Raw genomic sequence first — 119,547 nt, 5'->3', positions numbered from 1 at the left:
TGAATGAAGTAGATGGCTTCCCCTTGCAAGGCTTATTTTATTGCAGTTATACTCTACCCAGTATTTTGGAACAAAATCAATGAACTGAAAGTTCTGTCACAAAACAAATATCGTAACGTATCCTTGCGCAGTTTTAAGTGGATATACGGAAATCCTGGAGCTTTCTTCGTGGGTATACGGCGTACACCTGCGTATCACGTAGACTACACCACTGCTCTGTTCCAATGTTGACTCGCAGCGAAATGCACCAAATCTCTCAAGGTACGTATCCAGCTCATCGAGTTTCTCATCAAATGTGGGGAGTTTCGGCTTGTTCGCCATTACTTTTACATCACCAGTGACAGGTGTAGTGCGAGCACATGTCGCTGCTTCAATCTCTAACTGTATTCTTGCCAATTCAATCTTCATTCAAATTTCCTCCTTCATACGTTCAGCTTCCCGAGCACGTTCATGTTCCTCATGTTCCCCTTAAAAGCTGTGGAGGAACTCTGGGAAGGGTTTGAAACAACAACGCACTTACCTTGTGCAGACGTTCATGGCTTCTTCGGCTCGAGGAGTGGGGGGGGGAGGGGGAGTGTCAAATATATATATATATATATATATATATATATATATATATATATATATATATGTATATACAGGTCAGGTCAGGTATGGGAGCATGCACCAGAGCAGCATGTCGCTGCATCCCCTTTCCGCCGGTACACCAGGGGCCTCCGTCTGGACATCCCCCAGGCAAATTCCTGGATCATCCCCATCTCCTTGAGATGCCGATCAACCTGCTGCAACCACGAGGAACGTGGTCGGCCCATTGGCCGCCTCCACTCACGAGACTCCCTCGCTGAGAGAATCTGGTGAGCAAGATCAGCGTCAGGAAAACGAGCCAGATGTCCATACAGCCGCAGCTGACACTTATAGATTATGCAGGTAACAAATCTCATTTGAGTCTCTCTCAGCAACCACTCGTTGGACACAAAGTCCCACCAGTGAAAACCAATGATTCTCCGAAGAGACCTGATACCAAAGGAATTAAGTCTCCATCTCAGATCCCTGGTCAGAGTCCAAGTCTCATATCCATAGAGCAAGACTGGAAGCACCAAGGACCTGAAGACTCGGACTTTTGTCCTTCTGCACAGGTACCGGCAGTGCCACACCCCATGATCCAGTGAATCCATGACTCCCCAGGCCTAACCCAGACGTCTGTTGACCTCTGGCTCACAGCCAGCAGAGACATGAATATCACTGCCAAGGTATGTGAATCTCTCCATGACCTCATCATCCTCACCACAAACAGGCACAGACAGGACAGTCGCATCCAATATGTCATTGAAAGCCTGGTCTTGGTTTTGACCCAGGAAACCGGTAATTCCAGTGGCTCCGACTTCATTCAGCACCTCGAGGGCCCTCAAAAGGATATCTAAAGTCTCCACAAAGATGACTGCATCATCTGCGAAATCATGCTCAGAAATCTTAACATTCCCAAACAATGTACCGCAGCTTGATCTCTCCGACATCCTCCCCAGAATCCAGTCCATAGAAGTGTTTAAAGTATGGGGGCCAATACACACCCCTGACAAACTCCAGTAACAACTGGAAATGTCAGAGATGATACCACCATATCTCACAGCACTCTTAGTACCTGAGTATAGTTCAGACATCAGATCGATCGGTTTTGGTGGCACCCCACGAAGACCAAGAATCCTCCAGAGCGCATCCCGAAGGTGAGGACCCAAAGAGCAAGGATATCGTCAATCGTTGACCTCTTTGGTGTAAAGCCTGACTGCTCCGGATGCTGGTGCTCAAGCAGATGGTGGCGAACCCTATCAAGAATTATCCGAGCAAAGACCTTGCCCGGCACTGAGAGCAGCGTCACCCCTCGGTAGTTGTTGCAGTCTTGGCGATCACGCTTCCCTTTCCAGAGAGGGACAACAAGGCCCCTCTTCCAGTCAGTTGGGATGAACAGGGCACATGAATCAACAGAATGTATATACAGTGCCGATAGAAAGTCTATACTCCTTTTCAAAATTTTCACGTTTTGATGCATTACAGCCTGGAATTAAATTGCATCAAATCATACTTTTTCCAGCTATATTTACGCATAGTAACCCACAACTTACAAATTAAAAACAAATTCCACAAATTTCAACAAAATATTAATAAAAAATACAAAACTAGAATATCTTGGTTGGATAAGTGTTCACCCCCAAGTTAATACTTGGTGGAAGCACCTTTGACAACAATCACAGCTGTGAGTCTGTTGGGATTGGTCTCGACCAACTTTGCACACCTTGATTGGGCAATATTTGCCCATTCTTATGTACAAAACTGTTCAAGTTCAGTCAAGTTGCATGGATTTAGGTCAGGGCTCTGACTGAGCCACTCAAGTACATTTATCTTTTTATTCCTTAGGCACTCCAGTGTAGCTTTGGCTGTGTCCTCCGGGCCATTGTCATGCCAAAAGTTAAACTTTCCTTGCAGAGGGCAGCAGGTTTTCCTCGAGGTTTTTCTGTATTTTGCTCCATCCATTTTACCTTACATCCTGACAAGTGCCCCAGCCCCTGCTGAGAAACATCCCCATAACATGATGCTGCCACCACCGTACTTCACAGTAGGGATGGTGTTCTTTTGGTGATGTGCTGTGTTGGGTTTGTGATAAACATAACGTCTTGCATTTAGGTCAAAAAGTTCAATCTTGGTTTCGTCAGACCACCAAATGTTTTGCCACATGGCTTCAGAATCTCTGGAGTGTTTTTTTGCTCTGCCACCCTACCATGCAGGCCATATTTGTGGAGTGATGGGATATTGTTGTCACATGCACACAGTGACCAGTCTTTGCCATAAAGGCCTGTAGTTCTTTCACAGTTGCCATTGACCTCTTGATGGCCTCTCTGATCAGTCTCCTCTTTGCATGGTCATCCAGTTTGGAGGGACGGCCTGATCTTGGCAGGGTCTTGTTGGTACCATAAGCCTTCCGCTTCTTAATGATTGTCTTGACTGTGCTCCAAGGTCATCTAGTTTGGAGGGACGGCCTGATCTCGGCAGGGTCTTGTTGGTACCATAAGCCTTCCACTTCTTAATGATTGTCTTGACTGTGCTCCACGGGATATTCAAAGCCTTTGATATATTTTTATACCTATCCCCTGATCTGTGCCTTTCCACAACTTTATCCCAGGGGTCTTTGGAAAGCTCTTTGGGGTCTATGGTTGAGTCTTTGCTGTAAAATGCACTACCCAACAGACGAAACCTACAGGAACAGCTGATTTTATTCTGAAATCATCAGAATCACTAAAATTTAACACAGGTGGAGGCCAAGTAACCGTGTGTGTGATTTTGAAAGTGATTGGTTACACTTGAGATAATTTAAACTTGCTTTGATAAGGAGGGTGGACACTTATCCAACCAAGATATTCTAGTTTTGTATTTTTAATTAATTTTCTGATATTTGTAGAATTTGTTTTTCACTTTGAACTTGTGGGTTACGATTTGTAAATAAAGGTGGAAAAAGTCTGATCTAATGCAATTTAATTCCAGGCTATAAAGCAACAAAAGGTGAAATTTTTTTAAAGAGGGTGTAGACTTTCTATAAGCACTGTATATGTCTGTGAAATATACAGAACCACCCACTTTGTCAGCTGCTCTCCTGCATCCTTTGTCCTTACCCTTACCCATAATCTTTATTACCCCCAATAGCCCCTTTTAACCCACCCATCTTATTTGGAGGTTGCAATGTTTCATTCTCTCCTCTTTCTCTTCTCCCTCTCCCCCCTGTTTCTGTTCATTCATTCACTTGCTTATTCTGTCCAAGAATTGTTACCTTGTCCTTTCAGTTCATAGCCTCCATCACCTTGCTTGCTCTTTCATGAGCCTTGATATTGTGCAGAAACAATAAAATAACTGCAGCATAAATCAAACTTTTTTTTCTGGCTTATTGTTTATTGGCCATCATCAGCATGGAATGGATTCCGCTGAGGAATTGAGCAGGCTGTCTTATGAGGGAGTATGTAGTGGAGATAATGAGTGAAACAACATTAAACTTTACATGAAATTTGTACCTTTGGTTGGATGTATGCTTATGTAAATGTAAACACAGGATTCCTCACCCATTGTTTCTGTTGATGATTTTTCCAACCCAACTAGCATGTGTCCAAATTCTGACCATGTCAAATGCTTGCTAAATTAAATCTGTTTTTATGATTAAGAGGCTTGTAAAAGTAAAAATCGTGATGTGATTCCGATGTTAAAATGCCAGCTTTTTTAAAAGCCATATTGGCTACCATTCTCCAAGTGAGACATCTGTCATGTCAATTCAGTGATAAAATATGCCAGACACACAAACCCAACACATAGTGTTATTTTCTGTACAAAACTGTTTGGTATTTTATTTGTATGAACATTGCCACTGCAGAATACTGGGATGAGAAACTTGTCAGGACAGTTGTGACATGATTTGGAATTTGTCACAGCTTGAGCAACCACAGGACAGGTCAACACAGAGAAGACTTGCTGAAACTGCTCCATGCACTTAGTGGAAGCCAGCAGCTGTGTGAAGGATGACATGATGTAATTCGCATTGCCGTGATTGCTTCAGGCTCCCTGCCAATGCAATCAAGCAGCACCATTCACAATGGGCCAAAACTTTACAGGTATGAACTTGTTACACGCTTGTTCTACAACGTTCCAATGGCTTCTTAATCTTCAGAAAAAGACTAATACTCAAATAATTGAGACATATATAATAATCATGCTGCAAATGTGTTGAACTTTCAAACTCCATCAATAAACGTACACTAAACAAACCAGTGTGAAAAAGTTGAATTTTTTTCTTGAAAATTCATTTGAGTAACATTTTGCTTTCTTGAATAGCTTCATTTACCCATCGAGGGATTTTACTTTGCTGAATCACACCTTCCTCTTGCAAAAAATTTAAATGATGTGACTAATATACATAAAAAAGGAATAAATCAGGAAATAGGTTTTGAATGTATTTTTAATCATGTAAGCGAGCTTGCTATTAATCTATACTATAAAAGAAGCTGTGGGTGCTGGTTGGACAGTTCACCTGACTCCACCTGAATTTCTTAAACTATCGCTGCCAATTTAGGAACCCTTTAGAACTTTAGAATTTACCCTTTAGAACCCTTTCTCTCAAACAGAGCTTTTACTGAAATAGTGAGGTTCTGCAGGTCCTTAGTATTGTTTCTGACTATTTTCATTTAAAATTAAATGGTGAGTTGAACAGGCAACTGTGATGGGTTTCTGTGAAGTGGGTGACAGCATGATACTGGAGCAGAATGTATTATCTATTCCACTGTTTCGACATGGGAATGCCGTTTGCTTTTATGAGTGGGAGTGGGAGGACGGTGAGAGTAAAGATGGGACAGCGAGAAAGGAGAGGTTGAGGCTTTGGATGGGTGGGGGGTTGAGGACTTTGAAGGCATGACTGTGGGGAGAGGATTAATGCCTTTTTTGAAGGCTGAGGCTATTTTGTTGAAGAGTTGTCAGAATTGCATGTGTAAGAAAAATGTGTGTGTGTGTGTCACTGTCGGGGGGGGGGAGGGGGGTGACACAATCACGCCAAGGCAATGTGATAATTTAACTTAAAATCAACTTGCCATGAACGGTCCTAAAAAAAAAAAGAAAATGCCATAAGCAATTGTGAAATGACTTGATGCCGGAATTACTGGAGAGTAAAGAAAAGTTTATTTTGGAAAGAGAAAATCTAAATTGCAGATCCAGTCACCTTTGAGATTTATCAATGAGGAATGAAAACTGAGCTTATTCTCATGAAATTGTTGTTCAATCCTGCATTTGGGAAGAGTAAAGAAGTTAGCATGCAACAGCTGTTGTAAAATACAACAGCCTTCACCAGTGGAGAAAATGAATGATTGTCAGCTGTCATATGATGACATTTGACAAACTATCGTGGAATATACAATCGTTGATTAATAAGACTGACATTAAAGGTCAGAAAAAATGTTTTCAAACATTAACGTTTACTATGCAACAAAACATAGCAAAACATCATGTATATTGATTTGTATACATTTTGCAATAGTCCACCACTAGCTCTCCTGCCTCGCAATGTAAACATGCAAAAAAAAGATTGGCCTATCAGTTGAGTGAACAGAAAATTTGCTGCTGGGAATAGAGGGGTGGGGGGGGGGGCATGATAATTAAGTTATGTGACTGATAAGATTAGGATGTTTTTTCCCTCAGCCAAGTGAGACATTCATTAGAGGTGTGGAATGTGGCTCCATATTATTGAAACCACAAGTTTTCATTATTTCTTGACCTGTTCCATAAGTGTGTCTTCAGCATGTGAAGAAAACGATCTGATATCACAGATACTTAGGTGACCGTTTAAATGTACGTTTCATAAATAAGATGTGCCGCTCGATGTTAAATTGCCCCATTATTTTTTAAATTGGCAAAAAAGAAACTTTGTGTCACAGGCACTCTCAGGAAATTTGAAAGTTATTCACAAGCATAACACAAAGAAAATCTCAACATAATCAAATGTAGCCCTTTTTTTATGGTCCACCCTGTATAATCTCACTCAGCAAATACATGAAGCAAGTTCCATAAAATAAATTCAATATGTCTTCAGGATGCAAAAATTAATGAACGAGGTCACACAAAATATATACCTTCTGGGCTACAAGCAAGTCACAAATTATTCTGTGCTTCACCATCGCTATTGCTGGTAATAATGATATTTGAACAAATATTTGATACCTTGCCCTATGTTGTAATGGTATGTGTTTTGCTGAGCCTTAGGGATAGTACCTACACAAGGTAGCCGCACACACAAACTGCCCCATGCCCACAGAGGTGGCTGCATGAATCATACTCACCACATGAATACCAAACCTGAACACACAACAAACGATATCTCCTGTAATTCCATGCACAGAGTGAACCAATGATGAAAATATGGGTCTCACCATCTATCATAGGCACATGACACCAGCCCCACAGCACAACCTCCTTCTGTGCTCCCCGCTCCTACTCTCATCTGTGAGGATATACCGAACAACACCTGGCACACATTTCCTGTATTGTCTGGGATAAATACTACACTTTTGGAACTCTCAGACCTGAGCCTTGCCCTCACGTGCCTTTTTACGCGAAAGTATGAATTCACACAATTACTCATTCTTTGCTGTTGATTTGTATGTTGTCAAGCTCCCTTTACAGTTTGACAACATAAAACCTATTTGAGTGACAGTTGTAAGTCACATCACTGGACTCAAAATAATAAAATAAATGATGTCATTGTTTTTTTTTTTTTTTAATTAAAATTTTTTTGTATACATTCTCAAGGCTCGTATAAGAGTGAACACAGAAAGTACAACGGAAGCAGGAGAAAAGAGGGATGGGAGAGGGAAGGACAAAACAGTGGGGAACAGAGATATTCGGAGATCTGTGGAAGGGTGAGGGATGGGGTGGGGTACACAGGGTAGAGAAGATGGACACTACAGGAACTTTCAGGAAGGAAAGCAGGGAATTTGAAGGAAGTGGGTTTTGTGGTGGATTAACGGAGGGAGAAAAGATCATGGTTTTGGATGGTGGTGAACAGCTGTTTTTAAGACTTGAAGGGAAAAGTGGGATTTAAGTATGTGTGGGAGTTTGTTCCAAAGGCAGGGGAAAAAGACGAATGAAAGAGTGAATGTGAGCAATGATTCTTGATTTTGGTAGTTTTCCCAGAAGGGGGTTGCTGGTGGACCTTGGGCGCCCTGCGGAAATATGGGAGCGACATATCTCAGACAGAGCAGAGGAGGCGAGGCTGGAGAGGAGACAGTAGAAGACAGAAAGACCACCGACCCACCTGTGGTGAGAGAGTGAGAGAGCCAAAGACTCAGCCTCATCGTGGGAGATATCTCATCATGGGGTAGATACCAATGACGTAAATGCCTTAGTTTCCACAACGTGAAGCCGAGAAAGGTGAGAAGCTGGAGCACTAGCCCAGAAGGGAGAGCAGAACAATCAGGCTGCAGACAGAAGCTTCGTATGTAGTCAGGAGCTCAGGTGTGCCAAGGAAGGACTTTGAATGATGGAGGATGCCCAGTGGGCGACTGGCTTTGGAGGCCAGCTTGGAGATGTGGCTTTTCTAAGAAAGATCATGGCAGTTTTATTTCCGTTTTTCCAACAAGGCTGCCAAACCATTTGACCTATGATATCATATTTATGATTATAATATTCTACATGAGTAGTTGTGCAACTGTGGTGAAAATTTTGTCTCAATCCGCCAAGCGGTTGCGGAGAAAAACACGAAAGTTCTGTGCCAACAAACAAACAAACAAGGAGAAGACATTGTGCAGAGCACGAGACTTGCTAAATCCGTAAAACAAATTTGACCTCAAAAATAATTGATGGTTGAATTCAATGGCCAAATATGCAACTCCTCTTCAAATTTCAAGTCAATGAGATGAAAATTGATAACTTTAGAAATTCGGCCTATGTTGGCCTTTTGGCTTATAATGACCTCAAAAATAATTGGTGGTTGAATGCAGTGACCTGATACGCAAATCCTCTTCAAATTTCAAGTCAATGGGATAAAAATTGAGAATTTTAGAAATACCGCCTTAGTTGTTGACCTTGGGCCTATGTTGACCTTTTGGTCTCTGTCAACCTCAAAAATAATTCTCTGGTTGAATTCAGTGACCTGAAATATATATATATACACACACACACATATATATATATATATATATATACATACATACATACATACATACATACACACACACACACACACACACACACACACACACACACACACACATATGTATATACATATACAGGGTGTCCCAAAAAAAATACAACTTTTCATCTGCAAAGAGGATGGTCATAACATATATTTTTTTAAAAGATATATGGCTGGATAGAAAGCTGAGAGGTTGAAGTTTATTGTACCAATGTCAAAATTGCCACCAAAATTTCAATTTTGGTATAGAATCGTCGTTTTCTTTTAGACCACATGTTCAACGTAGGCTCCACGTTGTCCTATCACTGCCTGCAAACGCGTCATCATGTTCTCCATCACTTTGGGAAACGTTTCCTGAGGAATGTTCTGGATTTCTCAGTGGATGTTTTCCTTCAGCTGATCAAGAGTCTGAGGCCTAGGGTTTCCATAGATCCTGTCCTTGAGATACCCTGACAAGAAGAAGTCTGGAGGAGTAAGGTCAGGGGAATACGTGGCCACTCAACGTCTTCGTAGAGGGAGATGAAGCGGCCCTCAAAATGTTGGTTGAGAAAACGCCTTGTTTCCCTGGCTGTATGGGGCGGTGCCACATCCTGCTGGAACCACTGTGTTCTCATCTGGATCAGGTTGTTTCTCCTTCAGGCCTGAGTACGTCGCTCAGGCAGATGGAATTCCTGAATCATTTCGCGATAGCTCCTCTGGTTTACCATGCAAGTGCATCCCTGGTCATCTTCAAAAGAAGTATGGACCAATTATCCCATACCAACCAACCGCCACCCACATGGTGACTTTGAGAACAGATTGAGGCACCAGTTCAGTTGATGCATTACCAGGATTTTCAGTTCCCCAGTACCGAAAGTTTTGCTTGTTTACCTCCCCGGACAAGTGAACATGGCATTCGTCCTTCATGTAAAGTTTTTTGAGGACGTCTGCATCTTCCTCCAACTTTCCTGAGAACCAATTTGCAAAGTCTAGTCGTTTGCGTTTCTGTTGATCAGTAAGCACCGTTTCCATTTGAATTTTGTATGGAAAGGCATGAATGTCTTGGCGAACGATACTCTGAACGGTGCTCTTATGAATGTTTGTCTCGGCAGAAAGTTGTCGAATCGATTTTTTTTGACTCTGAACGACCGCCTGTCTCACCATTTCCACATTTTCTTCACTACGACCTGTCCTCTTCCGACCACTGTGACCCTTGTGAAGGCCACAGATGGTTCTCACATTGGTAAACTTTGCGATGGTGCACTTTATTGTCCGAAAGTTTGGTGCATGGCGCAAGTGGATACCGAAATGTCTCGAGTAAAGATGTTGCACCTGTACAACACTTTTCGTCTGGTGCCAAAGTTCAACAATTTTCGTCCGTTGTTGTACGGTCAGTCTTGGCATTTTTCTGGTGCTTGCTTGGTATTAAAATAAACCTCAGGGTCTCTGCAACAAGAAATGAAGCATTAGTGACAAAATTACTGCTTTTTTTAGGATCAAACGAAGCATTTTAAAAGTTGTATTTTTTTGGGGGGGACACCCTATATATACACATATCCTCTTTAAATTTCAAGTCAATTGGATGAAAATTGAGGATTTTAGAAATCCGACCTAGTTGTTGACCTTGGGCCTATGTTGACCTGTTGGTCCATGTTGAGCTCAAAAATAATTGGCTGTTTGAATTTAGTGACCTGAAATATAAACCCTCTTCAAATTTTAAGTCAATCGGATGAAAATTGAGGATTTTAGAAACACCACCTTAGTTGTTGACCTTTTGACCTCAAAAACTATAGGGTTCTTCCTTTTGACAAACTCCACCAAGTGGTGAAGTTTTGTGAAGATTGGTTAAAATTTGTGACCTATAGGTGATAAACAGACAAACAGACAGATAAAATGGCCCATAGGGCCAGGACTTGACGAAATTCATCCAGTCAAAGATACTCCCCTCCTACTATACGTCCGTGTTTCAAATTTGAAAGGAATCCGTTAAGATTTGGCAGAGATAGGAATTTTTGAAAATCGGCCCATGCTAAAAGATACGGATTTTCGCGATTTTCAGGAATTTTTCCTGACCTTGACCTTTGACCTTGACATGCCAAAAGTTATAGGGTTCTATTCTGGTGGCCAATAAGTCCATTGGTGAAGTTCCATGACATTCCGACTCGAAATGCGACCTGTAGAGCGAGATGTACACACAAACAAACAAACTCACAAACTGAACCGACCAACATACTTGACAAAATCGTAGATTTCGTCAAGTAACAAACTCACAAACTGAACCGACCAACATACTTGACAAAATCGTAGATTTCGTCAAGTAACAAAAGAGACTGACCAATATATTTGAAAAATCTTCAATTTTGCAACAGACAGCCAGACATCAGACAAATGTACCTTAATGAAATCTCCTCTCCTTTAGCGAGAGTAATCATTAGAGTTGTATCTTTTTGTAATAATATGAGCTGACGTGTTCTATCTGTCCGACTGACATTCGCCTTCACCAGAAAGTTAATTCTTCATGCAAGCACTGTATTTTTAAAATACTGTTTCTATGAAGACCACACCCTTCAGGAATGTAACCAATTAATGTGAGACAAAGCCAAACCTCTAAATTCAACTGCAAAAAACTCGACAGACCATCCTTGCTCATCCTCTACTGTAGATAAGGCCTCATAATGCAATCACTCTCTCGCGGGCTGCACCGATCCCTTCTTCCTGAGTTACACTTAAACTCAGCCAACCATTTTGTGAGTTGTATGTTATTCAAAGATCAGAAGCTGCAGTACATTGGTAGAAACTATTTATGGTGGATTAAAGAAAAAGAAAAAAAAAACATCCTGCACTCTAAATTTGCTTGTACCTTCCACTTTACATGTGCAAATTCTGGTCTTTTAATCACTTATGGTTGGCATTGACTCATTTTTAAACCTTTTGCAACAAACAAAATCATCCTCTTTGGATGTGAACAGATACTTTCTTGTTCTGTCACTATACACTCAAAGGTATGCTGAAGGTCTTCAAGCACATTGTTAAGACGAAAATGCCACCAAACAGTTCTATGACATGCTATATAGTCATAGTTTCCCAAATAAGATACAATCGTTTCGTTCTTTCACCTATTACTTTCTACAAATTATTTATGCATTCCTCCAACCTAGTAATAACCATCCTCAAGTGGGCTATTTCTTCACACTTACTGCAATCATAAGAACCCTCTGCTTCCCATATTGGTGATGTAACCCACATTGAGCAACTCTCACATTTTACGAACTCCTCTTCCTTTCTCCCTTGCTCTCCATTTATACCCTTTTTCACCCCCATACTCCCAAGGGCCCAACTGACTTAACGCTAAATTTAACACGAGGCCTTCCCCTGCTTCTTTCAATAAACTGACATAAATACACGCTAAAACTGTTATGAACACAAATACGGCTTTATAATTACAGTTCCACAGCCCTGGCACAAATCACAACAAAATATGCAAAACAACAAACAAAAAACACTTGTTTTGTTCTGGTCGAGCTTACCCTCTTGCGAACTACAGGAAGTGACATCCTCACAGTTGTTATTGGTAATTTCTTTATATTATATTATATTTGCTGGTGGGTGAAGGAGGAGATCCATCTTGCTTTAATTTTTTGAGGGCAGAGGCAAAAGAGACTAACCTGACAGTCCAGAAGCAACAACTAGAACAAGGAAGCGAGAATGAGGAAGAAGACGGAGTGCACGTACACCCGAATATCACACTGAGATTGAGAGACGAACCAAATGATTCAACACAACAGGACACGATTGGGGACATAAAAGTTGACGAAAAACACGAATAACAAAACAGAAACTAAAACGAAACAGCAAAACTAAGTAAGTGATCCGGGAAACTTAGTAGTCGGGTCAATTTATGACAAACAACCACCAAACCCACAACAAATTGCAACAAAAGGTTTCTCAGTGGTTTTCATTCCTACTGGATATACTGATCAAGAGAAAAAAATGTCTACCAAAATCTGACATCTGGAAATGGGTTAAAACAGTCATTTTCAAGATGGCCACCATCATGCTTTGAAATAACTAAAACAGCTATAACTTCTTCAATAATTGTGATAAAAACATAATTGTTGGTTCTGGTCCATGGTTTTAATGGATCAGCAACATCAGAACTTCCTGTCCAACATGGCCATCAGACACCGTGTCCCTCCTGTGATCACGTTTGATCAACCGCTGTACTGAAAAGCTGCCGAGATAATCAGTGCTGCAACAGAGAATAGCCATTTGAATGGGATCGTGCTTAGGCTGTGTACATTTCACACGTTCATAAATCTGCTTGGAGCAATAGGCACATTGACGGTGGGAACAGGACTCAAAAACATCCTGGAACTGGTGTACGGTGAAAATGCTGTAGTTCATATGATGTCCAGAAAATCTGTTCAGAGGGCATTCCGAGGCTATCTACTGGTGAGCAAGTGTCTACATTGAATTATTGTGGCATCTGTAGTGGAGGAAAATCCTGAGTTCATACTCCAAGTAGAAGAGATTGAGAAAATGTATTCATCCTTGCTAACGGGTGACATCTCTCTTGAAAGTCTTGACGAATCAGCTGCAATTGTGAAGATCACTGAAGAACTTGACAAAAAAGAAATCTGAACTTGCTGCACAATCCAAAACGAGTAAGCTGTGGCTGGGTTATCAGAAAATGCTTCATACTGCTCGGGCAATGATCAAGGCAAATCGCACTGGGTCTTGGAAGGATCACTTGCAAGCTGTTGCTGATGCATTGCCAATATTTGCAGCAGCTGGACACGACAACTACCAGAAGTCCGCTTATCTCTACGTACAAGAAATGAGTGAACTGGAGAGCAAACACCCAGATGTGTATGAGAAGTTTCAAAATGGCTTCCATGTGATCCGGCGAACAAACCAGTTTTGGGCAGGCCTCAGCTGTGATCTAGTCATCGAACAAACACTCATGAGATAACTAAAGAGCACCGGTGGCTTGACTCATGGCAGTAAGATTACAGAGGAACACCTAGCATTGTGGACAATGTCAGCCCCCATAACATCTGAGGTCAACATCGCCATGCAGGACTTCAATGATCTCACATACGCAACAAGCGAACAGCATAAAGAAGCAACTGGTGCCAGAATTGAAAGACATGCATTCGACCTCTCGAAGATAAGCACAAAGCTGAATGCATTTTCACCTTTCTCCTCTGATCTCCTCTGAGAAATATCATAAATGGTATCGTGGCAAGCGAAGACATCAACGTGCATGAATATGAAGCTGTTGGGAACAAAATGATCGAGAGAATGATTGGACAACCTGTGTTTTCCTTCTCCATCAAGAGGACAGAGAAAGCAAAGACCCTGGGAAATTCTAATGCTCTCCAGGTTGCTCCTCACAGAACCATCGACTCCAGTGTGCTATTCCAGCGATTCCTGGTGGTATCCCAGATAGGTGATTTGTCATTTGAGGACATGATGAGTTTTGAGCTCAGTCCATACCCTCCATCCCTCTTTGAGGACAACAAGATCTTGAGGAAGGCCGACAAACCTCAACTCGCTCAAGCCGTCAATGACCACTGTACCAAGGTACTGGCATGTAAAGGAGTACCTGACACCACATCTTCAGCACACCTTAAGACTGAAAGGTATGTCCTTGATGGTGGATCCTTGCTGCACAAGCTCAAGTGGAAGAAGGGAGATACATATGGCAAAATAGCAGGAGCATATGTGGACTTCACAACAAAACACTATGGGACAGCAACTGTTGTCTTTGATGGCTATGGTGCAGGCCCTTCTAAAAAGGATAACACTCAGCAGAGACGGGATCAAGCCAACAGCTATCCGACTGTGAACTTCACCGGAGAAACTGAATTTGACGGAAAGAGAGATGAATTCCTATCTGTTGGGCAGTAACGAGCAAGGTGATTACCTATTAAGGTGATCAGCTGAAGAAAGTGAGCTGCACAGTTATTCAGGCAGAAGGGGACACTGATGTGAACATTGCCAAGACAGCCGTAAACAGCACAATTCTGCATTCCACCACACTAATCGGAGAGGACACAGATTTCTTGATGCTTTTGCTCCATTATTGTATACCAGTTGGAAAACCACTATATTTCAGAACAGACAACCAGTCAAGAAGCAATCTGAAAGCATATGACATCAATCGGATGAAGCATCTTCTTGGGAATAAGTTGTGCACTCAACTATTATTCCTACACACCTTCACAGGATGTGATTCAACATCTCGTGTGTATAGCATTGGGAAAAAATCAGTCTTTCAGAAACTCGTGGAAGATGATCAAGGCCTCCAGTTGTGTGCAGATACATTCACTTCGAGAGGCGTCAGCCACGCTGAAATAAAGAAACTTGGCAGCCAAACGATGGCCGTTATATTTGGTGGGGAGAGCACAAGTTCTCTGGCAGCCATGCGTTACAAGATATTCATAAAGAAGGTCGCTGCTGCTAAGTCTTTCGTTACACCTAAATGTCTTCCCCCAACAGAATCTGCCACCAAGTTTCATTGGCTCCGAGTGTACTCCCAGGTCATGGTTTGGATGGGGATGGAGGGTGACCTCGATCCTCTGGACTGGGGCTGGGGACTTGAAGACAATGGATTTGTACCTATCATGACTGCCATGAATGCTGCACCAGACACTCTTCTGAAGATGATACACTGCAACTGCACCACAGCTTGTGACACACCCTGTTGCAGCTGCAGAAAGAATGGGCTTCCGTGTACGTATGCACGTGGATCATGCCAAGTGACGTTTTGTGACAATCCACTAAATCAAGCCTCTGAGGAACTAGAGGACAGTGATGAGGACTGAAAATGTAATCTAAACTGCTATTATGTAATGTTCACAAATAAATGTTTCAGTGGCACCAGGTGTTCAGTGATTTTGGTTCAGATGGAAAATTTATTGATTTTTGCACTCTTGAATTTTGCCGCCATCTTTGATTTCATGTTAAATACTGATAAGATCTAAATTTTATTGACACCAGAGGATTGCTGATCCATTAAAACCATGGACCAGAACCAACAATTATGTTTTTATCACAATTATTGAAGAAGTAATAGCTGTTTTAGTTATTTCAAAGCCCGGTGGTGGCCATCTTGAAAATGACTGTTTTAACCCATTTCCGAATGTAAGATTTTGGTAGACTTTTTTTCTGTTGATCAGTATATCCAGTAGGAATGAAAACCACTGAAAAACCTTTTGTTGCAATTTGTTGTGGATCAAGTGGTATGTTGACCCAACTATAGCTTTGGAAGAACTGGAATGAGAGCTCGCCACCCAGCCGTCCACGTGCACCGATCCTCAAACCAGAAGTGATAATGATCCCCAAACCGGAAATGAGTTGATGAATGTGAATAACACAGTGGAGCATATTAGAATATGATGAGAATTAAATTGTACTAATTTTCAAAAATGGTCTTCAAGGTTTACTCATTGACCTTGAGGTACGTAGGTAAAGGAAATTGAAATGAAATTTAGTTGAAATCAGCAATGAGGATCCTGTGGCATTTTCATTCATATGGCTGCAGAAAAACAATGCATCATTGCTCAACAACTCCCATCTGGATTATCATTAAAAGGCTACATTGCAAGGAGTTTCAATTTGCATGTATCGTTTTTTAACTTCCATCGACTTTTTTTTTTTTGCTTCAATCACTGCTTCCATTTTTTAAAAATATGTTTTTTCTGCTGTGTGTATCTTGATTTCCAGAATGGTTCATTATTTACTCTTAAAAATATATATATTTTGTAATTTTTGGTTTTTTTCTACACTGGACATAAAACAAGACTGCAAATTCACAGGAAATATCACAGCTTGTGTGGAGAGTGATGAAACAATTATGGAAATGAACATTAAATGAAAACAAACAAACAAATTCAGGCTCCATAACATCCACATCTGGTCGTCACAGCTTGAAGCCTATCACAGTTCGATTGCAAGAGAAAGGTTACTTTTTCAGTTTAATTATCTATTAATGCTTTTCTGTCATGTTCCAGGTTATACGTTCTCATTCTTGTACGATATACTGCACAGGGTGTCGATAAAGTCCTTGCACAACTTTTGACTTTCATAACTTTGGATGTACTGCACACATGGTAGAAACAAAGTATAAATGGTGCATGAAAGCATAATCCATTAATAATTTTCAAAATACAGTTAAGAATCTTAGGCTTCAACATAACCGCCATCTTTTGTAATACATCGCTCAATCCTATTTTTAAACTTGTTGAAAACATTCTCCAGGTGCTCCTGAGTAATTCCATGAATTGCATCTGTGATTGTAGCTCTCGTTTCATCCAAAGAATGTGGTTTTGATGAGTAAATAACAGTTTTACATGGCCATGTAGAATGTCGTTCAATGGGGATAGGTCAGGCGAACGAGGTTTCCAAGCAATTGGTAAACGTCTACCGATCCATTTCTCTGGGAAGACATCATTTAAGTACTGTCACACATTTGAACCACAGTGGTTGGGAGCCTAGTCTAGCTGGTACAAGGTGATATGTGAAAGATTTAATTTTCGCATATTCTGGAACAAAAAAATAATAATTCTGCAACATTGTAAAGTAACATTCACCATTCATTGTTGCGTCTTCCCCCCCCCCCCCCCACACAAAAAATGAACCAATGATGGGTAACTCCCTGAGAGAACACCAGACATTGATTTTCGGTGAGTTTCTTGTTGCCAGGGTTCCTGTTGTTTTTCCGTCTCTAAATGTGATAATTGTCGTGGTTGACTTGACCACTGATGAAGAAGTTGCCTCATCAGAAAACCTCAATTATCAAAAAAAAAAATGGGGAATTGTGGATTCAACAACAGCAATAACAAAAACATTAATTACAACATCAACAAAACTTGATGAATTATGCTTTCATATGCCATTTATAGTTTGTTTATCACGTGAACATCAGAGTTATAAAAGTTCAAATTTGCACAAGGACTTCTTGGAGTGTGTGTGTGTGTGTGTGTGTGTGTGTGTGTGTGTGTGTGTGTGTGTGTGTGTGTGTGTGTGTGTGTGTGTGTGTGTGTGTATGCACACACATAGATAAACGAGTGGGATGTGTTTACACATTGTGTAAGGATATGAATCGTGCTTCCCCATTGTCTCGGGTCGCTCACCTGCATTTGATTTTTCATTTATTTATTTTCATATATTTTTTAATTTATTTCTATTTTCATTTACAGATACTTTTCGATGGTTCTGTGATTGTTGCTAGTGTATCGGCTTCGATGCCAGTTAGCACAAAAAATACGATGCTTCCCCGTTGTCTCGGATCATTCACCAGCACTTTTTAAAAATATATTTTTTTTCATTTTTTCCCCAATTTATTTATATTTTCATTTATTGATACTGTCCGATGATTCTATAAATTTTTCTGGTGTACCAGCTTCGATGTCCATCGGCTTGCAAAATTTCAGCTTTCTTTGTCACCCAGAAGGTACCGATCTTTAATATCAGTCAGTGAGTCAGTGAATCGAAAGAGCTATATATGTATGTATGTGTATATATATATATATATATATATATATATATATATATATATATATATATATATATATATATATATATATATATATATATATATATATATATATATATATATATATATATATATATATATATATATATATATCACAGCGACAGCGGTTTCATGCTTGGGAGTCTCGTTGGTATGCATTTTTGTCTGCACTGTCACTGATGATTTGCCAATCAGCAATGAAAAAGATTCGACATCTGAGTGGGTGTGGAGCATTGGGATTCTCCTGTATGTATGTATGATTTGTGAAAGTCTTTACAGCTGTGGTGGAACTCTGGGAAGGGTTTGAAATAGCAAAGGACTTACCTTGGTAGCCTTTTTTTCAATGCTTTATGCAGCTTCTTCGGCAAGAATAGCATGGGAGGAGTCGATTTATTTGTATAATCCTAGCCACCTGGGTTAAATGATTAGGTGAGAGCTACTTGGTTATTCTCTCCATTCACAGGTGGTGGGCTTGGGATAATGGTAAGGGTCCTAGGATCTTGAGTTCAAATCCCACTCGACTGTTGAATTAATACCAGGTGGGGTTGACTCTGCCTGTCATCCTTCTGAGTTTGGCAAAATGAGTACCAGTTTGCTGGTATCCTGCTTCAGAGTGGTGACCTGTCTAGGATTGTGCCCAATAGCCAAGGAGACTGCTTAGGCAGCACAAATGCTCTGCACAGAGTACGGTCCCAATGGATCGATGGATGGATTTAAAGGATGTTGTAAAAGATACAAATTCAACAATAGTCTACATATTTAACTTCATTTTATGAGAAATCTCAAAAAAGTTGTACACCTAAAGTAAGAACCTTTATAACCTGTAAGCAATTGACTGATTCTTCTGACTGCCCTGATCATCAATTGAGCTCTGTTCTTCATAAAGATTTCAACCGTTTCAGTCTAGAACCCCTCCAAATAGTGGGTGCACAACTTCGGGTATGGGTCCACATCAATATGACCTTAGTTATGTCAATAAAAACAGTCACCCCAACAATGCAACCTCACTTTCAAACTCTCTACCCACAGCTTTATCTATAGATGTTTACCTTCCTTGGTAAAGAGTTTCATGTATTATCATATATTCACAATCCTCCAGTATAAAACAATGCATGTGATATCCTACATACATAACAATATGACCACATACGTATGTCTTCCCAATGAATTTATTCAATTTTGAAATTTACACATACACACCTTCCCTTGAACAGTGCCCAACAGATCCCTTTTGCTTAGGGCCCTGTCACACCTTGATGTTTTAGCCAGCGTATGGCAACGTATCAAAATTGATCTAAAACGCAGGCGTACGCTGAACTATTGATGTTTTTTTCAGTTTTGGGCGTATTCATAACGAGTTGGACGAATGCATAACATATTAGTAACGTACACAGAACGTTTCGATAACTTATAGATAACTTAAACCAACGAATGCTTAGCGTGTTGTCGGCGTTCACAACCTATGCCCAACGATAGTCTAACTTATGCATAGCGCGGCAGCGTATTGCCAACGATCACGTGGCGTAGCCTATTAATAGGCTGCCGCTGAACTATTTAAATCATAACCGCACTAGAAATCGAAGTGTCAAGGCCCTGTCACACCTTGACAATTTAGCCAGCATATGCCGACGTATGAAAAATTTGTCTAAAACGCTGGCACACGTCGAATACGTTATGGGTAAGTTTTGTATACGTTAAGAGCACGCTGAAGCACGCTGGCATACATCGTAGTACGCCGAGCTCGTCAACAACTTTTAAGCATGCTCAAAATTTTCCGATGTGCTTGGCGTATGACTCACACGTTCCGCATACGCTGGCCATAAGTTGTAGGCACGTTATGCGATCGTTGACACACGTCGACACACTTTACTTGTAAGTTACTCACAAGTCGAAACACGTCGAGGTAATGTTTAGCGTACCCAAAACTTATTTCTAACCTATGAGTAACGTGCTTTGAACCTATGTGTAACGTATCTACAACGCATATTGACGTATGTAAACGTATTTGACTGATGTCTTCTGGACGACCACAGAACTTACTGAACATTTTTCTAACTTACAGCTGCCGTATAATCGTGTATTAGTAGCGTTTAGGGGAATTGGTATATAAAATGGGCTTCACAGGAGGAACCCGTCAGTGTTTCAGACTCCATGTTGAGTAGATGTCCATGTCAGTAGTATCAGTAGTAGTAGTAGGTGAGCATGTCACTAGTAGTAGTAGTAGTAGTAGTAGTAGTAGTAGTAGTAGTAGTAGTAGTAGTAGTGGTAGTAGTAGGTGCATGTCAGTAGTAGTAAGTGAGCGTGATGGGGAGGTTGTGGGTGATGATGGATCCTCCTTGCCTCTGCGTCCACGGCCAAGGACAGGAGACTTCTTTGCAGCATTCTTAGAAGTTTTCATCGGCATTTTTTTTAATGTTTTTCTACGCTGAACTATTGATGTTTTTTTTCAGTTTTGGGTGTATTCATAACGAGTTGGACATATGCATAACGTATTAGTGATGTACACAGAACGTTTCGATAACTTATAGATAACTTATACCAATGAATGCTTAGCGTGTTGTCTGCGTTCACAACGTATGCCCAACGATAGGCTAACGTATGCATAGCGTGCGGCAGCGTATCGCCGACGATCACGTGGCGTAGGCTATTAATAGGCTGCCGCTCAACGATGTAAATCGCTGCCGCTCGACGATTTTAATCATAACCAAGCTCGACATCGAAGTGTCAACATCATCGTCATGCTGAAGAAAACTTCGAAGAATGCTGCCAAGAAGTCTCCTGGCTGTGGCCGTGGACACGGACGCAAGGAGGATCCATCATCACCCACACCCTCCCCATCACGCTCACCTACTACTCCTGACATGGGCCTACTACTGCTACGACTGACACGCTCACCTACTACTACTACTGATACTACTGACATGGACATCTACTCAACGTGGAGTCTGAAACACTGACGGGTTCCTCCTGTGAAGCCCATTTTTATATACCAATTCCCTTAAACGCTGCCAATACGCCATTATACGGTAGCTGTAAGTTAGAAACACATTCAGTAAGTTCTGTGGTCGTCCGGAAGACGTCAATCAAATACGTCTACATACATCAATATGCGTTGGAGATACGTTACACATAGGTTCAAAGCACGTTACTCATAGGTTATAAATAAGTTTCGGGTACGCTAAACATTACCTCGACGTGTTTCGACTTATAAGTAACTTACAAGTAACGTGTGTCGACGTGTGTCAACGATCGCATAACGTGCCTACAACTTATGGCCAGCGTATGCGGAACATATGAGTCATACGCCAAGCACGTCGGAAAATTTTGAGCATGCTTAAAATTTGTCGACGAGCTCATCGTACTACGACGTATGCCAGCCTGCTTCAGCGTGCTCTTAACGTATACCAAACTTACCCATGACGTATTCGACGTACGCCAGTGTTTTAGACAAATTTTTCATACGTCGGCATACGCTGGCTAAAACGTCAAGGTGTGACAGGGCCTTTACCACTGAATCGAGTTATAATTCAAATCCAGAAACTGTCATTGTAACGGATTTCCACGTGATCTACTGCACCCCATAGCAACCACTGACAATGTTTTGCATTGTGTTTATTTGAATGCTTTATCAATAATGTTTTCATAGTTTATTTTATAGTTATTAAATTCCACTTGGTGGTTTTTGGTGACCTTAAAAATACTTGTCTGCTGGTTGTAGCTCCCTCTGTATTAGCATACGTCTGACCAGCTGTTTTAATCTGTTGATAAGTTTGGACTTGTGTGTAGTTGCTCATTGTCCAAATTATTTCACCTGAAACTTACCATAGAAGAGCTTTCCAGGAATGTTGCTCTTCAAGAAAAGTGTTGGTGCAATGTGGAATGGAAAAGCATCTCATTTATCAAACACATTGGTATAAAATATGCATCATTATTGATATTGATTTGTAATTTTAAAAGACTGAAGTGCAAGTATGGATTTCCTTTTTAGTTCTCACTCTTTTGGATAGATGTCATTGTGAAACCAATGAAATAAACACCATATCAAATCCCAGCAAATCAACAATGAATCTAAAGATGTTTCTGCACCTTCTTGCAGATGTTAGTTTAGTTCGACTCATTTTCTGGACTCAATCAGACTCGTACATATGCAGGAAAAATTTGCAAAGAAAGGTGCAGATCTGAACATATGGGTATCCACGCTGTCTGCTGGAATATCCTGTCGACAAAATGTTCAAAACGAAATTCAAGATCAACATATCAAATGTTCAAGGAATATCTCATCAAACAAGCCATTGTTCAAGTGAAATCCAATAAGACCTTAAAGTATGTTCAATGAAACCACACACACACACACACACACACACACACACACACACACACACACACACACACACACACACACACACACACACACACACACACACACACACACACACACACACACACACACACACACATCCCGCATATGGAGAGAACCAACAACACACACACACCATTTGATTGAGTGTTCACCATGAGGGCTGCAGCAATAATCGAAATGCAATGAATTACAATAAAGGATGCTTGAAGAAAAATCTAGGATTGTTTAAAATTTTGTTTTCCTTTTTTTGCGATTATATAATTTGCATTTCAGAATGCAAATCATGTAATTATCCTGTTGCTAATGTGCATAATCTGCTCAATAGCACATACGTTTAACCGCTGCCAATGACAGATGTAAATTGGTCTTTTCTTGACAGCTTGCACTTTGCTACGCATTGATTAGTTTGCACTTTGCTGTTGGGGCAATGAAATTAACAGAAAAAGTTATCATAATTATTTTTATTACCATTTCATATGGTATGTGCTGCATTACTTGTATTACAAATCAGCAAAATAACGATTGCGGTGCGATCATGATCGAATTAGAGTTTATATTCAGTGAAGTGGACTATAGGTTGTCAGATCAAGTATTGCATCATCACATCACTGGATGTCATAATCGGCTTTCAAAATTAACAAGATGAATACACGAAATATTATGATCTCACAAAGATAGCTTTTAATGCAACAGTCATAATTTATAACAGATCTGTCAGTTAAGTCTGAGGGATTTGGTACTGCGCCTTTGCAAGGAATTGAGGAGCAACTCGTATCATTATGAATTTATCATACATACAATCAGTGATTTCTGATTTAAAAATATTCCTCAGTAATTAATATGACATTAAAGAAGACTTGTAAAAAAAAACTACAAGACAAAATTCTGGTGCAAAATATATTTTAAAAAATTGCCAAAGCGATACAAAAACGTGATTTCATGTAAGCAAAAATAAAAAAGAAACCAGAAATGCTTCACTTATTATAAGCAGCATCATTTTTGTGATTTAACATCACAGAAAACCGCAGCTGATCAAAGCTGGAATTACAGTAGCTTTGACTGCTAGCTTAAGACTAGGTCATGTGAGAGTTAGCATGCGTGTGGGATCTCGGAACAGTCCCGGAGGTCCAAATTCGTTTTTCAAAGAATGATGCACTGTCGCCCCAAAGGGCCAAAATAAATGATCACTGTAATCAAATCACAAGGGTTAGTCGAGCAATATAGCCCTTACAAAATTGTGAACATTAATTTACTTGTATGAGTTAAAAGTCACACCTTGGAAGTGGACAGAAGAAAGATCGAAGTGAAAAACTAAAAAAAAAAAAGATTTAACTACACATGTATTTCCAATCTCAATTCCTGAGTAATCTTATTCAATTATTCATTAAAACTTATAACACATGAATGCTAATGTCAACATGAAATCCAAAATGGTGACACAGATCTGCACATATTATTCTGCTTATAAATCCTTCACCCCAATTGAGTAAGTAATCATGAAAGAGAACTTTACTCTAAAGCCTGCTGCACACGATAAAGCCGACACAATGCAACGAGACCATCAGCGACAGCTCAGTCTGTGAAAATCTTTGATAATAATGCAATGTGCAACAAATGACGATAGTTGCAAACGAGGTTTTCAGGTGCATCAGCGATCGTCGTAAATATTTAACATGTTCAACTTTTACAGCGACTTGTTGGCAACAGTCCATCATCATGTAGTGTGTGGCTGTCTCTGACGATTGCCGACGTGGTGCAATATATTGACCAATTTAAATTCAGCTTTTTTTATACATGGTCTCGGCTCGTGGAATAGCTAGGACACAGAACAGAACAGGACATGACATAACAAAGGGAATACCAGGAGAAAGGGGAAAAGCCAATAGCAGGATGGAGAGGAGAAGGTAAATGGACAAACAAGGGATACAGGTAACAATGTGGATTATGGGAGAATGCAAACAGTGGACATGATGATTACATAAGCAAAATTTTGGGAATAAGCAAAAAAGTAAATGAGTGGAGGTGAATAGTGGTTCTGGATGTAGGCAGTATCACTAGGAGGAGGTTGCTGGTGGACCGTGTGCATCCTGCAGATTTTGGGAGGAGGGGACACAGCAGCACAAAGGCAGAGGGTGCATGACCAGAAATGAGGCAGAAGAAGACACAGAGACCACTGACCTGTCAGTGATGGCGAAGCGATAGGCCCATAGACTCAGCTTCATCGTGAGAGATTCCAATGATCTTGAAAGCCATGGTTTCCATGGCATCAAGCTAACCAAGATGTGGGGCAGGGGAGCCAGTTCAGAGGGAAGAGCAGTACTCAATCAAGGTGCAGGTGAAAGCCTTGTAGGTGGATAGGAGCTCACTTGTTCCAAGAAAGGACTTTGCATGATGGAGGATGCCCAGTCGGCAACTGGCTTTGTATTTGAAGCCCAACTTTGAAATGTGGCTTGACCAAGAGAGATCATGGCTGAGTGAGACTTTGAGTGACTGAACAACTTTCAGATTGTTGTTGAGAAAGTAGATGGAAGGATTTGCAGTATGGTGCTTTCGGAGAGAGAAAGTGAGTGTGAGATTTCTCAGGATTGAAAGCCATGTTCCATGTGTTTGATCAATTTGTGATTTTGTCAAGGACTGAGGAGAGAGAAGAGGCTGCTGTCTGTCTGTCAGTCAGAAGGATTAGGAATGTCACGGCAGAGGGTAAAATCATCAGCAAAGAGATAAAGAGGATTTTCCAGTCAGTGAGATTATTGATGAGGATGAGGAATAAGATGGGGCCTAGAACACTGCCTTTGGATTCTCCAGCCTTGACAGGTAGAGGAAAAGAAAGGGTTCCATTGAGAGCAGATTTCAGTGACTTCTGGCTGTAGCATCAATATGGTAGACTTTTAGTTTGAAAATAAAGTACCAGCTCGTAGATTTGTAGCAGGATCAGGCCTGCCTGTATGACTATATATGCCTGGTGTTGGCTTAATGGTTAGAGTGGTGGGCTTGGGATGCTTGGGTCCTGAGTTCAAATCCTGCTTGGTTGTTGAATTAATACCAGGTGGGGTTGACTCAGCCTGTCATCCTTCTGAGGCCAGCAAAAAAAAGAGTGCCAGCTTGCTGGTATCCTGTGTCGGAGTGGCAACTCATCCAGGATTGTGCCCAATAGCCCAGGAGACTGCTTAGGCAGCACCAACACTCTGCACAGAGTATGGTCTCAATGTATGTATGTATGTATGTATGACTATATAGGCTACAAGTGGAGACCATTTATCGTTCAGTTCCATTCGGAGGTCAGAATGTTTACAATGTTAACAATCGTAATCAGAGAACAGGATAATATTGAGCATATATTGGAAGTTTATGTCTCAATTTCTGCTAGTTTATAAGTTGTATAGGCTTTGAGGTCAGACTATTTTGTCTAGTGTGAGTAGGGAGTACTAATTCTGAATCTCGACCAATCAGAGTGCTTGCCTGTGTGATCACATGACATGTAACATGGCAGTGCTCCTGTTACAATAATGAGTTTGTCATGTCGACAATAAAATTGTCTTTAAAGGTTATTTATACACTGCAAAGCAATTAAAAGTAGACTTGTGCACTCATTTACTCCATTGATATGAACCACGTTTCATGAATGTTTGAATAAGTGATTCAAATTAGATGACGATTTGCCAGGTTATTGCGAGGAATCAGTCATAAACATAAACAAAATCAAAATCTCTTGTACTGGGCATGAATATTCGTCATTTGACAGGTTCATTTCAGCTACTCTTCATTGCACAATATAATATAACATGTAGCAGTACATTAGAAGTACACCACCTCCATGCCAAATATACTGTATAAATATCAAATCCTCCAGTGTGACATCGCTGGGGCGCCCGGCAATGCCACCTTGCAGCACATGGAGTTGGAATTTGGAGGGAGCGGTGTACAATTATTAATTGATTAATTGCATAATTAAAATAAATAAATAATCATAACATAAATAATTTCTCAATCAATTGCCGAATAGCATACCTAAACCACCATTGTTTCATCCAAATCTGTAACTTTTTGAAAATTAAGTAATTCATCGAAAAATGAATAATTAATCGATTAATTGATTAATCAATAAATCAAAAGTACCCTTTATAGCCAAATCACTTGGTCACTCTCATGTCCAAATATCAGCTACCGAGCTCAAAATAAACCTGAGATATTGCCAGGATGAGAAATAAAATAAATGTCATGAATAAATCGGTCATAATTAAATAATTAATCAATTAATTGATTAATGAAAAAAAATAACCTTTTTGCCAAAGCACATCTTCACTTTTATCCCCAAATTTCAGCTTCCAAGCTCAAAGGATGACTGAGATATCATCTGGACAAGCAAGAAAGAAAATAATTGATTAATCAATAAATCAAAAATAGTCTTGAAAGCCAAATCACTTGGTCATTGCCCTGTCCAAATATCAGCGTCTGAGCTCAAAAGGTGCCTGAGATATTGCCAGGATAAGAAATAAAATAAGTAATGATTAAATCGACAATAATTACGTCATTAATAAATTAATTGATTAAGCAAAAAATAAAAGATACCGTTTTCGCCAAAGCACATCTTCACTTTTGTCCCAAAATTTCAGCTTCCGAGGTCAAAGGATAGCTGGGATATCACCTGGACAAACAAACAAGAAAATGAAAAATCAGTCATGGAGTGACAACTTGGCAAAACAGTACAAAGTAGAATGGCACTTGGTAGAGAGCATACCTCTGCCAGGTGTAACAGTTCACGCTTTGTATCCCACTGATGAGCTGGATCCGAACCAAAATCCAATCCGCTTGTTCTTGTCACCTATTCAACTCATCCACCTTGTTTTGTCATAACTTGTCCACAACTTTTTGAGATATCGTCTTATATTTAGTTTTTGGCGCTACCTATCAATTTTAGAAAGTGGGCCTGTGTTGACCTTTTGACCTTAAAATTAATTGGTAGTTGAATTCAGTGACATGACATTAAAATGATCTTCAAATTTCAAGTCAATTGGATGAAAATTGAGGATTTTAGAAAATTTGGCCCAAATTGGCCTTTTGGCTTATTTTGACATTTTGGCCGATGTTTATCTCAAAATTAATAAGTGGTTGCTTTTGGTGATCTGATATGCAAATGCTCTTCAAATTTTAAGTCAATCCGATGAAAATTGAGGATTTTAGAAATTCGGCCTATGTTGACCTTTTGATCTATGTTGACCTCAAAATGAATAGATGGTTGAGTTGAGCGACGTCATATGCACATGGTCTTCAGATTTCAAGTCAATCGGATGAAAATTGAGGATTTTAGAAAATCTGGCCCAATTTGGCCTAAATTGGCCTTTTGGCCTAAGTTGATCTCAAAAGTAATAGGTAGTTGAATTCACTGACCTCATTTGCAAATGGTCTTCAAATTTCAAGTCAATCGAATGAAAATTGACAATTTTAGAAATAATTTTAAAATTTGGCCTATTTTGGGTTGAGATTATGGCCTATGTTGACCTTTTTACCTATGATAACCTCAAAAGTAATAGGTGGTTGAATTCACTGACCTGAAATGTAAATCCTGTTCAAATTTCAAGTCAATCAGATGAAATCTGAGGATTTTAGAAAACTTGGCTCAAATTAGCCTCTTGGCCTACGTAGACCTTTTCAGTCCACTAAATTATACGAAACTTCAATAAGGGACCGTCGCAGTGTCGGAGCTATTAATCTCTGAAAATTTCAGTGTGATCGGTTGAGCGGTTTGGGTTGGAGGTGAGCGGACACACACACACACACACACACACACACACACACACACACACACACACACACACACACACACACACACACACACACACACACACACACACACACACACACACACACACACACGCGATCAACATACTTGTCAATAAAAATGCTATATATGTATATATATATATATATATATATATATATATATATATATATATATATACACATACATACACATACATACATATATATATATATATATATATATATATATATATATATATATATATATATGTATATACATATACAAGTATATATATTGCCAAGTAACAAACAAACAAACAAAGCGAAAACTCAGTACTCCCGTCCTTCGGCTCCCGGCGATGACGTCATGCATCACCTGCATATGGCATTGGAAATTATCAGTGTACAATATAATATAACATGAGTTCCCTTGCAAAGACCTTCAATTCAGGAGGAAGCCATTGGACCATCAAAGCCTGTGCATTGGTTGCCAACTTATGATTGTTTGTTCCTGCTCTATCCTCTTGAAATGGTGAACATCAGGCAAGGAAGTAGCAAGTACCATTTTAATGTCTGATATGACTTAGCCAGCGATGGCTTACAACTTCCAACCTCCGACTCAGAGCTGATTCTCTAACCATCACATCACCGAATCTTGTTCAAATAATCTAGGGCTTTCTAGGTCATTGTGCATCAGTAGATGAGATCATTGACTTCAAGTCTAATTTGGCAAAACCTATTGTCTTGGAAGGACAGAATAGCATTCCCCAGGGATTTGCTCAGAACATGCTCACTATTCTTGTTTGGACAATATTGATTTTGGGGAAGAGGCCCTATGCGGGCGAGGTACGACCTACCATACCAAAAGTAACATGATTCAAGCTCGTATTACAGAGTCTGATTTTCTGTCTAGAAGGGAATTGCTAAAGAAGGACGCCCAGTCTTAGAAACCTTATTTTGGTCAGATTGAAGAGTATCATCTTCAAACAGGCAGGGACCTCTCCACATTTCTCATGAAGCCAATGATTCCACTTTCATGACGGCTGCCATGGCAAGCCTTTAAAGAAAGCCCTTGCCATCGAGGAGGCATATGCTATAACAAACATAATCGGTGAAACATTCACCTCAATTCTTGGGTGGACTGAATTTCGCTCCATTCCAAGAGGTTGAGACGTTAAAGAAATCTCCCAATCATTACCTGCCAGTAATTTAATCCCTGCCAACGAAAATGTCAACTGTGAAAGAAATCCTGAACAAAAGTTGAGAGACAGCCGATCAATTGGATTTGTCACATGTGGTGCTTGTTATTTATCAGGCATTTTATTCTGAGGTCCAGCAGATCAGATGGAAAGATGAGGTCCTAACCGATTGATTCATTGTAAGGCTACTGGAATTTCATACCTGCATGGCCTTTCTTGCTCTAATAGGAAAGTGATTCGCTGATGCCAGTATAAAGTATATTCTGATTAAATCAGAGGGTCATAGCTGAGGGGTCCATCAATGGTGTGGTAAATGGTCATCACGATAACAGAAGCAAATAATGTCTTCTGCCTTGCAACATATGTGAGCAAAGGATACTTTAAAGGATGCTTTGAGCATTAGCATCTTTGAGCATCCTTTAAAGGATGTTAGCAAGCTGCGATATGTTGGCAATCAATACAACCCATGATCAACCCCCCATCCCCTAATGGGCATGGATGGACAGTATGAAACAACGAACTGTCCAGCACATGGGTGACAATGGCCCCAGCTCGACAGTGTGTCCTCAAAGTAGTTAATTACCCCCTCCCCCCCCCCCCCCCGTGTGTGTGAAGCGAAAAGCGGGGTTAAACAATTGGGTCACTTTATCTGTCTGTCTGCCTCTCTATCCATAAAAGTCAGTTTATGATGAAGGAACAACTTGATTTCAAGTAAATGTTATATTTTGAACACAAATCAGAAAATGAATCTGTAATTTAGCAGAACATTGGCTCTGAATTAGTCCCGATTGCAAGATAGTTTATTTTACTCTGTATGTCTGTCTGACAGTCAAACAAAATTGAAAATCATTCCAAGCAGGAAACTTACTGTTTTTGAGGATGTCATAAAGGACACAAACAAGTCCAGATAACTAATGTAATATGTCAAATAAGGTAGTGAAAAAGATGCTGCATCAATGGTGGTAAACTTCTGAAAAGATTTTCTTTCTACAATCTTTAAAATCTTTCTTTTATTTCAATTGATTTATATACTTGAACACTGTAGAACACAAGTTGCCTAATTGGCATTTTAAAAACCTTTCGTTTAGCAGTACTTGGACAAAATATAATGGCATTTTACGTCATCTCAACCAATCAAATTTGATACTCGCAGATTTTGGCAATCTGGATACCAAAATATTACTGCACACTTCCAAGATCGATCTTAATAGGCTTTTGTGAAGTGTGACGAGTCTGGTGGGAAATGAAAATGAAATGGCTTTGTGTATATATATATATATATATATATATATATATATATATATATATATATATATATATATATATATATATATATATATATATATATATATATATATATATATATATATATATATATATATATATATATATATATTTGTACATCCTCCTGGTGTTGGCGCAGTGGTGAGGGCAGCGGCTTGGGATCCAAGAGGTCCTGAGTTCAAGCCCCGTTGAGCCACTGAATTAATACACCAGGGGGTTGACTCAGCCTGTCATCCTTCCGAGGTCGGCGAAATGAGTACCAGTATACTGGGCCGGTGTATACCCCGGTTAAAATAGGTGTACCATATCCCTGTGTCGTAAGAGGCGACCAGGGTTGCGTCAGGAAGGGCATCCGGCGTAAAACATGTGCCAAATCACTATGCGGATCATAATGGATGATCCGCTGTGGCGACCCCTAACGGGAGCAGCCGAAAGAAGAAGAAGAAGATATTTGTACATCCTCAAGGCTTGTGGAAGAGCCTGAGCAGAATGTAATGGGGAAAACACCTAAAGCAGAGTTGAAGTGAGAGTGCGATCAAGAGGAGGGGAGAAGGACACATGGGGGAGAATAAGCTGCCCACAAGCTGAAACACAATAATAGGAAGGGGAAAGCTAGGATGAAACATAAAAGGAACAAACCAACTCAACTAACAAACAAAAAAGGAGGGGAGGGGAGGAGGATCACATTAACTTGGAAAAGGGAGTGCTTGGGAATGGGGTCATTTGGGGTAGAAGAGATCATGAATATGGACACTACTGGCAGAGGACCTGAGGTAGTGGTGTATAACTCTTGAAACCCTGAAGGGAAGAATAGGACTGGACAGAGTGGGGAAGTTGGTCCCAAAGATGAGAGAAAAGAGGAATAAATGAGTGGAAGTGAGCAGTGAGCATGGATTTGGGGATTTTATGAATAAGAGGGTTAACTGGCAGACCATGTGCATCCTTCAGATTCCTGGGAGGAACAGAGAAAATAGAAGTCAGAGGATGGAACACCAAAAAGGAGCTGGTAAAATAAGGAGACCACCAATCTGTCTGTAATGCGAGAGTAATAGGCCAAGTTACTCAACTACTTTGAGGTAAATCCCAATGATTTTGAGGGCCTTGCTTCCCACAGCATCAAGAAGGGTAAGGTGTGAGGCAAGGGCATCAGCCCAAATGGGAGAGCAGTACTCCATCAATCTGCATAAGAAGGCCTTATAGGTTGTCAAAAGTTCAGATTAGCCAAGGAAAGACATTCCATGATGTTGGATGCTCAATTAGCGACTGGCTTTGGAGGCCATCTTGCAAATATTGTCAGCCCAAGAAAGATCATGGCTGATGGTTCGGCCCAGAAGTTTGAGTGACAATGTCTTCAAGTCGTTTGTTTAGGAAGGAGGTGGGAGTTTGTCAGACAGAGAAACAGGGTGAGTAAAAAAAATACCTTAAAATTGGATATTGGGATGCCTTTTTGTGCTGTTTTAATCTCCAAGTATTCCCCAAATAGGTAAAGGCCTGTTCTTAGTCCATAATTCCTCAAAGCACATAACACAGAGCCTTCCCACCACAGGTACCACCAAGCTCCACCCAACTCAGGACCCAGTCCCAATAAGTCCCAGAACCATTTTCATTGACAAACCCCTACCCATTTGATTTTCTTGTGCTGGGCACCAAACTTTCATCTAAAGTAGCTTACCCTCCATATTATGGGTCCCCCGATTTTTGAAGGTCTATCTCGGACAGCTACGGTAATATTCAGGCTCAAAGTTAGCTCAAAGTAACAATTTGTTGTGATATATTTGACGTAGGTATCACTCACATTTTTACTACATAATAAAGGCCCTCGTAATCTGTTGGCTGGTGATACATAGGGATGTCTCTGACTCCTCAAATTTAATCCCAAATTATATTTCGGAGGGAAAATACTGCACCATGAAGCTGGCATCAAGTCCATAAAATTGCACTTTTTGGCTCCACGTGACCTCCTCTTTTGAGAAAATTGGCATAATTTCAAAGTTATACTTTTGAACATAATTTTGGGCAAAAAAAAGTTGAGAATCAAAACAAAAATAATGATATCAAAAGAATCAGAAAAACGTATCGAGTTTTGAATCAAATGAAAAAAAATAATTAATAAACAGTTCAGAAAAAGTGGTCAATCAAGCAGTCTTCAAATAAATTTCTTACCCCCATTCCACCCCAAATACATGGTACACAGAATTGCTGTGTTCAAATTAATAAGGGAGGTGAGGCTATCGGCAGAAAACATCCTCGCCCAGGCCACATCCCTCAGTAGCACCTGCGAGCTCTTTTGGATTTGTCCAGATATGGATGCTTCCTATCCAGATGTCCTTGAACTGCAAGGAGAAGACAAAACGCACGTACTTCCGGGTGGGCCATAAAAAGGGTAGGTAAAACAAAAAGTCCTAACTTGGCACCAGTGAAAGATACTACTGTATGAGATAATTTTTAATGTGAAATATTTGTACAATCCTCAAATTAGATACTTAAGCCAAGTGCTCAATATGACCTCCCCTCTGTTTTATATATTGTTCTTATATGCAACAACAGGTTACACATTACTTTCTGAAAGGTATCTTACCTAACTCACAGGATAATATGAAAAACTGCATCTTTAAAATCAGCAATTGTGGTTGGTTTCAACTGAAACACTCCATTTGACTAGTCCCCATAAAAATAATCCCGCGTTGACAAGTCAGGTGATCTGGGTGGCATGGGAACTAAGTTTTGTGACTGATAAGATGATTCGGATTTTTCCCCTCAGCCAAGCAAGACATTCATTAGAGGTGTGGGATGTGGCTCCATCTTGTTGAAATCACAGATTTTCATTATTTCTCACCCTGTTCCATCGGTAAGTCTACGGCATGTGAAGATCATGATCTGATGTCACAGTTACTGCCATTTCTATATTGGAGTCTTCAAAAAATAGGGACCATAGATTCGTGAGAAACTCGATCAACACTATATGGTAATTTTCAGAGAGTGAAGTGATGCTTCTTAATGGAAAAGTGACAGAAAGAAAGTTTCAAATCTCAACTGTTATCAATAAGACATCAATTTTAGTTCCTTGAGACTAAAATTGTATCGTCGTGTTCCTTTTCAATTGTGTCGTTTCTTTCATGATAAAATGTGCACTACAAATCATAGCAATGCAATAAAAAAAAAAAAATTAACACGAATAAATACGAAACGTTAGTTCAATAATAACAACTAATAAATTACGGTCTCTGTCTCCCAAGCATCAGGTCATGACCCTCTCCATCTGAAATCCATACTGGTTATGGCCCAACTGCAACACTGCAGCCACGATATCAACATGGACTCGTATTCCATCCAAACCTTTGTGGGTGCTTTTGAGTGGCAGGTCCCAAGATTATTATTTACGACATTCATAACTGGCATTCGCTGTATGCAAAGGAGATTAATTTTAAACGAGGTGTTTATTTTTGGGATTGTAACCTGCCCTGGCCATGGAAATTTTTATTCCTGACTGCCTGTTCAAATGCTGATCACGCTTTAGATTGGAAAGTGTGCATTATCTGCCGTCCAAGACACCTTCATGGCAGAGCCAAAGATTCTGGTTTTTTTCAATAGAATTGCTTTATCCCAAAAATAAATTGATGCTTAATATGTCATGCATAAATAGACCGTGGCTATTCACTGAATTATGTTTCATAGAGTTATCTTGAAGATTTAAGAAGTATTACATTTACATATTAATAAAAGTCCACTCATAAATTACTGTATCGCCATCCTTGTACTAGTGAGAGGTTTTTTTTTGTGAGAGTAAAATTGCTGCATGCTGGGAGATAAGAAGTGCATGGTTATGAGGTACAAACATCAGTTTATTATTGTTTATTCATATTTAATGTTTTTGTATTTTTTTTACAATGAATGAGTGTTACATGGACGAAATTGATTTATTTTACAATTTATGGAGAAGAAGACATTTGGTATAATCTTTAGATGTGGATTATAAAAAACAAAGTTGGAGGGATCATCATGATCGAATTATTATTCTCAGCAACTGTGCTTCATTCCATGTATATCTTCTTCTTCTTCTTTCGGCTGCTCCCGTTAGGGGTCGCCACAGCGGATCATCCGTATGATCCGCATCGTGATTTGGCACAGGTTTTACGCCGGATGCCCTTCCTGACACAACCCTGGTCGCCTCTTATGACACAGGGATATGGTACACCTATTTTAACCGGGGTATACACTGGCCCAGTACACTGGTACTCATTTCGCCGACCTCGGAAGGATGACAGGCTGAGTCAACCCCCTGGTGTATTAATTCAGTGGCCCAACGGGGCTTGAACTCAGGACCTTTTGGATCCCAAGCCGCTGCCCTAACCACTGCGCCAACACACCAGGCTGCTTCATTCCATGTATGCATGTATGTATGTATGTATGTATGTATGTATGTATGTATGTATGTATGTATGTATGTATGTATGTATGTATGTATGTATGTATACATATACATATATACATATATATATATATATATATATATATATATATATATATATATATATTGTTGTAGAATTCCAGCCCGTCGGCGTGCGAACGGCCGCGTCTAACCAATAGCGGTCGCTTCGCCCACCGAACGGACAATCCAGTCATGACTTTCTGGAACAACGCCAGAAACCAGTCACAGGTGGGTTTTTAATCCCACCACGGCCCAGTCCTTATTCTACCTGCGCGAAATATGGTCAATCGCTGAATATTGATATACCTAAGTACCCGCGCGGGTAACCTACCGAGGGACCGTACCTCGGCGAAGGCCTGCTTGGACAAGAACCGCTTCAGCGGTCCGTTCAGTTCTGGGATAACAAAGCGGGTATTATCGCCAGACCTTGCCAGACCCGATTCTATTTATCGGCTATTTAAAAACCAACTATATTTCGAGTGCAAGATGGGGCAGTTCAATGAGGGAATGGACGCAACGAACAGGTTTACATTCACACAAGGACATTTATTATAATAAAGCACGTATGCAATTAAACAAGGCAAAACACGTATGCAATTATACAAGCAACAAAAGCACAAAAAAAGAACTACAACCGTCTACTTATTATGTACAGTCACTTGCACTTAACAGCAGTTCCTACTTATTAGACGGGCCCACGGACACACGTACGCACACACACACCCAAGAAATGGTGGCAGAGGCCTTTAATAACGAGCTCCAGCTCGGAGGACAGGTGAGCTGAAACCCAGAGCCTATCTCGAACCTCTTCACCTCGAGTGGTCTTCAAGTTGTTCGGACCCGGGCTCCAGCGAGAGCGAGCTGGATCCAATCGCCAAGCCGCGATCCTTCCCGAGCTCCCGCGAATCCTCCCGAGCTTCTCAACACGTGCTGGTGAGACGAGGTGCCGATCCTTCCCATCGATGCGTCGCTTCCCCGAGGAACCACCTCCCGCGCTTCTCAACACGTGCTGGTGAGACGAGGCACCGAACCTTCCCGTTGATGCGTCGCTTCCCCGAGGAACCACCTCCATGAAGAGGTCGATGAGTCGCACCAAGCCGGGAACCAAAATGGAGAACAAAGAGCTCCACAAACCAAGAAGAAGAAGCCACCACTCGCAGCTCGAGCCGAGCGACCGGCTTAACTTCCTTCCAAACAGGGCAGCTTGAAGCAAAAAAGCTCTCCGGAGCCAAGCAGAAGCCGAAGCTCATGGAACCATCAAAGAAAAAATCCTTCAAAAAGCCTCCTCCCGAGCCAGGCCTCAGCCGAAGCTCACTGAGCCAGCCGAAGCAAAAAGCTTCCGAAGGCCTCAACCCTAACCCAAGCCAAACAGGACCCGAAGGTCTGCTGAACGACTGCTCTCTGCCGAAGCAAAAAGCTTACTGACCAAGAACAAAGAAAGGATCTCGTCCATATCCTTCTCCGCCCCCCTCCCCCATGCCCGGCGTGACTCATGCCCTTGTGATCCGGACACAGGACTCATGCCCTTGTGATCCGGACCCCCCCGCTCAACCACAGGTGGGAGGGAGTTGTTGACATCATGAGTCACGGGACGGCAGGGTTTTTCTTGCTCTTCGCAGAAGAGGGGGAGGGATGTCTCCATTGTTCGTTCCCTAACTATTAAATCGATCCGCAGCGTATCTAATCGATTTCTGAACATTTAAACAATGAAAGGTGAGCTATCTAGGGAACAAGCACTTATCGACATAGCTGACTATGCAACCTGTATGACTATCCAACCGTACACGGCGAAAGGAACCTGTATGTTGTGTGCAATCGAATTCCCAAATTTGTAACAATATATATATATATATATATATATATATATATATATATATATATATATATATATATATATATGCATAAATATATATATGCATATATATATATATATATATATATATATATATATATATATATATATATATATATATATATATATATATATATATATGTATATAGCCTGGTGTTGGCGTAGTGGTTAGGGTAGCGGCTTGGGATCAAAAAGGTCCTGAGTTCAAGCCTCGTTTGGCCGCTTGAATTAATACACACCAGGAGGTTGACTCAGCCTGTCATCCTTCCGAAGTCGGCGAAGTGAGTACCAGTGTACTGGGCCCGGTGTATGCCCTGGTTAGAATAGGTGTACCATATCTCTGTGTCATAAGAGGCGACCAGAGTTGCGTCAGGAAGGGCATCCAGCGTAAAACCTGTGCCAAATCATTATGCGGATCATAACGGATGATCCGCTGTGGCGACCCCTAACGGGAGCAGCCGAAAGAGGAAGAAGATATATATATATATATATATATATATATATATATATATATATATATATATATATATATATATATATATATTATAATATACTGTATATATTATACATATACATATATATATATATATATATATATATATATATATATATATATATTATGTACATGGAATGTATGTATATATATATATATATATATATGTATATATATATATATATATATATATATATATATATATATATATATATATATACATGTATACTAGCGATACCCGTGCACATGCACGGGATATCAGTACAACATAGCTGGTAGCAGACGACAGAACGTACACGGGGAATGACAAAAATACGCATTGTGCAAAATGCAAGTGGTACTATGGAACGCCAAGACTTCCCAAACATTGTCGGCATGTCCGGTAAGTGCCACAGCAATTTCATAGGGATCGTGTGACGGCGAGCCGAGTTTTTAATGTGCAAGCTTGGTATTATAATAGAGATAAGTATGGATGTATGTATATCTCCATTATCTCTTTTACAGACCTTCCTTGGATGGGGAACTTCCTCTATTTTAGAAAGTTGCTAACATCACTCTTATCCATAAGAAAGGCACCAAAAATTATCCCCTCAATTGGAGACCTGTCATCCCTCTGCCCATTATAAGCAAAATAATGGAGGCCAGTAATCCCCCAAAAGCTCAGTCTCACATCCACGTTGTGGATGTGGGATGGGAAGGGCAGACAACGGCCAAAGTTGTAGAATGCCCAATTGGGTGACGTACGTCGGTGCTTGTCCCCTTTGACTGCTGCAGTAGCTGAAAAGGCCTATCATGAACTCTGAAATGACCGGCAAATGAGACCCTGGTGAAGGCATGGGGCAGCAGCCATGACAACGCTAGCAAAGCAGACGAGATTATCCTATGGCCAAACGATCTGACAGACACAACAGGAGAAGCGCACTGACTTTTCGGAAGTGGTCTCTCAATACTTCACTCCATGCCTCCCCTGTCCCAAGGAGGTGGAGTATTATGGGGCACCACCCAATCCGACCAATCATGAACCACAACTGCAACACTTGGGTTAAAATACCTGCTTCTTTAGGTCCTACATGTGGTGCTACATCATGACAAGTTAACTCTTATCGTGGTTCAATGATGCCTGACACCTCATGCCCTTCTGTGCTGGTGCCAGGGTGACTGTGGTTTCCACACCGGGGTCAAAACTGGACTTGCGGTCTTCTCTCCCTATTGCCACCTGTAATGTTCTTATGTTATCCAAGGTCGGATACCTGGAAGCTGTGGCCCATGAGTTGACATGCTACCAGACTAACATAGCTGGATTTACAGAAGTGCGCATCCCAGGAAATGGATGGAGAGTGCCATGTAGACCAGTACATAATGCATCACTCAGGTGAAAATGACCACAGTGTGACCACTCCTTGGCTTTTTTTCACAAGATCTTGACTATTCGTTGTTCACCTTGTCGTCTTGGTTTTCTATAGGTTTTCTTGGCGTATAGGTTCTCTCTTATCATCGCTTTTCCGAAACCTTGTGAATTATTGGCTTTTTTCATTGGCTCACCTTGGCATTTATGAAAATGAGGAGTGATCATACTGGCACCGCACAAAAGGAGTGATATTGCTCCTTAATAACAAGGTTAACCATTCCTTGGTGCAATGGAAAACATTCTCCAGCAGGATTCTGCAGGTACGGCTGCATCATAGACACAGATGCATCACCATCATCGTAGTTTATGCACCGACCGAGGAAGCCTCTGTTGCTGATAAGACAACTTCTCCAACCAACTAGAACTGCTGATACACTCCACTCCACCCCACGATCAACTACTTGTTATGAGAGACCTTGATGCCCCGAGTGGGATAAGCTGCATAGGATACGAGTGTGTTATGAAAAACTACGGTTCCGGTCGCCTAAAATCCCTAAATGATAATTCAACCCGTTGCCTAAATGTGCTCCTTCATCAACTTGGCAGTTGTGAGATCATTTTTTAGAAGGAACCGTATCCACCGCTGAATGTGGATATCCAACGACAGCCATACTAGGAAGGAGATTGATTATATGCTGATGAGGGACCCATCAATCTTCATGTTATACTGCATATACAGGGGTGAAGAGTCCTATGTGAACTCCGACCACTGTTTAGTTGCTGAAGACATCAAAATTCAGGCCTATTGCCATCCATCAAAGAGGTTTGACACTGAATCGCTTCTGGATGACACTAGCAGCACCGGCCACTACAACATTGCCGTGAGCAACAAATTCCAGGCACTCGGATCACTCCAAATGACCCAGAGTCCACCTGGTTCTTCATACAATCAGCTATTCTCTCTGCTGTCAAGGTATGTCGTACCATCAGGAAGCTTCAGAATGGCCATGTCGCGGGGTTAGACAGCATTCCACTGGAGCTACTCAAGTGCGCAGAGGTTCTGATCAGCTTGGGCCTTCATGAACTTCTCCATAAGGTATAGGCCTCAGGAAGAGTCTCTGAAGAGTGAAGGGATACCCTAATTATCTCCTTGTACAAAGGTAAGGGACCCAGAAATAAATGTAGAAGTTATCGACCCATTACACTGTCGTAGGTCCCTAGAAAGGTCTTTAGTAATGTTTTACCAACTCGCCTGGAACCATTACTCTCTTGTCACCGCCACCCACAGCAGTCTGACTTCATAAATGGAAGGTCAACCATGAATACGGGGCTCACCCTCAGGATTTTGTCAGAGCTCCACCGTGAATTTTCAAGACTGCTTAACGTTGCTTACATTGACATCAAGTCCCCCTTTGACTTGGTAGATCAGAGAGCTCTGTGGAAGGCCCTGGAAGTTGCTGGAACACCTTCATTTTTGCTCCATCTCATCTGGGACCTGCATGAGAGCACCACATCAAGGGTACGTGCTGGAAGTGACATCTCCGGATATTTCCTCACCACCTCAGATTTTCATCAAGCCTGCATCCTCGCTCCAGCTTTATTCTGTTGTGCCATCAACTGGATCTTGTGCTCTTGTCAGCGAGACCTTGGAATAACTGTTGGCAGTGCACTCTCCATGGATCTGGACTATGCTGATGATGTAGCCTTGTTCCTAGGAAGGCCCGACCAATGGCCAACGTCACTACAGAGGTTCAAGGAAGAGGCGAAGAAAATGGGAATGCACATTTCTTGGCCAGAAACAAAGGATCTGAACATAGGCCATAGCCCACCACTGACACCATTCATCATTGTGAACCACACTGTTTCAGCAATGGAGAAGTTCAGGTACCATGGATGTGATGTACTGATGTAGACTCCACGGGCTACTCCTCACCTGACATTCACCAATGTATGGGCCTTGCCTAGTCAAGCTTTGGTCAGCTGAACCATGTGTGGTGGAATAAACGACTTAGTCTATCAACAAAACTCAGAATATCCACCACCTGTATATTGCCAGTGCTCCTGTATGGGTCCAAAACCTGGACTTTGCTCATTAAGGATGGGCAAAAGCTTCAGGGCTTCCACATGAGGTGCCAGCGTCACATCTTTGGAGTCCAATGGTTTGACTTTGTCACCAACAAGACAATATCAGAAAACATCGGTCTTGATGACATCTGCATCGCCATTTTGTATTGGCTTTTTTTTATTTTATTCATTTTCATTCCCCTTTTTGGGAATGTTCAGAAGTCGCCAGACAACACACCCACACAAATTGCCTTCAAATTAAGTGTCTGTTCATGGAGGAATCAACCCCGGGCCAAACTGGAAATGGCCCTGAGGTCACCCCCATAGCAACTGGGTCCATCAGCTTGAGGTGGACCACAAGACACAGGCACAACAGTTGTGGCAGTCTGCATTTGACAGGTACGAATGGGTGTCCCCATGTCCCTGTGTTGGATTTGGAGGTGTATGATGACATGACGATTGTGGCTATCCTCAGGCAGGTTCGTTTATTTAACTCGCTAATCTCAAACAACCATTTTCGCTTTCAACCTGATATTTAAGCCTCCCCCAAAAGGAAAGGTGGAGGCTTCAGGCTGTTGTAGGGTTTATTTATGCAATGAGTGCCCCCACTTTTTAATGGTACCCCAGAGTTTCTTACACCCCTCGGAATATGAAATCACCACTTTGGTTTTTTTTCCGAGCTGTCTCTTGGGACTTTCGGAATGAAATTTTTCATCAATAATGGGAATATAAAGTACGTAGTAGGGTTGATTTTTTTTTTACCTTGACCTAATTTTCAGGTCATTACCGAATTATAGATATTTTAACATTTTTCACCATAACTTGACTAAGGTTTGTCCCATATAAACAAAACTGCCCTAACGAGATAGGCTAGAACAAGGCACATTTACACTTATTTTGCATCATACCCCTATTAGGTAAAGACCAAGATCAAATGGCATTCTGAAAAAAAGAAGAAAAAAAAACACCTTTTTTTGTCATCCCTCAATTCTGCCAATTCAGAATTTCAAAGACTACTTGGCCTTTCAAGATGTTCTTGCATCATAATAGTGTACCTGCATTGAAGTTGTGCACTTGACATTTGATTCGTGCCCTTGACCTACTTTTTCGGATTGTGACCTAATCAACAAAAAACACCTTTTTGGTCATAACTTGAATGATTTTCCTTCAATTTTCATGATGTTGAATTGTAGATGTGGCCACATTTTCTTAATTTACACTATCCCAAAATGTTGAAAGTCAAGGTCACATTGCGGTCCGAAAAGAATATGGCCATCATTGGATTGCGGGCGCCGGTGGAGGCTTGCCCATGGCAATCACTTTATGATCACAGATATCAACTTCACCTTGGTTTTTCTACTCCTGGATGGATGTCCTGATACACAAAAGAGGTTAGGACCATCTCTTTGGATATCGCTCAAGCCTTTGTCTCTGTCTGTAATTCAGCCTTGATTGCTAAGTTATCTTTCTCTACTATTAAGGGTCCCTTGCCCAAGTGGTTGTCTGATTTCCTCTGAGAGTCGAAAAAGCAGTGATCCTTGATGGTATCCTTTCTCATGATCTTTTCCTTCAGGGTGGGGTTCCACAAGGCAGAATCTTAGGACCTATATTATTCTTGATCTATATCAATGATCTGTCTGATTCTCTTGAAAACCAACTTTACCTTTTACTGATGACTGCACCCGATTACAGTGTCAGTAATTACATTACACTGATTACAGATTACACCGATTACAGTGTCAAACGATACATCACTCTTGTGAAAGGATAGCTGCTGCTGATTCTCTTTCAATTAAAATGGACAAGATAAGCTTCTGGTTACCTACTTGGAAAAGGATGAATGCTCTCACACTGTCTCTCCACAACAATTGGCCATCCAGTGAAAAAGTTGTGCAGACCCTGGAAGTCCTTGACCTCACTATCTATCATAAACTTTAATGGGAGGATATTAGCTCCAAAATGGCATCATATGCTAAGTCATCATCTGGGTAGTCAATGTAGGGCTCAGGCAAACTTGAGTCATACCATGTTCCTCATGGTATACAAGGCTTTCGTTGAGAGCTCCATGGAGTATGGCTCCCAGCTCTAGGCCTGTGTTACTGCTACCACCTTTCTCCTCTTGAGGTAGGTGTAAACAAAACCTTCTCACCTTTGGAATCTCAAGGCACGAGGTGGATTCCCAGGGACTAGTGCTGTCTTACAGGTGGAAACATGTTTTCCAAGCTGATGTCTGGCCTTGCTCCCATGCCCTCATCTAGCCATCATAGGTTGCATACGTTCCTAAATAAAACTTACCTGCTCATCCTAAGTCTTGGCTGCTTGCGCACCTGCATTCTTTTGTTCTTTTATTTGCCCTATTGTGGTATCGTCTCCCTGTGTCCATTGTTTCATCCTCCTCACTTCATTTCTTTCAAATGTGCTGCCCATCACTCTCCTATGCTTAACAATGCACTTCCACAATCTCTTCTACAGATGCCCTTTTTCCGTCTAATTCCTCTTTGGGCTTTGGGCCATTGTTACTCATTTTTGTGTTATTCCTCTTTTCCTCCTTGTATATGTCTATCTCCCCTCTCCCTCCCTCCCCCTCCCTCCACATACACACCATTTGTTCACCTTTAAACATGTTGCCTTTTGTCATTAAGCTCCTTCCTCAGGCTAGAATCTTGAATTGAAAAACAATAAAAATATATGAAGTTTTTTTTTTATCGCAGCGTATCTCTTAAAGTATTGCAGCTAATGTGTTTATGGTTATATATTGCTATGACCACCATTCGGATAACTTCGAAATCCCAGCGTGCCTATCAAAATACCATGGACGCAGTCTACACCAGTCACCTCTGTCCAGATCTTTGCACTCAGGGTCAGTTTACCATACCTATGAGATGAATGAAGCAGATGGGTAACCATGCATATGACTGTGTAATGGCTATTAATTGGTCAAGCAAACCAGGATTAAGTGCCACACTCTATCGTCTATCTGATCAAATATTCACTCGGGCCAATTGCCCCTGGAGTGCCATCTCAGATATAACTTGAGCAGTGTAAGTCAAGATATGATGTCAACTCTTTCATTAATTTATTACACAAGCAGAAAATTGATGGGAGAAATGGTGGTTGGGGAATTTAAACAGGGAATTTGAATTCAAGAGAGGCAAGGCAAGCAATATTCATAAATGTACAGGCTCATACATTTATGTATGACCCTGGCTGAAGCTGCGATAGCCCACTGCTCAACGGTTTGGGTTTATCTCTTGCACACTCTTTCCTGGTCTCCTTCCTCCACTTTGTTAGCGCCCTGCTTGTGCAGGGGTCACTCGATGTTCTCTGGCCGAACACGATAGACTCCATGGCTGGTGAGAATCTCGCGTAGCGTTGTGTGGTGAGGCAGTGAGTCCGTGGCAGCATGGTGACAACCGGGTTACATGAAGACGCATCAGGCTCGTCGATGTGCGTTAGTGTATGGGTGAAAACCGCAGAAAGTATGGTAGAAAGAAATGGAAAGAATCAAAAATATGTGAAGAACGTCATGAAATGAAAGTCGGAAAAGTCGAAAGGTGAAGAAGAAGCATCAGGGAAAGCTTTGGGTAAGGTGTGGAAGAGGCATGGTGAGATAAAAGTTGTTCATTTCCGAATTATTTCTCCGTGTGTCTCCATGTGTCTCCATGTGTCTGTCCAATGTCTCCCTATGTGTCTCTCTGAATTCCGCATGCGTTCCTCTATTTATTCATTCTTCCCTTTCTTACAACTCGGCTTCGCTGCTCTTCATTAGTGTAGGACTTGCCAGGATGGTCAAAACCCACTGTGATGGTCATTGGTTGAGTCCTGTCTTTCAACCCAGCAACAGTGCCTGACTGGTGGAGAGGCTTCTGCAGGCTATCTTTTCTGGGAAATGGGAGGGAGCTAGGAGATTAGCGTTCACCTGTCAGATTTGATGGATGGCTTCCATTTGGTGGGAAATGGCACATAGCCTTTGCATCCCTTCCCTTACTTGAGTCAATTGCGCTAGATTCTCCAATAAAGGAAGCATGTGGGGATGCCGTGATGTGAGTTTTTGTACGTTTTCTGGGAAATAGCTCCAGATGGGTGTCAAATTGAAAGAAAGAACATGCACTTTGTCTAACTCACACTTGCAATGCACATCTATCCCCATGAACACGATATAACTTAATTACAGACGGGTTGGTGGTCTCTCTTTCTTCCACCACCTCCTTTCTGGTTTTGCACCCTCTGCTCTTTCCCTGCTTTGTTTTGCTCACATGATCCATCATCAACCCTCTTCTGATAAAATTACCTAAATCTAGGATCACTGCGCACCTCCACTCATTTGTTTCTATCTTTCACCACCTGTGGAATCAACTTACACATCCTCTTCAATCTCATTCTTCCACCCAGGTCATCAAGACAGCAGCTGTTCAGCACCATCTCAGGTCTTCCCCAATCAAAAAACATGATCTTTTCCACCCTCATTAACCCTACAAACCCAAGCTCCCGAGTGGTCGGATTTTACTCCAGGGAGCCAAGGGTGGGGGAACCAAAAGTCCAAGGAGCTCAGGGTTCAAAGGGTTAACTCCACCCAAATCCGTCATAATTTTCCAGTTTTTCTTCCTTGGTTTCCTTCTCCCTGCATGTGTGTTTTTCCTCCTGTTTTTCTCTGCTACATCCTGATACGTTCAGTGTGCTAGCTCTTCCACGAGACTTGATGATGGATACAAAAAAATAATAATTGCTAAACAGAATACTCCAACATAACTAGCTTTAATTATAATCTTATATGAATGTGCTTTATCATCCTAGGGGGTTCACAACTGTCCTTGCTAGGCTCACAACTCACAACCATTACAATATATATGAGAAAAACTTCAAAATTAATCACTTGGCATTTTTCATAACAAAAACCTTTACAGTGTAATCTAGTCGGACAAAATATGGTTAGAGTATATCTCAAAAATAATTTTCAGGTGTACAGTGTGTCCCAGAAAAAAACATTTATCACTTTGTGGAAATTTTCATTTTTTTTTTTTTGGCATTTTATAGCACAAAACCATGACAGTGTTGACCAGCAAAGCCAAATATGTCCCAAAATTAGACTATGTCCCAAAAATAACTTCCAGGTGTATATTGTGTCCCAGAAAACATCACTTTATTTAAAATTCTATTTTTGCTGCATTTTATAGCACAAAAACATTACAGTATGGTCCAGCAAGGCTGGATATGCTTTCAGTATATCCTTTTTTTTTTTTTTCAAGTGTGCAGTGTGTTCCAGAAGAAAGTATCACTTTGTGGAAATATCACCACTTTAAATTGCTCACCAAAGGTGGCCTGAGATGGGTGCTCCTGCCTTCTGGGCGGGAGTGCTGATGCTCGTTTTTATTTTTTTAATGGAAGTCGCCCCAAACAAGGCATAAAGTCACTCTTGGTAAGGAACTAAGAAAGAAAAAGAAGAGGAAAAACTGGCAAAACCTTCACCTAGTCCTGAAACAAGGAAACCCTTTCACAAGACCACTGTGCAGGAGGGGGTAACTAGGCCAGGTGGAAAAATAAATTTTCCTCTCCCCATTGGGTGTTTTTTAGGAGACACCATCTCTGTACTGGATAGTTTTATTAATACTCAGATTAATGTGCTATAAGAATGAATTTAATCAATTAAACGTTGATAACAGTAATGTTAATTACCATCGTGGGAAATAAAGTTGAACCTGGAATTAGTAAGGAACTTAGAAGCAGCAGAACCACAAGAGAAGTTTAAACTGGAATTATATGGGTAACTATATATATATATATATATATATATATATATATATATATATATATATATATATATATATATATATGTATGCATATGGAAGCATTAAGGATATAGGGGTACATCGATAGTGAAATGATTGGAAGACCATAGTTTAGGTTTTGATGGATGATTGTATATATGTTCAGTGATTGTGATGTCTTTGAGAGGTTCTCATCAAAAAGTTAATATTGTTCATCTCTCATGCAACAACCATCTGCTTCCTTAAAGTAAAATAACAATACCTCCTGGTGATGTCCTAGTAGTGGCGCCAATGTTTTCCACCCAACTCCTCCTTCTCCTTCAAACGCACCCCCCCACCCAACCGCCACCCAGTGAAATTAAGTAAATAAACTGAATCGATTCAATTAATAGGGTCGAGATAAAGCACATGAACGATTGGCAAAATGGCCTCTTACTGTGTCCAAATTCCTTGCATTTCCTTGTGTATGTATCAGGTGCTATTGATGTTTCAAGCGTTAGCCTTTAGTCGGAGCCCTTTTGCTCTGACGAATGGCATCATTTCTCATGGCGGAAAGCATATTCTTATCAACCTTTGGTTGATAACATCCATTGTTTGTCCTGTCCAGCGATGCATACAGACACTAGCCTTCACCGACACTAGTATTCCATTGTGTCCTTTAACAATTGTCAGCTTTACCCCGTTTTTCCATCATCCTGATATATTTTTCGTCTGCAACTGTACAACACATTTTTGGATTATGGATGTTTGCTAGCTTCGAGCCAAACATCCTTCATTTTTACTTTCTCCTCTCAACCCTTCAATGCTGCAATTGATCATGAAAACGTGCCATCAACCTTCAGGCTCACACAATTTAATGGACATTTTTACTGTACCCAACTTGAAATGTGATCATACGATATGTGTGAACAAAAAGCATTTGTGAAACAAAATGCTGACTTTTGTTCATCCAAAGCTAAGTAAATTCAAGGAATAAAGTAACCACCATCAACAGTGACAATACCAGTTCTCGGATATGGCTTCGAACTATTGACTGGACAAGGGAAGAAATAAAATGACTAGATATGAAAAATAAAAAAACTGTTTACACACCACAATGCTTATTATAACAATGATGAGTTACAAAAAAAGATTAGAACGGCATTCGGAAGAGTGAATACCTCTGCCAGGGTGAACAGTGTACATTTTGTATCCCACTTATAGGCCGGATCAGGATCCAGACATAATCGTTTTGTCCTTGTCACACACCCAACCTGTCCACCAAATTTCGTCCGAATCCATCCCTAACTTTTTGAGATATCCTGCTCACAGACAAACAAACAAGAAAGATGTCATGCAGAGTAATATAGTTGCGAAATTCCGAAAACAAATCTGACCTTAAAAATAATTGGTGGTTGAATTTGGTGACCAAATGGGCAGGTCCTCTTCAAATTTCATGTCAATTGGATGAAAATTGACAATTTTAAAAATCTCACCTAGTTGTTGACCTTTGTCCTGTGTTTAACTTTTGACCTCAAAACCAATAGGCTTTTTACTTAAGACCAACTCGACCATTTGGTGAAGTTTCGTGAAGATTGGTTTAAAATTGTGACCTGTGGTTGCTTGCTTAGCCTGCACCTCTCTCAGCCTTAGGCAATTGACATACAGACAGAATAACGCATGCTCCCAACCAATATACAGAACTGTACTTGAAAAAATACTTTGATTTTCGCAAATAACGAGAAAGATGTGTAGAGCACGATACCTGCAAAATCCAAATAAACAATAGTTGTTATGGAAACAGCAAATTGGTAATTTGGAAAACTTGACCTATCAAATGATTTCCATGATTGAATGTTGCGCATAACAAATGTGGTTGATACATATTCTCATTGCTGCCCAAATAGGTGTTTTACATGTTTTGGATGGCATTGACCTTGACCTTTGACTAATTTTGACCAGATTTTATACACATGTACAATGCATGTGTGCAAATAAACTGTGTAAGTATCCATCTGATATCTTGAAAAATTTCTGAGGCTTGGCAATAATAAAAACACAAAAAATCCCATTTGATTACATTGCGGTGAAATTGTTGTCATGGACACCATTGTCTCTTTGCCACGTGGGACTTTTCCACTAATCAAGATGATCAGAATCCAAAAAAAAAGAAAGAGGAAATTAATTATTTAAGTGAATTTTGCACCCTCTTAGTTTGGTACTGATGTTTTTCACCAATGGGGGGGGGGGGCGGACCTTTTGATTATGAATGGTGACCCTCAAGTGTTATTGCAGAAGTCCCTCAGACAGAAGGCCAAATTGGGTGGATAGGGTCTTCACGGAATAAGGGTTTCAATAGGGTCTTTGTGTCCTAAAGGGTATTTGGGCTTTTAAGGGCCTTGGAGGGTTTTAGAGTTATAAAGGGTCTAAACGGTATTTGTCGTCTTAAGGGTCTTTATGGTCTTATGGGTCTAAAGGGTCGTAGGTATCCAAAAGGTATTAGAGGTCTTCAAGAGACTTAGGGGCTTTATAGTCTGAGGGGATCTTAAATGTTCTTGGGGTTCTAAAGGGTCTAAGGTAGGGGTTCCCAACCATTGGTACATATATCACCAGTGGTACATTTCAAGATTTCAGGTGGTACATGGAGAGCTGGGAAATCCATGTCTGGGATTGTATGACCTTGGTGTGTGTGCTTTTTTGCCTTTTTTCTGTGGTAGGAAGTGACTTCTGCCACCGCTCACTATTTCCCCACGATGTATGGTAGTGGACAAATTTGTTGTGTGTTTGATTTTTCGATGTGTTGTATGGTTTTCTGCCACTATCATACAGTACAGGAAATCTAGCAACCTCATTCTTAGCGTGGGTGTGTTCTGGCTGGTGTGCACATTGGTTGTGTGTGTAATTGTGCTGCGGGATTTTTTTCCAGGCTAACAGGTAATTGTTTGTTTTTTTGTGGATGCTTTTTTGCATCTGTTTATTTATTTTTATTTTTTGAGCATAATATATATATATATATATATATATATATATATATATATATATATATATATATATATATATATATATATATATATATCATGCATTACCATTACCATTGAGAGTCCAGTAACAGAGAATTTTTTTCTACATTTTTCTGTGACGTTAATGCTTTTTTCCCTGTTATTGCATTTATTTATTTATTTTTATTATTTATTTATTCTCATTATTTCATTTCATTATATTATCTCATTTCATATTTCAGATCACAGCTGTGAGTGTCATGAGCAAGCCCAAATGCAGGTATTCAGAGGATTACTTGAAACTTGGTTTCATTTCAATTCTCAACGACATTGAAGTTCTGCAATGTGTGCTTTGCCTGAAGACACTCGGCAACGACTCATTGAAGCCAAGCCTTCTCTCCCAGCATCTGGAGAAAGCTCACCCCAGTGATAATAAGAGAGATCTTGAAATTTTCAAGTGGAAAGAGACATTCCTCAAGAAACGACTCGATTCAGGTGGGATCTTTCACCAGCAATCCAACGCAGCAATGAAGGCTTCATACGAGGCCACGCTCATGATTGCCAAGCAGAAGAATCCACATACTGTTGGAGAAGATCTCATCCTACCAGAGGCCAAAGAAATGGTAGGTTCTGTCATTGGAAATGAGACTGAAAAGAAACTGAACCAAATTTCGCTCTCCAACAACGCAGTGCAGTACTGAATCAAAGAAATTTCTTTCAATATTTTGGAGCAGGTCGTCGGTGAGATTCGTGAATCTCTAGTTGGATTCAGCACACAACTTTATGAGTCCACAGCTGTGGCGAATTGTTCACAGTTTCTTGTATTTGTTCGGTATGTCGGAAAGGAGGGCTTGAAAGACGAAATCCTGTTCAATGCTGTGTTGAAAACCATTACCAAAGCCGATGACATCTTCCATGCCGTGGATTCAGTTTTCAACAGGCATAGCTTGAAATGGACTGACATGAAAGGCTGTAGCACGGACGGTGCGCCAGCGATGTTGGAACGGAAATCAGGTTTACAAGCTTGCTTCAAGGAAGTGGCTCCACATGCTGTATGTATGCACTAAATGTATCATTCATTGATTTGCTCTGTCATGCAAGTTTCTTCTGAAGGCGCTGGGAAGCATGCTGTCATTGGTGGTCAAAATTATCAACAACGGGAAATGAAGTGCCTTCAGTACTCGGCTGTTCAAATTGCTGTGTGAGGATTTCGGAGCAAAACACAGCATACTCTTCTTCCATATCATGGAAACTGGTGACCCTCAAGTGTTATTTGTCACAAAATGACAAATGTCACAAAATGCATCTTCGAGCTGCGGGACGAGCTATTGAAATTCTTCAATCGTAGTGGCAAGTGTAAAGATTTTGTTACCATTCTGGAGGATCATTCCTTCATTCACCATTTTGTTGACATCTTCAACGCCCTCAACTGGTTCAACCGGAGTCTTCAAGGGACCGAGATTATGGTTTGCAAACTTATGTCGAAACTCAGAGCATTTGTCGCGAAACTTTGATTGTGGAGAGGGAACATTCAGGCTGGCATGTTCACCATGTTTGCAACTATGTCAGAGATTCTGGAACTGGATAGTACATCTTCTGAGAACTTCAGGTCTCTGGCCTGTGAGCATCTTGGCAAGCTGGAGGTGGAATTAAAAGGATACTTCCTCGACCTCAAGGAGGAGGACCTTTGTTTCCTATGCAATCCATTTGGGGCCTCACCAAAAGAATTACCAGCAGGAAATGGAATGCAGGAAGACCCGATCGACCTCCAACACGATAAAACTGCGTGGGAGGCGTACCATGATAAGACTTTGTGTAGATTTTCATTCTGCATGCTGAAGTCCTATGAAAGAGTCACAAAACCTGCTTTCAAGTGCTGCTGGAATTTCCAACTATGTGGTTATGTGTGTCGACATTTTCATTGTTGTTTGGCATCAAAACAAAACTGATTGGGGCTGAGGAGCCCAGAACATGATCTGAGATGTGCTGCCACAACAATCGCCTTGCGCATTGATGATCTTGTTCGCAAAAAAAAACAAGTTAAAATTTCCCATTATCTGTGTTGTTACGTTTGGTGAGTGTTTTGAGTATTTTTCATTCCAAATGACTGGTTGAAAATAAATTAATTAATCAATCATTTCAAATTTTCATGAATTTCTAACCACTCATTGATTGGTGGTACATCACCACAACACTAGAACGCCAAAGTGGAATGCGCAGCCAAAACGGTTGGGAACCCCTGGTCTAAAGTGGCGAAAAGATATAAGGGCTCTTAAGGTCTACATGTCTAAAAGGTATTGATATGGGTTCAGCGGGGGTCGCAAGGGGGAGTTCTCAGACCCACTTCCTGTCCGATGGTCCTGATTCTGATAAGCTGCAGATAACTCAGCAGCATGATGGGTTGCTAAGCAACCACAGATGTAATCTGAGACACTTAATTTAGGTAGGGTTCAATGTCCAAATCCCACTTTACCTCCCCAGAAAATTAATCACCCAGATAAGGACTGTGCTTCCCAGTGCTCCACTGCTGTCAATCAAAATGGCCGAATAATACCGTAAGTTGAACGTTAGATAATGTCTAACCATAATGAAATGGTGGGGTGGAACTCTCTGACACAAATTACACGCGATGTCGATGCAATGGAAAGGGACAATCGGGCAGTTTGGAAAGCAGTTTATATGGATGAGCAAAGGTACATACTTACAAGGCAAACAGTGTCACAAAAGAAAGCTGTTACCCTGAGCGCATAAGCCCACTAAGTCAACTTATCACAATTCCTGCACACACAGGTGCCTCAATCATTTTGGGGGAATCAAGATAAGAAAAATATTAGGTCAAGGGGTAGGGTCAGCTTATCGCTCATCCGACTCAAGGCGGTGTGCTCACATTGGTCCCAACAAAAGAAAGGGGAAGGGAGAAAGAAGAGGAGGTTAGAGGATGGAGTGCATGGTTTAGGGAGAGGTGCAGGTGAATGCCTGGAGTGCTTTAGAGGAAAGTGTGAGATTAGAGTTAATAAGCCAGCCGTAAGAAGGACAAGGGCTTATTGTTGAGAGCTCTTGTGCATTCAACATGACTGAATTAGATGTTGGGAAAGCAAGTGATAGAAAATTAAAATCAGTGTGTTAACTGGCACAAACTGGCATGTTTTGATATGCTACTTGGTCTGATTCTAAGCTCTTCACTGCACCACGCTTACCAGCCCATCGCAAGGAGCCCAGCCCATAGATATACATACATATATAAATATTTATGTGTATATATATATATATATATATATATTTATATATATATATATATATATAAAAACATGGATATGTATATATATATATATATATATATATATATATATATATATATATATATATATATATATATATATATGTATAAATATATTGTTGCGGTTCTTGGAACCACATGCATACAACAGAGAGGTGTCCCAAGACAGTTATGCCATTAATATACGTGTAGATAGACCCCTTCCTTTTGTTTAGCAGGACAGCGGGGAGTGCGTTGCGATGGTCTAATAGTTAGGGTTTTTAAATCATTTTCCCCTCCATTTCATTCCCACTCTCCTTCTTTTCTTTTTGAGGCAAAATCCGTGATGTGCGCTAGGTGCTGGACTCGCTTTGAGCTTCCACGACAACCCATGGTACCCTCCCCTCCGATCACTCCTGAGGTAAATCTGCCTGCTGCACCAACATCTACCCGAAACCCGACATGTGCGGCGAGTTACGTGCGTTTTCGCTGTAAGGTGGGCGGGCTGCCGCGCCACCGTGGAGGATCTGCTGCACCATCGTCAACCCGAAACCAGGCCCAAGCTGGTGGACCACGTGAGGGGTCGGGGCCAATCAAAGCACCCGATTCGGGCGATGACAACGAATTTGGCATGATCCCCTCCCCCGAGCTTCGGGATCTATAAAAGACAGAGAAGCTCCTCCGTCTGGGTGGTGTGGTGTGGTGTGTGTGGGTGTTTTCACACGGTGTATTCCTGCTTCTCATCTCCACCCACATGACCTCGACCTCGCCTCCTGCTTCTAGTCTCTACCCACTACTCCATCCTCGCACTCTGGACTCCGCCCTTCTCCACTCAAGCTCCTCCTTCAGAACACAGGCTCCACACATGTGGCTTGGGCCAGAGACAACGCGACTACTGTCAGGTACCGCACCACGGAGCATCCCCTCCCCCAAAACGCCCAGGTACCTAGAGCATAACCTCAACCCCCTCCCTCCCTGGCTGCAAAAGTCCCTTCTCATTGGGGTTTCTTTTTCTGTGTGTGTCTGTTAAGTAAGTCTGTAGAAGATCATTATTGTTGTTACTGTTATTAATCTCGCATCAAGTCTGCTCTGTGTCTGCTTTTGTAAGTTGCTTGCATTGTTGTCGCACCACACCTCTCTCCTCTATCCCTGCATTACATACCTCAACAAATCTTGACTGTGCCACATATTTTCCCTCGCCCATTGTTAATAAATCATTATTATTAGGAATGTTCCCTGCTCGTCTTTGTCTTTTCTCCCATTGGTCCAGCATGGTCCGAATCCTACTCCAGCCGGGACTTTAATCCCAATGATCCGGTCCTTTTAGCTGGTATGTCCTTGGCAGTGTCGCTCGGCTGCATCCGATCCGGAAAAGTGATCCGATCTGGTCGAGTGATCCGGTTCGCACAAGGCATACCGAGGGCGTGGTTCCACGGTAATTAAACCACGTGATTAATGAGGTAACCCGATTAACCCATAGACGGGAGGACCTTAGGTCACGCGGTTGAGTTATTGGCGTCCACGGTTGTTTAAGCGACCCGCCGAGTCACGGAATTATCCGTGTGCGGCGGCCTACAATTCCGGGGAGTCTGGTGGGAATCGACATAGTGGTCACCTTCCCCCACCTGGTGGTCTTCTCACCTGACCCCCGGCCCGCAACAATATATTGCCTATAGAAAGTCTATACCCCCTTTCAAAAATTTCACCTTTCGTTGCCTTGTAGCCTGGAATTAAATTGCATTCAACCACCTGACCTGAAAATAAAGAAAACTTTCTGAGTTTCGGTATCATAAAAAACAGTATCACTGTATTGTTTGTGGCACTGAATATATGAACAACAAAAAGTTGTCCAGGGCTTTTTGGAACACCCTGTATAACACCTTGCAAAAAGTTGCTTCCAGTTATCCCTTTGGGACATCCTTGGCAATGACATATTTGACGAATGTGATGTAATCACAATGGTCCCTTTCATCATCTGGCATCTTCGTCTTCCACCCATTGGATCCCTTGATGGTGGGCTCCATATTACTTGGTAAAATGACATTCAACTGTCTGAAGGGAAGCCAAATTTCATAATGTCCGTTCAAATGGCTGACTTCTTCAGGAAATTATTCTCCTCCTATGAGTACCCTCACTCATTGAGAATCTTTCTGTTTTAACCTCTGGTTGATAATTTGGTTCACAGTGATGTTGAAATGTAATCGCACATCACAGGGAATGGCAACTGTCCAACTATGGCAGAGACCAGTGGCAAAGGGTCTGTCACCCTCACTGGGTGTAATTTTCAGCCATTTGAGTTCTGCAGGACAGTTGCTGCCGATCAGTAGACTGATGACGTGATTGGGTCTGTATTCTTGGATTTATTTGGCAATCTAGCAGAGATGCTGCAGTGCATGACTGACGACTTCAGGTTTTGAAATCTGATGGTGGCTTCCAGGAATATTGTGGCACATAAAGTCGAGGTAATTCAACAACATTCCGATCATCAAATTCTGACACAAAAGGATATTCAAAACAATGCTATCCATGGAACTCTGATGGTGCATAATCCTGAGCCTAGTCTCGACAAGATACCTTCCATGGGCACCCAACTGCTGATTGACATTTTGGAAAAAACACAGCCATGTTTGTTGCGTGTTGTATGTTGGTTGTGAAAAAACTTAAAATGTGTTGGTTTTGACACAACTTCTTCGTGCCATTCAGGTTAATAACCGGGAGGATAGGATGTAAGATTATGGTTTCATCGATATCAGTGGTATTGCAGATACTCCTTGGGACAGGAACTTTTTTTTTAGATCCTCGTAGTGGATCTCTAAGTCTTACTCACGTTGTTGTTCTTGTGGACTTTTTTGTTTCACAGCCTACAGTTTTCATCGAAACTTCCTGAAACTTTGCGTATATATGTAAAAATACCCTGCGCACACAGTAACCATCTCCGATTTTGAAAATTCCTCCTAGAAAAAAAGTTATGACGTCAAAATATCTCCGCGAATGGAAATCGCCTAAAAAATTATCTTCGAAACGAGGCAAGCTTTTTGAATTCTGTTTGCGGAAATCGAACAGGGTTTTAGCAGAGACGAATCACCGAACATATGATACATCACTATGACGTCATATCAATTTTTATGACGTCATTCCTATTTTTGACATTTTTTGTTTCACAACCAAGAGTTTTCATCGGATCTTCGTAAAACTTGCCATGTATATGCAGAAAGCCCACGCGCAGGCAGTAACCATCTCCGATTTTGGAAATTCTTCATAGAAAAAAAAGTTGACGTCATAATATCGCCGCTAATGGAAATCGCCTATACCATTATCTCCGAAACTAGGCAAGCTGTTTGAATTTTGTTTGCGGGAATCAAGCCGGGCATTAGCACAGATAATTTATCACAAGCCTGATACATCACAATGACGTCATTTTCGTTTTTATGACGTCATCATTAAGAGGACGAGGATCTTGGCTCATTCGAGCTTGTTTCTTCACAAGAGAAGAGGCTGGGCTCATGGAGGAGCTCTTTCTTTGCAAGAGAGGTTCATGGAAACTCAAGGCAAAAGAAGGGTATGAGCTAAGAGTGGGGCAGTATGGTAACAGAGGAAAGAGTGTGAAAACGTGCATTAAATGAGTAAATGTGTGTCAGTTTAATTTTTGACACACATTTACACATCTAATATTTAACGATTGACAGTATTTTTGTAGCAATTAGAGTCGTGCTTTTCTCTTTCATAACTCAACAAACATATTATTCTCGCAATATGAAATGATTTTAGATGAACAAAGTTGTTTCTTTGGTACATTTTGAAAAGAATAGTCATAAGACAGTCACTCAGGTAAAGAAGCTGTTTATTATCACAGCAGTTTAAATCCCTGCACTGTGTGACTTCACAAGCTCATTTGGCCTCAAGCTGTGACTTCGATATGGAGCGAGCCTGTTCAATTCAAAGGCTATTTTAGCAGCTTTCGCATCATCTCATTTACGATTGAGTGTGCTTGCTTCCATATTCACATTTTATTCTGAGTCTTACATAAAAAATATTTACTCAAAATATTATGTTTCTATTTATTGGAATAAATCGACAAAAACAAACTTTTAAACAACTTTTTGCTTGTTATGACATATAGGGTGAGTTAAATAAAGGTGTGTGTGTGTGTGTGTGTGTGTGTGTGTGTGTGTGTGTGTGTGTGTGTGTGTGTGTGTGTGTGTGTGTGTGTGTGTGTGTGTCAAGGTCAAATTTTGTCACCAAGCAGATGAAACGCGATCCTACCAACTAGTTTCGCCCTTATTGGGGCTCGTCAAGGAAACACATCATTGTTCCATCCACTTAGTGACTTTTAAATGAATCGGTGGACTGGTTAATGATTGGTGACAGCATTTCTTTTTCTTCATCTGCTTGGTGACAGCATTTGACCTCGACACCTTTGCACTGCTGGAGGTCCTTCCGGGTTTGCAGATATCATGTCATTGTGACAGTGTCATCACAGCATTTGTCCAGGTTATAGAACTTCAATAATCGGGTTCTTAGAACTCCCAACTGCTTAAAACAATGTTGATGCTTCCTGGTTGTGATTTGTGGGGTGAAACACAATGTGTCCATGTGGCTGATAGAACTTGTGTGTTCCAGATATGATCCAGCCTCCACACCAATCATTGTTAGAGGTGTATCTTTAACAAATGTATATATATATATATATATATATATATATATATATATATATATATATATATATATATATATATATATATGATGTCCATGTCCATGTCCATGTCCATGTCCATGTCCATGTCCATGTCCATGCATCTATATCTATATCTATATCTATATCTATATCTATATCTATATCTATATCTATATCTATATCTATCTTACCTTGCATAGCTTTTCTTGGTTGCTTTATGCAGCTTTCTTTGTTTGGAAGAGAATGGGGGCTAATTATTTGGGGTAATTGATAAACGAGAACTGATAGGATGTCGGCATCGATCGGGACAGGATGAGAGAACTCTAGGATTACCAGATCCAAGAGGAGGATACATGCAGCGATCGGGAGTAGATGAGAAAACTCTAGATCTACTAGATCCTGGAGGAGGATGTAGGCATTGATTGAGGGTGGATGTGAAATCTGTATCTATCAGATCCTGGAGGAGGATGCAAGCTTCTGGGAAAGGATGAGAGAAATTTGGGTCTACCAGATCCTGGAGAGGGGTGCAGGTATACAAGGTGTGTTCAAAAAGTATCCAACCTTAATTTTTCGTGCGTAAACAAATGAAGCTAGGGAGGCGTAGTTTGGTGCACGTATGTAGGCGATCCTAATCCGTATGCGTGAATATTTTCCCGCCTACAGAAGCTGTCAGTCGCCGACAGACCGCCAATGAGTGAGGAAGTGTAAGTGAGCGCCGTCGGATTTTCGTTTTTGACAAAATGACGGAAAAACTTGAACAACGCTACTGCATCAAATTTTGTGTAAAGCTTGGCGATTCCCAAGTAGAAATGAACCGCAAGATTCAATAGGCCTTCAGGAATGAAGCAATGGCCACCACACAGATAAAAGAGTGGTACAACCGCTTCAAAGATGGTCGCACATCAGTGGAAAGTGAAGCACGTTCTGGTAGGCTCTCAACATCCCGAAATGAGATCGTCATTGACCAAGTGAGGACCCTGCTGATGCAGGATCGTCGAATCGCGATCAGAGAACTTGCAGACGAGGCAGGCATCAGTATTGGATCCGTTCATTCCATTGTGACTGAGGATTTGGGCTGAAGGAGAATCTCAGCGAAGTTCATGCCAAAGCTGCTAACGATCGAGCAGAAGCAACTCCGTTTAGAGGAGTTGTTTAGAGCTGTTGTTTAGAGCAACAGGACATGCTGAAGACTGTGAACAGCAATCCCAACTTCTTCAACACAGTGATCACTGGCGATGAGACCACAGTGATCCGTCATTTTGTCAAAAACGAAAATCCGACGGCGCTCACTTACACTTCCTCATTCATCGGCGGTCTGTCGGCGACTGACAGCTTCTGCAGGCGGGAAAATATTCACGCATACGGATTAGGATCGCCTATATACGTGCACCAAACCACGCCTCCCGAGCTTCATTTGTTTACGCACGAAAAATTAAGGTTGGATCCTTTTTGAACACACCTCGTATATCTTGCTGCCTCTCGCAAGAATGTTTGTAAACACAGTTCTTGTGACTGATCTGGTTCTTTGACATCTTCTCATCGAGGGTATGCTTGAAGTCTACAAGTGCACCCAAACCTTAGCCATGTTGGTCTACAATATTTTGGAATAATAGCCAAATTTAGAAGAAAAAAATTACCCCCGTGTGGGGGTGACAGTCATCGCTATAATACCACAAGTTCTCAATGTTCAGTTCAGGTAACCGCGAAACCGTCCAAACTAACCGTTTATATTGAAATAGTTCACAGAGATACACTAGGATAATACTACTAATGACATAATTAATAAATATGTATTGTTCATTTAGTACCCAGATTAACACATCAGAATCACCAGTAAGTGCAATACGTGGTTTTCCTGTCCGTCCACTCTCTGGGGACATTTCACTTCCGGTTGTAGAAAAAAACGAAAAAATAGGCTTAGCTCTCGGAGATTATGATAATCCTGTAGATTATTCTTCACTGATTATAATGCAACTTTCAGAATGAAAATTGGTCAAGCATTTATAGAGATATTGAGGTTTGAAAAATCGTTAGAGCTTGCAAATTCATGAATTATTAATTCCACAGAAGTTTCGTGACACTGCACAAAGTAACGTGTCAGGTATGAAAAAACATTTTGTATGCCAGATTCATTAATTATTAATTCATTAATTATTAATTCATTAATTATGGAATGTACTCATTGATGTATTAATCAGAAAGCCCGAAGCATGTCGCATAATTTATCACTTATCCCCTCGTCCGGGATCCGTGGCCTCGCCCCACAGCCTGCAGCCCTATGTCCGCCGGTGATTATGTTAGATATCGGCACGATCGAGAGGAGCCTGCGAATTATCCCTGCTGATGCACTGAATTGATGCAATCGTTCGGCCAGAATATTCGTTGTCAAGATGTTGCGTGATTAAATCACCAATACAGTCACTCGAATTTATACCGCCGACATACTTCTTAACAATCACCTTCGACCCAGAAACCACAGTCAATCTGAACCACGCTGGCCACTGCTCAGACGCCATGACCGGACTACTGCGCAGTTCTACTATGCAGTTTGGTTAAAGATGACGTGGCATTTTGACGCGCACGAAATTATATTTTGAAAATAAATGCCGACGTTTACACTTCGGGTTTTGAAACTTTTGCACCTTCGGCGGAAAATGTATAAATATAAAAGGCTAAAAATGTGTTTTATATTTATATTTCATTTCTCCTTCCTTCCTTCTTTGCGAATCGCATCGGCGTTTTTGGCCATCTTCCAGATCACGTGACGGTCAAATGGGAAGGAAATTCAAAAATCTGTCTTGTTAGATACAAGATAATATTTTTTACGATCATAATCAATAAACAGTTGCCGAATATCTTGTAGAATGGCAGACTAGATAGGTTTTGAAAATGGCGATTTTTAGAACTTACGTGACGTCGTGACCTCGTGACCTCGTCCTTGACCTTGAACCCGGACAAAAGTTATATCGTTGTGCAACACCCATCGACCTCTACCCACATACCAAGTTTCATCAAGATCGGAAAGAAAAATTGTTGACGGACGTACGGACGGACATTTGGTCCGGCTTTATTAGGTCATATCGGTAGAGATGACCTAAAAAGGGCAAGTATGGAATCCAGGGAGATTGAAAGCAACAAATCCACAGGGGTGGATTGGAAGGGTGCGAAGGAAAACTAGAAGGGGGTGGATGACACTCTTGGGACCCGACCAACCTGTGACGACTTACACTTCGGGAAAAGTGCCTTGGTGCTTACTGTCCCAAGAGTTCGGTTTTGCTAGAAATTGGGACATGGGTAATTAGGATGAGAGTGGGCGAGAGTGACTCAATTGTCAGTAAAGGGATTGGTTTGGAAACCATAATTGTCTTGTTGTGATGTTGGTGTCTGTTATGTGTAAAGAATTGAATCATATTTGGAGAACGAATGTGGATTATAACATGTAGGCAGGCCATGGCAGTGTTGGAACACGATCACCATTTTTGCATTGCAATGTTTGAGAATTGAATGGCAACAGGGGAGGAAATGAAATGTTGGATTGTGTGGGTGGGGAAGATACAGTATGTGGGTCCGCAGGAATGGATCAAGCTCTTGATGAGCGGTGACTGCGGCTCCCCCTGAGAAATTTGTCCTTGGCAGCTGGTGGTGGGGACGCGTCGAAATGGGGACCCGTCGGAGGGGAGGTCTGGTTGGGTGACCAGCGGTAAAGAGACCCCTGGTGACCGGTATGAGGCCAAGAGAGTCTGGATGGTGTGGAGACCATCCACAGTGGGACATGCAGCAAAAGAGCTGTTTGGCTGTCATGGACTGAATAGTTGAAAGGGGGGGGGCAAAGAAGTCGTAAGTCAGGTGACTTGTTTTGGACTGCGGGTACCACAACCAGAAGAGCCCCCACCATTTTTGTCATATGGTGCCTCCCCGCTGCCAAGTTGAGGATCACACATGTGTGTGATAACATTTAAGCCATGGTCTTGCAAGGTTTGGAATGAATGATTGATATTTGGTTTACAGTATGTATGAGTATGTGATTGAAGGTTCACTTAATCGATGTCACTAACCTGTACCAGAGAGACAGGGTTTGTGGAAATTTGGATAGGTAAATTGGGATGGCTCCGCAGGTAATGTTGGGTAATGCGGCATCCACTGGGGAATGCAGTCTTCAGAAGGGAGTTGTACAAACGTTGTTTTTGGATTAGGTTTTGTCTGTTACAGTAGATTTTTGTGTGTTTTCTGACATTTTCTACCTACCCCATGAGTTAGGTGCAAGGAACCAAGAGCTTTGCAAAACTTGAATTGTGTTTAAGGGGTGTAGAATGTTAAGGAGAATAGGTAAGTTAGCTACGGCTCGCTTCCTACAGCTCCTTCTAATTTATTTCATAGGCTAATTAGGTGCTAGTCATTAAAGTGGTAAGGCTGTAATGGTCGCGCCTGCATTGAACCTTGCAAGAGCTTCAGTTCCGGGGAGGGGGCTGTATTATGTTTGTGGGGGAGATGAAGGGATTTCGTAGGAGAGATAGGATTGTATAGAGTTGCTTGGCCCGTGGACATGTAGGAGGCATCTCGATGTAAACTAAATAGAGAAACTGTGAGCATAAGTGTAACTTGTCACCACATGGGGGAGGGGGGGGGGGTGGTGCGGTGTTAATTAGATAGGGATTAAGGATAATTTCCCCCAGTATGTAAATGCCCACCTGTGACTTTTCCTGATGTTTTTGCATTACGAACCAGCAACGATAGAATTACGTTTTTATATCCACAACAACCATGACAACTGACCTGCATGACCAAGTCGGAAGAAGCCCCACATCCAAGGGTGATGGCAGGCAAAGTCATGCCCCTGAGGCTGATAATGGATGGGTATGACGTGAGTAAGAAGAAGAAGAAGAAGAGCACGTAGAAGGCAGGTGATCAGAGAGGACGGGGAAGCAGCTCGTCACAAGAAGTGAATGCATGAGTGGAGTTCGGTGTGAGGGAGGCGATCAGCAAAGCAAAGCTTGTCTCGGCAAGAGAACAGGGAGGCAGGTCGTTGCAAGAGGAGACAGACACGGTCGGAGACGAAGGCTCGAAGCGGGACAGAAGCGAGGGAGGCAGGATCGGCGGTCGAAAGAGCAGGGCATTGCAGCTGGCTTTCGTTCGATGCATGAAGAGTGAGGTTGCAGTTGTAGTCGTGAGAGGGATGTGACTGGGACGGGGGGGGTCTCGCTTCGTTCTCCTCTCGGCATGACGAAATAGCTGCGTGATTCTCGTATTTGTACTGAGGAAAATTGGCTGCGTGCTGAGCAAGACGCTGGCCATTGACTCTTGGTTGGTCGTGAGAGACGGACGTCAAAGCTTCGTATATATCACCAAAGGGAGCGGCGCCATTCTGCAGAGAACAGGATCGGCAAGCGCGGCTGACGACGAAGAAGCTTCACTGTGGATTGGGAGCCCTGACGTCGAATGTTTCCTCAGGAGTTGCTAGGCAACATATTTGGGGCATGGTTACGCACACGCTGACCACGTGGTTTGATCGTCACGTCCGAAAACATCGCCTGGACTCAGATAAGTGAAGGAACGAAAAGGGATTTCTTTATTTTCTATGTTATTTGACCCCTTGTCCGTGTGTGTATTTGAGTGCAGAGGTTCCTCAAATAGAAATTTAGGCTGCAGATTACCTCACGTTTTTCTTTCATCGTTTAAATTTGAATTTTTGTCATGGTACATATTTGATTACTGTCATTAAATTATCCATTTAATTGGTTCACGAGCGCCAGCCAGAGTGACCACTATATTCGTTATGTCTGTGTGTCTGTTGGGTAGTCGATGTCGTCGAAAAAAAAAAAAAATTCAATATATATATATTTTTTTTGAGATTTGTTCTACCCTGAGTATCAGTATATAGAATGACGATTTCAGTTAATACAATGGCGATTTCGATGAAACTTGGTTGGTAGATTCATACCATGACCTAGTTGTGTGCAAATGAGAACCGTTGCTATGGACACCACCGTTGCCGAGCAACAGGACTTTGAAATTTTTGAAAAAATCATAAAAAAATTATTTTTTCGAAAATCAAAAATCGGGTCACGAGCGACTGTGGGCAGTACATTCAGCCATATTGTCCAAAATTTCCAGCCGGATCCTATGAAAACTGTCGGAGAAGATAGACTTTGAATGAACCCTGGTCGAAAACAATAAAAAAACGAAGTTCGTTATATCTCAGAGACTGTGAGTCAGATATACATGAAACTGGTATGGTAGGTTCATGGTATGTTCCAGTTATGTGTGAGAAAGAACCGTTGCTATGGGCCCCTCCGTTGCCTAGCAACGGCCGACTACACATGTCCGCAGACTGGCTTGTCTGTGTGTCTGTCTGTCCAGAGCATAACTCCGTGGACTTTGATCCAGTCTTGATGAAACTTGGTTATGTGTTCGATATCAATGTCTGGTTGTGTTTTCCTGGATGAGGGCGTGCTCTGCCCATTGTGGGCGGAACCACGCCCCAAAAATAGCCATTTTTATGGGGTCGTTGGATTAAAAATCTATCTTCTCTGAGGGAATTGACTGAATGGAATGGGTTCTTCGGTATCTGAATCGCAAAGTGAATTATCTAAAACTTGTCGTTGTCCGATTTTTTTTATTTTCTCCAAGGTCACAAGGTCAAAAACTTAGAAATTGCGAATTTTGACATAAAATCATACGACCGCTCAGAGTTTGAGAGATAGGATGACAATATTTTTTATGCATAATCTTGAGGTCATTCCCCACCTAAAGTCTTGAAACCATTTTTCTCTATCTCGAACACCTTGCGCGTGGCGCCCCCTTCAAGTTTGTTCTTACGCCGATTTCATCAAAGTCTGGATAATCCGAGGAGTGCAAAATGCCATATAGCCTATATGACGTTATATTGTTCCTGGAATGTTCCCGAGGAAGTTTTGCACCAACGGTCATAATCCTTGACCTTTGACCTTTAAAGGCCACAAAGGTCAAATTTTCAAAGTTGTGGGAATCGAACCGGGTTTTCGACCTTCTTCGACGAACTAACTCCAATAAACTATAGCACGTATCCTGTTTCCTTATTTTAATGTCCACAACATTGTTTTGTGACCTTTAAAGGTTACGCAAAGGTCAAATTTTGAAAGTTGTTGAACGAAACCGGGTTTTCGACATTTTGCAGCTAATAACCTATCACTCATACCACATCATATTGATCATTTTTATAACTTGCTCAAAAATTATCACATTGTCTCATCCTTGACTTCTGAAACAATCTACATCGTCAAATACCGCTCGTGAATCATTGTCATCTTCAGACATGTTTAATTTAATTTCCTTGTGTCCATGTATCTGTTGTGGTTTCAACAGTAAAACTCGTGTTGTGCTACCACCCTGGTGAAGTGCCTCGTATTTCTGTCCCACGCCCGCATTAATCTCCGGGAGTCTCGGCTGTGGGCCTCTAAGGGAGTACTGTTTGGCCATCCGTCCAGGTGGGGGCTAAACCCCTGGACCCCTGGACACGATAATATGTATGTGTGTACGTGTATGTGTGTGTGTATATATGTATATATATATATATATATATATATATATATATATATATATATATATATATATATATATATATCCATATATATATATATATATATATATATATATATATATATATATATATATATATATATATATATATATATATATATATATATATATATATATATATATATATATATATATATATATATATATATATATATATATATATATATATATATATATATATATATATATATATATATATATATATATATATATATATATATATATATATATATATATATATATATATATATATATATATATATATCCATATATATCCATATATATATATATATATATCCATATATATATCCATATATATATATATATATATATATATATATATATATATATATATATATATATATATATATACCGGGCGTAGTGGCGTGCGCCTGTAATCCGGCTACTCGGAGGCTTGGGTTGGAGGATCACTTGAGGATGGGAGCCCTGCGCTGGGCCGCGCTATGAGAGGATGCAGGGCAGCCTGGAATCATGGTGAAACCCAATCCTTATCCCTGTGTCGCAAGAGGCGACCAGGGTTGCGTCAGGAAGGGCATCCGGCGTAAAACATGTGCCAAATCACTATGCGGATCATACGGATGATCCGCTGTGGCGACCCCTAACGGGAGCAGCCGAAAGAAGAAGAGAGAGAGATATATACCGGGCGTAGTGGCGTGCGCCTGTAATCTGGCTACTCGGAGGCTTGGGTTGGAGGATCACTTGAGGACGGGAGCCCCGCGCCGGGCCGCGCTATGAGAGGGTGTAGGGCAGCCCGGAATCATGGTGAAACCCAATCCTTATCCCTGTGTCGTAAGAGGCGACCAGGGTTGCGTCAGGAAGGGCATCCGGCGTAAAACCTGTGCCAAAATCATTATGCGGATCATAACGGATGATCCGCTGTGGCGACCCCTAACGGGAGCAGCCGAAAGACGAACAACAACACAACATATATATATATATATAGGAAATATCACAATCATATTTCCTGCATACACTGTTCCAATTGTCCTTTCACCCAAGCAGCTATCCAAGAGTATAGTTTGATTAACAACAAGCCTGCAAAAACATATAATGACTTGGAAAAGCAAAACTAATAGAAAAAGGTACGATTCCCGACATATGTATATATATATATATATATATATATATATATATATATATATATATATATATATATATATATATATATATATATATATATATATAAACATATATATTGTTGTGGTTGACCAAATTCGCAAACCACCATTCAGGTCCCTTAGGTGAGATATCTCGGTAAGTATATGTGTAGTTAGGCCCAAACCCGTTGTCTAGAGGGAATAAATGTCATTCATGCGTGCTGCGACTCTTCAGGATAGCCGTTTTTCTTTTACTATCTTTATTTTGGACCAACCGCCATTATTACCACCACCAACCACGTCTCAACAGCCATCACAACAACAACCACCAACCACAACGCCGCTTCACCACAACCGCCACGACCTTTACCGTCACAACTCACCACCATCGCATCACCGTCATCTCGCGCCACTCGTGGGCACCGATGCTGGACTCGTGTAAGGCGCGCACCGTGCAGCGTGTTCAAAAGCATCGCGGACTTTCCGAAGGAAAACGGATCAAAAACGACTCACGCCCACTTTTGTTCCGTCCAATCGGTGAGCGAGGGGCGATTTGGCCCCGCCTCCAGGGCGTTGGAGGGCGGTCGCTATATGCAAATTCATGGATCAAAAAGCATTCACGCCCACTTTTCCTCGGGCCAATGGGGAGCGAGGTGAAAGGTCGGAGGCAGAGGGTCAAAGATGAAGGAGCGAAGCCACGGGGCTTATAAAAACGACTGCGTTCGTCAGAAGAGTTCAGTTCGCAGTAGGAGGAGTTCAGTTCGCAGGAGGAAGAGTCCAGTGAAAGTTGAGAGGAGTTCAGTTCGCAGGAGGAAGAGTGGAGTTGGAAGCGGGGGAAGAGCTCAGTGCAGTTGGGAGTTCGCGGAGTCGGAGTGAAGAGGACGGAGCTGTGGAGAGGCGGTGGCGGCGAAGGCGGACGAGGGGGTGCTCGCGTCGGATTCGGGGAACTGAGGAGAGAGAAAGGCCGGCGGCGCGACCGAGGTCGTGGAGACGCTCGTCGCGGGACCCGCGATTTTGTGAAATCCTCCTTTCCCCGAGCATCAGCAACCCCCTCCTGTTTCCCCCCGCGCTGAGATAGTGCGACAAAAGGGGGCCCCCTTCCCACCCCCTACCAGACACTGTCCGCGAGGCCCGCGGAGTTGAGGCACCACCGCCGCTCCGCGTCTCATCATCAGACGGGTAGGCCCGACACGGTCTCGGCCCCAGGCCCGCCTACCCCCTCATCCTGGAGGGTGGTTCTCTTTTCTTTTGCTTTGGGAATGTGTGTTGTCGGCGCCGTCTGTGAAGTAAAATTGTATAAGTGTTGCCGTGTGCTCGCATAGTCGGTATTAGATCTGCATTGTTGCATTTGCTTTTTGTCTTCTTCTTTTCCATGTGCTTTTGGTGGAATTGTATATGTGTGCTTTCGTTCATCGCGAAATAAATGTGCTTATTATTGAACTGTTTTCCCGCTTCGCTTCGTCATTTCTTTCATTGAATCCTCATCTTGCTTCACGTAAAGGGTTGGTCGTGGGTTAAGACGCCCGATAATTAATCGAACCGTCGAGGTCGACGAATAACACCGCTCGGTTATCCCGATAGTACGGAACGGGTCGCTTAAGTGGCCCGTGTCCGAAGTCGACCTGCGGCGAGGTGCGATCGCCCGGTCTACCCTCCGTGTGGGTACTTAGGTAGGTCGAATTTGGCGAGCAACCCTATCCCACGCGGGGGCCGATTGGCACGATCGCGGTGAGACCGAAAGGTCCACCCGTGACTGGTTCCCGGCGTTAGTCCGAGAGGGTCACGACTGGATTGTCCGTCCGGTGGGCGACGTGCCGCGATTCGAGTTACGTGGCCGTTCGCACGCCGGCGGGCGCGAATCCGCGACAATATATATATATACATATATACATATATATATATATATATATATATATATATACATATACATATATATATCTATAGATATATACATATATATATATATATATATATATATATATATATACATATATATATATATATATATATATATATATATATATATATATATATATATATATATATATATATATATATATATATATATATATATATATATATATATATATATATATATATATATATATATATATATATATATATATATATATATATATATATATATATATATATATATATATATATATATATATATATATATATATATATATATATATATATATATATACATATATATATATATATATATATATATATATATATATATATAAATATATATATATATGTATGTTTATATATATGTTTATATATATATATATATATGTTTATATATATATATATATATATATATATATATATATATATATATATATATATATATATATATATATATATATATATATATATATATATATATATATATATATATATATATATATATATATATATATATATATATATATATATATATATATATATATATATATATATATATATATATATATATATATATCCTGGTGTTGGCGCAGTGGTTAGGGCAGCAGCTTGGGATCCAAAAGTTCCTGAGTTCAAGCTCCGTTGTGCCACGGAATTAATACACCAGGGGGTTGACTCAGTCTGTCATCCTTCCAAGGTCGGCGAAATGAATACCAGTATACTGGGCTGGTGTATACCCCAGTTAAAATAGGTGTACCATATCCCTGTGTCGTAAGAGGCGACCAGGGTTGCGTCAGGAAGGGCATCCGGCATAAAACATGTGCCAAATCACTATGCAGATCATACGGATGATTCGCTGTGGCGACCTCTAACGGGAGCAGCCGGAAGAAGAAGATATATATATATATATATATATATATATATATATATATATATATATATATATATATATATATATATATATATATATATATATATATATATATATATATATATATATGTATATATATGTATATATATGTATATATATGTATATATATGTATATGTATATATATATATATGTATATATATATATATATGTATATATATATATATATATATATATATATTTATATATGTATATATATATATGTATATATATATATATATATATATATATATATATATATATATATATATATATATATATATATATATATATATATATATATATATATATATATATATATCTGAGGTGCAGTGAGGAGGAGTGATGTGAGGGACACATCGGCCATTTTGGAGTTAATGCCATATCGCACTGTTTTAACCCTTAAAATGTCACTTACATCACTCCTCTTCACTGGGGGCTCATATATATATATATATATATATATATATATATATATATATATATATATATTATTCTTCCATATGGATTTATATAATGCATCAGTCATGTGCAAACCTAAATATTCAATATTTTTCTTCACAGTTCTAATCCATGACGTCGTGGGATGTGCTCTTGGCTTTCTTAATTTTTTTTCCAAGAGCTTTATTGCATTCTTTCCCTCTGCTGCAATGAGGGAGTTCTTCAATGACCTCACTGCTGGTGGTTGATTCTCTGTTCAGTCGGTTGTTGAAGTGGCCAACCCATCTCTCAATAATTTGGTCCTTTCACTTAAGAGGGATGATCCATCTGAGTCCGTAACCAGTGAAGAACCTGAAGATTGGGGACCATACGTTGTCTTCAATTTGGTATAGAACTGCTTCATGTTGTTGCTGTCAGAGAAGGACTGTAATTCATCAGCTCTCACTCCACTCTTGCTCACACGTGGTTCAAAGATTAGTTTGAACTGTTTTGCAGATGTTATAATATGCCATCTTTGATGTAGATGACTTGTCATTTAACTTGGCGAAGTGTAAGTGATTTTTCTGTCTTCGTTTTTGTGTAAATATCGTCGAGGGTGGTGGAAGAGTGAGTACTTGCACACTGAACCAATCAGGACACAACAGGAAAAAAAACGAACAGTTGAGAGAGGGAGGGAAATACCAACAGCAGAGCTGAAGGCCAAGACAGAGGGAGAGAGACAAGCAATGGTTATGGTGAGGACATGGGGGAAGGCGTGGGCAGGAGAGGATGCATGGGGTGTACGAGATGGATACAGAAGGGACCTCCCAGGAGGGAAAACTGGAAATTTTGAAGGAGGGGTGATTGGGGAAGTGGGGGTGGGGGTTAAAGAAGATGTGGTAATTGGTTGTATGCAGGGGGGGGGAGGGGTGGGTAATGCCATGGAGGGGTGGGAAATGCCATAATCATCTAAGAGTGTGAACCAAAGCCAATCACCCCTTCATGGAACTTATTAAAACCTCCAAATGAAGCCTCCTGAGACCAAGTGTATGTAAGATGTTTTGGTTGCACAGAGATGGGATTCTACAGATTCAATACAGCATTGTTTAATAGCTCATGTTTGAAGTTGACTGGCATTCAGCTTTTTGGTGCTTTTCTTTTACCTTGGTTTCTTTCAACCTGTTTTATATGGAAGTTTAACTTTGATAGAATCAGATGGTTGTCCATCGAGCATTCTGTTCCCCTCTTGGCTTTTGTAGCTCTGACATGTTTGATATCGGTTTTCCTGGCAAGAACATAATCTATCAGATACAAATGTTTGGAACAAGGATGCATCCACACCATCTAGTTTTTATTTGGGATGCAAAACAATGTGTTGGTAATAACAAGAAGATTGTACTCAATGCATTTTCCCATTAGGGGTAGACCATTGCTGTTACTTTTACCAATGAATGCTTTCCTTTGTGCCTGATGTTGGCTTAATGGTTAGGGTGGTGGGCTTGGGATCCAAGGATGCTGAGTTCAAATCCGCCTTGGCTGTTGAATGAATATCAGATGGGGTTGACTCTGTCTGTCATCCTTCTGAGGTCGGCAAAATGAGTGCCGGCTTGCTGGTATCCCATGTTGGAGTGGTGACCTGTCCAGGATTGTGCCCAATAGCCAAGGAGATTGCTTAGGCAGCACCAATGCTCTTCACAGAGTATGGTCCCAATGGATGGATGGATGGATGCGTGCATATGATGCATGGCCAGGTCTGGTAGCCTGTACCTGCATGAGCATTGAAATCACCAAGTGGAATAAGTTTGTCATTCTTCGGTCCTTGAGAGATAGTATGAGCGAGACCATGGTGTAATATATCTTTGATTTTATCTGGGTTGGTCATAGTTGGAGTGGAAACACATGACAATTGTGCGACACTTCCCAGAAAGAGACGATATCAAAGTCATGAGGCAGTCGTTTGCACCCAGAGGTAGACTTTCCAGCTGATTGACAGCAAAGCCAAGACCAGACTCTCATCATTCTTTGTCACTGTGACCACTCCAGAAGAATGTGTAACCAGCTCCAGCTCCAGCCAACCAGAACAGTACTTCATTCCATCTCGTGTTAGTATCACTGCAGCTTAAGGCCCGGTCACACCTTGACGTTTTAGCCAGCGATGGCAACTTATTAAAATGTATGTAAAACGCTGGCTTACGTTGAACTTTTGATGTTTTTTTTTTAAAGATTCAGACGTATTCATAGCGACTTGATCTTATGTATAACGCATTGGTAACGGACACAGAACGTTTCGTTGTGTTATAGATAACTTATACCAACGAATGCTGAACCTGTTGTCGGCCTACACAACCGATGCCCAACGATAGTCTAACTTAGGCATAGCGCGTTGCACGCATCGCCAACGATGTCGTGACGTAGCCTATTAAAAGGCTGACGCACAACGATTCGAATCATAACTGCCGTAGAAATGGAAGTGTCAATATCGCGGTCACACCTTGGCGATCTTGCCAGCGTATGCCGACCTAAGAAAAATGTGTTTAAAACGTTGGGGCACGTTAAATACGGTATGAGTAAGTTTGGTATACGTGAGTAGAATGCTAAAGTACGCTATCATACGTCGTAGTAATTAGAGTACGTCAAGAAATTTTAAACATGTTCAAAATTTTATGACGTACTCGGCGTATGACACACGTTCCGCATGCGATGGGGATAAGTTGTACACACGATATGCGGATGCTTACACACGTCCACAAACGCTACTTATAAGCTACTCATAAGTCGAAACACGTCGCGGTAATGTCTTTTTTACGCGAAACTTATTTCTAACTTATGTTTGACATGCTTTGAACCAATTCTTTACGTAGTCCCAACACACATCGACGTATGTAGACGTATTCCAATGACGTCTTCCGGTCGACAAAAAAAAAATAAATGAACGTGTTTCTAGCTTACAACTGCCATATAAAGACGTGTTCCCAGCGGTTTTGGGAATTGGTATATAAAAATGCTGCTCATAAAAGGGGAACCCAACAGTGTTTTCGAGTCGATGTCCATGTCAGCAGTAACAGTATCAGTATTAGTATTAGTATTAGTAGTAGTTTGTTCATGTTGGCAGTAGTAGGTGAGTGTGAGGGGGAGGGTGTGGGTTATGATGGATCGTCCTTGCGTCCGCGTGTCCACGGGTAGGAGACATCTTTTCACCATTGTTCGAAGTTCATCGCGGCTAATTTTTTATGGGGCTTTTTCGACAATGAGCTATGGCTTGTTTTTACGATTTAGGTCTATTCATAACGGGTTGGACAAATGCACAATGAACTAATAATGTGCATAGAGCGCTTTGATTACTTATAAATACGATATACCAACGAATAATTATCGTGAAGCCGGCGTTCACAAACTATGCTCAACGATAGCCTAACTTATCCATATCGTGCGGCAGTTTATCTTTGCCGGTGACGTAGGGTTTGCTATCCATAGGCTGCCACTCAACGATTTAAATGGCTGCGTCTCCACTATTGAAAGTAGACGCTTGCGCTCAACAATTGGATTTTTTTTACACTCAATGACTTTTAAACGGTACCACTCAGCTATTTTCATTGTTTACAATGAACGATTTAAATTGCTGTCACTCGCCTTTGTTTTTTGACGCTGGGGTTTGGAAATTTGAAGCGTTTCTTCTGAACGTGTTAAAACGCTCAAACTCGACTATTTTAAATAGACGCTGCCGATGGACAATTGGAATCATAGCCAAGCTAGACATCGAAGTGTGAACATCCTCGTCATGCCGAAGAAAAGTTTGAAGAATGCTGCAAATAAGTGTCCTGGCCGTGGCCGTGGACGCTGACGCAAGGACGATCCATTTTACCGACGTCTTTCAGCCTATGAGTAACTTAAAAGTAACGTCTGTCGATGTGTGGCAATGATCGCGTAACGTGCCAACAGCACGTTACTCATAGGTTAGAAATAAGTTTCGGGTACGCTAAACATTACCTCGGCGTGTCTCAACTTATGATTAACTTACAAGTAGCATGTGTTGACGTCTGTCAACGATCGCAGACCATGCATACAACTTGTGGCCAGCGTAGCGGAACGTGTGAGTCATACGTCGTGAAATTTCAAGCATGAAAAAATTGGAGGACAACCAAAAAGTACAACGTTTAAAGCCAATGTACAACGACGTATGGCAGTGTTTTTCAGCGTGCTCTCAATGTTATCAAAACTTACCCATAACGTATTCAACGTGTGCCAGCGTTTTAGAAAAAAAATTCAAAAATCGGCATACGTTGGCTAAAACGTCAAGGTGTGACCGGGCCTTTAATGTTCATACATTATAGGTCCCGATGTTCAGGGGTTTGAAGGTTTTTTTTTCTTTATATTCTTTTAATTCTGACTGCAAAAGTTCACTTCCAGTTCCGGTTTTTGAGACGACAATTGGTTCTCTCCAGGGGTCTCTGCTGACTTTCTCAAATATAAGTTTCCGGTCATTGCTTGTTGTGTTTTGACTGTTTATTTTGTTGCCTCCACATTTACTGTGTGTTCCTAGTTCGGTTTTGTTTAAAAACTTGTGCCATTTGGTGAGTTTTCATCGGTCTTGTCATACCAGGTTTCTTTGAGGCCTTCCCATCTTCCCGTCCATGTGCACAATCATGTTTATTTGTATTTTCTCCTTATTACCATCAGTTTTTATATTCACCACTTTTCCCTCCATCCTCTTTCTATCCCTCCCAACTGCATCCCCTGTTCCATGTGTTAAAATAATAAGAAAAATACAACAACAAAAAACCTTATACCCCACATAACCATGTGACGTCCTGTACGGACTCTTCTTCTTTCTACTCCCCCCTCTTCCCAGGCAATCTCACTCTGTTCATGAAGTTTTTCACCACCACCTTCACGACCTTTTCTTCAAACTTTTCCTTTACTCTAACCCCTTCTTCCCAAATCTTCAAAAAGAAACAAAAAAAAAAGAAAAACAGGCTCCTGCAATGAATGCTTAAACTTCCCCTCTCTCAGCCCGTTCTTCTTCTTCAAAATAATGTGTCCATTTCGATCTTTCTTTCATCACGTGTCGAAAAATTCCATCTGTTACGATGTTTCGTTTCTCCACTCTGTCACTTCTTCTGCACTCCATCCCTCTTCCAATGTATTGAAATAAATCTCTGACTGACAAATTTTTAAAATCCCATTTTGCAATATTTGTTCATCTTCCATTATTAATAGTTCTTTTTTTTCCAACTTCAGTACAGATTCATCCCACCTCCTGAAATCTACCTCCTCCAAAGTCCTTCCCTGTTATACCCTTTCCTTACCCCTCCCATCTTGCCCCCATCCTAGCATCTCTCCACTGTCCGCTGCCATACTAACAGTTCCCCCCCCCCTCTGATATCCAAAACTAGATGGTTTTCAAATGTCTCACTCTCATTCAGCACATTGCTCATCTCAATCACGCTCTCTCTTTCTTCTCATCACATCTCCCCCTCTTCCCGCCCCCTCAAATCTTGTTCCTCCCCCCCAGCCGTTCCCACCTCCAACATACCACGACTCAGTCTCATCCTCCCCCCATCCCTCTTTCTCTCCTCATCCTCCCTTCTCCCTCCGCCTCCATGACTGTGTCTGTCTGCTCTCATCATCTCCCCTCCCTCTCAAAGCTTCCCTTGAACCCCTCCCTCTCAAATCAGCTGCCTGATCCTCCCTCTTCAAAGCAAACTTCACTCTCTTCCATCTCCGCCCCAAGCTTCCCCCTCACCTTTCTCAAAAGTACCCCCACACCTTTCTCCCTCAATTCTTCCCCATCACCCTTCTCCCTCAATTCTCCCACCTCACCCCATCCCCCCCCCTCTCAAAGATGTCCTCTTCATATCTACAAAGCTGCCTCCTTCCCCCCCCCTCTCTTCCAGCTCATTCCTCCAATCTACCACTTCCCTTTACCCCCTCTCTTATTACTCACCACTGATACTCATCCCTTCACCAGCTAGCCCTTTGTCCTCCTCCCCATCTGACCCTCACCCCTCGCTCTTCTACAATGTCATCAACTCTCACTACCTCCACCTCTCTTCTCTCTCACTACTCTCTACCTCCACTCTCCTCCCTCACACTACCCTCCTCCCCTCCCCTGCACCCAAAGCCTCCTCTCCCTCTTCCTTAATATTGTGGACCTCAAACATCCGGGGCCTTCGTTCAAACCTGACAGATCTTTCCATACAGGTTGCCACTGACAAACCAGGCATAATCTGTTTAACAGAAACTTTCCTCCTTCAAGACGTCTCTGACTCCCAAGTATCTCTCCATGGTTACTCACTCTTCCGGTATGACAGACCTGAACCTCGCCCTGGTGGCAGAGTTGCTCTCTTCATGAAAAACTCGATTCCTCACTCTGTATGCACTGCCCTCACTCTTCCACACCCCCAGGAATACCTCTGGCTACGGCTTCCCCTCCACTCCCACCTCATGTTTATGTGTGTTGTACCATCCACCAAGCAGTGATGACTCCATTTACATCTCACTCGACAAAAACATGGACCAACTTCTAGCCACTCATCCAAACTCTCTCTTCTTCATATGCAGTGACTTCAACTGTCATCATGCCAGTTGGCTGGGTGTGGTACCTCTCTCACCTGCCATGGCAGTTCAGCAAAGGACGTTTGTGACTTATTGGGACTGACTCAATCTGGCAATTCCTGACCCAGATCTCAGCCAATGGTACTCCATCACTTCTGGATTTGATTTTGACCAATTTCCCAGAAAATATCTCCTGTTCTTCTTCCGCTCCAGTTGATTCATCAGACCATATGCTTGTTAAAGCGGTCATCTCTCTTGCTGTTATTAGAGAACCACCTCAGCACCATCAAGTCTTGCACTTCATTCAGGCCGAATGGCTGGGTCTTCAAACAGCCATCAAACTTCTAGACTGGTCTCCCATTTTTACTTTCTCCGACATCAACTCGTCCTGGCAATTCTTTCAGAGAAATTTGCTCTTTCTCATGCACAGATTTATCCCATCTCGTCTTCAGTTGTCAATTCCCTTCCTCCCACCCATGGTACACTGAAGCTTGTGGTGGGGCAGTTGGCCTGAAACAATTTGCCTTTGCCTTATGGAAGGCATATCCTACTGAAGGCAATCTCAGGTCCTTCCGGAAAGTTCTGAACAAGTGTGCGTCTACCCTGATGAGAGCCAGGAAACAACATCTTTCTCATCTCAAGTCTGAACTCTCAAAACTGTCTCCCTCCTCCAAATCCTGGTGGCATCAAGTTAAGTCCTTTTCTGGTGTATATTCACCCTCCATCCCCTCCCTTTCTTAAAATGGCTGCACAGCTTACACTGCACTTGAAAAGGCTGAGTGCCTAAACTCTGTGTTTGCTTCTAAATCTTGTGTCACAAACCCATTGCTTTCTGTACCCACCTTATCCAGTCACACCCAGCTGTTCCTGGATTGTCCTTTTCTCCTGACAAAGTGGAGAGCTTGCTGTCAAACCTCGACTCAGATTCTGCAACCGGACCAGATTGCATCAGCCCTCGTGTTCTAAAATCCTGCTCTACTGCTCTTGCTCACCCCCTCTCTGTTCTACTCACCCTCATATTTTCTCAAAGTCAACTGCCATCTGTTTGGAAATCAGCAAACATCACTGCTCTGCATAAAAAAGGTGCAAAACTGATACCTGCAACTACAGACCAATCAGCCTGCTCCTAATTATCAGCAAGGTCATGGAATCTATCATCGCTTCTGACATCAAATCCTTTCGCTTCTCCAATGGCTTGATTTCTGATCATCATTTTGGATTTAGACCAGGTCACTCAACCCTGGACATGTTACTTCTGCTTTCCCAACAATGGATAGAGGTCCGAAATGCCAAACATGAGATCAGACCAATCTCACTCGACATATTGCGTGCCTTCGATACGGTCTGGCAACGTTCCCTGCTCACCAAACTCTCTTCCTATGGTATCCAAGGCAATCTCCACTCATGGTTCGTGGACTTCCTCTCCTGTCACAGTGAATGCGTGGCTCTGAATAAAATTCTTTCATCTCCTCTTACTGTCCAGGCTGGAGTTCCTCAAGACAGTTTTCTGGGCCCTGTGCTTTTTCTGGTTTTCATTAATGATCTCTTAGATTCCTTGGAAAATCCTCCATCACTTTGCTGATGACTCCACCCTCTGCCGTACCCTCTGTCATCCCTCTGATCATCAGGCAGCAGCCTCTTCACTCTCCGCAGAGCTGGATAAAATCACAAGCTGGTCAAACACTTGGAATATGCCTTTCAATCCTGACAAATCTCACACCCTCACCATGTTTCTCTGAAAGGACCATCTGGGAACCCCCCATCTACTTTCTCAACAATCCCCTTGAAGAAGTGCTTTCATTCAAGCTTTTGGTTCTCACTATCTGTCATGATCTTTCCTGGGAAGGCTACATCTCCAAGCTGGCCTCAAAAGCCTGGGCCGACTGGCCATATGATGTCATGCAAAGTCCTTCCTTGGCACACCTGAGCTTCTAACCACTTACAATGCTTTCATCTGCAGTCTGATGGAGTATTGCTCCCCTCTCTGAGGTGGTGCTCCTGCCTCACATCTAGCTCGACTTCATGCTGTGGAAACAAAGACTTTAAGGTCATTGGTATTTCCCTTGATGAAGCTGAGGCTTTGGGTCTCTTACTCTCTCACTAGAGGCAAGTCAGTGGGCTATCTGTCTTTTACCATCTCCTCTCTGGCCTTGCCCACCACCATGCACTGTCTGTGATCTGTTCCCCCTATATTTCTTCAGGGCGCTCATGGTCCGCCAAAAAACCCCTTCTGGTGAAACTGCCAAAATCAAGAATCATTGCTCACCTTCACTCTTTCATTCATCTGAGCTCCAGCATTTGAACATCAGTATTGCAGCACTCTCTGAGGTTCTGAGAACAGATAGCGGTGAGATCATGGCAGGTGGTTATTGGAGATTTTGAGAAGGATGTCAGAGAGATCAAGCTGGGGTGCATCATTTGGGAATCTCAATATCTCTGACGTTGATTTTGTGGATGATGCAGTAATATTTGCGGAGAAGCTGGATATCCTTTTGGGAGCCCTCGGGTGCTGAATGAGGAGTCAGAGCCGCTGGAATTACGGGTTTCCTGGGTCAAAACTAAGATCCAGGCTTTCACTGACATCTTGGATGCTGCTATGTTGTCTGTACCTGTTTGTGGTTAGAATGTTGAGGTAATGGAGATATTTACTTACCTTGGCTGTAATATTCATGTCTCCGCATGTTGTGCGCCAGAGGTCGATAGACGTCTGCGTCGGGTCTGGGGAGTCATGAATTCACTGGATCATGAGCTGTGGTACCATCTTTAGTCCTTGAGCCCAGACCTCAAATTTGGCTCACGACTGCCATCAGGAGGCACCAGACTTTGTAATGCATTTTAGATAGCTATGCATCTGAGTAGTCCACAAAGTCCATGTAGACTTTTCTATGTGGTAGCTTAGTGCCACAGCACACCAATCTTTATCACTACCCCCAGAATGACAAAAATGAAGGAAAATAACTAATTTTTTTTTCCTAGTCCTGGAATTCTTTTCTTAAAATCTTTACAATATAACTAAACTATGTTTTATAAGATACTCTTTAGTGATTATTAGATTCATATATTACTATACTAAATGTATAAACACTAGTATCATGCATACTTTGGGGATTATCTTTGTAATCCATTCATCATTTCAAAAGTTCTTCAAACATTTTAAATGAGTTAATACTGTAACATATATACAACTTTAAACAGCATTGTATTGTTATATAGGCCTTGGTGAAAAATGTACCATTATATACCACACAGTTTGACACAATAAAGATAAAGGTCCTGATTTCCTTGAGATGCACTACAAAAGGCAACCACCACCACCATGTCACATTATGTACTTCTATCTAATTTCCAATAACACCATTAGTAACTATTCTAATTCTGTAGAATATTTATTAGTTAGTTGTGATAATTGTAAACCATTAATTTCCTTACTACAAGTGCCAGTACACTATTCTTCATCACTGGCATCATCCTCATCTGAACTGTCCTGTTCCATGGTAAACTCTGAGTCACTTTTCATATTGTCACATGTTTGTAGCTTGTACATCTCTGTGCATTTAAGCCCATTTGCCATGCACTGACAATCAGGATGACTGCATGTACTCGTGAGCATTTGCATGACATAAACTCAAGCACAACATCTGGGGCAGGTGGGCCCTTCATCCATTGAATGATAAGTTGCCCTTCTTCATTCAGGACCCAACCATGACCTTCAGGACTTGGGATGGACGGATAATTATGTAGGCTACGACACCATATGCAGGATTGGTAGTTTGCCCTTAATGCATGAAAGTAAAGACAATCATTACAAGGAGGAAGCTGTCCTGATTCGAAGTCACCTCTTTTTGCTTTGAAAAGCTGATAGCGCATGTCATTTACTTCAGTAACTGGTAATCTCGTGGCATACATATGGCAGGTGAACTCCTGTAATGTGTCATACATACAGGTCTGCTGAGAGCATCCATCGCTGTCCAAGATCCCCGAATGCCTTCTGATACTTGGGATCTTTTATGCAAAGCTTCAGGGCACCTAATTTACCACGTCCTCCAAAGGCACTTACTGAGTCACAGCCTGTGTAAGAGTGCAAACCCACTAAGGCTTTACACACTCTCACTCCTAGGATAGTACTTAGGTTCTTGATATTGATGTATCGTATGCGGTTCTTTGTACCACATCGCATGTAAAGCTTTGCAGTTATGTCTTTGCTGAATTCCAAACTGATAATCAGTACATCAGTATCTTCTGCAATAATGACAACAGACACTGTTGATGCATGTTTGGCATGGAGTAGCATTCTTGTGTCTGCTTCCTCCTGTGATGTTTGTAGCAGATGGACCTCATCATGTCCATCTTTTGTCAGTCGGAAGCACTTTTCTGCACTAGTCACATATAGCTCCTTGTCACCTAATTTTTCAAGCATCTCTGGTTTCTTCCAGTCACTAGTCAGGAATTTTACCAATGCAGTCTTGCTAGAATAGTTTGTGAGAAGGTGTCTCCATTGTTGGATTCTGTGATTTGGGGAAATGTTGAATATTATTCCTGAGCCAGATCCTCTCTGTTCTCTTTCAAGAGTTTTGATTGAGAGATTGTCTGTGTATGTGTCAAACACTATGTCGGTTCTCACACTGTCTGCACCTTCCTGAAGAGCTGAGGTCAGGATGTGTTGTGAAAGTTCTGCAAATGTTCTATTTTCACCATTGACCTTATGCATCAGACTCATTCCATTGATAACTGTAGTAGATGGTGCTGGAATGGAGTCTGCTGGAGCACTCATCTTCTCAAGTTGCCTTGCAAGACTTGTCTTGTTTGTCTTCTTGAGTGTACCATCACAATTGGCCAGTGCCCAAGGTAATGGACCCAGTGGATGCTTCAAGACATCCTTCATGTGGAGGTTCCTACTAGTAGCAATCAAAACCATATGACCAAAGAGCCTGTGATCAGCTTTCATTATTAAATCTTTGTTGGAGACCTGGGTTTTTCTCTTTTTCTTGAGACTTGTGAATGTCTTAAGGTTCTGTTTTGGCAGCCTATTATGGAAGGATTGTGATTTGGGTGTTTCAAGTCTCTCCTTTGTAAAAGCTGTGTATGAATCTTCACCCCCTCTTGAGCACTCAATAGGTCTTTTGCAACATCGATTGGAACCTCAGCCCTTGTGTAAAGGCTCACAATTTCTGAACTAGATCCAAAGGTATTAGTCCACCCTTGAATGACAGCGACTATTGCATCAACATCAGCCTCATCCCTGCAGATCCTAGAAGGTTCCAAATCTGCATGACTTAGTCCTGGGCATTGCATCTGAGTCATTTTCCGAAGCTGTCTCAAGCTGATACTTCTGTGTTCAGCAGTCAGATCGTATCTGCTGACAGCTTCAGGTCTTCGACTGAATCCTCATATTCCCCCAGCAGTTTGAGTATCCTTGTTTGCTGTTTCCAATATGGTTTGGTCCAGGGGAATCTGACCAAATGGATTATGATCACCCAACTGCACTGAAAATCCACCTGCTTGGAAATGATTGCACACATCAGGAAAATCATTTTGCAATATGCTCATCTGGGCAAAGTACAATGGGAGGTATCTTGCGTAATTGGTCCGGTCATAAGCAAAACTCCAGGGTATCATCTTCCTCACTGATATGAGATGCAGAAGCCAGTTACCTTCCCTTGATGCATGGATAATGCCAAGCAATATCTCCCTCATTTCCACAAAGCTCACCCAGAAAGCAGACAGGTTGCCATTCATACACCGCAGATGATGTAAGTACAAGCTGAACAGCTCGAAGATCTTGCAACAAGAAGCATCTTGCAGTAACTCTTCAAATTGCACTTGTGATAGGTCTGAGTGTAACCTTTTCATTACTTTAGCAGTAGTATTCAGGTGGTGCATCTCACTTGTATGATGATTTTCCATCCATGGATAGAAGCCCTTCCATGCAAGCCGTAAAAGAGCCTCATATAGGAGCTTGCATATCCTGACCCCTCGGTTATACTTTCGACCTTCCATTACACTGTTGATCGAACCTTCAGCTACAACACCAGATTCAACTGCAATATCTCGAAGCCCTGCATCTTGGAAGCGTTTTCCAATAACTGAAAGTAAGTTACAAATCATATGGAATGCTCCCATCCAGAGTATAAGTGGCTGAATTTTTTAAAGGATTTTTCCAAGCAATTTCAGTGACCTTGGCATACAGAGCCCGATCAAAAGTGCAAACTATCTCCTTCAGATTTAATGCTTCCATGATTTTCAAACTGCGGTTGAGGATTTCATTGACAGTTGTCATATTTGTGGCTAGTGCATTGATTGTGGCAAGATATCCAATGCCATCTTGTGATACAATGATTTGGTTCCTTGTCTTTATATTAAAACCTGTCCATGATGGGATTTTCTGGGCATTAGTGTCTGTCTGCCTCACGAAAGACCACACACGATTTTTCAATACAGAATAATTGGAAGCTTCTGTGCTTGATAACTCAAGTGGCTGCAATACTGGAGGTCCTACTCTTTTTCCAGCATTGTATGGCTGTAACATCTCTGATGTGGGGCTGATGCAACGTTTCTTAGATTTCTCTATGGTTGGCAGAACATCAGGCTGTTTTACAGGCATATCTTGTACATTGTCTTCCTGTAGTTTTGGAAGGCACTGCACAACTATTCAATTAACCCTGTGAGATGTACCTTTCCCACTCAGAATTTCTTCATCCTTATCTATGTTATCCCAAACAACATTGGTTGGTTCCTCAGGAATAATGTTGGATGGAATAGCTACCCCTTTTTCTTCTCCCATCTTCAGCTTTTGCAAGCATTGAGCTGTGTCAATCTCCTCCAGTTGACTATATGACACTCCATGGCCAAATCTGTTAAGAAATTTGATGAACTCCCCATTGCCAGTAAGTGACTTGATAGCTCCTGGTAGCAGTATGTGTTTTGCTGGTTTAACCCTGCCTACACTTACAGCAAACACGTAATCTTGAGCAAAGGAGTTGATTAATCTCTGCACACGTGAGATGGTTGTGTGTCATTTTGTGTTTCACCTGTCAGAAGCACCCTGAGAAAGTCAGTCACAGATTCAGGTATGGGAACAAAATCATTGTCCAGGTTTTCTGGGGTTGGTGGCCATACATTAGGTGATTTACATTTCTTAGCTCAGCTCTCAGCATAAGGGCACATTTTCTTGCTGTTTGCTTGGATTCTTCAGATGTGTAAGACTGTACTTCTTCTGCCAACCTAATGTTTTCTATTGCCAATGTCATATTGGAAACATTATTTGGCATGACAAGAAGCTTTTCCTTTTCATTAAGAAAAATATGGAGGGAACTGCCAAATTCATTCTCTATTTTCTGGGAATATGGTCCTTGGTGTGTTGTTTGACCTCGTGAATCCCAAGTGAGTGTAGGATCTGTACAAGCTCACAAGTCAGCTGGATCATAGAGACCACTTTGGGCTTCAAGAAGAGGTTAGCTCGTATGTAGTCAAACAAAATATCGTATGCATCAATCACAGCTTGATCATAATGATCATCACCAGAAGATGTACATGGATTTGTAGGAGGTTTGTCAACCTTTCCCCTTGTGTAGTCTCTATAACATGACTTATGATAATGCGCCTCAGCAGCAACTAATTCTCGGGATGTTATGGCTAAGATTCTTCTGTGCATTTATTTTCTTTCTTTGTCACTGACTACTTTTTCTTCTGCAATTTCTCTAATCTTCTCGCCAGATCGGAATTCAATGGATTGGAATAGAGTCTCTCGTGATTTACATCCTCTGATATATTTGTCCTTCCTTTGACAGAAAATACACTTAAGTGCATACACTCTTGATTTGATGTCAATTCCACTTTTTCTTTCTGATCTGCGACTTCTTTATCTGCCAAAGAAAGATCAGCATCTTTGGCCAATATGGCATTTAATGTTTTCTTGAGTGTGAATGATTGCTGGCATTCATTATGATAAAATATTCAGCAGCAGCATATTGAATTATGGCTTCAAACTTGTGAATATTTCCAGCACTCAGGGGGGTTTGCCAATAATTAAAGTCTTTTGGTTTGGTAAGATCTGTGATGGGACTTTCTCTGCTGCATATTATGCAGGTTTCATGTCCCACTTTTGGAATAAGGCACTTCTGCTTTGTTGGAACCACCTCATCTTCTGAGCTTGACTCCATTATTTAGTCTGACATCACACCTGAAACACAGAGAGATATTACAATATAAATTAAGTTGATATTCTGCATACATTTAGTGTAAGGTTTCTTTAATAGATTTTACCATTAAGATTAAATGTTCCTGCCACCATTCACTTGAAATAAAAAAAAGATGATATTGTCATTTTATTTTATAATTATTGTCTGTTAGTGGTTTTGGTAACTTGTTTAAAGTGAACTTATTTAAAATTAGTAATATTAAAATTTATAACTTACCCATGCTTGTCAGGCTATACAAATACATGTACAATAAATAAATATTAGATTCTGAAATATAAGTTAAATTTGCCATTCGAGCTCACACGCTGGCACAGCAATTCTGAAATCAGAATTATGTTATTTACATGTATTATGTCATTTGTCAAATTTATAAATCCTATTTAGAAGTATCATGCCAATTCATGATTGATGGCGGCAGCCTCCAGATGGCAGTCACCAAGTCCTGGCTCAAGGACTACTTTACCTTTTCAGGACGACGAAAATCCAAGTCTTAAAGTCCTTGGTGCTTCCATTCTTGCGCTCCGGATGTGAGACTTGGACTCTGACCAAGGATCTGAGACAAAGACTTGATTCCTTCGGTACCAAGTCTCTGGAGAATTATTGGCTATCGCTGGTCAGGTTTTCTGTCTAACGAGTGTTTTTTGAGAGAGTCTTACATGAGATTTGTTTCCTCTATAGACCGGGAGCATCAGCTGCGGGTGTATAGACATGTGCCTCATTTTCGTGACGCTGATCCTGCTCACCAGATTCTCTCAACAAAGGAGCCTCGTGAGTGGAGGAGGCCAAAGGACCGACCATATGCCTCATGGTTGCAGCAAGTTGATCGGCATCTCAACGAGATTGGGATGGCCAGACGGAAGTCCCTTGAGTACCGGCGGAAAGTGGATATGGCAACGCATTGCTCTGGCGCATGTTCCCATACCTGACTTGATCTGATTATCAGGCTATGCTCCTTTACTTACTTGACTTATTCCCCCATCCTAATTCTGAGATGCTTCTTTTGCGCTTGGCTGCAATCATGATGAGCTTTCACTTAGCCTCAGAATATCATATCGTTTAATATCCACAACCTGAAGAATGAATGAATATCTCTCCCCTGTGGATGCAAGAAATATTAATCCACAACAACAACAAAAATTGTACAACTCGCATTTTTGTGTCATCAAATTGTAAAAGCATAAAATGGCTCGACATTATTTGTGAATTTGGTAGTCACAAATAACTCCCTCGTGCAATTAAATGTATTCCAGAAAGAGCAACTAATATGCTTTTTGAGCCTGTGATTCTTTGTGCAAATGTACAGTGCTGCAGTTGAAAATATTTTCTGGAGTATATCGCCTGTTCACTGGAGCACATAAAGAAGGTGGTTATTTGCAATGTTTCTTTTCATGCGATAAAGTAAATGCATGACAGACTTTAGTGGAACTGATACTTATACACCATGACTTAAAAGAGCTCAAAACCACTGAGAGGACCATTAACAGCCAAAGATTCAACTAATTGCATATGCATGAAATAGGAGGGAAACTTTGCGGAGTGGTACAGACTGTTGTATATACAGTTTGCGATGTATTTTGTATCATACTTTTCACCATAAATAAGACACACATCCATCAAAAAGAGTTCCGGATGATGAACTTATTTATTTCACACAATATGAATACACTTGTGCCGTGTGATGTGCCAAAATACATGTCAGCTCTGAAAAGAATACAAGTGTATCACATTTTCCACATACCAAGAGAGGGTGGGCTAACAGGATTGCCCCTATATGTACATTCACTCACCTCTGAGTTGTCCAGCTTGGGTTCACATCTCTGCCCAGTGATAAACTGTCATCCTGGAGTTTCACAATGTGTGTGCTGTTGCTCAGATACACATTAAACTGGCATACCATTTGCCAGCATAAATTGGTGGACTTAAAGATCTTCTGTCACCCTGGCCAAATTGTAAGTTCCTGCCCTGAATGACTGACAGACAAGGCAATGGCAAATTACTCAGCATAACCCTTGCCAAGAAACTTTTTCAGCAGCACAAAGTTCTCAAAAGAGTATTCAGAATAGAACAGCTCATCATCAAGAGAGGTTACGTAAACTAGCTATGCTATATTGTGGTGCAGTTTCATATGCAAACAAATTATTTAACTAAGTTACGAGTTGTTCTTATTACACCTCTGCCACCGATGGTGGACGGAGATGATGTTTTCACCCCTGTTTGTCTGTCTGTCTTTGAGAAGGATATCATAAAAATTTATAGATGGATTCGGCCAAAACTTGGTGGACATGTTGGATGTGTAACGAGGACCAATTGCTTTGATTTTGGTCAGATCTGGATACGATCGTTTTTTTCAGAGATTCTTCACCAATGAGAGATAAGGCCAAAAAACGATATATGCAGTCAAGGCCAAAAATATTGGCACCCTTGCACCTTTTTCAAATAACTCACAATTTTTTCTAAAATTAAGGTGAAATTGACAAAAGTATTTTGTCTCCACAATTCTTTATTTCACTGTTAATATTACAGAACCTTTGTTTTGATTCAGAACTTAATATATACTTTTAAATCAGAAAATAAAAAGAAATGGCATTGACAAAATTATTGACACCCTAGACTTAATACTTGGTGGCACAGCCTTTGGACAAAATAATTGAAGTCAAGTACTTCCTATAGTCATGAATGAGCTTCCTACCCCTCTCCACTGGCAGTTTGGCCCACTCTTCTTGTGTAAACTGCTCCAGTTCTCCCAGATTTGAAGAGTTCCTTCTCCCAACTGCTGTTTTCAGATCTCCCCACAGATATTCAATAGGATTTCTATCTGGACTCATTGCTGGCCAATTCAGAGCAGTCCAGCATTTTGTCTTGAACCATTCCTTGATGCTTTTTGAAGTGTGTTTGGGGTCATTGTCCTGCTACAAGATTCATAACCTTCAACGGAGATCCTGCTTTCTGATGCTGGGTTGAACATTGCATTCCAAAATTATTTGGGAATCTCCTGATTTCATGATACCATGCGCACATTCAAGGCACCCAGTGCCAGAGTCAGCACAGCAACCTCAAAACATCACTGAACCTCCTTCATGTTTGACTGTAGGGAAGGTGTTATTTTCTTTGAAGGCTTCATTTTGTTTTCTGTAAACATACAGATGATGTGCTTTACTGAAAAGCTCGAAGTTGGTCTCATCTGTCCACAGGACATTCTCCCAGAAGGATTTTGGCTTGTGTAAGTGTGTTTTGGCAAACTCCATTCAGGCTTTCTTGTGTGTCTCTCTCAGCGGTGGGGTTCTCCTGGGTATCCTCCCACAGAACCCCCTTTCATTGAGTTAGTGACAGATGGTGTGAGTTGAAACTGTAGTACCTTGTGTATGAAGGTCAGCTTGAATCTGTGTGGCAGTTGATCGAGGTGCTTTCTCCACCATTCAAACAATCCTGGTGCAATCTTCGATCAAGTTTTCTCTTGTGGCCACGTCCAGGGAGGTTGGCTGCAGTGCCATTGGCCTTAAACTTCCTGATAACATTACGTACAGTGGACACAGGAGCATCAAGATCTCTGGAGATGGACTTGTAGTCTTGAGATTGTCCATGCTTGGCTACAATCTTGTGTCTGACCTCCTCAGACAATTCTCTTGTTTTCTATCTTTTCTCCATGCTCATTGTGATACACACAGTAACACAAAATAGCAGAATGACTCCTTTTCTCCATTCAAACTGGTGAAATGAGTGATTTTTATATTGCAGGCACCTGCAACTCACCACAGGTGAGTTCAATTCCGAAGTAAAGGACAATCATTATTTCAAACAATCCTGCTTGAAATCAAATTCTTTCTAACAACTTCTATAAGGTGCCAATAATGTTGTCCTGTTTTATTAGTATTCTGTGTGGAATAAGTTAAGATTTAGTAACTCTTTTTTCTGCTTTTTTGTTTTGTTCCACTGCAAACCAAAGAAATACATACTGTATGTGGATACCAAAAGATTTTTTTTTATTTCAACAATTTTCTGGAAAATATCACATGATACATGGGTTAGTGTTCAGCTGCCCAAACTCCACCCCACTGCCTTACACCTAATGGCTAGACAGCTGGCCTGATTCCACCCAAATTATATCATGTGCTGCCATTGCATGAAGTATTACAGATTGTTAGGCCTCAGGCCTAAGGCCTGGATGTTAGTCCATGACTCAGTGCAATTGTAATGATCCCAGGTATATCACCACAATGTATTATATATGCACATTGGCCGTAGGCATGTTTTTGCTTCATGTATGCACATCAGGTTATTTTTAATATGAAAAAGACAAAGCCGAGAAACAAATGAAACATGGTGGGTTCGAGGGTTTCTTCTTTATTTTGGTTCTATTGGCAGCTCGAATGTGCGTTAAAGCAAACTAATTTTTTATCTTTGGTTTGTTATCCAAGTTGGCTTTACTGGTTTCTAATCTACAAAAGATATCAGTGAATGAAAATTGTTTTTCCTTTAATTTTGCCAAATAGACCCAAACACAGTGGATTAGAGAGTTTCTTCTCCTTCATTTTGGTTGCGGTATCGGCTCGAGCGAGCGTTAAATGCAAACAAATTTTTATCTCCCAAACATTCATTGGGACTGACAAGGGACATGTATTGCAAAGCAATTCTTGCTTTTATTCCTTCATGTCAGAGCTGTTTTTATCTTGAACAACTTCAACACCTGGTGGCCTCTTCTTTCAGTGAAGGAATCTAAAAATGTCACCAATGCAAACTGATATATTTTTGCCATTCTCGTGTCATCACTCAATCAGTCTGTTTGGCACTTTACCACAGGGTGCACATCAAGCTTAATGTCCCCAGAAAGACTGATGAACTTCCAAAAATTCTCAATTCAGCAAACGGCAAAACTTGGTAAAGTCAGCGACTTACCCACTGGGCCACAGTGCATTCTGTTTTTTTTGTATACAAGGTCAAGGGATCATGGAAGGGTGAGACACTGAACAGATCAGGATGCAACAGAACAAAAGGAACAGAAAGAAGCGGAAATATCAACAGCTGGGTTGAAGGATAATATATACGTAGACTTGGACAAATAAGGAAAATGGAATAGGGGAGGATGCATAGGGTGGAAATGGTGGATAAAGAAACAAAACTGGAATTTTTCAATGTTGGCTTGGAGGCGTACGATGGAAAGGGGGTGGGGGGGTTAACGGAGGTAGAAAAGATCATGCTTTTGGATGGGGGATGATCTGAGATGGTGGGCTGTCTTGAAGACCTGAAGAATGAGATTGAATAACATGTGAAAGTTGGTTCCACAGGAGGGAGGAAAGAGGAATGATTGAGTGGAGGTGAACAGTGATTCTGGATTTTGGGAGTTCCACCAGAAGGGAGTTTATGGTGGACCGTATGCTCCCTTGCGAAATCTAGAGGTTTGGGGGGGGATGGGACAAGCCACAAAAGAGCAGACTGTGCAAGGCCAGAAAGGAGGTGGTAGAAGACAGAGAGACCATCGACCGCTCTGCAATGGGAAATTGATAGGCCCACAGACTCAGCTTTAATGTGGGAGATTCCAATGATCTTGCAGCCCTTGGTTTCCAAGGCATCATGCTGAGCAAGGTGTGAAGCAGGGGAACTAGCCCAGAGGGGAGAGCATTACTCCATCAAGCTGCGAATGAAGGCCTCGTAGGTGGATAGGAGTTCAGTTGTGCCAAGGAAGGACTTTGTACGACAGATGATGTCCAGTCGGCGACTTGCTTTGGAGGCCAACTTTGAAATGTGGTTTGCCCAAGAAAGATTATGGCTGATAGTTAGACCCAGGAGTTTGAATGACTGAACTTCCTGAAGAGGATTGTTAATAAAGTAGATTGGGAGGGGGTGGGGGGGGTGGGTTGCCAGACGGTCCTCTCAGAGAGAGAGAGTGAGAGTTTTTGAGATATGTCTGCTTCGAAAGACATATTTCAAGTGTTTGACAGACTTGTCATTTTGCCAAGGTTTGGAAAGAGGGAAGAGGCTGCTGCCTGCCTATCTGAAGGATGAGGTGATGTCAGGGCAGAGGGTGGAGTCATAAGCAAATTGATAAAGAGTATTTCCAGAGTCAGAGATATCATTCATTAAGATCAGGAATAGGACTGGGCTCAGAAAATTGACTTGTGGTAATCCAGCCTAAACAGGGAGAGGTGATGAAAGGATTCTGATGAGAGCCACATGTTGGCTACGAGAGTACAGGATGTCAGTGAGCCATGTGTGGAGTTGACCTTGAATGCCACAGGCAGACAATTTGGAGAGCAAGGTGGGATGCCAGACTGTATCGAAAGCACGAGATATGTCTCGAAACACAGCCCTGATCTCATGTCTGACATGTAGGGCCTTCATCTGTTGTTGTGTAAGTAGAAGCAGCTTGTCAAAGGAAAGTGACCTGGTTTGAATCTAAATGGGTGATCTGAGATGAGGCCGTTGATGAAAAGGAAGAATTTCATATCAACTGCGATAATGGATTCCACGGCCTTGCTGGTGATTGGAAGTAAGCTCAGAGATCTTTAGTTAAGGGGATCAGTTTTGCACCTTTTTATGTAATGCAGTGATGTTGGTGTTGATGTTGGCGCAGTGGTTAGGGCAGTGGCTTGGGATCCAAAAGGTCCTGAGTTCAAGCCCCGTTGGGCCACTGAATTAATACACCAGGGGGTTGACTCAGCCTGTCATCCTTCCGAGGTCGGCGAAGTGAGTACCAGTGTACTGGGCCGGTGTATACCCCAGTTAAAATAGGTGTACCATATCCCTGTGTCGTAAGAGGCGACCAAGGTTGCGTCAGGATGGGCATCCGGCGTAAAAACATGTGCCAAATCACTATGCGGGTCATACGGATGATCCGCTGTGGCGACCCCTAACGGGAGCAGCCGAAAGAAGAAGAAGAAGAGTATGTAATGCAGTGATGTTGGCTGATTTCCAAGATGATGGAAGATGACCAAGGGCAAATAATTGGATGAAAAGAGCAGAAAGAGAATGTGAAAGAGCTGCAGAGCAGATTTGTAGGACACATGAGCTGATGCCATCCCGTCAAGTTGCATTGTAAGAGTCTAGGGTTGACACTAACTTCGCCACCTTCTCAGGTGCAAATGACACATGGTGCAGGTTAAATGGTTACATCAGGGTCGGGTGAGTACATAGAGCGAGAGGTTGGCTGCACAAGACCTGGTAGCAAACACAGATTTGAGGCATTTGGCATTCTCATGAGTGGAATTAGCTGTGGTGTTATTTGAAGTGAGGGAAGATATGAAAGTGGTGCATACACCAGAGACAGACTTAACAAGGTGCCACCAGGTTTTAAAGGAAGGAGACAAGTTTGAAAGTTTGATCTACAGGTTGGACAGATGATGTTTTCTGGATCTCCTGATAGAGGACACACACTTGTTGTGGGCTTTTTAGAATGACCTGAGATTGCCTTCGGTTGGGTTTGCTTTCAGGAAGAGAAGGGGGGGGGGTGAGGTGGGATGAGTAGTTTTACAATTTAAAATAGTGTGAGGAGTATTTAATTGTTTTGCGCAGACAACCTTTGCAAGCTGAACTTATCAAGATCCCCAAATTTAACATTCTGAAATAAAGATAATGGGATGGGTGGAAGGAATCTTTGTTGAAGGTACGGAGAAAGGTCATGCTGTAGGAATGGGAGGAGGGTTGATAGAACAAGTGCTTTGGTGAGAAACAGGTTTGCAAAATATGCCTTGAAAGAAGAATAAGTGGAGAAATAGATTGTGATGAAGAAGAACATGTGGAGTACTCATGATGGAGAAATAAGGAAAGTGAGGCATTTTAATATGTTTTTGAAAGTTTTTAAAGAAAGAATTGTTTCCTTCAATGAAGATTAAGTTTGGAGATATTGAGAGAGGAGGGGGGTAAAAATGGGTACAGGAAGTACAAATACAAGGCAGAATGACAGTGTTTTGCAGTGAAAATGTTATTTATTTATTTATATTTTTTGAAACAAGGGTGGTGGAGGGGGATAACGTTGAAGAAGCAAAAGGGACAAAATTTTGGAGAAAAAATAAAAGAATCAGAACAACAAAAAACCTCAAAACCGAAACAATTTTACTCCTGGCTATATATCCCTGAGCTACATGAATTCGACAATGTAGACAACAAGGGACGATTTAACATGGGAAAATAGACGAAAGCACAAACAGCAACACAGAGATGAAAATATAACAAAACTAGAAGGGCACTCGGTAGTGTGCGTCCCTCCACCACAAAATGCCTGATTCACGAGAACATATCGGGCCCAATACATTTTTGAAATATCATGCAATACAGGACTATATAGTTTTTGGCCCTATCTCTCAATGGTGAAGAATCACTTTAAAAATTAAATAATTCTCATATCCAAATCCGGAATCGGATCTTCACCAAAATTGAAACAATTCTTCCTTGTCACACACCCACCTGTCCACCAAGTTTCATCCGAATCCGTCCACAACTTTTTGAGATATCCTGCACACAAACAAACAGACAAGCTGGTAGGCAGACATGGGTAGTCGACTACCCAATAGAACCTGACGCGATGGGCCCGTTCGATGGGGAATGACCTGAGGATTAAGCACAAGAAAATTCATGATTCTAGCTTCAAGGGTTAATGCTGCAGATTGTTTTTTCGTTAAAATACCCCCACATTTAGAGGTTTTTCGGCCGTTGCTAGGCAACGGAGGGGTCTATAGCAACGGTTCTTTCTCACACATAACTAGGACATACCATGAACCTACCATACCAGTTTCATGTATATTTGACTCATAGTCTCTGAGATATAACGAACTTCATTTTTTATTGTTTTTGACCAGGGTTCATTCAAAGTCTATCTTCTCTAACAGTTTTCATAGGATCCGGCTGGATATTTTTGACAATATGGCTGAATGTACTGCCCACAATCGCTCGTGGCCCGATTTTTGATTTTCGAAAAAATAATTTTTTTATGATTTTTCAAAAATTTCAAAGTCCCGTTGCTAGGCAACGGTGTCCATAGCAACGGTTCTCATTTGTACACAACTAGGTCATGGTATGAACCGACCAACCAAGTTTCATCGACATCGTCATTGTATTAACTGAAATCGCCATTTCAACGACTCATAATAAGGGTAGAACAAATCTCAACAAAAAAAATTTTGAATTTTTTTTTTCGACTTGATCGACAACCCAACAAAATGGGGTGAAAACATAACCTCCTTCACCTTCGGTGGCTTAGGTAACAACACGATGGATCCGGTTTTGAAAAAACTTAGCTTTGATTGAGGTGGAAGAAGCAGCCTCCAGTTTCGACTTAAACGTGCAGAAACCCCGATCCAGAAGTAATTGCGTTTATTTTATGCAATAAACATTAGGTTGTTATTATTACTGTATATTATTATATACCGCTCCTTCCCAATTCCAAAGCCAAGTGATGCGTGACATCAACGTCGGGCACCAAAGGAAGGGAGTGCTCAGTTTTTACTCCATTTGTTTTGTTTGTTTTCTTGTTTGTTTGTCTGGGTGATATCTCACACATCCTTTGAGCTAGGAAGTTGAAATTTGTGGACAAAAGTGAAGCTTTGCTTTGGAAAATGTGTATTTTTTATTTTTTGATTGATCAATTCATTGATTAATTACTTAATTATAATTGATCTATTCATTACTTATTTATCTTCTTTCTCATCTGGGCAATATCTCAGGCACCTTTTGAGCTCGAACGCTGAAATTTGGGGATAAAAGTGATTTATCAATTAATTGATTAATTACTTAATTATTATTGATCTATTCATTACTTATTTATCTTCTTTCTCATCTGGGCAATATCTCAGGCACCTTTTGAGCAAGAATGCTAAAATTTGGGGATAAAAGTGAAGATGTGCTTTGGCAAATGCGTTCCACCAATCAGGTAATTCCATCCTTTCTTTCTCTCAACCAATGAACGTTGAGGACATTACATTTTAACTTTATGAACGAGAATTTGGTGCATCTTCTTCATCTGATTGTGGTTTTATTGTGAGGAGTGCAAGTCGAAAAGCTTTGATAATGTCCATTTTATTGAAATGCATATTTAAATTTTGTTGTACTAATCGAATGTTTGTTTAATTATTATTTTATTTCAAAAAGTTATTTGCAATTATTGGGGCTATATCCCTTCCCGTTTTGATATCTGATGTAGCATTTTGTATTTGCACTTATTCTTTCAAATATTTTGCAAAGTGAATTGGAGATAGTTTTTCTGTTTTGTTTTATTTGTGTCATTCAATTCAGTAGTCTGTTGGGTCTATCACATATGTGGAAAATGTAAGTTACAACAGTCATTGTTATGATGGTTGACTGTTGAGCTGCATGAGGCCACCGCCTACTTCTCAACACAGCAGGTATGTTCTTGGAATGTATTGGTTTTTATATCAACATTTTGTGGAAAGTAAAGAGTTTTCTTGTTTTGCTATCTCGTGTGTTTATTTATTATTGTGCTCAGCATGCTATAACACAACTATATTATTTAATACTGGCACTGCAAGCACATTCACAGCTTTGGCTTTGTTTTATATTGGGGAGAGAGATGTTTTCAGGATTAGCCTTGGTCTGTGCATGTTTGTGCCAAATTTGGTGATCTTCTACCCTGAAATATTTGTATGATATTTTGTTTGCTTGCTCATCTAATATTATCTGAATTCGATTTTTACCTCTGCCACAAAAGGTGGACAGAGGTTATGTTTTCACACCTGTCTGTCTGTCTGTGTGTTTGTTTGTCTGTGAGCAGGATATCTTAAAAAGTTATAGACGGATTCAGGCAAAATTTTCTGGACAGATTGGGTGTATCCATCCATCCATCCATCCATTGGGACCACACTCTGTGCAGAGCGTTGGTGCTGATTAAGCAGTCTCTGGCTATTGGGCACAATCCTGGACGGGTCACCACTCTGACACAGGATACCAGCATGCTGGCACTCATTTTGCCAACCTCAGAAGAATGACAGGTAGAGTCAACACCATCTGGTATTAATTCAACAGCCGAGAGGGATTTGAACTCAGGATCCGAGGATCCCAAGCCCACCACCCGAACCATTAAGGCAACAGACAATGCCAAATTGATTCGATTTTGCTGAAGATATGTATTTGGATCTAGCTACTAGAATTTGTGATTCTTCACTATTGAGAAAATGACCAAAAACGGTATATAGTACAATATCTCAAAAAGTCATTGTCGGGTTATGACAACACTTTCTGGACAGGTTTGATGTAAGAAAAGGACGAATTGATTCGATTTTGGTGAAGATACGGATCTCCAATATGATAGTTTTATTAAGTTTTTTTTTTAACACTACCAAAGGCTGGAAATCTTTCTTACCAAAATGACTGTTTTGGTCTTCGTTCTGTTAATTGATTATATACCATTGAGAGACGGGGCCAAAGATGATATATAGCATGATATTTCAAAACATTGTGGGCAAGTTAGAACAAAACTTGGTGGAGAAGTATGGTAGGTGACAAGAACAAGATGATTAGATTTTGGTTCAGGTCTGGATGCAGTTCCAACCTATCAGCGGGATACAAAATGTAAACTGTTCAGCCTGGTGGAGGTAAGTGCTTCACTGAGTGCCGTTCTAATTGTTCTGTATGCTTTTGTTGCTTTATCTGCTACAAACATACATTTGGAACATTTGTTTAGTCCAAATTACTTTTCAATATTTTTGTAGTATCGTTTTGGCAGCTGAAACTGTGCTGTTAACGAATAAAGACCAAGAATTAGATGGGGAAATTAAAATGAAATATTCACCAGAGTACATTGGCCTTGAGTTGCTTCTTCATCATTCTTGTGCAGCAGAAGGCTGTGGGGTAGCATCATTGACTGAGGACGTGGCTGTGCTGCTAATCCAATGCCCTCTGCTGGTTAGGACAGGAAATTGGTCATGGTGCTGGCAATAGCTCGCCTAGTTTTGATGAAGGACACCGTCATGGGATCTATAGCATCCACCGATGGATGCGGTTGATGGGACATCCATTTAATGCACATCCGAGGAACACATATTGATGAACCACCTTGCCTTTGAAACAACGGGATGACAGTTTATAGCTGGGTCGGGATTTGAATCCAGGCTAGGCAGCTTAGGGGCAAGTGTGCATTCCTCGAGGCCATCCCGAATTCCTGAGAACAAAAGGGATCATATTGAGGCCTTTGGACCAGATGCAGAAAATTCCCTCATCCTTAAGGAAAGATTCTTCTTAAGGTACACTGCGGTTCCTTCATGAAGGATTTCTTTGAGGGCTGTTACATAAACAACCCTTTGGAAATCCTCAAGTAAGGTCGAGTAAATCATTAGAAGCCGTTGCTATGCTCGGCAACCAATCAGATTAGAGATAGGAAGAGGTGTCTGAAAGGTCGATGTGGCAAGGCAATCTACAAACTGGCTTCAGGAAGAGGCAAAAGCATGAGTGGAGGCTTTTCTCAAGCACAAGAGAGACGATTCCTTATATAGTTGTATGATGTGTGTTGTTGAAGTACTTTTGTATTTCATTCCATCACTGTAACTATAAATAGTGTATAATTGTGAAGAATCCCACGATATGGGTAAGACCTGGGTCCACAGGGCAAACCGGGTATCCCCTGAGTTGAGCGAGGCTCCACACGTCTCTCAATGATGTGGGATTGACGAGTTATGGACTGAGTAACGTGCCGCGTTCAATATATTTGTTACGTATGCAGTTGACCTTTTTTTTTCTGGGGCCACCATCCATATCAATTGAATTGGTATCTAAATAACCTGAACACAAAGTAATAAATGTTCACACCATGAAAATAGCACGACACTAGTAGCACAGACTAACAATTCGTTCAGCTGCACCTGCACCAGAACACACCTTTACATTGGCCCAGATATCACATGTTAAATACCGTGGGATTGTTAGTTTGGGGTTTGTAAGTAAATTATTTAAAACATTATTGTATCAATGACTCCTGGGGGATCAGAGATCCTTCATGCAATTCTATTTATTCCTCAGTACGAGTTTTAGATCAGGGTAACAATCATAGATGTCAAGCGGCGGTCTCTGAGGAGGTCTCTGAAAGTTGAGGCTTTTATCCCCAAAGTTGAGGCGGTCTCTGAAAACACAATCACGACATCTTGCGCGGTGATAATCAACCTCTTCGTGACCATTTTCCATGAAGAGCACCATTTGGAAACTCAAAGGTTGGTATTTAAGGATGAGTGATTCTCCTTTGAATTTCAGGAAAAAGATAAGGAATATTCGAATATGCAACGATTTTCAAATTATGGATGTCTTGAAGGGGAAACTTCAGGAAATATTTAAGTAAATCCTCAAATATTTCCTTAAGAATACTTTATTCAACTGGACCTTTGTCCTGTAGTAAACTGAATACTTCTGCCGTTCAACAGTTTTACTGTTCAACAGAGTATACTTCACAATGAGAGAGAGCAAGAGAAGAACAGGCTTGACATGACTCTAAAAAACGAATACAATCGGATTCTACAGAAGAGATCATGGAAGGTGTTGGGACGACATTAGAAGATGGTTGTGAGCTGCCTTCTTGAATGACTCAAATGATAGGTGGGACCAAGGAAGAAGAAGGTTGTAGAGATGAATAAAAAAAATTAAATAGCTTGGATGTGAGCTGTGAGCTTTGATGTTGGCAGGTTCATAAGAAGGAAGTCGATTGAAGAACTCACGCCACCCATTGTACCTCCATTTCAATTACTGTTGTGCTTGTTTGGTCATTGAACAAATTTTCTGTAGAATTAAAACATTCTTTCTGTTGCAAATTTGGTAATTGATCGTCTTTATTTTTTTTCATTCCACGAATTGCAACTACGTAAAGCAGTATAACGGATGAATTAATTTCAACTAGTTTTAAACATCTATATGATGACCAGAACTATTTTCATTTCTAAATTCTGTGCTTCAAGACAATTTCACCAAAAACAATTAATTAGTCATTATTTGGTTTCCTACTTCCACAGGACTTTCGTCACAGTTTGCTGAGTGCAAGGGTTAAAAAGAAAAAGAAAAAAAGAAGACATGTACAATTGGATATGGCTTTCAATGTGAGTCACTTTCGTCATTGTGCATGTTTAAAATTTCACTTGCAGCAAGAAATGTCTTGCCCTGAATCGGTGTTTATATCAACTCTCTTCAGTACACAGAGGAGCATTTTGAGCAGTGTGCATAATGACTGCACTCTAAGCACTAGTTGCAGATGCCCCAAGGAGAAGGTCAGGCCGGGACTGACTTCCAATCTGTCAATCATGGAATACATGGCCCAAAGGCACTTAACAATGAATGCAGTATTCATATGTAGTGGAAGGTTGAAATGAGGTCATGCAAGAATATGGCCTGTGCTGATTGTATTATTTTACACATGCGAAGAAATACTACAAAATGGTGATTCAGAAAAAATAGATCTTTGTCCAACCTGTCCACCCTGTCAGCACTACATCTCTACCTGAACACGTGTGTGATGTGCACATCACGTACTAGTGAAGATAAATAAAAGAATGATCAACACTCGAAGGTGGGAAGTAGCCAACAGCCTCCTTCAGGCAGACAACCAATATGGAGGAGTTTTTTTTTTTGAAGATTTGGGGGACAGATAAGGCAACAATGTTGCTTTAACTAGTTTGTAAGACGCATCTGAGCACGTTTCCACATAGCATTACTATTACCACTCAAAAGGGACAGTGTGCTGTGGTCACATGTTCATATTCTCAGCAGATGCTGGATAATATGAATCTCAAGAAGAAAAAAAACAGAAGATGAAAGAGTAGCTCCTTGTGAGCCAACAGCCATCCACATTTTGTGCCCAACTGTGTCTGTCGACGTCCTTCTGCAGTTGGGTTACTTTTGTAAGGAGGTTGGTGGCAGAATTTGCACTCCAGCAACTGTAAAACACTTCATTCCACAAAACCCACAAACACAAAGAAAACCGAAAACTCACTCTGTGAGTTTACTTGCTGTGCTGCTGCCCTTCACAGGGCAGCTCACCAGATGACGGGATTGGGCAAAGCCTTTGGGACCCCCATTCCTTGATGATAGGCAGAAAAGCACAAGGTAAACATATTGGGTCAGGTTGCGGTGGTGTGTGGTGCTGAGGGGTTGTCCACCAGAAGGCAGTCTCCTTGGGTTAATCTGAGGTGGTCCCTTTGGGTGGGTGTCTGGAATGTCCTATCCCAAAGAGAGGATGATCACCTGTCTCTGTTATCATCTGAGCTCAAGCATTTGAACATCGGTATTGCAGCACTCTCTGATATTTGGAAACCGGATAGTGGTGAGAGCATGGCAGTAGGGTACACCGACTATTGTTCTGGTTGCTATGATGGTTACCATGTCCGAGGAGTTGCTGTAGCAGTGTCAAAAAACCTGCCTCCAATGATAATTGAGGTAACACCGGTCAACGAGCGTATTATGAAACTAAGCATTTGTCACTCCTTGGGTGTCATTTCTCTGGTCTCTGAATATGCTCTGATTGAGGTGAGTGATCTCACCATGAAGGACGCATTCTATGCCGCACTTGAGTCTGTGGTTGATCAGTGCCCCAGGCAAGATACTCTTCTCTTCTTGGAGGATTTCAATACATCGAGTGGAACTGACAGGGATGGTAATGATGTGTTGGTCCCCATCGGTCTGGAACTGTGAACCAGAAGAGCACTAAGTTCCTTGAATTTACAATAAATCATGGACTTAGGGTGGCTGGTTCATGGTTTCAGCACACACAGGCTCATTGCTGGACTTGGTATTCCAATGCTGATGGTGTGGCAAAGGAGATTGACCATGTGCTCATTTTATGGTCGCTGGAGGATGATCCAGAACTGCAGCATCGACCGGAGTGCTCAGCTCCTCAATACCAACCATAGGATTGTTGTCGCAACTGAAGTTGCAGCTTAAATCCTGGAGAATGGTACCATCCCAGCCAAGATGGATGATGGCAAGCTCAAGCATGAGAGGGTAGCTGAGGAGTTTGCAAACAGGCTGAGTGGGGATTTGGGGAGTCTGGGTGCTTAAGGGAATCTAGAAGAGTTGTGGAGTGCCTGCAAGACCACCATCCTTGATATTGCCTGTGGATGTCTTGGAACTCACCATCGGGCAAAGAAGAATTTTGTCTCTCAAGGGACACTGGATACCATTAACCAGAGTCGCAGGGCCAAGCTGAATGGCAGAGCTGAGCTGTTCAGGGAATTGAGGCATAAAACTGTATGTGCGCTGAGGGTAGACCGAGATGTGAGGAATCTGTGAGGAGGTAGAGCATCACCTGTGGCCAAGTAATTCTCATCCTGCTTACAGGGGAATTCATGCATTGCATTCCTCCAAGCCCATACCTCTGTGTACTGCATTTAGAGTGGAGGGTGGTGGCCTCTTGACAGAGGAGACCAAAGTGAAGGCCCGCTGGACCGGTTACTTTGAGAGGCTTTTCCAGGCTGACCCACCAGGTGTTGAGTTGGATGTCAGGGGTGTTATTATCCCGATTGCTGACCCTCCAATCAACTGTGATCCACCTTCGTTTGTGGAAACACAGGCTGTGGTGAACCGGGTGAAATGGGGGAAAGCTTCTTGGATCTGTGGCATCCATGCTGAACTTCTCAAGACTGGTGGAAATGCTGTACTCATGTCATTGCATGCAGTTCTGTGCTCTGCCTGGAACTCAGGCATTATCCAAAATTACGAGAAGAGGACCACAACTACTGAGGGGTGATGCTGCTCTCGGTACCAGGCAAGGTCTTTGCTTGGATATTTCTTGATAGGGTTTGCAACGATCTGCTTAAGCACCAGTACCCAGAGCGGTCAGGCTTTACACCAAAGAGGTCAACAATTGTCGATATCCTTGCTCTTCAGGTCCTCACCGAATGCAGACAAGAGGTTTTGGCAGGGATATCTTGCAGCTTATGTTGATCTCTGCAAAGTGTTCAAATTAGTCAATTGGGATGCCCTCTGGAGGATTCTTGGTGGAGAATCTGGAGGTGGAGAAGGCTGGTGGTGGAGAAGAATCTGGAGGATTCTTGGTCTTCATGGGGTTCCACCAAATCTGATCAATCTGATGTCTGAATTATACTCTGGTACTGAGAGTGTTGTGAGATGTGGTGATACCATCTCTGACTTATTTCTAGTTGTTCTGGAGTTTGTCAGGGGGTGTGTACTGGCCCCCACACTTTTCAGCACCTGTATAGACTGGATTCTGGGGAGGATGTCGGAGAGATCAAGCTGCGGTGCATCATTTGGGGATGTCAACATCTCTGACCCTGATCTTTCAGACATTACAGTCATCTTTGCAGGGATTCTGGATATCCTTTTGGGGGCCCTCGAGCTGCTGAATGAGGAGTCAGAGCCATTTGCATTACGGGTTTCCTGGGTGAACACTGAGATCCGGTCTTTCAATGACATCTTGGATGCTGCTATCTTGTCCATACCTGTTTGTGATCAGGATGTTGAGGTCACAGAGAGATTCACTTACCTTGGCAGTGATATGCATGTCTCCACTGGTTGTGAGCCAGAGGTAAGTAGACGTCTGGATCGGGTCTGGGGAGTCATGGATTCACTGTACCATGGGGTGTGGTGTGGTCAGTACCTGAGCAGGAAGACGGATGTCTGAATCTTCAGGTCCTTGCTGCTTCCAGTCTTGCTCTATGGATGCGACACTTGGACTCTGAGCAGGCATCTGAGATGGAAGATTAATTCCTTTGGCACCACGTCTCTTTCGACAATCCTTGGCTATCGCTGGTCGGACTTCCTGTCCAATGAGCGGTTGCTGAGAGATACTCAAATGAGATTTGTTACCTGCATAGTCCGTGAGCATCAGCTGTGGCTGTATAGACTTGTGGCTCGTTTTCCTGATGCTGATCCTGCTCACCAGATTCTCTCAGCAAGGGAGCCTCATGAGTGGAGAAGGCCAATGGGCTGACCACATTCTTCGTGGTTGCAGCAGGTTGATCAGCATCTCAAGGAGATGGGGATGGGCCAGGCATCTGCCGAGGGAATGGTTTGACAGAAGCCCCTGGAGTACCAGCAGAATGTGGATGCAGCAACGCGCTGCTCTAGCGCATGCTCTCATACCTGAACTGACCTGAGAAGAAAAGTGCGCAAAGGTTTAGTTTACAATACGTAATCTCTTAGGTACAGGTAATAACTGTAAAAAGAAAAATAATCCTTCTGAAACCATGCTTTATCCATTATTGAAGAAATACGTCAGACCAATAATATTGGCTGATCATGTGATTTGAAAATATGTGGCAGATAGATAGTTTATCAAAATGCAAAGTAATTTCTCTATACAAGGCTTTATAACTTGAAGCATCATTTCATGTCATCATAAGATGAGTGAAACAGACAATATGCAATAAGAACCTCATTCTGAAAAAAAAACAGATTCTCATCATTGCCAAGATTCATTATTTTATTGACACAAAGTACATTTTTCCTCATATGGAATTTAATTTTTCATAGTAACCGATTTTTCCTCCAAAACATTGGGTGAATTGTGAGGGATTTGACAAAAAATATTTATAAACCATAATTTTCAATGTGTTTGTGAGATAAATATATTACAAACGTTTCAGTGGATATACTTCAAATAGTTTTTGGTTCCTGAGTTCATCAGGGTGATTATTTTCAGTGGGAGAGATTGATAGAGCATGGCAGCGTGCACTACTTGGCTGTAAAATGAGTACATTAACCCACTGAGCTAGCGCAGCTTGAGCGTAATGGACAGTCTATTGTTTTAAAAATATATGTAAGCAGAGTGATATTGGGTAATGGGTGCAAAAAAAGGGGGGGGGAAGAGCAAAACAAATCAAAAGATATTCGGAGACAGAGAGGGGGAAAAAAAATTGAGAACGCTAAGGAATTTTGCTCCGAGTAATTTTTTTGAACCACAAGGACAAAAGCAAGGGGAAATTGCAAAATGAGAAATAGCCTCAAAGGCCTCAGTTGGGAAATTATCAAAAAATGGATGACTCAAGAGGCTTCAGTTTGGGTAATTATGAAAAAGGGACAACTCAATAAAAATTAGGATAGGTCATGTAAGAGGTGATGTTCCAGGTTCGGCTACACAACAGTTAATGTATCAGATTGGGCCACGTGAGAGGCAAAGCATTAAGCTGGACCAGGCAAGAAGAGAAACACCATGCTGAGCGTTGCAATAAGTGAAACACTGAGCCAGGACTGCACAGACGGTGAAACAGCAGGGTGGGCAATGAGAATATCAGTGGAAGAGGGAATAAAAGTGAATGACCTAAACAAGAAAAATAAATCAATAGAGGTAGGAAATTAATTTTAAAAATGCAAAGCACAGGAGTTGGTATTGGGAGTGGGGAGTTGGAGAATAAAGAAGAAAAAAAAGGGAAGCTTATATGAGTAGAATGTAGAGTGCTGGGATCAGAAAAAGCACCACACCAAACCAATTACATCAAGTTCAAATTACGCTTCAGATTTCATTTATTTAAAAATTAGAGTTTCTAAATTAAATATAGGTGTGCTCCTTGTAAAACACCTTCAGACGTGTTATCCAGGTAGCCACATTGATTTTGCTGCAACAGATCAGTTGCTAAAATTACCATTCTTGATTCTCTTGGGTTAAGCCATGCACTTGGAAAGTCCCAAAGGAACATCATCATCTCCTGGAAAAGTTATATGAATCCTATGTCGTGAGTTTGTGAAATTCCAAGTGTCCTGCAGTTTGTGGACTCCCAGACTATGTACCATACCTAAATGAGGCTTTACTCCAACTTCTTCCTCACATAACTGCAGCATCTGAGAATATTGCCGATGGACATGAACTGGTGACAAAATTTTTTAGTTACAAAATCAATATATTTTATATTGTTGCAGTTCATGTGTTATGCCGTCTGAAGTGTGATGTAAACGTAGGTGCAATTCAAGAAAAAGTATATTATATTGCTTTACGACTTTAGTATTATTGAAAAATCATCATTTCACTTAATTCATTCCATACATTCTTTCCATGGATTCTTAGTCTGATTTATTCGCATGTAGTGTATGTTATTGTCACATTATAATCTGTCATCGTCGTTTTAATAATATAACATCATATCATGAATTGCACAAGCTTCCCAAACAGAAGTTTCACCCTCCTTACAATGTAGAACTGCATGATTTATTTAATAGATGCCAAGTTTATTTGTCAGTAACTGCCTCAAGGTTTTGGCATATTTTTCGAAACTTGTGGGAAGAACAAAACAAAAGCAGTAAAGAGCTAACTCACTAATATTTGGGGGTAAAAAGCAAGGCAACAGATCAAACAACCAGACATTGCTTCCTCACTTGCATCTTCAAGAATTTGGTGAATGTGATATGTCAGTGTCTCGCAGTAACCGCCAAGTCTTGCAAATGAGATGTAGGACTGTCGTAAAACAACAGTTCGATTAAATGGCCAACAACCACCTTATTTTAGTTCATTCAAGCATACTTTAAGAACCCCTCATTAAATCTTACTTTAGAAACAGGCTGAAACATAGCAATCAGCTATAACTACCTATAATCTTGGCTTGCACATGAAGAATTTGCTACTCCTCCATCTGTTTTCCTCAATAAAAATAAGCTCTTTCATTTCTGAACTATCATAATTCCTTGGCACAATCCTAAAATTATTACCACCCAAAACTACTTGAACTTGACACCCATCGGATGCATCAACACTAGATGCAGCAGTGTGACAATTTTGCAGCAAAGGCTAGTGCAATATCATCCAGTCGCTGACCATGGAGATAGACAGGTGGGTTCGTTTGATGATCAATAGGGTGAGACTGAGATTTTCCAGCTTTGAAGGACATGTTCCATTTATCAGATTCGCATCTAATCAATTCCAGATCAGCAGAGAGTGACGCAGCTGCTTTCTGCCTGTCCGAGTGATTGGGTACTATGTGATATAATGTGAAGTCAGTCGTCTGCAGAAAGGAAGAGAGGATTTTCTAGAGCAGCTGAAATGTTGTTTTATGCCGATGAGAAACAAGACTGGCCCAATACACTGCCCTGAGACACTCAAGCCTAAACTAGGAGAGGAGAGAACAGCCGACTGGGTTCCATTGATAGCAACAAGTTAACTATGAGTGGAAGATGTTAGAAATCCAGGAATGAAGGTGGCCTTCTGTGCCACCAGCAGAGAGCAAACATTCATTGGATGATGAACGGAAATGCAGTCATGAATATTGTGGCTGGAGATACAATATGTTTGCTAAAATGAACAATTTCCTTTAAAATTAAACATAAATGCATGACCATGGGTTTAAGAAAAAAAAATCTTATAAATCAGTATATATTACTGATATAGGATGCCAATTTTGGATCATTGTTGGATCACACTTTATTGGGAAAAAGTAGGACAACAACTCTTCTATAACTCCAAGAGCGTTTGTATTCTTTTAAACCGCCATGCAGAACCAGAAGCAACTTTGGTGCAAACATGCCCCAAAATATATCGAAGAACTCTGTAGGAAGCCCTTCCAGATCCAACGATTTATTCATGCTGAGACGTTTTAAAACAGGAGAAAGTTCATTAAACGCTAACCCCTTTTCCAATGTGAATTGTTGCTTGTTTGTGAGCACAGGTAAATGTACAACAAACTTAGCCACTTCTCATGACAGAAAAAAGGAGGCCTCACCATAGTAAGTCAAAAACACAGAAGCATATTATTCACCTGTTCACATGTTGGCATGACGGTGAAACCGAAGATAAAACCGGGAAAAGGAAAATAAATTTTCATTCTATGAAAGGTATGATTCAGCAAACGAAAGAGCAAGCAGCCTTGTAAATCAATATACAGTACATGGAGAACAAGTTAACTTTTGTCAGGGATAACAGGGAGGCAGGATAGGGGCGAGGGTTGTTTATAGGTTGGGGCTGAGTCAGAGGTCTGTGCATCAAAGCAGGGTCAGTGGGTAAAAGAGCAGGTGGGTAAGGTGGGGGTACAATGACTGATTTAGGTACACGAGTACACCCACTCCCGACAGGAGTGGCAGGAAGGGACATGTAATTACTGTCCTCGCTTGGGTAAAGAGATTACATTAGATCTAGGTTTCGGCCTCAAGAATGTCAGGTTTCCTCCCTTTCAGTTTAGTGTTAAACATCAGTAGCGACTGTTTGAAAATGTAATCATACTTGTTTGTGGTTAAAAATATTTTTTACTTCTGCTTGGTTTTCCCCACAAAACGCCTTGATAAGCTATTTACACATGTTTACATGGCGTTTGTCCAAGAAGAAAAACCCCTTGGGGAGAGGGCATATTTTAACATTGTTTTGTCATATTAAAACATGAATATTATGCGATTATCATTGGCATTGTTATTACCCTCCCCAGACGAGAGGGTATTGCATTTGGGTCTGTTTGTTTGTCTATTTGTCTGCACAGAATGTGACTATGTTTATTAATTATATCAGACCCTTTAAGACCTTTTAGAACCCTAAGACCCTTTGGACACTTTACAACCCTAAGTCCACAAAGACCCCTAAAACCCAGTAAGACCCCTAAAGCCCTTTAAACCCTTAAGACATTTTAGACCCTGATCACCCTTAAAGACCCAAATACCGTGAAGACCCCTAAGGCTCTTTAATATCCTAAAGACCTTTTAGACCCCGAATACCCTTTAACACATTTTGGAACCCAAAGATCCTCAAGACCCCTAAGACCCTTTATAACCCTAAGTCCCCTCAGATGCCATTACATGCTTTAGAAACTTTATACCATTTAAACCCTTTCCATCCTCTTAGGCCCTTTAGAACACCGAAGACCCTCAGACTCCTTTCCACCCTTTAGACTTTGGACTTTCACACTTTTCAGACCTTCTTACACTCTGGAGACCCATTTGACCTTTTCATACCCTGGAGACCCATTTGGCCTTTAGACCATTTTTATAGGTTTTAGGACCCTTTGGACCCTTCAAACACTTCTGACCCTTGAAACCTTAAATTACACCCTTTAGACCACTTTGACCTTTTAAGACCCTTTTAGATCTTTCAGACACTTGAGACCATTTTGACCCTTTCGACCCATTTCGATCTTTTCAGACCTTTTGACCTTTAGACCATTTGACTTTTAAAACTTTTCAGACCTTTGACCTTTACACATTTACAATTAGACAATTTAGACCTTTCATTTGCAATCAACAACCTTTCACGTAGTACATCCTTCCATTTATTTGCCACCAAAATAGACCACACAAAAATAGTCCTGGTGAGAGTCTGCAATCTCTGATAGCTCTTTCTTGTTAAGCCGCTGTCACACCTTAACGATTTAGCCAGCATATGCCAACGTATGAAAAATTTGTCTAAAACTCTGGCACACGTCGAATACGTTATGGGTAAGTATTGTATATGTTAAGAGCATGCTGAAGCACGCTGGCATACGTCATAGTACGCCAAGCTCGTCGACAAATTTTAACATGCTCAAAAATTTTCGACGTATGCCAGCGTATGACTCACACGTTCCGCATACACTGGCCATAAGTTGTAGGCACGTTAAGCGATCGTTGACACACGTCGACACACGTAACTTGTAAGTTACTCAGAAGTCGAAACACGTTGAGGTAATGTTTAGCGTCAGTGTTCCAGACTCCATGTTTTTTTTTTTCCCTTCGGCATGACGGTGATGTTGACACTTCGATTTATAGTGCGGTTATAATATAATATAATTAATAGACTGCCGCTCAACGATTTAAATCATAACCGCACTAGAAATCGAAGTGTCAACATCACCGTCATGCCAAAGAAGAAGAAAAAAAAAAAACCATGGAGTCTGGAACACTGAAGGGGTTCCTCCTATGTGAAGCCCATTTTTATATACCAATTCCCCTAAACGCTGCCAATACGCCATTATACGGTAGCTGTAAGTTAGTAACACGTTCAGTAAGTTCTGTGGTCGTCCGGAAGATGTCAAATACATCTACATATGTCAATATGCGTTGGAGATATGTTACACATAGGTTCAAAGCACGTTACTCATAGGTGCAAAGCATGTTACTCATAGGTTAGAAATAAGTTTCGGGTACGCTAAACATTACCTTTACGTGTTTCGACTTATGAGTAACTTACAAGTAACGTGTGTCGACGTGTGTCAACGATCGCATAACGTGCCTACAACTTATGGCCAGCATATGTGGAACGTGTGAGTCATACGCTGGCATACATCTAAAAATTTTGAGCATGCTTAAAATTTGTCGACGTGATTGGCGTACTACGACGTATGCCAGCATGCTTCAGCGTGCTTCAGCGTGCTCTTAACGTATACAAAACTTACCTCTAACATATTGGACGTGTGCCAGCGTATTCAGCATATTTTTCATGCGTCGGCATACGCTGACTAAAACGTCAAGGTGTGACAGGGCCTTGACACTTTGATGTCTAGTGTGGTTATGATTTGAATCGTCAAGCGGCAACCTTTTAATAGGCTACGCCACGTGATCGTCGGCGATACGCTGCCGCTCGCTATGCATACGTTAGAATATCGTTGGACATAGGTTGTGAACGCCAACAACACGCTAAGCATTCGTTGGTATAAGTTATCTATATGTTATCGAAACATTCTGTGTACATTACTAATACATTATGCATACGTCCAACTCGTTATGAATACGCCAAAACTGGAAAAAAACATCAATAGTTCAACGTACGCCACCGTTTTACATACATTTTGATACGTTGCCATACACTGGCGAAAACGTCAAGGTGTGACAGTGGCTTTACCCTCACAAGAGGACAGCGTATTGCATTTGAGTCTGAGTCTGTCTTTGTTTGTTTGTTTCTCTGCACAGAACGTGAATGTTTGTTTTTCTCGGCATCCGCTTGTCTGACTGACACTAAATTTTCACGACAGGAGTGACTACTCATGTAGAATGTTTTAATCATAATGATGACATCTTCGTTCACATGGTGTGGCAGCCGTGTTGGAAAAAAGGAAAAACTTTGGACCTCTGTATCTCTGAAACTGCACCAAGGAAGAAAATTGAAACTTGGCACATGGCCAAGTGTGATTGGGGAATAAGGTTTTTAGGGAATGTGATTTTTTTTTTCAATGCCATAGGTGCCTTCGTTATGATATCATAATTGCATATGCAGAACGCCACATCCAATCAGAATGAAAATGTTTTGGGTCATCAGGGGATAAATTAGTCCACAGAAAAAAAATTAATGACGTTATCCGTGATGTGGTTCAGCAGCCAAATTGTCTTTTTTAAAAAAATAACCTTCAAAAATTTTCTTCTCTGAAATGGCTGAACAGATCGAGGTGAAACTTCACAAAAATGTTCCTGAAGCCTTGGGGATACAAGTGTATTCAAGAATAATTGACAGGTCACATGGTTTGACAGCCATATTGGATTGAGCGAAAATCTTTTAAAAATATTTCTCTTCAACTGCTTCATCGATCGAAGTGAAACTTCAAAATAATGATATAGTAGTGACAGTGAATATAGGTTTTAAATTTCAACCTTATCAGTCACATGGTCTAACAGCCAGAACTATTTAATTTTTTTGTGAGTTCATTTTGATTTCCACCTTTTTTGAATAAAGCTCACTTGGCTGCACCTGGATGGGTTGAGGGTGGAGGAGTAGCAGTTGAAACCCCAATCCTATCCAGGTTCCTCCTGATGACTTCATCTTTGCTTTTTGCTTGTTTGGGTTCCTTCTGATTACTCCAATGCAGGACTATACCTATTTGATGTTCCATTTGATTTGAATTTAGTCTCTGATTCGACTGCACCTATTTCATATATATATATATATATATATATATATATATATATATATATATATATATATATATATATATATATATATATATATATATATATATATATATATCCTCATGAAGACCACATGAGGTGGACAGGTCAGAGGCAGGCTCTAGTCTTCAGCTCGCCTTTCCCTCTGAACTGGAAGCCTCAATAAAGGCTGCGGCCACCGTTTCTTTTGTGGTCTGAGTTCTTTTGTGGTCTGAGGGTGTGCGTCTGAGTGTGGGCCCGTCTGTAAGTAGGAATTGTGCAAGTGCTCTTGGCTGGACATATGTGCTTCTCTATTAGTCGTGATAACTCTGTTTCTTGCGTGCTTACCTCCTTCCCCCGTTATAAATAAACCCGTGTGTTAAATGTATCAGTTCATTGCGGTGTTTCCTTCCATTGGCTTAGCGTGACGCGTGTTGGAGAATTAGCAAGGCTGTTGTTGCCGCCGTAAGGGGACATTTGGACCAACGGATCTCGGTGATCATCCGCTTGGGTCGCACACGGTTCGAGCACGCTAGCGGCTCGTTCCATACGAGCGCCGTCGAGGGTGTGAATACTCGGTAAACTCGCCACGTGGAGCTCTAGGTATTTTGAAAATTGGCAAATAACCCTGTACCACGTGGTGTAATTATTGACGATTCACAGTCCGGTAGGGGACCCGTACTTGTCAGTTTTCCGAAAAGGTACAATCTAAATTCCGGGTGTTCGGTGGAGTCGACTCTGCAGCTCCATCTAGTGGTCGTGCTTGTCGCCGATACCCGGCCCGCAACAGTATAACCCTTGCCAAAAGACTGCTTTGTCAGCAACAGACTGTAACAGAGCATGGTACATCAGAAACAGAATATATATATATATATATATATATATATATATATATATATATATATATATATATATATATATATATATATATATATATATATATCTTCTTCTTCTTCTTCTTTCGGCTGCTCCCGTTAGGGGTTGCCACAGCGGATCATCCGTATGATCCGCATAGTGATTTGGCACATGTTTTACGCTGGATGCCCTTCCTGACGCAACCCTGGTCACCTCTTACAACACAGGGATATGGCACCTATTTTAACCGGGGTATACACCGGCCCAGTACACTGGTACTCACTTCGCCGACCTCGGAAGGATGACAGGCTGAGTCAACCCCTGGTGTATTAATTCAGTGGCCCAACGGGGCTTGAACTCAGGACCTCTTGGATCCCAAGCTGCTGCCCTAACCACTGTGCCAACACCAGGATATATATATATATATATATATATATATATATATATATATATATATATATATATATATATATATATATATATATATATATATATATATATATATATATATATATATATGTATGTACCGGGCGTAGTGGCGTGCGCCTGTAATCCGCGACTCGGAGGCTTGGAGGATCGCTTGAGGACGGGGGGTCTGCACTGGGCAGGGTGGAGAGCAGCCCGGAATCATGGCGAAACCCAAATCCTGATCCCTGTGTCGTAAGAGGCGACCAGGGTTGCGTCAGGAAGGGCATCCGGCGTAAAACCTGTGCCAAAATCATTATGCGGATCATAATGTATGATCTGCTGTGGCGACCCCTAACGGGAGCAGCCGAAAGATGAACAGCATATATATATATATATATATATATATATATATATATATATATATACATATATATATATATATATATATATATATATATATATATATATATATATACATATATATATGTCGTAAACGTCAATCACCCTTCACCAAGGTATGAAGACAGATGATGTACTTGAGAGAAAGTTGTTTATTATTTACCAAGGTACGTGCGCACGGAGCACGGCAAACACCAGGAACATATGCTCGGAGGGTGCCGTCACTGTTTGAGACGGTTTTACCACCCCCTTATGTACTCGGTTTTATCTTTGGTCAAATGTTTATCTCACATTTTGGCCTTTCAACCTAACCAGCTGCAAGCAGTTGGCTCATTTCATTACAGGAATGGGGAAACAGAAGTAGAGATAAGAGAAAATAATGGTTCACTCCCTTGCCCTGCTCCCACAGTGCTCCTCTGGATTACTCAAGGGTAATCACAATCATATTTTCTGCATACACTGTTCCAATTGTCCTTTTACCCAAGCAGCTATCCAAGAGTATAGTTTGATTTACAACAAGCCTGCAAAAACATATAATGACTTGGAAAAGCAAAACTAATAGAAAAAGGTACGATTCCCGACATATGTATATATATATATATATATATATATATATATATATATATATATATATATATATATATATATATATGTATATGTATATATATTAGTAGGGTAAGAATACTGATTCTGGCTCACTTTTCCCCATGTAAATGAATGGGGGATTTTCAGCGATTCATATTTTTTTCCCTAAAAATAAATCCCCTTTTTATCCCAAGGTATATTTATTTGTCTCCCCTTTTAACTTGGAGGTTGAACCTCATTGAATTGAACACCTGGGGGTTGAACAGCTCACTCATTGAACCTATAAAGATTTGTTCATTCTCAAATTCCTTCAATAGTTTAATTTTCTTTGCACAATAATCCCCATCTAAAATATTGATAAACAAAACATTTGAATCTTTATATTTTTGAAGATACCCCTTTTGTGCCATTACGAAATGATAAACTTCTCTTAATGCTCTTGTTTGACCACCTCCTGAGCCACAGGTTTTTTTTTGTTAAGCCCCGCCCACTTTTCTTTAAGCCCCGCCCACTTTTGTTAAGCTCCGCCCACTTTTCATAAGGTATTTTTTCTAAGCCACGCCCACTTTTCATAAGGTATTTTTTCTAAGCCACGCCCACTTTTCCTAAGCCCCGCCCACTTTTGCTAAGCTCCGCCCACTTTTCATAAGGTTTTTCTAAGCCACGCCCACTTTTCCTAAGCTCCGCCTACTTTTGCTAAGCTCCGCCCACTCTTACATCATTTCCAGTTCATCTCTGACTCACAAAGAAATCACTAGAAAATTACAGGATGTTATGGTTTTGAAAAATTTCCCAATGAAGGCTTGCCTAGGCTTGCCCAGGGAATTTCCAAAGGAAACCACACCCACCAGTCTTTCTCTATAAAAGCTTCAAACCCAGGCTCCATTTTAAACATTTGTTCTTGCTGGCAATGGTGTGCTGTGTGCTTGCCTCGAACTCTCTGTCTTGTATGGAACTAAACCTTCAAGTTGATGAACTGGATTCAAACCTCTTATCTATTGAGGTAAGATTTTTATTTTCCTATTTTCAAACTTTGATTGAAGCATACTCATTTAATAATTAAATAACTTAATTAATACATTATTATTTTCTCTCACAGGAAATTGTATCTGAAATACAAAATGAAAATACTGCTTTTGCTACAACTTGGGGGGAAATTGTTGGCTTGGTTGAAGACCTTATGAGCGACCAAGACCTTGAGTGGGATGTCTTTGGTGTTCCTTGGAACTCTCTGTCTTGTATGGAACTAAACCTTCAAGTTGATGAACTGGATTCAAACCTCTTATCTATTGAGGTAAGATTTTTATTTTCCTATTTTCAAACTTTGATTGAAGCATACTCATTTAATAATTAAATAACTTAATTAATACATTATTATTTTCTCTCACAGGAAATTGTATCTGAAATACAAAATGAAAATACTGCTTTTGCTACAACTTGGGGGGAAATTGTTGGCTTGGTTGAAGACCTTATGAGCGACCAAGACCTTGAGTGGGATGACTTTGGTGTTCCTTGGAACTCTCTGTCTTGTATGGAACTAAACCTTCAAGTTGATGAACTGGATTCAAACCTCTTATCTGTTGAGGTAAGATTTTTATTTTCCTATTTTCAAACTTTGATTGAAGCATACTCATTTAATAATTAAATAACTTAATTAATACATTATTATTTTCTCTCACAGGAAATTGTGTCTGAAATACGAAATGAAAATACTGCTTTTGCTACAACTTGGGGCGAAATTGTTGGCTTGGTTGAAGACCTTATGAGCGACCAAGACCCACAGAACGAGTTCGTCCTTGATGACCCAACCAAAGAGTTATACCTTGGAGACCAGCAAAATCCTGAAAAAGAGTTTTACAGCAATAGTACTCATTGTGAGTTATCAAGCCAATACCCACTGAACAAGTTATACGTTGATGAGCCAAAATACAAGTTTTACCTTGGAGACTCACAAATTTTGAAAAAATCAGTAAATGAGTTCTGCCTTGATGGTTTAAATAACTACCTTGGAGACTCAGGAAAAGGGTTCTGCCAAGATGGTTCTAAATATGGGAACTACCTTGGAGACTCACAAATTTTGAAAAAATCAGTAAATGAGTTCTGCCTTGATGGTTTAAATAACTACCTTGGAGACTTGGAAAGTTGGGGTTATTTTGAAGACTTGAAATGCTACCACTCTTTGGGATTTAAACCTATCAAGAAAGTTCTTACTCCCTCTTTCTATGTCATCAAACCTGAAAGCCTTAAAAGACAGAATTGGAAGAAGAGAAAAAAAAAAAAACGTAAAATATATATATATATATATATATATATATATATATATATATATATATATATATATATATATATATATATATATATATATATATATATATATGTGGAAATCTCATTTTGAAAAAGACTGTGTTGGGTGAGGATTGAGTTGGTGTTGAGATTTTGAATGTGAGGGTTGGGGTTGAGATTTTGAATGTGAGGGTTGGGACACACACACACATACACATCAACAAACAAAAGTTAAGCCTTGACTATTCAGTTGAGGATTCTGTGTTTGGGGTTCACAGATGTAAGAACGTCCACCCCTTGACACACATTATATACTGTTATACACCTCGGACTTGGCCCTCGAGTGTCCACAACGGTGTATAGTAGGAGGGAGTGAAGCGCCAACCTATTGCTCCCATTGCACACACACACACACACACACACACACAAACAAAAGTTAAGCCTTGACTATTCAGTTGAGGATTCTGTGTTTGGGGTTTACAGATGTAAGAACGTCCACCCCTTGACACACATTATATACTGTTATACACCTCGGACTTGGCCCTCGAGTGTCCACAAAGGTGTATTATCTGCTTAGTTTTGTCTTTTGTAATTCCTGTGAATAAAATGAACCTAAAATCTCTTCCCCTTCCAAATCATATATTTTATAAGTCCAAGGAACTGTATCTATTACATCAACAATTTTAAAAAGTTCTTTCGTCCATCGTTCAGTAAAACCCTTTTCAAAATGAGATTTCCACCTATATATTCTTACGATATCACCAACTTTGAACTTAGGTTTTCTGACATTAATCTCTTTTTCATATTTTAATTTTGTAAATGTTTCTGATGGCTTCATATTCGTTGACGTGTGAATCGTGTCATTATACTGATCCACAATATCCTGAATAAAAGATGACCATTGTTGTGAACCGAGTTGTGTGAATTTTTTATATAGTCTCTCTTTTAAGGTACGATTAAAACGTTCAACAACAACTGCCTTCCCTTCATTAAAGGTACTGTATAATGTAATACTGTTATTTTTTAGAAAATTCATAAATGTCTTGTTATAAAACTCTCTACCCTCATCAGTCCACAATTTTTTAGGTTTTCTCTTACTTTTATTAAATATCTGTTGAAAAGCTAACATAAGAGTATTACCTGTTTTGTTTTTTAAAGGGACAACCCACGCATATCTACTCCTCAAATCAATAACGGTTAAAGCATACTTGTACCCCTTATCATTATTGAGTTCAATCAAATCAGCAGACCAGATATAATCAACTTCCTTGGAATAAACTTTCCTTCTCTGAAACTTTGTGAATATTGGTTTATGTAATTCATCAGCTAATTGCTCTTCAGTCTTAATGGCATCATTAGAGCCTATAAGTTTTTGAATTTCCAAGTCCAAGTTTCAATTTAGCACTAATCATCTTCTTCACGATGAACCTATCAACTTTTTCTCTCAAGGTTGGATTTTGTATCAGAGACAAATTATACAACATTTCTCTATCGGCTTCATGCTTTTCTTCCAACGTTGTGGTATTCCCATAATCAATATCGTGTCTCATGCACACTTCATCAACTCTATTGATTGGTTTACTCCAGGATTTAGGATTGTCTGCCTCATCTAATCTTTTATCCAAGTTTGTGCCTGGACCACAGAAAGAATACCCTGGAAGATGTAATTCCCCTGGTATTCCAGTAGTTGTAAATTTACTTCCTGATAAAAACTTTTGTATATCTCCTCCGAGTTTGTGTTTGGAGATAAATTGATTTTTTTTTGAACCACACACCGAACATATACCTTTTTGTATAACCCTGTTATTTTTACTTTTAATATATGAAATATTTTTAGTATTAGTTTTCTTTTTACATTTGAGACAATAACTCATTTATTTATGAGAAAAATTCCTGCAGAGTGCAATAACCTTTTTAGTTTCCAACATGCACATTTGAATCTTAATTTTTAAAACATAAAGAATCCTTAGAAATGCCTTCACTCTCTCCTCCATTTATTTAAGAAAAAACTTGAATTAAAATGAATAGCTTGACGATGTCAATAGTCTTGAAGAAAATATTGCAAATAGACTTGTCAATTCTTTGTTTTCCTCCTCGGTGGGTTGAGTTATTTTCTGTAATACCACCAATCTTTTTTGAATCTCACTGGTTTCCATATTTTGATATTTATTCATTCTCTCTCTTTCCTCCCTCTCTCTATTCTCTCTTTCCTCCTTCTCTCTCTTCTCCTTTTCCTCCTTCTCTCTCTTCTCCTTTTCCTCCTTCTCTTTCTTCTCCCTCTCTCTCTTCTCTCTTTCCTCCCTCTCTCTATTCTCTCTTTCCTCCTTCTCTCTCTTCTCCTTTTCCTCCTTCTCTTTCTTCTCCCTCTCCTCCTTCTCTCTCTTCTCCTTTTCCTCCTCTTTCTTCTCCCTCTCCTCCTTCTCCTTTTCCTCCTCTTCCCTCTCTTCTTCAACTCCTTCCTCATCCCTTACTATCCTTGAATCGTTTACACCCCATAGAATATTATACATATATTCATCAGGATTTCTTGTTATTCCTGTATCCAAAATAATTTTTTTTACAACAGGAAACCAATAAAATTTCTTTTGAATTTCTAAAAGAGCCTTACCTTTTCTTAACCTTATAATTTTTTCATTATTTAACATTCTAATTAAATCTAAAGTTGTCGGTTTATCAACATCAGCATAATGCCAATCTTTTATTGAAAATACCTCATTCTTATGTTGTAGAACATATTTATTAAAATACCGAATACCCTTTTCTTGAAGGTATGCTTGGACACAGAAATGATAATTTTCTTGAAGCCTTCTTGCTGTCATTTATGTATTAGAAATATATGTTAGAATAATATTATGGCACGAAACACCTCCCCATCTTCCCATAGTTAAATCATTTTGTATTTCCTTACTTATTATATATAATCCTGTTTTTTCTGTTTTCATGAGATAAACAAGGGCAAAACCATTATTATATTGACCCTTATTAAATTCTTTTATTTGTTGTTTACTAATCGTGGCTCCACAAAACTCATTCTCGATACCAAGTGGATAATATTCTTCCTTACGAGACTGATTTAATTGTTCCAGGTCTTCGAGGTTAATTTTAAATGACCAATTATACCCTAAATCATTCATATCATACCCCCATTGTTCTATTCTCATACAAACGATACGCCCTTCTTTATAAAAATTTATTTTAATTCGAACTGTGAATTCTGTATGACCTGGAGATAATATCAACACTTCTGTATCTTTAGAATACACAGCCGTTTTATTTAAGTATATATATATTGTGATAAATCGCTTAATCTCACCAAGTCATTCGCGTCAGTCGGGCTTGGATAATTTTTTAATTTATAAGCATTTTTCATGTTAATATTTTTGTTTATATTATATTTATGTCGTTCAGCCTGTGCCTTTGTGTAATAATTTGATAAATCAATATCCAGTTCTTGAGATACACCAAAGATAGAACCATCTTTACCAACATAAGTCATTTATATTAGATTAAAAATAATATCATAAAATTTTTTATTTTTGTTGAATTGAAATAACACATATAGACATAATTGACCACAACACTTGGAATTTAATTCTTGGACTTGAAATGTTTGATAAACACCATTCTGTAAGAATTTTATGACTTCAACAGGTGGTGGAAGACCAAAACTATCAAAATAATATTTGTCTTGACTATTAAAAATACAAACCCAATGAGAACCGTTCCCATCATTATCTTCTAAGTTCATAATAATATTATTTGTATGTTTCGACACATTTGTTAATTCATCTCTCATACAAATAACCACATTATGAATTTTTAATTTCTTACAATATTTGGCAAGTTGTAAATTTGATGTTGTATTCTTTCCAAATTCTTTCAACCACTCATCAATGCTCATTTATTTATTAGAAAGATATAATCCATTACCTCTTTTCGTTAATTTTACACCTGCTTGTGCTATAGAAGAAAGCATATCTCCAACTAACAATCTCGCTTTATCAGGCAGACCTTCAAGTTTTTCAGCAAAATCTACAATTACACCACTTCCACTAATTTGTTTCTCCAACTCTTTGTTATGTCTTTCCAATTCTTTTTGAGCCTGGAGTTGAGCCTTCCTTTCGTTGGCAGTTTTGACCGCTGTTGAAATACCACCCGTCAATGCTCCAACCGCACTTAAACCAGCAAATAAAGGAATTAGAAATGGGAGAAATCCTCCACTCGTCTCTCTTATTGAATATTTTTTCAACATTGGTTTTGTCATTTTAATTTTAAGTGAGCCAGTGTCATTCAAGATTTTAACCTGTTCTCTTGTGAGCAAAACATCAATTCTTACTGCTCCTTTTCTCTGAATTGTATTAACGTTAATCGTACAAGGCTTTTGATTTTGAACACAAGATGATAGTTTATGAAGATTGATTTGATTAACATATACCCCAGTTGGTACTTTGCCACTCATTTATTTAACAAAAAATTATGTGAGACTAATCATCACACCATTATCTGTATTAATCTGCAATTCTGTTTCTTCCAAAAGCAAACAATATGTATCAACTTCTTCACTCTCTCCTCTTTCAATGTATAGGGAAGTATCCACTCGATTAGACTTTATAGTTTCCTTTTGAGCGCTCAGGTCAAACGCATAGATTGTATACAAACTTTTAAATGCTGTCATATCCAAAATAGGTTCTTTATTTCCATTACTTTCACACACCTTTTGGTAAGACTTGTATGCTTCAGCAAAATCATTTTTTCCCAATTAATTTCCAATCTATCTCGTGGATAAAATGTTCCATCTAGAGAAACGCGAAGTTGTTTCACCTTAGCATTATCACTCAATGCATTATTCTTATCAGTCGCAGTATCACCATCTGGCTTTTTAAAAATCATCCACAGATATCGTGGCTTTCCTTCCAGAACACCCAAATTCCACGTGTAAGTAGTTTGATTGAGTTTAACGTGTTG

At 40.8% G+C, this 119,547-nt stretch overlaps 1 long non-coding RNA gene across 1 annotated transcript; it reads right to left on the bottom strand.

Moving 5' to 3' along the window:
- Positions 1-4,074: 4,074 nt before the first annotated feature.
- Positions 4,075-63,589, bottom strand: LOC147016000 (uncharacterized). The gene is made up of 4 exons (XR_015050141.1): positions 62,464-63,589; positions 27,157-27,232; positions 22,314-22,443; positions 4,075-4,593 (listed from the first exon to the last, which is right to left on the bottom strand). It is a non-coding gene; the product is annotated as an uncharacterized LOC147016000 (long non-coding RNA).
- Between the last annotated feature and the right edge of the window lie 55,958 nt (positions 63,590-119,547).

The sequence above is a fragment of the Eptatretus burgeri genome, chromosome 12 (assembly GCF_056783735.1).
Source record: "Eptatretus burgeri isolate ZD-2024b chromosome 12, Ebu_testis_v1, whole genome shotgun sequence".
NCBI classification, from domain to species: Eukaryota; Metazoa; Chordata; class Myxini; order Myxiniformes; family Myxinidae; genus Eptatretus; species Eptatretus burgeri.
This window is presented reverse-complemented; position numbering and strand designations above follow the sequence as displayed.